At 41.7% G+C, this 132,626-nt stretch overlaps 3 pseudogenes; 2 read left to right on the top strand and 1 right to left on the bottom strand.

Annotated features, from left to right (window-relative positions):
* Nucleotides 1-58,571: 58,571 nt before the first annotated feature.
* On the top strand, nucleotides 58,572-91,924 carry LOC101604948 (annotated as a pseudogene).
* A 6,618-nt stretch (nucleotides 91,925-98,542) lies between these two features.
* On the bottom strand, nucleotides 98,543-102,538 carry LOC101604661 (annotated as a pseudogene).
* Nucleotides 102,539-116,200: 13,662 nt separating this feature from the next.
* On the top strand, nucleotides 116,201-116,856 carry LOC101604367 (annotated as a pseudogene).
* Nucleotides 116,857-132,626: the final 15,770 nt, after the last annotated feature.

Genomic DNA, 132,626 nt, shown 5'->3' with positions numbered 1-132,626 from the left:
AGACACAAGTGAAATGACATCCCATGTTCTTGGATTGGAAGAATTAAAAGTGAAATGTCAATCTTACCAAAAGCAATCTACAAATTTAATGTAATTCCCATTAAAATTCCAATGGCATTCTTCACAGGAGTAGAGAAAACAAGCCTAAAATTTGTTTGGAAGCACAAAAACCTCAAATAACCAGAATTATTTTGAACAACAAAAAATAAGGTTGGTGGTATCACCATACCTGATTTTAAACTGTATTACAAAGCCATAGTAACAAAAGCAACATGGTATTGGTGCATAAACAGACATGTAGATCAGTGGAACAGAATAGAGGGCCCAGATGTTAAACCAGGCAGCTACATCATTCTGATTTTTTTTAATTTACTTTTGTTCATTTTTATTTATTTATTTGAGAGTGACAGACAGAGAGAGAAAGAGGAAGAGAGAGAGAGAGAGGGGTGGGGTGGGAGAATGGGTGCACCAGGGCCTCCAGCCACTGCAAATGAACTACAAATGTATGCACTCCCTTGGGCATCTGGCTAACGTGGGTCCTGGGGAATGAAGCCTCGAACTTTATTTGTTGATTTTAAAAAGTATTTTATTTATTTATTATTAGGGAGAGAGAGAGACCCCCCAAAAAAAGGAAAAGGCAAATAGAGAATGAACTTGCCAGAGCCTCCAGCCATTGCAAACAAACTCCAGATGCATGTACCACCCTGTGCCTCTGGTTTATATGGGTACTGGGGAATCAAACCTGAGTCCTTAGGCTTCACAGGCAAGTGTTTTAATGACTAAGCTATCTTTCCAGCCCTATTTGTTGGTTTAAAATAATTTCTAGGGCCAGAGAGAGGTGCTTTCCTGTGAAGCCTAAGGACCCAAGTTCAGCTCTCCACAAAAACAAAGACAATGTACTCTTTCAAAATGGTTTAGGAAGAAGTCATCAGAGAGTGACAAAATTGCTCTCTATAATCAAAATAATTATGGATCACAACAAAATCAGGGCACCAAAGAAACTCCATCCCCTAGATGTAGCTTTTAGAGATTGTTCTTTGGCTCATACTTCTATTCTCTTCAGTGAACTTCTAAAGAAGTTGACTCAGACTTCAAAGTAGTTTTGTTACTGCATTCAGTCATTCCTCTGTCCCTGCACACCCAACACAAGTAGGCAGTGAGCCCCAGTTTAACTTTATGTCTTCCTTTAGTGATTTTTCCATGGTGAGTGGGATCCCATTCAGCTCTTTGTTTAATCCTGCTCAGCTTTTTCCCAATAAATTCAGGAGACCATCCATGAGTAGACTCCTGAAAAGTAGAAGCCAGCATTCAAAGACCAGGCAGTCTTCTAGATCACATTCACACATTTATACTACACTCACCTACTAATCTCAACATCTGCCCTCTCCATCTTTTCCTGAAATGAAGACAGCAAAAGATGAAACAGCAATAGGCTGCAGAAGGGATGGGAAGGGTGAACCACAGAAGTGGCCATGAGAACATGGTCTCTGGGTGGAACCTAAAAGTTGGTGAATACTTCAGGCCTCCAAAGGTCAAGAAAAAGAGGAGACACCAAATAATATACCACCATGGCCCCACAATTTTCCTTCATAACCTTTTCTATCTAGGAATTCTGGGTATATACTGCTTTCAAAACTAGATTCCTTATGGCTCTTAATACAGAATATCTATACACATAGAATCCAGTGCAATTTACTTGAAACTTCTGGCTTGTGAACACTGCTGACTTAGAGTTTCCATGTACATGCAGTTAATCTTCTTGATGGTAATTTAGGAGATGAGGAACAAATAATGTCTTGCTGGGAGGAACCACAAACCTCAAAGAAAGCTCTACTGTTTATACTTCTTCCACCACCAAAGTATAGAATTGTCCTAATATTTGCATAGATTTATTTAAGCCCCAAGGTTTTCAAGTTTGATGCACTGATTCTTTGCTGCTGTTATGTGTGTGACATATAGCAAATGTTTACTGAGCATATGTAACATAAAGGCTGTATGCTGGGTGCTAGAAAAAGAAATACTTATTGAATAATACAAACAGATCCTTACCCTCATTCCTCATGTAGTTTACTTTTTTTTGTTTGTTTGTTTGTTTTGCTTCCCAGGTTAAACTGGAATTCACTAGAGCTCATGGCAATGATCCTCCTACCTTAGCCTCTAGAGTGTTGGGATTAAAAGCATGCGCCACCATGTCCAACTTAGTTGGCATGTACCACTAGGTTAGGCTTCATCCTGCCCTCTCCAGGGCCCTTCTATTGAGCTCTCCTCCTATATCCCTGTTGAGGGTTAAATCTTTTAGTCTACCTTCAAAGAGAAAGGTTTCTATGGTACCAGTTCATTTTGGGTTTAGTTTTGTATTTATTTCCTACCCCCAACCTCCTTTCCCCTCCACTCAAACCCTTACACCCTATTGTCTATGCCTCAAGTTGGTATCCAGTATGCCAGCAACTTAAGCTGTTCCATGTTAGGAACTGCAGATGAGTGAGAGCATGTGGTGTTTGTCTTTATGTGATTGTGTGTGTTCACTAACTATGATCAGTTCTAATTCCATTCATTTTCCTACAAATTTCATTATGTCATTTTTTTCTTACTGCTGAGTGGAGTTTCATTGTGTATATGTACCACAACTTATTATCCATTTGTCTAACAATGGGCACCTGGGTTGATTCCAGTTCTTAGCTATTATTAATTGGGCAGCTATAAACATGGTTAAACAAATGTCTCTGTAATGAAATGTGGAACATTTAGGGCAAATGTTCACTAAGGGAATAACTGGGTCTGCTGGTAGTTCTATATTCATCTTTTGCAGAAATCTCCATATTTCCATAGTGATTGTACAAGTTTGCATTCTCACCAACAGTGAACGAGGGTTCCTATTTGCTCACATCCTTTCCAACATTTGTTGTCATTTGATTTTTTTTAATGATTGCCATCCTTACTGGAGTAAGGTGGAATCTCTTAGTTGTAATTTGCATTTCCCTGATAGTTAGGGATGTTTAACCCTTTCTTAAGTGTGTGTTATCCACTTATATTTCTTCCTCTGAGGACTCCCTATTCAATTCCCTACTTTATTTTTTGTGTGGTGTTATTTCATTTTTTTATTGTTTATTTTTTTGAGTTTTGTAGATTCTAGATATTAAGTCTCTGTCCATGGTATAGCTAGCAAAAATGTTCTCCCATTGTATGAGTAATTGGCTCTGCTTATGGTATATTTGTGCAAAAGCTTCTTAGCTTTATGAGAAGCCATTGGTTGAGTAATTGTTTAATTTCCTGGGGTATTGTTCAGGAAGTTTTTTCCCAGTCCTATATTATGGAGAATGCCTCCTATTTTTTCTTCCAGTAGTTGAAGAGCTTCATGTATATTGAATCCATTTGGAGTTAATTTTCTTGTAAGGTGAGATGAGTGGGTTTAGTTTCATTTTTCTACATGTAGTGATCCAATTTGTCCAGCACAATTTGTTAAAGATGCTGTCTTATTGGGGGCCTTTGGGCTAGCCTTGAATCCATAGCATTGAGCTGTGTGGCAACAAGACTTTTGCACCTGCAAGTAAACAAGATTGTGTACATTCAGTATTACTGGCAAGAGTTGACCATTCCTTGAACCTTTATGCTTGTATTGCTGGGAACAGAGGATTTGTTTCTCTCCCAACCTTGGAATAATCTTTTTTTTTTAATTTTTTTTTGGTTTATTATTATTTATTTATTTGAGAGTGACAGACAGAGAAAGAGGCAGAGAGAGAGAGAGAGAGAGAGGGAGAGAATAGGTGCGCCAGGGCCTCCAGCCACTGCAGACGAATTCCAGACGCGTGCGCCCCCTTGTGCATCTGGCTAACGTGGGTCCTGGGGAATCAAGCCTCGAAACGGGGTCCTTAGGCTTCACAGGCAAGTGCTTAACTGCTAAGCCATTTCTCCAGCCCTGGAATAATCTTTTGTACTGAGAAGTGGTCGAGGTGCATAACTCTGTAACAGAAAGAATTTGTTCTGATAGAAACTTGTGTGAAGATCATGGAATTTTTGTACATGGGCAAATTGTTTGCAAGAACATATTATAAAGGACTGCTGAGAAATAAACAGTGCTTCAGTACTGGACTGGAGTCCTTGCTTTCACTCTTTTCTCCTGTCTTTCTTTAATCCTCACTCCCCATCAGGCTTGAACTGTTTTAGCCAGCAGGCTCAGGCAGTTGGCACCCCAACATTGGGCCTGAAGACAGGGATCCAAAGTGAAGGACACCACTGGATTGGAAAGGAGTGCTTGGGGAAAAGAAAAAGGGAACAGTGAGTAATATAAGTAAATATGGGTCAGGGAAGTACTCAAATGCTTTTGTACATATATTTAAAAATTGTTGCATGCTCGGGGAGCCAAAGTTAGTCAGCAGCAACTTACTAATTTCTTGGAATTTATAGAAAATGTCTGTCCTTGGTTTCCTGAAGGAGGAACTGTTGATTTAAAAACTTGGAAAAGGGTAGGGACTAAGCTTCAACATTATTATGAGGGCCATGTACTGGGTAAAGTACTAATAGAAACTTGTAGCTTATGGGCTTTAGTTAGAGATAGTTTAGATCCTAGACATTAAAGAGATAAAGTTCAGTCAAACACAGTTAAAATCAAAGGACTGCTTCTCAGCGCAGACTTAGAAAATGAAACTAAGCCTTCCACTCCATCTGAGGAGCCAGAGTCCAGATTTAAGCTTTTATTTCGAGAAGAAGAATGGTGTCTTGGTCATTTAGCTTCAGATGAGGAAGCAGAATTAGAGGAGGTGACAAAACATCATCAAGAGGAGGACTTTCCACCTATACATAGTCTTTACAAAATCTGAGAGTGAACAAAAAGAAAAATATTCAGAGGAGGTGCAACACTTGCAAAGCATGGTTGAATCACTGTCTTTACAGCAATTTCAGGGAAAGCATGCTCCAGGATATCCTGTCACTCCCAATCCTCCTGCTGTAATGAAACCTCCCCTCAGAGTGGTAGTGTCGAAACCTGTGGGTGAGTTTCATCTTTATCTTTGATTTGGCCTTCTGTCTTGCCCCTGCAAGCCACTCATGCAGGAGTGGTGCAAAGAGGAGAAGATATGCAGGGATTTAATGTATATCCCATTTTTGAACAAGATGATGGTCAAGGGAATAAAGTAAGATCACATAACCGTATACCTTTTAAGCAGCTGAAGGAATTAAAAGCAGCTTGTGCGCAATATGGCCCTATGGCTCCTTTCACGCTTGCTATGACAGTCTCTATGGCATTTGAGGCACTCCCTCCTTAGGGACTGGAATCAAGTAGCTAAGGCATGTTTGTCAGGAAGAGACTATTTACTGTGTAAAACAGAATATATGGAAAACTGTTAGGCCACTGCTGAGGTGAATAGGGCTCAGGGGATACCTATTACTTTTGATATGTTGGCAAGAGAGGGGCTATATCTGGAACTTGAGAATCAATTACAGTTTGATGTAGGTGCTTATGCTCAGGTTAATGCACAAGCTAAAAAAGGCTTGCATAAACTTCCATACATTGGAAGGGGGACTGAAGACTTGTCAAAAAATAGACAAGGACCTGATGAATTATATCAAAACTTTGTGGACAGATTATTACAAGCTGCTAGCAGATTGGTTGGAGATTCTGAAGCAGGACTGGCACTTGTAAAATTATTAGCCTATGAGAATACCAACTCTGCTTGTCAAGCCACCTTGAGGCCATTTAGGAAAAAGGGGAACATATCTGATTACATTAGACTATGTTCTGACAGAGGTCCATCCTATACACAGGGGCTAGCTTTAGTTGCTGCCCTTCAAGGGCAATCGGTAAAGGAGGTTCTTTTTCAAGCAACAGAAAGGTAATAAGAGAAAATTTAACAGTTTCCCAGGGAATTGTTTTGGATATGGTAAAATGTGACATCAGATGAGACAATGTCCCTAGAAGCAAAAGGATGAATCACCCAGAAAGTAACTGGAGTTGTGCCCAAAATGTAAAAGGGGTAAACACTGGGCCAATGAATGTAAATTTAAACATGACACTATGGGGAATCTTCTCCCACAAGGAAATGGGAGGAGGGGCCAGCTCCAGGCCCCACAACAATGTTATGGAACACTGCCAGAATTTTGTCCCCCAGCAAAGCAATCCATTCAGGACCTCTGTAGAGCAACCCCAGGCAGTGCAGGACTAGACATCAATTACACCACCTACACAGTATTAACCCCAGAAATGGGAATGCAGTCCTTACCAACAGGTGTTTATGGGCCATTACCTAAAGGATCTGTTGGACTACTATTAGGGAGAAGTAGCTCTACTATGAAAGGGCTCTTAGTGGCGCCCAGAGTGATTGATTCTGATTATGAGGGTTTCACCTCATAATTAAAGTTATGACCCATTCCACTGGATGAATATCAGTAATTAATGGGGGACAATGATTAGCAAAATTAATATTACTCCCCCAATTACAAACTGAAAATGCTAGTAAAGAGGAAAAGAGGTGATGCAGGTTTTGATTCTTCAGATGCTTACTGGATCCAGGCCATTGGATCACACAGCTGTAGTTACTTTGTAAGGGTCTGAGAATCACTGAAGAAAGACCCCAGACTCAAATAGTATGTGAAAACAAAGAACGTTTATTCTTCAGAATAAGACAGCATGTGAGGGTCAACCATTCATATAAAATGGTGACCCAGAAAGGAGCATGCATATCCCTTTTAAGCACAACTAGGGCAATTATAAGAGGGTTAGGTCATCCTCTAATGTGATTGGCTAAGCAAGCAGCAGTACATTTGTACACCTTTGATTGGCTGTGGCCCAGATTTTACCATCCTTGGGCATGTTTAGACATGTTTCAGAGACTTGGCAGGAACTGACTCAGCCCTGGAGACCACTATCTTGGCAAGTCCTTTTTTTTTGGTCATAGTTTAGAGGTATTGCAGGAACTGACTCAGGTCCCTGGGCAGCTATCTTTCCCAGCCACATGTCAGGGTCACTGTTGATTAACAGCCTTTTGTTCATAGTTTTCCCAGAAATCTTGCCTGCCTCTCTGGGAAACTGAAACTTAGCCCTAGCTGTAAACTGGAGCAAATTTGATCCTCTCAACTTGACCTAAAGACTGGATCTTCAATTCTGTTTCATTGATCTATATGTCTGTTTTATGTCAGTACCACACTATTTTTGTTACTATGGCTTTGTAGTATTGGGTTTGGGCATGTTGATACATCCAGAGGTTTTTCTTTTATGTTTTTGTTGTTGTTGTTTGTTTGTTTGTTTTGTTTTTTTGAGGTAGGGTCTCACTCAAGCTCAGGCAGACCTGGAATTCACTATTTACTCTCATGGTGGCCTCAAACTCATGGCAATCCTCCTACCTTTGCTTCCCAAGTGCTGGGATTAAAGGTGTGCTCCACCACAACTGGCTATAGGTGACTTCTGAGTGCTGAGCACTGTTTATTTCTCAATAATTCTATGTTGAAATTTTTTTGAGATCTGTCTGTTTTTGCTATGAAAGCATTTAGTACCATGATGGTAAAGAGCAGTGGTGAGAGTGAGAGTGGACACCTCTTTCTTGTTCACTAACTCAATGGGAACTCCTTGAGTCTTTCCCCATTAAGTATTATTTGGACTCTATGTGCCTATATAAACATAACTTTTTATTATGTTGAGATATAAGCCCTTCATGCTTATTTTCTCCAGCAGTTTGATCATGAAGTGAGGTTGTATTTTATCAACAGCCTTTTCTGCATCTATTGAAATAATCATGTGGATCTTGTGATTAAGTTTATTAATGTGGTGTATTATGCTGACTCCTTATCATATGTTGAACCATCTCTGCATCCCTGGGAAGAATCCTGCTTGATCAAGGTGAATAACACTTTTGAGTTTTATTGAATTTGGTTGGAAAGGATTTTGTTCAGGATCTTTGCATCTAAGTTCATCAGAGATATAGGCCTAGAGGTTTCTTGTCTTGTCATATATCTGTCTTGTTTTGGTATTAGTGTGATGTCATCAAATGAGTTGGGGGGAATTCCCTATTCTTTGATTATGTGAAAGAGTTTAAGAAAAGTTCTTCAATGAAGTTTTGATAAAATTTGGCCAAAAAACCATCAGATCCTAGACTTTTCTTTTGGGGGAGCTTTTTTATTACCTTTTCTTTCACAATGGATATGATAGCTTATTTAAGAGATTAATATACTCTGAGTTTAGTTTTTGTAGATGGTATGTGTCTAGGAATTCATCCATTTCTTCTAGTTTATCCAATTTTGTGGAATAGAGGTTTTGTAAGTTTGTTCTGATAATTCTTCCAATTTCATTTATTTCTGTTGTGACCTCTCCTTTTTCATTTCTGATTTTATGAATTTGAGACTTGTCTTTGTTTGATCAAATTGGCCAAAGAATTATCAATCCTGCTTACATTTTTAAATAACCAGCTCTTGGTTTCATTGATTTTCTTAATTGTTTTCTTAGTTTCCAATTCATTAATTTCTGTTCTGATCTTGATTATTTATTTCCATCTGGAGCTCTTAGGGTTGAATTTTCTTGTTTGTTTTTTTTTTCCAGTGCCTTCAGGTGTATGGTAGGTTATAAATTTGAGATCTGTCTGTTTTTGCTATGAAAGCATTTAGCACCATGAATTTTCCTCTCATACTGCCTTCAGTATGTTCCATAAGTTTTGGTAAATTGTATTTTCATTATAATCCAATTCTAGAAATTTTACAATTTCTTTTCTAATTTCTTCCACAGTCCATTTAAGTGTATTGTTTAGTCTCCAAGAGCAGATGCTATATCTGATGTGTCTCATGTTGTTAATTTATAGCTTTAAAGCATTGTGACCTGATATGGTACAGGAAGTTATGTCAATTTGCCTGAATTTATGAATGCATGCTATATGGCATATGTTGCAGTCAGGTTCAGATTGCTGGTAGAAATCACCCAACCAAGAGCAGCTTGTGGGAAAAAGAGGTTTATTCTTGCTTACAGGAACAGGAGAGTGTGCCAAACATTGGCATGAGAAAACTGGCTATAATACCCATAAACCCGTCTCAACAATACACTGCCTCCAGGAGGCTTTAATTTCCAATTGCCATCATCTGGGGAGCCTAGCATTCAGAACACCTAAGTTTATGGGGGACACCTGAATCAAACTACCACAGCATAGTATATGATCTATTTTGAAGAAGGTTCTGTGCACTGCTGAAAAGAAGGTGAAGTCTGTATAACTGGAGTGGAATGTTTCTATCCCATTATGTCTAGTTGATCTATGTGTTAAGTGCTATTATTTCCCTATTTATTATCTGGGTATATGATCTATCTATTGATGACAGTGGAGTATTGAAGTCCCCAACTATGATAGTGTTGATGTTTGTTTCTGGTTTTCTGTCAAGTATGTTTTGTTTTATAAACTGTGGTGTACCTGTGTTTGGTGCATATAGATTTATGTTTATGATATTCTCATATTGGATTATTCCCTTGATGAGTAAGAAGTGGCCTTCTGTGTCCTTTTTGATTCCTTTGGTTTGATATCAGATATTAATATAGCAACACCTGTGCTTGTTTCTTTTTCTTTCTTTCTTTCTTTTTTTTTTTTTTTTTTTTTTTTGGTTTTTTGAGGTAGGGTCTCACTCTGGTCCAGGCTGACCTGGAATTAACTCTATAGTCTCAGGGTGGCCTTGAACTCATGGTGATCCTCCTACCTCTGCCTCCCAAGTGCTGGGATTAAAGGCATGTGCCACCATGCCCAGCCTGTGCTTGTTTCTTATTTCCATTTGCTTGGAATATCATTTCCATCTTTGCACCCTGACAAGGTAACTGTCTTTAGTGGTGGGGTGGGTTTCTTAAAGACATCAACTAGAAGGATTCATTTTTCTGATCCATCCTGTTAACTTGTATATTTTGATGGGTGAGTTAAGATCATTAATATTTAAGGTTATGACTGTGAGGTTTGATTTAATCCATGCTATGATGAGGTGCTTTATGGGATTTGGTGCTTTCTTGGGCTTTACACTTTTTTTGAGCCTGCTCTACTTTTGTTAATTATGATCTTCTTCTTGAAGACTCTTGAGATTGGTTGTTTGACTCTTCTGTATAGAGTATTTCCTGAAGTATTCTCTGTAGGTTTGGCTTTGTGTTCATATAATCATAGAGCTGAATTTTTTCATGGAATTGTTTCCTTTCACCATGTATTATGAGGGATAATTTTTACTGGGTACAGTAGTTTGGGTTGGAAGCCATAGTTTTTTAGACTTTTAAGTGGTCCATTCCAGGCTCTTCTGGATTTCAGGATTTCCATTGAGAAATCTGAGGTAGTTCTGATGGGATTGCATTTGTATGGAATGAGTTTTCTCTCCTCCTGCTTTTATCACTCTGTCTTTGTTTTCAATATTAAGAGTTTTAACTATGATGTGCCTTGGAGAGTTTCTTCTTTGGTTCTGCCTGTTTGATGTTCTGTGAGCTTCTTGTATCTGGATGGGCTTCTCTTTTGTGAGATTGTGACATTTTTCTTCAATAATTTTGTTGAATATGTTCTGTATGTCTCTCATCTGGATTTCTTCCCCTTCTGGTATACCCATTATCCAGATGTTTGGTCATTTTAGGGTATCCTACAATTTCCTTGTATTCTATTCACATAACTTTTTAACCTAGCAAAGTTTTTGGACTCCCAATCAATTTCTTTTGTCTTGACTTCCAGCTTAGAGGTCTGTCCTCACTTGAGTGACTCTGTTAGTGAGGGGTTCCAGGAAAGCTCTATATGATTTTTGTTTTCTGGGGTTTTTTTTTTTTTTTTCATCATGTCTCTCTCTCTTTCTTTTCTTCTTTTTTTTTAGGTAAAATTTCAGGTTGAGGTCTGATTTTCTTGATGCTTCCTGGAATTCACTCTTGCATTTGATTATGTCTTCATTAAGCTCAATTAGCTGGTCATTCAAATTTCTTATTTGTTGACTCACCTTTAATTTTTATCTCTTTTGATTCCTCTCTAGTTTTTTTTCAATTAAACCTAGTGCTTAATTGAACTGGGTGCTCTAAGAGATAAGTCTGCTCAATTTCCTTTATGCAATAGTGTTTTTGTTTGTTTGTTTGTTTGTTTGTTTGTTTGTTTGAGATAGGGTCTCACTCTAGCTCAGGCTGACCTGGAATTCACTATGTAGTCTCAGGGTGGCCTCAAACACATGGCAATCCTCCTACCTCTGCCTCCCAAGTGCTGGGATTGAAGGCATGTGCCACCACACCCAGCTAGTGGTTGGGTTTTTTATCCTTTACTTCAAGTTCAGAAATTCTTTTGATTAGAGTCACATATATTGTTGTGTTTTCAGTTTTGGATTCAATTTCTATTGTCTTTCCTATTATTTCATTGTGAATCTAGGCATCCTTGCTGGAGATCCCTCAGTTTTCTGACGTTTATTGTTTGTGTGTGTATGTTATGTTCTACAAATCTCATGGAAATCTTATTTGATTGAGAAGGAAGCAAGTATTTGTCATTGTAGGATCTGCAGTGCATGTTGTGTTTTAAATGTGAACCATATTGGTATCGGATGGGGTTATGACAGCAGATGTGCAGATTGTGGAGATTTCAAATACATAAAAAGTACTGGGGAACTAAGAAGTGGGGAATTTGAAGCTCTGGACTCCTTATTCCACTTGCATTCACTCTTTAAGGTGAGGGAACCAGAGCTTGATAAACCGAGAGCAGGGAAGCTGTGGAAGCCAGTTCCCACAGTGGCCCATGTACCCTCTGGCTCAAAGGAACAGGGATTTGGAGACCCAGAAGCTGGTCAATCAGAAAGCCAGAGCAAAAGGCCTGCTTGTGCAGCATACATGCAGGGACCATTCTGCTCAATGCCAGCAGCCAGGGTACTGGGAACCAGGGAACTGGGAGGTAGGGAAGGAATCAGGAGCTTTGGTCTACTCACTTTTCGTACACACCCTCAGTAGCAGGGGATCCAGTAGTTTGGGACCCATGAGCCATTCAATCAAGACAATGGAGCAAGGGGACTGTTTTCACAGCATGTAGCCAGTGTTCAGGCAGCCCCAAACCAGCAGCAGGGTACCAGGACCAGAGAACTGGTAGGTGAAGAAGGAACCAGGAACTATGGCATACTCTCTATGCACCCTCACCCTCCAAAGCAGGGATCTGGAAGTTGGGGCAAAATTTTAATTACATGAGATTTTTACTTCTTGATCAGTAACATTCAAAGTGTTGTACCTAAACCTTAAGCTGTCCTCTGAGTATTAAATTCTGGGTGAGCTTCTGTGTTTGCAATTTTGGGTAACTGAATATGGGCCAGAATACCAGGTAACGGAAGTAATCAGATAGTGGTGTTTCTCATGATCAAAAAGGCCCAGAGCATAACAGTGAGATTAGATGTGAAAACAGTGAAGTAGAAGCTCAGAGAGATGATGGGATCTAAGAACAAACATGTTAGATGCTTGATGCTGATTCATATGTATCAAAATATCACCTAGAATGATAACAGCATCAACCTAAAGGTACAATAATTTTACATAAAGGTTGAGGAGTAAATAGACATCTGGAATCTACAGTGAGATGGGAAGATTATTAAACTGGGTTCAGACCCAAGCCCTCAAACATTGTGGACAATGAACAGGCTGTACTTGAAAGGACTGCAAGGACAGTACTGACTTCCAGAACCAGCCAGACCTTAAGGAAGGCAAGAGATGAAGAGAGATAGTGGAAGAAAGGCTGACAAAGTGTGTAAGACACCCTCTTATAATGAACTTTAGAGGAATTCTAGAGGATGTGAGAGAGTTTAAGAACAAAGGAGTAGTGAGAAGTAGATAAGAAGAGAAATTTTAAGAGTAATAGAGAGCATAGGTACAGCCTTATATTTTGGTGGTGACCTAGACTAATAGGCAAGTCAACTTAAAAATATCTTGATAAGCTGTTCTTGAGTGACCTATGCTCCTGTAAGTAACCCCTCATCAGTACTCTGGAAGTAACCCCAATAAATTCATTGGTTCAACAAAACTGATCTAAAATAATGCCTCTGTCTGTTGTTTGTCTTTGACCTCACTATAATGTAAACTATACTAATAAATCATCATATGCTACTCAAAATCATGATAAGCAGCATTCTGAGAAGGGTTAAGTGCCCACTGATCTCAGATAGCAAGCCAGATTAAATGTCTTCTCATACCTTGTTCTGGGCAAAATATCCACTTGCTTCTGTGACATGGAAAACTAGAATGACATGCAGCATATAGTTTTAGTTTTCTCTCTGTATATTTTCTCTATCATCTATGATCACTAAAACTTTGTTACAATGAAGTTCTCAGACTTTTGTGAGACAGATAAATGGAGTATAAAATGTAAGCAACAAGCAGATTTAACTAAAACTTAAATCAAGGTAGAATTTTATAATTTAACACATGAACAGGTAATCTCAATTGTTACATGATGCCACAAAGGTAATTCAGATTCAACTTCCTTTGATAGGTCAATAGATTTGTTTATGTTAGGGTGAAAATTCAATTCACTAATATTGGGTTGCCTATGATGACAATTATTAAAGCTAGCTTCAAAATGTTAATCAGGGCTGGAGAGATGGCTTAATGGTTACTTGCCTGTGAAGCCTAAGAACCCTGATTCGAGGGTCAATTCCCCAGGACCTATGTTAGCCAGATGCACAAGGGGGCACATGCATCTGGAGTTTGCTTGCAGTGGCTGGAAGCCCTGGCTCATCCATTCTCTCTCTCTCTCCATCTCTCTCTGCCTCTTTCTCTCTCTGTATGTTGCTCTCAAATAAATAAATAAAAGTTTTTAAAAAAAAGTTAATCAACTTGGCAGTGTTTCTATGTCAACTTTTTAACTACTGGTGAAATTATAACAAATCAAGATTTATTTATCAGTTCCTGACTTTTATTTTATCAAGCTAATTCTGCTAAATAACCATTGCTGAAATACATAATTTAGGGTATTTTTTGTTAGATAGAAACTTTGTATGAATACATCATATGTTGGTATCATCATTTCCCTCCTCCCTGCCCTCACTCCAGTGAAGGCCCTCCTTAGTGGGATTGTTGGCATTCACCATGGATTTGGGGGTTATGAGTTGGGAAAGCTTCAGTCAGTCATTGTAGGGGAGTCTTAAAGTCAGGTTCACATTGTTGGCAGAAAATACCCAACCAAGAGCATCTTGTGGGAAAAAAGGGGGGCTTTATTTTGGCTTACAGAGTCGAGGGGAAGGTCCATGATAGCAGGGGAAAATGATGGCATGAGTAGAAGGTGGACATCACCTCTTGGCCAACATCAGGTGGGCAACAGCAACAGGAAACTGTACCAACAACTGGCAAGAGGAAGCTGGCTATAATACCAACAACCTCTCCCCCAACAATATTCTGCCTCTAGAGGCTTTAATTCCCAAACTGCCATCAGCTGGGGACCTAACATTCAGAACACCTGAGCTTATGGGGGATATCTAAATCAAACCATCACCTTCCACCCCTGTCTTCCATAAACTGATAACCATACACAATGTAAAATGTGATGCATTGAGTCCAGTTTTAAAAGTCCTCATAGTTTTTATCAATCCCAGTAATGTTCAAACATCCTCATAATCCAAGGTCTTTTAAATAGCTGCACAATATTATCCCCCAATCCCCCCAACAAAACCTATAATGGAACCGAATAAACATTCACACTCCAAAAGATGGCATTGGGCAGGGTAAAGAAATATTCAACCAATACAAGATTAACCAGAGCACATGTCAAACTCTAGCTCTATGTTCAACAACACTAACCAATGACAAGTCTCCAAGTCAATGCTAACTAGTGATGAGTCTCGGGAGTTCCAATTCTGCCCCTCCAGCTAGGTTACTCACAGTCCTGGAAAACTTCATCTGGTGCTGGCAGTTCTCCTTGGCAGTCATCCCATAGTCTTGGCATATCCACTGGGTCTCTGCTACAACCCATGGTTCATCCTCATGGCTCCATCAGGTCTCCACACAGATAATTCTGCAGCCCTGCTTTATACTATGCATAGCCATTTCCAAAATACAAAACTGTGTGGCAAATTCAATTGACCCTCTCTTTCCTGCATTTATTATACTCCATAGTACCAGGTGGGCTACCACCCTGTTAATCCAAGGGAGGAATAAAGCAGAGTTTGAAGAATAGGACAGTTCCTCAGCATTTAGACCTCTTTGGAAGAGCCTCCATTCTTCCTGTTGTCCCAATACAGGTCAGCTGGCCGAGTCTCAAAGGTAGTAATCTTTCATGCAATTGCAGCTGAATGGGCAGAAGTTTCCAACGAGAGTTCTTTTTTTTTTTTTTTTCTGTGTCATGTCCCTCTGCTCACACCAGTCCATTTCTACACAATGCAGTTCTGCACAAGTTCTCTGGACAAGGGCATAACAGCAAGCCTCTCACACAAACTGCTTCTATCCCAGTTCAGGCAAAGCTCTTTCTCACCTTCATAAGTCAAATCTCACAGTCCATAGTTGTTACTACATTCAGGTCTTTCATCTCTTACAAGAATGGTCCATCAAGCTGTACTTAACAGCACCACAAGCCATCTCTTAGGCCAAGACTTCAAAGTCATCTGTATTTCTCCTGCAAAGCAATTCCAAAAGGTCAAAAGCCACACAGTCAGGTTTATAGCAGCAATGATCCCACTTCTCAGTGCCAACTTTACTGTTGCAGTCAGGTTCCCATTGCTGGCAGAAAATGCCTGACCAATCCTTTTGTGTAACAAGATGATTTATTTTGGCTTACAGACTCATGGGGAAGCTCCATGGTGATGGGAAAATGGTGGCATGAGCAGAGGGTGGACATCACCTCATGGCCAACATCAGATGGGCAACAGCAACAGGACAGTGTGACGAACACTGGCAAGAGGAAGCTGGTTATAACACCCATAGTTCCACCTCCAACAATACATGGCTTCCAGTAGACTTTAATTCCCAGTTTGCCATCAGCTAGGGACCTACCTAACATTCAGAACACCTAAGTTCATGGGGACACCTAAATCAAACCACCACAGGGGGGCAATGTCCCTGGATAGTCCTCACCACCCTGTGGCTCTTACATTCTTTCTGCCCCCTCTTATGCAAAATTCCCTGAGGTGGGTGTGCTTTAAGTCTACTTTAGTGTTGTGGTCTCAGTGGGTTGTGGCTTTCTGATTTAGTGAATTTTGAGTGTCCTCAATGTCTGTCTCTTTCACCATGGCATTGGTTGTCAGGATCACCATGGATGCAGCACCTTGCCCATCTCACCAGTTCCTCTGTGGTTTCACCTGGCCCCTACCAGCTGTGCAAGGGGTGGTGTTTCTCCTGCCAGGGAGTCAGCTATCTTTTCTTGTCTTGTTGGTAGATTTTGGTTGTCTTATATTCTTTCTGCTTTCTGAAAAAGAAAACAGATTCTTCAATTGTGAGTGAGGTCAGGATAGGTTAAAGGGAATAAGCATTGTTAATTTAGAGAGATTTTGACAGGTGTAACCTCACTTTAGGACAAAGACTAGAGGAAGGTTCTCAATGGAGTCCATAATCTTAGTGTCTATAGGATTCTGGCTTGATGCCCAGGTCCATTTATGGGATCCGTTTCACTGAGTGGATCTCATAGACAATCAGAGAGCCATTGGTTACCCACCTAGACTGTATGCTACTATTGCACAGGTGTGTACATCTTGGCAGGATAGTTGCTTTCATATAGCAGTGTCTCCTGTAGCTCACAAAATTTTTGCTGTTTTCCCCCAGCATCTCAGGTAGCACTTTTTAGCACTATGGAAATCATCTAGGAACTGGTTTCCTTCCAGATTCAGCCATATTTCTTGGTGATCTGTGTTAGTAGCATGTGGTGTCTTTGGCAATAGGGTCTTAACCATTTACCTTAGGTGGGTAATCAAGTGCTTTGACAGAGTCTGTCTTGTTTTGGGGATCTTGTAGATCTCTCTGATAAAAATGGATTATAACCAATTTCTTGTACTAGGAGTTACAAACTAGAGCCAAATGTCTTAGGGTTAGGCTTCATCCCACTCTTTCCAGATTTTCTTACCAGTCAGTCCCTCAATGTTTCTACAGAGGGTTAGAAGGTTTCTATGGTGCCAATTAATTTTGGATTTGGTTTTGTGTGTATACCACCCCTCCCAACCACTCACCCCCAAACCCTTCCATCCCTCTTATCTGTCCCCTGAGTTGTCTGTCAACTATGCCTGCAACTCAAGCTATTCCAGTTTAGGAACCATGGATGAGGGAGAACATGTGGTGTCTGTCTTTCTATGCTTGTATAAGTTCACTTAGTATGATATATTCCAAGTCTGTCCATTTCCCTATAAATTTCACCATATCATTTTTCCTTACAGCTCAATTCCATTGTGCACATGTACCACCTCTTCAATATCATTTGTCAAATGATGGCCATCTGGGTTGATTCCAGTTCTTTGCTATTGTGAATTGAGCATCTATAAACATGGTTGAGAAAATATCTCTTAATTTAAGTTTTATAAAAGAAATAATCTAACTTCATTCATTGTGATGTTTGTTCATAGAGAGACACAGAAGACTTCCCCATATTCTGATAACATGTACTTTCTCAGTTTTTGAGGAGCTCAATTCACAATTTATTAGGTCAAAGTGAGTTAACCCTAAATTGTAATGCTAGAATTTGTTATTTACAAACCACAGCATTTAGTTATAGACTGCTGGGCATTTTGTCTATGCTTCATCTATTTCAGTAGTCATGAGAATGATGAGACATAAGATTGCTTTATGATCACAGTAACCCTAAGTGATGTACATCAGATTGACTGTTAGAGATTTATATTTAAAAATTGAGTTTCTGCATAGTCTTGTTCAGGCAAAAAGAAGGTTATAGCTACTAGAAATATACAAAGGTATATAGTTAAATCTTGATGTGATGTTAAGGTATGAAAAACAGGCTTACAGGTTTTCAGTTTTAAAACACAAAGTACGTGTTCATGCTTGCTACAACAGTATGCAAATTGTTCTTAAATATAAACAAGATGCTGAACTTCAATTCTGCCTTTTAGATTACCTTACAGATTCAAACGTCAAAACAACCAACATTTTAGATGGGTTTAAATGCTTATTATAATAACTTAAAATCTAACAGATTGCTTGATTAGAGTTTGTTGATAGACCACAAGAGAATTGAAGTGTTTTACCTATAGTTACAGTAGTTATTTGTTTAAGATACCATATAAGCTCTAAAATAATAGAGTTATAAATAAGTGGTTAAAAATGAAAATTGGGGGCTGGTGTTTGCCTGCAAAGTCTAAAGACCCTGATTCATATCCCCAGTACCCACATAAGCCAGATGCACAAGGAGGCACATGCATCTGGAGTTTGGGTGGAGCAACTGGAAGTCATGGTGTGCCTATTCTCTCTCTCCAAATAAATAAATAATTTTTTAAAAAAAGAATGAAAGTTGGGATGGAGAGATGGCTTAACAGTTAAGATGCTTTCCTGCAAAGCCAAAGGACCCAGGTTCAGTTCCACAGTAACCATATAAATCCTGGTGCACAAGATGGTACATATGCCTGGAAGTTGTTTACAGTGTCTAGAAGCCCTCATACACCCATTGTCTCTTTTTTCCTCTCTCCCTCTCTCTCTTTCTTTCCCCCTCCTCTCCCTTTCACTCTCTCTTTCTCATGAATAAAAATAAAAACATTTGGGGGCTGGAGATGTGGCTTAGTGGTTAAGTGCTTGCCTGTGAAGCCTAAGGACCCTGGTTCAAGGCTTGATTCTTCAGGACCCACATAAGCCAGATGCACAAGGGGTCGCATGCATCTAGGGTTCAACTGCAGTCGCTGGAGGTCCTGGTATGTCCATGCTATCTGTATGCCTCTTTCTCTCTCTGTCTTTCACTCTCAAATAAATAAATAAAAATAAACCAAACAATTAAAAAAATAAAAATATTTTAAAATAAGAGGGACATACTAGCCACAGCAAAGCAGTCTAGGGAGGGAACTAATTGGCAAAACAGCAAAATACACTCTTCTACTGAAAAGTGAAGATAGATAAGTTATTATCAATCACAGCAGAGAAGCAGGAGACACTCTGATCTTCCAGAAAGGAGGAAATCAGCCAGAACTAGATCTGCAGCAGAGGAATTAAGGTGGGCACTCAGAATTGGTGAGGATGGAAGCCATCCCAAAATCTAATAGTGCCTGCTGACACAAAGGCAAGTACATAAGTCTGCACTGGAAGTGCTACACTCCCTTTTCCTGTCAGGGCACCTAATGTGTTACATATTCTTGGTGGGCTTTACCATTCTCAAGTAAGCTATATTTTGGGGTTGCCTTTGATGTTCTCAGATTCATAAGGCCTTTGTCATTTTCTTCTGTCATTTTTGTAGGGCAAGGTCTGACTAGACCCCAGGCTGACCAGGACGAATTTCATACCAGAAATCTCAAACTCCCAGTCAACATAATTAAAGGTGTGGGCAACACATGCCTTTATGGACTTTGGCTTTATTAGATTATCTGTTTGTTTTAATCCCCACTACTGAACAAATACTCTGTACTGGTTTGGATTGAATATGTATACTGCTCAGTTCAATTTTAGAATCTGACAGTAAATTGTTCTACCCAGTATACTAGAATACTTGAATAGCAGGCAAACTCAACACCTAGGGTCACTCCAAAGACATAGCAGCTATTTTCAATAAAATAGAAGAAAACCTCACCCAAGTAGGTAAAGTGACGCCAGCATAGATACAGGAAGCCTTCAGAAAATCAAACAGACAAATCAGGAAAGAAACTCTTACAATCCTATTATAACAAAACTACAAAATACACAAACCAAATAAAATGTATTGAAAACACTTAGAGAGAAAAATGAAGTCACATATAAAGGCAAACCCATCAGGATAACAGCAAATTACTCAACACAAACTTGAAAGGCCAGAAGGGCTTAGAATAATGTATTCCAAATTCTGAAAGATAACAACTATCATGCAAAACTACTTTATCCAGCAAGGCTATGCATCCAAATTGACAGAAAAGGACATTCCACAACAAAAAGAGCCTAAAGGAATATATGAACTACTAAACCAGTTCAACATGATCCTTCATGCAGAACGAAAAGCACACATATAAGGAACCAGGAAAAAATAACCATACTCAAATAATAGTTAATAAAATAAAGGGGAAAAAGAAGAACTACAAAACAATAGGAAGGGCAAGAATAAAGGCATACCTTTCAATAACAACTCCTTTTTTTTTTTTTTTTTTTTTTTTTTGAGGTAGGGTTTCATTCTGGCCCAGGTTGACCTGGAATTCACAAAAGGAAGATGAAATTACAGAATCACTCCCATATTCACAATTGCCTAAAAAAAATTTAAAAGTACCTTGGAATAAACCTAACCAAGGAAGTAAAGGAGATCCACAGTGAGCACTTTAACATACTCAACTCTGAAATTGCAGATGATGTAAGAAAATGGAAAGACATCCCATGTTCTTGGATTGGAAGAATGCATATTGTGAAAATGTCAATCTTACCAAAAACAATCTACAAATTCAGTGCAATCCCCATCAAAACTCCAATGGCTTTCTTTGTGATAATATTTTTTTAAATCCTAAAATTTATCTGGAAGTACAAAAAAACCTTGGACAGCCAAAACACTTTTGAGCAACAAAAATAAGGCTGGTGGTATCACTATGCCTGATTTTAACCCATAGGTACAGAAACAGCATGGTACTGGCACAAAAAATGACAAGTCAGTCTATTAAGCTGAATAAAGGACCCAGATGTAAGGCTGGGCAGCTATAACCATCTGATTTTCCATCAAAATGCCAAAAATATTCATTGGAGAAAAGACAGCCTCTTCAACAAATGGTGCTGAGAAAACTGGATATCTATATGTATATAGAAGGATATAAATATATCCTTATCTCTGTCCATGCACAAGAATTATCTGACCCAAAACTTTGAGACTGCTAGAGGAAAAAGGAGGTGAAAACTTTCAACATACTGGTATAGGCAATGACTTTCTGAATATAATCCCAGTGGCTCAGGAAATATAAAGATAACATAATATAATATAATCAACCAGTTAATTATTCATTTATAATATAATATAAATATATAACCAACCACTGGGACCTCATAAAATTACAAGGCTTTTGTACAGCAAAGGACACTGTGAATAGAGCAAAGAGACAACCTAGAGAATGGGAGAAAATCTTTGCCAGCTATATATCTGACAAAGGATTAATACCCCGGATATACAAAGAACTCAAAAACCTAAATAATGATAAGTCAAACAAACTGATTAAAAAATTGGCGATGGAACTAAATAGAGAGTTCTCAAAAGAAGAAATATAGATGGCATGCAAACATCTAAAAAAGTGTTCTACATCCTCAGCCATCAGGAAAATGCAAATTAAAATTACTTTTAGATTCCATCTCACTCCTGTCAGAATGGCTATTATCAAGAAAACAAATGACAATCAATGCTGGCAAGGATGTGGATAAAGAGAACCCTTTTATACTGTTGGTGGAAATGTAAAATGGTACAGCCATTGGGGAAATCACTGTGAATGCTAAGGAGACAACTAAAAATAGACTTCCCATGTGACACAGCTATCCTACTCCTATGCATATATCCTAAGAACTCATCACACTACCTTAGAAATACTTGTATATCCATGTTTATTGCCATTCTATTCATAATAGCTAGCAAATGGAACCAGCATAGATGTCCATAAACTAATGAGTGGATCAGTTCTATTCAACAATAAAGAAAACTGAAATTATGAAGTTTGCATGGAAATGGATGGCTCTGGAAAGGATTATTAAGTAAGGTAATCCAGGCCCAGAAAACCAAGTACTGCATGTTCTCTCCATATGTGGATCCTAGCTATAAATGTTTAGACTTGCATGTGAGTTGGAGTAAAAGTTAATAGCAAAGGTCAGTAAGCTAGAAAGGAGCTATGAGGGAGGACTCAAGAGGAGGGTATTGTATATATGTAAGTAGATGAACTGATTACTGGGGATGGAAGAGCCTAAGTAAGGTCAGGGGAATAGATAGAATAAAGGAAGGTTGGGAAAAGGGATAATCAAAATTTATGAGGGCATGAATAAGCCATATGGAAGCCTATGTTTTTGGACAATAGTGAACCCAGAAGTCCTAGATTTTTACTAGAATAATTCCAGTGCCTGAGATGGGATACTTTCCAGTGAGTTGTTGGCCAGGGAGATCACTGCTTCCCCTAAAACATTACAGGCCATTGCTAAAGCTTTTTGTTTCTCACCAGGAATAGATGATAAGACCCTACTGCAGAAGACTCCATATGCTTGGGTTATAAGGTCATTGACATACAAATCAAGCTGAAACTGAGCTGAAAACCTCCTCACTGCAAATGAGGTAACAGAAAGCTGGGCAAAGTTACACTGCATGCATCCCTATGAGAGAGAGACAAGTCATCAGTGGAGATAAATATCAGTGGACACTGCAAGGCTGAAGTTTGGACAGCCAGGCCAAATGAGCCAGTAAGTGCAATAGAAGCATGTCTGTTATGGGGAAAACCAACTTCGCACTAGTTGGACTGGAGCCCTGCTCCATGGGAGCCTGGTGCATGCCTGATACTGAAAACCTCACCAAAAGTCTATGATGGGGAGCTCATGAACCCTAGGGGTGTAACACCTGCTGGTGTCTGGCTAAATATATATATCATGTCCACCAAAATCCCCCATAAGCACTTTTCTTAATGTTCATACCCATATATTAATGCAACTCTCAGATTTGGTTAGAGAAACTTTTCTCTTTTAAGATGGCCATGACTTCTGAGATCACTCAAAAGGCACCATAGTGCTGAGAAGAAGTGACAGAGCAGTGTTCAGCACTTAAACATTTCTATCACACCTTCTAAGGTTCATGTTCCATTGTGGAAGAGGTAGCAGAAAAAAAACTCTGTGCAAAGTCTCACCGGTAGAATGGATGAAGGAGAGAATGAATATCTAAACTAGAAGACCAGGTGGCAGATCTAATGCAGTCCACCCAAGAAAGAAAAAGACAAGCTGATAGAAAGGTATAAATGGGAATTTCAGGATACCCAGGACACTATGAAAAGATCAAACATAAGAATTCGAGGTATAGTAGAAAAAAAGAAGAATTTCAATCCAGAGGCTTAGTAAACATTTTTAACAAAGTCATAGAAAAAAAAAAATTTCCCCAAATTGGGAAAGAAATGATGCCAATGCACATATAAGAAGCATTTGGAACACCAAACAGACAAAACCTGGAAAGAACCTCTCCTCACCATGTTGTAATAAAACTACTAAACACACAAACCAAAGAAAATATATTGAAAGCAGTTAGAGAGAAAAAGCAAATTACCTACAAAGGCAAGCCCATCAGAATAACAGCAGATTACTCAATGCAAAATTTAAAAGCAAGAAAGAATTGGAATGATGTATTCCAAGTTCTGAAACATAACAACTGTCAACCAAGATAACCTGCAAAGCTACCTATCCAAATTGATTAATAAATAAGGACATTCCATGACAAAATCAGGCTAAAGAAGTTTATGACAACTAAACCAGCTCTACAAAAAATACTTGAAGGAATCCTTCATACTGAAGAGAAAGCAAAGCATACACATGACTAAACAGGAAAAAATAAACCATACCCAAATAACACTTAAAACAAGAGTGTAAGGGGAAAACAGGAAGTACTATGAAATAAGAAGAATGGTGAGAATAAATACATACCTTTCAATAATGATTCTTAATATCAGTTGCCTTAATGCCCCAATGGAAAGACAGAGGCTTGCAGACTGGATTAAAAGGCAGGATTCTGCCATTAGTTGCCTCCAGGAAATTCATCTCTCATAAAGATACACACTGTCTTAGGGTGAAAGGATTGAAAATGGTATTTCAAGCAAATGGGGCTAGGAAACAAGCAGAGGTTGATATTCTAATATCTGACAGGATAGACTTGAAACCAACATTAGTGATGAAAGATAAAGAAGATCATTTTATACTGATGAATGGGAATCACTCAAGCAGGAGGACATTACAATCCTAAACATATTCATACCTAACATGGAAGCTCCCAATTTCATCAAACAAACATTAGATTTAAGGTCACGGATAACATCAAACACAATTGTAGTGGGTGATTTCAATATGCCAGTCTCATCAATTGACAGGTCATCCCAGCAAAAAATAAACAGAGAAATATCTGGATTAAATGATGTCATGAAACAAATGGAGCTAATAGGTATCTACAGAACATTCCATCCAAATGCTGCAGCATATACATTTTTTCCAGCAACACATGGAACGTTCTCTAACATAGGCCACATTTTAGGACACAAAGCAAACCTCAACAAATACAGGAAATTTGAAATAATCCCTTGTACTCTATCTGGCCACAATGAGATTAAACTGCAATTTATCAACAAGGAAAACTACAGAGCATACAGAAATTCATGGAGACTAAACAGGACACTATTGACTGATGAATGGGTCCTTGAGGAAATCTATAAATTCATAGAATCAAATGATGATGATAATACAACATATCCAAACCTTTAGGACACAATGAAGGCAGTCCTAAGAGGGAAATTTATAGCTCTCAGTGGATATATTAAGAAATTAATGAGTTCACAAGTAAACAATTTAATGCTTCACCTTAAGGCCTTGGGAAAAGAAGAATAAGGCACCCAAAAATCAGTAGATGGGAAGAAATAATAAAGATTAGGGCAGAAATTAATAAAATAAAAACAAACAAAAAAGAATCAATGAAACAAAAACTTCATTCTTTGAAAGAATAAGCAAGATTTAGAAACCCTTAGCAAATTTGACCAGAAGAGAGAAGAGAAAAAAATTAATAAACTTAGAGATGAAAAAGGCACCATTACAACAGATACTAAATAAATTCAGAAAATTATAGGACACACTTTAAGAATATATGTGCCTCTAAGTTTGAAAATCTGAAAGATTCATATTACATGCCAAAATTAAATCAAGATGAGATAAACCATTTAAACAGAGCAATAACAAGTATGGAGATCCAAGCAGTGATAAAAAGCCTCAAAACTTAAAAAACTTGGTTTGTGTGTTTAGTAGTTTTATTACAACATGGTGAGGAGAGGTTCTTTCCAGGTTTTGTCTGTTTGGTGTTCCAAATGCTTCTTATATGTGCATTGGCTTCATTTCTTTCCCAATTTGGGGAAATTTTTTTTTTTTCTATGACTTTGTTAAAAATGTTTACTAAAAGACCCAGATAGATTCACTGGTGAATTTTACCAGATCTTCGTGGAAGAACTAACACCACTACTTCTCAAACATTTCCATAAAATAGAAAAGAAAGGAATTCTACCAAACTCCTTCTATGAATCCAGCATTGCCCTGATAACAATAACAGAAAAAGACAAAACAAAAAAAACAAAATTACAGACCAATCTCCCTCATGAACACAGATGCAAAAATTCTGAACAAAATATTGGTAAGCAAAATACAAGAATATATCAGACGGATTATTCACCCCAACCAAATTGGCTTTATCCCAGAGATGCAAGGATGGTTCAACATATGCAAATTGATAAATGCAATACATCATGTAAATGGTCTGAAGGACAAAAATCACATGATCATCTCAAGAGATGCAGCAAAGGCATTTGACAAAATCTAACATCCTTTCATTGTAAAAGTATTATAGAAACTCAACATATCTCAACATAATAAAAGCTATTTATGGCAAACCTATTATGGCCAACATAATACTAAATAGGAAAAAACTTGAATCTTCCAAAATATTCAGGAAAAAGACAAGAGTGCCCACTGTCCCCACTTTTATTTAATTAATACTGGTAGTGTTAGCTATAGCAATAAGGCAAGAGAGACTCATAAAAGGGAAACAAAGTGGAATGGAAGACATCAAATAATCATAATTTGCAGATGAAATGATTCTATACATAAAGGACCCTAAAGACTCTACCCATAAACTGTTACTGCTGATACACTTTTAGCAACATAACAGGATAAAAAATAAAAACAGAAATCAGAAGCTTTTCTATATACTAACAACAAACATGTGCAGGATGAAATCAGGGAATCTCTCCCATTCACAATTGCCTGAAAAAAAAATATGTACCTTGGAATAAACTTAACCAAGGAAGTGAAGGATCTTTACAATGAGAACTTTAAAAACACTCAAGCAAGAAATTGCAGAAGACACAGGAAATGGAAAGACATCCCATGTTCTTGGATTGGAAGAATCAATATTGTGAAAATGTCAATCTTACCAAAAGCAATCTACACATTTAATGCAATCCCCATTAAAATTCCAATGGCATTCTACACAGAAACAGAAAAAAAAAATCCTAAAATTCATTTGGAAGCACAAAAAACATCAAATGGGAAAAAAAATTTTGAGCAACAAAAGTAAGGCTGGTAGTATCACCATACCTAATTTTAAGCTATATTACAAAGCCATAGTAACAAAAAGAGCATGGTATTGGCACAAAGGCAGACATGTAGATCAGTGGAACAGAATAAAGTTTCCAGATGTTAATCTAGGCTACTACAGCTATCTAATTTTTGACAAAAATGCCAAAAATATTCATTAGAGAAAAGATAGCCTCTTGAACAAGTAGTGCTGGGAAAACTGTATATCTGTATGTAAAAGGATGAAAATAGATCCTTGTCTTTCCCCATAAACACAAATCAAATCCAAGCAAATATTAATATCAGACCTGAAACTATGAAGTTGCTAGAAAAAAAGGTAGGGAAACCCTTCAACATATTGGCATAGGTAATAACTTTCTGAATATAACCCCAATTGCTCAGGAAATAAAACTACTAAACAACCACTGAGATCTCATGAAATTACAAAGCTTATATACAGCAAAGATCACTGTGAATAGAGCAGAGACAACCTACAGAATGAGAGAAAATCTCTGCCAGCTACACATTTGACAGAGGATTAATATCCAGAATATACAAAGAACTCAAAAAACAGAAAATTAAATCAAATGACCCAATCAAAAAATGTGCTATGGGACTGGAGAGATGGCTTAGCGGTTAAGCGCTTGCCTGTGAAGCCTAGGGACCCCGGTTCAAGGCTCGGTTCCCCAGGTCCCACGTTAGCCAGATGCACAGGGGCGCACGCGTCTGGAGTTCGTTTGCAGAGGCTGGAAGCCCTGGCGCACCCATTCTCTCTCCCTCTACCTGTCTTTCTCTCTGTGTCTGTCACTCTCAAATAAATAAATAAATAATTTAAAAATATATATTTAAAAAAATGTGCTATGGAACTAAATAGACAGTTCTCATCAGAAGAAACACAGATGGCATATAAACACCTAAAAAAATGTTCTACATACTTAGCCATTAGAGAAATGCAAATTAAAACTACTTTTGGATTCCATCTCACAACTGTCAGAATGGCTACCATCAAGAAAACAAATGGCAACAAATGTTGGTGAGGATGCCAGAAAAGGGGAACTCTTCTACATTGTTGGTTGGTCTGTAATCTGGTACAGCCATTGTGGGAATCAGTGTAGAAGTTCTTGAGACAGCTAAAAATAAATTTACCAGATGACCCACCTATAGCACTCCTAGGCATATATCCTAATGACTCTTCTCACTACCTTAGAGATACTTGCACAACCATATTTATTGCTGCTCTTATTCACAATAGCTAGAAACTGAAACCAGCCTAGATGTCCATCCACAGATGAATGGATAATAAAGTTGTGGTACATTTACATAATGGAGTTCTATTTAGTGGTAAAGAAAAATGAAATTATGAAATTTGCAGGGAAATGGATACATCTGGAAATGATTATACTAAGTGAGGTATCCTAGGCCCAGAAAGCCAAATGTCACATGTTCTCCCTCATATGTGAATCATAGCTAAAAATGTATAGACTTGTGTGTGAGCTGGAACCAGAAATTGATAGGAGAGGCTAGTAGGCTAGAAAGAAAAAAAAAAGCTATAAGGGAGGGAGGAAAGGGAAGGACTTAAGGGAATGTTATTGTGTATATGTAAGTAGAACTGATTATAGGGAGAGGAAAGGCCTAAGCAAGGCCAGGGAAAGAGATTGTGTAAAAGAAGGGTGGGGGAGTGTCAATCAAAATTCAAGATATTCTGATAAGACATATCAAACCGTATTTTGGGGGGCCTGGAGAGATGTCTTAGTGGTTAAGCGCTTGCCCTTGAAGCCTAAGGACTACATTTCAAGGCTTGATTCTCCAGGACCCACGTTAGCCAGATGCACAAGGAGGCACATGCATCTTGGAGTTTGTTTGCAGTGGCTGGAGGCCCTGGCATGCCCATGCTCCCTCTCTCTCTCTCTCTCTCTCTCTGCCTCTTTCTCTCTCTGTCTGTTGCTTTCAAATAAATACATAAAAATAAACAAAAAAAATGATTTTAAAACCTACTTGTTTGAATAATGGCACATCCAGAAGCCATAGATTGTTACTAGATAATTTCACTGTCAGGGATGAGAGTGAGTTGTTGGCCAGGGAGATCCTTGTTGCCTCCAAAACATTACAGCCTATTGCCAAGGCCATTGGTTTCCCTTGAGAAGCAGATGGTAAGATTCTATTGTTGAAGACTTCACATACCTAAGCAGCAAAGTCACTGAGAAATCAAGCTGGTGCTGAGCAGAAAACCTTCCCCCTGTGCACCAGACAACTGAAAGCTGGTAAAAACTGTACTATATACAGCCCTAAACAATATGGAAGTCGTCAGTGATGAAAACAGTGTACATTGTAAACTAGACAGGCCAAATGACTAAATGAGTTCATTAGTGGCATGTCTGCTCTGGGGAAAACCAGTTGCTCTCTAATTGGACTGAAGACCTGTTCTATGGGAGGAAATACATGCCTGATACTAAAAAGCTAATGAGAAGCCTATGGCAGGGGGCCAGGTATGGTGGCACACACCTCTAATCCCAGCACTTGGGAGGTAGAAGTAGGAGGATAGCTATCATTTCAAGGCCACCTTGAGACTACATAGTGAATTCCATGTCAGCTTGGGCCAGTGCAAGACCCTACCTTGAAAAACAAAAAACAGAACAAACAGACAAATCCTATTGCAGGGGAGGTCATAAGCCATAAGTGTATAAAGGCTGCTCTTGTCTGAATAAATATACATATTATTCTCACCTAACTGCCCTGAAAGCAATGCACATAATGTTCATATTCATATATTATTACTACTCTCGCTTCTGGTTAGAGAAGCATCTCTTTTCAGATGGTGATGACCACTGGGATGACCTAAAAGTAACATAGTGCTGAGAAGAAGGGATGGAGGAGTATCTAGCACTGAAACTTCTCTATCACACCCTCCAAAGCTCAGGGTCTATGGCAAAAGAGGTGGCAGAAAGTATGTAAGAGCCAAAGGAAGGGCACTACTCCTTACAATGCAACTGTCCAGACAGAAATTAGCCTTGATATTCATGACCTTGCAGTGCTTACACAAGACCTTCATAATAAGAGAAAAAGATGATGACATCAAATTAAAAGAGAGACTACTGGAGAAAGGGAAAGGATATCATGGAGAACAGAGTTGTGAAGGGGAAAGTGGGGGAGGGGAGGGAGGGAAATTCATGGTTTATTGTCTGTAAGTATAGAAGTTGTCAATAAAAAAAATAATTATAAAAAGAAAAAAAATATGATGACATTGAAATAAAAGATTGAGAGGGGGAAAGGGATATTGCATTATTCAGGGTTCTCTAGAGGAACAGAACTACTAGAATGAATTATTTTAAAAAGGAAATTAATTGGATTAGCTTACAGAAGTGCAATAGCAGTTGCAGGTCTGAGAATCAAGGAACCTGGTGGCTGAATCAGATGCACTGAAGATGGTGCTGGAAGGTCTGGAGGCTTTCTGAAGAACCACTGGGTTTCATCCATGAGGGTCTTCAGTTAACGCTGGTCTTCAGTCTACGCTGGTCTTCAATCCATGCTGGAAGGTAGTAATCAGCTCTGGAAGCCAAGTAGGAAGAAGAAGGGCTCTCTTCACTCAGAGCTTCTTTATATGAAGTCCCTGTCTGAGCAGGGCTGCCTGCTCTGATGGAAGGGCTCACTCCGGGGGAAGGACTTCCTCCATTAGTTGATCCTTCCTGGAAGCAACCTCGGAGACCCACCTAAAAGGGATTTCTGTGGATTACTAAACAAATCAAGTTGACAACACCTTAACTATTACAGATATGATGGAGAGTGGATTTTTGAAGAGGGAAGTGGGGGAGAGAAGGGAATTATCATGGTGTATTATCTTTAATTATGGAAGTTGTCAATAAAAAAATATTTAAAACAAAAGCATCAGCTGGGTATGGTGGTACATACCTTTAATCCCAGCACTCAGGAGGTAAAAGGATCACTATGAATTCAAAGCCACCCTGAGAGTACATAGTGAATTCCAGGTCAGCCTGGGCTAGGGTGAGACTCTACCCTGAAATAAAAAAAAAAAAAGTCAAAGTTGAATTTGAACAGAAAGTTCTCAAAGAAAGATATACAAATGCCCAATAAACACCTAAAAATGTTCAACATCTTTAGCATCAAGAAAATACAAATTAAAATGACTTTTTGATTCCATCTCATTTCAGTCAGAATGTAAATCATCAAGAAATTAATGAGAATGAATGCTGATTAGAGGTGGGGAAAAAGGAACCCTCATGCACTGCTGGTGGGAATGCATTTTACAGCCACTATGAAAATCAGTATTGAAGCTCCTCACAACAGTGAAAATAGATATACCATATGATTCAGCTATACCACTCCTGGGCATATACCCTAAAGAATCTACCCTTTTCTATGGAGATACTTGCTCAGCCATGCTTGTTGCTGCTCTATTCACAACAGCTAGGATCTAAAATAAATCCAGATGACCAGCTGGGCTACCAACCTGTTAACACAGGAGGGAATAAAGCTGACTTTGAAGAAGAGCCACTCATTCAGTGTTCAGTCTCCTTCGGAAGAGTCCATATTCTTCCTATTGTCCCAATGCAGATCAGCTGGCCCAGTCTCAATGGTTGTAATCTCTCAAACAATTGCAGCTGAATAGGCAGAAGTTTTGGCCCAAAGGTTTCATTTCTTTGTGCACTATATTCTTTTGCTCACAATAATCCATTTCTGTGCAAAGCACCCTGCACAAGTTGTCAGGACACAGGCATAACAGCAAGCCTCTCACACAAACTGCCTTTAGCCCAGCACAGACATAGCTCTTTGTTTCCCTTCATAAGCCATACCTCATAGTCCTTAGTTCTCAGTGCATTCAGGACTTTCAGCTCTGACCAGAATAGTCCATCAAACTGTACTTATCACACGTCAAATTTTTCTACATTCTTCCCTCAAATGAGCCCTAAGAGGCTAAAATTCACAGTTAGGTTTCTAACAGTAATGACCCCACTTTTTGGTACCAATTTTACGGTTGCAATCAGGTTCATGTTACTGGCAGAAAATACCTGACCAAGGTTACCACCAGCACCTTATGGCCTTGTGGGAGGAAAGGGTTTATTTTGGCTTAGAAACTTGAGGAGAAGCTCCATAATGGCAGGGGGAAATGTTGACATGAGCAGAGGGTAGACATTACCTCCTGGCCGACATTAGGTGGACCACAACAGCAGGAGAGTATGCCAAACACTGTCAAGGGGAAGCTGGCTATAACACCCATAAACTTGCTCCCAACAATACATCACCTCCAGGAAGCTCCAACTCCCAAATTGCCACCCACTGGGGACCTAGCATTCAAAACACATATGTTTATAGGAGACAACTGAATCAAACCCCATAAGGTCCCCTAAACAATGCAGGCCACTGCCAAAGCAATTGGTTAGTTACTGACCAGATAAATGGTAAGACTCTATCACTGATGATACCACAGACCATGGACATAGGACAACAAGAGATCACCCTGTAACTTAGAAAGAAGCCAACTTCCTGCTGGCTAGCCCTCATAATGCTATAAAGGTGCTGGGGGGATAATGGCCACCAATAGCATTAACTAGCAGGAGATCCTATGGCCTATGAAATCAACCAGCCATGAAAAATGTACACACCTGTACAATAGTGGCACACAACCTATGTGTTGTACTCAGATCTATGTTGCTAGGACAAACATCTAACAAGACACAGTTTATGGGAGTTTATAGGAACACATTTCATGTGTTCAGATTCAGGCAAAGTTCTATCAATGAGAGAAGAAGCTGGCTCCCTTTCATAGATGCAAAAAGAGATAAACCACCAAACAGCTAGCATCATAAATAAGCACAAAGAATCAGGGTACAAACTGCTCTCCCCACACCTTTGGCCTGGAATTAAGATCCCTGTCCCAAACACACCTTACTTAGGGCTGGACCCCAGGATCCACCTCCAGTGACACCTCCTCCAGCTGGTGGCTGGAGACCTAAGTTCCAAGCTTAATTTTAATGAAATGCCTAAGTCTATAGAGCCATAGATACACACTATCATATTCAAATACCACACCATGCAGGTAATCAACTGCTCTCTGATTGGATATGAAGCCCACTTAGTGAGAGAGAACTCAAACCTACTGCTGAGAATCTTTTTTTTTTTTTTTTTTTTTTTTTGAGGTATAGTCTCACTCTAGCCTAGGCTGACTTGTAACTAACTCACTGTAGTTTCAGGCTAGCCTCAAACTCATAGCCATCCTCTTGCTGCCTGAGTGCTGGGATTAAAGGTATGGGCTACCATGCCTGTCTCAACTTTTTTAATGGTAAATTTTTAAAATTATTTTTATGTCTTGGCAAATGAGAGAGAGAGGGAGAATGGACACTTCAGGGCCTCTTGCCACTGCAAAAAAACTTCAAATACATGTCCTACTTTGTATATCTGGTTTTGTTTACATGTGTACTGGGAATCAAACATAGGCCCTCATGCTTTGCAACAAGCACCTTTAACTGCTAAGCCATCTTTCCTACCCACCAAGCCAGAATCTTATGGATAGCAAGGTCATAGACTCCAAAGGGAAGCTCCCACTCCTCTTTGGCTATACTCATCAAAAAGTCTGTAAAATAACTATATTTGTCCCATTTAACTCATGTTACTCTCACTCTTGGTTGAAGAATTTGCTTTCCTTTTTTGTAAAGATGGTAGCAAATATTGAGGAGAACCAAGACCCATCAATATGACAACAGAAGATAGCTGGTGGGGGCTGGAGAGATGGCTTAGTGGTTAAGTACTTGCCTGTGAAGCCAAAGGACCCCAGTTTGAGGCTTGATTCCCCAGGTCCCACGTAAGCTAGATACACAAGGGGGCTCATGCATCTGGAGTTTGTTTGCAGTGGCTGGAGGCCCTGGTGCACCCATTCTCTACCGATTCTCTACCTCTTTTTCTCTCTGTCTGTCTGTCTGTCACTCTAAATAAATAAATAAAAATAAAGAAAATTTAAAAAGATAGCTGATGGTTTAGCACTAAATGGGTCACTTCTATCACATCTGCTAGGGCCCAGGAGAATTACAGAGGAAGTGGAAATTTAAACATAAATTCTGCTCTTAACTGCTAGACTGAAAAACTGTTCCAGGGAGATGGCCTTGGATACTGAGCATGTCCCAAAATAAAGAAATTCAGAGGTTGCAGAGCAGAGAGCCTAACACTAAGGGAGAATTATAATATGCCTTTCAAGACTCAAGGAATATTGCACAAGAGGGGATGGAACAATTGTAAGAGCCACAGAGTGAGAAGGAGTACTCTGAGATACTGCCCCCCCCCCCCACAGAGATTGACTCATGCATTCATGACCCCACAGTAAATGCCAACAACTCAACTAAGGAGAGCCATCAGTGGAATGGATGTGTGGGCAGGGTGGAGAGATGTAAGTATATTACTTGATGGGGATATGGCCAATTTACAATATATTCATATAGTAAATTTCATAAATAATAAAAAAAAAAGAAATTCAATGATTGCTTGAGTATACTTAAGGAAAGCAGGCCATTGCAACCAGTTTAGCCTAAGTTTGTTACCTGAACACAGTTTTATAGGCCATGTGTTTCCTTATTGAGCTGTGTTTAAATTGAATATTCCAGCAATTAAAATCTCAGTGATAAGGAGTTGCAAGACTTGGATTTGAATCTCAGCTTGGTTTTATAAGCCATGCAACTATAGGGAAGATACTAGACTCTTCTACATCCTGATCATATATTAAGGACTTTGAGATATTAGTGTTGTATAAGAATGAAGCATATATTTGTGGAATGCTTATAAACAATTTATCACATGATAGGCTCTAATAAATAGTAACTAATATCATTATTATCTTTATTTAGCTATTCAACTATTCAGTATTTTTACTGATTGCTATTGCTTGTACTAAAATATTTCAGCTCTTAGTGACTGTCAAACAAGTTAAATTTTATGTTTCTAGTCTTACTGTTTACGTTGGTTCTTCAATTTAAAATTGAGAAACATTTTCCCATTTGTTACTAAATTTTATGTTAACAAGAACAAACAAAAAGGAATGAGAGTTGAAATAAAAACATTATAAAAGTTAAACTAATGGGGGTTTACTGTCTCATGACAAAAATCATTATTATTTGTCACATACTCATTTTGAGTCCTCCAGTATATAAATCCTTCTCTGTGAATGATGGTTATTGTGAGTCGATTGTTTTTATGTTAGGTACTCATCTGTTAAGATTACAATTTGAACTCCACTGTGGACCCACTCCATCCTACCTGAGACTGGAGCATAACCCTGGTTTTCCTTACTCCAGACAATAGACCCTTTAGGAGACAAGGAAGCTTGGCTCCCTAAGTAGGTAATATCATCCATGAGCTAGACCTGATTTACAAGAAAAAAAAAAAAAAAAAAGGAGAGAGAGTCTGATCTTCTATGTCCGGGTCTTATTCTATCTCCAAGACCACCCAGAGCTGACCCAAAGATGTAGATTAGACCCTCAGTCTTCTTGGTTTTCTAGCAGATAAAGACTATAAGACTTGAAGCTCTGGGACTCAACTGTACCAAGAAACAATAAAGTACTTGATATTGCTTTGTTAAGAAGGCTGGGCATTAAGTGGAGAGGAGATGAAGCCTGTTAACTTTTGCTCACTCCTTAGGGCCTGCAAGAAACTTAGGACATTTCTGAGAATCACAAGATTCTGACTGTTATGGTAGAACACATCAGTACATAATTGCTCAAGGAGCAGAGAAAAGAAAAATCAAGATTTCCAGGCAAGGCTTCCTCCAGATACTCACAAATGTGGCCTGTTCTTGAGCCTACCAAATTAACATGGGGATGCAATCTGACTGTGACCAATTATGTTTTAGGTTTGTTATTCTCCAAGGGAAATTTCTAGCTAATTGATAATTGTCCCCTGAGATAACATGTTGCCCTCCTAAAACTTCTTTTAAGATTAGCAGTATACCTCCTCAAACAGTAGCATTCAGCTATGAAATCTGGTAACTCCCACCAGGACATTAGAACTAAACAAAGTTCAGTTTATATTCATATTTTTGTTGATAAAAAAATCTCTCCAGGACTAATAACATGTTTTCTCTGTACTTAAATTCTCTCTCTCTCTCTTTCTCTGTCTCTTTTTTGTTGGTGTTGTTTTTCAAGGTAGGGTCTCACTGTATCCCAGGCTGACCTGAAATTCACTCTGTATTCATAGAATGGCCTCAAAATCATGGAGATACTCCTACCTCTGCCTCCTGAGTGCTGGAATTAAAGTCATGAGCCACAACACCCAGCCACATTTTATCTTTTATAAATGTTTTATCACATAACCAGACAACTTAAGGTCAATGTTACAAAACAATTTAAGTTTGGTTTTTTGTTTTTTTGTTTTTTTTGTAGTGAGGTACAGTCTCACTCTGGCCCAGGCTGACCTGAATTTCACTACATAGTCTCAGGATGGCCTTGAACTCACAAGGATCCTCCTACTTCTGCCTCCCAAGTGCTGGGATTAAAGGCATGGGCCACCACACCTGGAAAATTTAATATTTTTATTCTGTCCTTTAACTACATCTATTTTGCTAATGGCAGAAGGTAGACATGTTCCCCATATTTCCATTATTCTTCCGGTACTCAACAACCAGATATAGCAGCCAAAACTAATAAGGACATTGGGAATCAAAGGGCAGCCAATGTTTTGGCCCTGGCCCTCTAGGTCAAAGAGGTCCAAGAGATGACAGAACACTTCAAGAGGGTCTATAGCTCTGTTAAGTCCCCTATTCTCTTGATCAAAGAGATTTTGGAGGCCCAGATGTTGGACTCCAATCAATGTACAGCTTACCAAAAGAGAGTCAGAACAGAGGTGAAGACCCTCAATGCTTCCAAGAGAAGCTGAAAGGTCAGCACAGCCCTGTCTCTTCTCAGTAGAAGGCACAAATGCTGAGCCAAGGTGCTCCTTCCAGGTCCTTAAAACTCTCCTAACAAGCTGAAACTGGCATTTAAAATACATAGAGCTAAATTCTGGCTGGCTACTAGTTCTTAAGCCCTCAGCAAGAAAAAGTATAACCAGAAAGGAAAGCATGCTTTAAAGGCTTTGAGTTACACAGTCCAGGGAATTTCTCTGAATTCCAAAGGCCCAACAATAAGAGTGGCAACTACCCCAAACTGTGTTGCTTTAGATAGATGAGCTCACAGCCACTCAGAGCAACATCTGTGCCATTGTCGAGGTTAAATGCTATAATATGTATTCTTTTTAAAAACATTTTATAATTTTATTTATTTTGTATATATTCTTGATAATTCTGCTAATGTCTCATTTGCATTACAAAATCTGTAAGAACAGATGTAAACCACTACCTTGCCATTCAGTGAACAGCTTTAGAAATAGATTTCTGGACATTCATGATGAAAGAGAATTTTGCTTATCATTTCTGGTAATAAGAATTCTGCCAGTTTTTAGATGTTGTATACTGAGCTGATATTTTAACTTTATCTCCTCTTGCTTATAGTCAGACCAAACCCAGAAGGTCCTGCAACAATCTAATTCCATCTACCTGGGTCTGGTCACAAAGGCCTGAAAGTGTATAAGAATGGGAACCCTAAAGAGCCCCAATTTACTCAGTGCCTACTACCCCTTGACTACTTAAAAAAAATTCTTTCTTCCAGCCAGGCATGGTGGCACATGCCTTTAATCCCAGCATTTTGGAGACAGAGGCAGGAGGATCATCATAAATTCAAGGCCACCCTGAGACAACATAGTGAATTCCAGGTCAGCCTGAGCTAGAGTGAAACCCTACATTGAAAAACAAACAAAAAAAGAAAGAAAGAAAGAAAGAAAGAAAGAAAGAAAGAAAGAAAGAAAGAAAGAAAGAAAGAAAGAAAGGAAAGAAAATAAATCTTACTTCCATAGGCCCCTTGCTGCACCATCTTCATTGAAGTGCCCCTGGGTCCCCAACTGCTGGAATTATAATGAAAACACAGCGCACTAAAACTTATGGGACATGATGAAGACAGTCCTAAGGGGAAAATCCTAAGTGCTAAATGCCTTCATAACAAAGACAGAGAGATCCCAAGTTAATGATCTAACTATCCACCTAGAGGCACTGGAAAAACAAGAAGAATGCAACCCAAAGAGCTCCAGATGGAAAGAAGTAATCAAGATCAGAGCAGAACTTAATGAATTGGAAACTAAGAAAACAATTTTAAAAATTGATGAAATGAAAAGCTTGTTTTTGAAAAACTAAACAGGACTGGTAAATTCCTGGACAATTTGATCAAGTTAAAAAGAAAGAAGTCTCAAATTAACAAAATCAGAAATGAAAAAGGAGAGGTCACAACAAACATTAGTAAAATTGGAAGAATCATCAAGGCATACTTCCAAAATCTCTACTCCAAAAAATTGGATAATTTGGAAGAAATGGATGAATTCCTAGACACATACCACCTACCAAAACTAAATTCAGACCAGGTTAATCTCCTAAACAAACCTATCCCATCCATGGAAATTGAAAAGGTAAGCAAAACCCTTCACAGAAAGAAAAGTTCAAAACCAGATAGCTTCTCAGCTAAATTCTACCAAACATCATTGAAGACCTGAAACCAATTTTTCTCAAAGTGTTTCACATAATCAGAGACCATGGAGTCCTCCACAACTCCTTTTATGAAGATATCATCACCCTAATACCAAAACCAGACAGAGAGAAAACTATAGGCCTATATCCCTAATAAACTTAGATGCAAAGATCCTGAACAAAATCCTCACAAACCAAATTCAACAACACATCAAAAGCATTATCTACCTTGATCAAGTAATCTCCATCCCAAAGATGCAAGGATAGTTCAACATATGGAAATTGGTCAATGTAATACACTGCACAAATAAACTTAACCATAAGAACCACATGGTCATCTCAATTGATGCACAGAAGGCCTTTCACAAAATACAACAACACTTCATGATCAAAGCACTGGAAAGACTAGTCTAGAGCAAGACCCTACCTAAAAATAATAAACAAAAAAATAACACTGGACAGAATAGGCATGGAGGGTTTATAACTCAAAACAATAAAGGCTATATATAAAGCACCCAAAGCCCAAATGATACTTAATGGGGAAGTACTCAAGGAGTTCTCATTGAGATTGGGAACAAGACAGGGGTGTCCACTCTCACCACTGCTCTTCAACATAGTACTAGAAGTAGTAGCCCAAGCAGTAAGACAGGAAAAATAAATAAATAAAAGGGATTCAAATTGGAAAGGAAGAAGTCAAGTTAGCCCTAATTGCAGATGACATGATCCTATACATAGTGTTATGAAAGTCCCCATCTCAAAACTTCTAAAGGTGATTAATTCCTTCAGTAAAGTGGCAGTATACAAAATCAATTCACAAAAGTCAGTAGCCTTTCTATAGACAAAGGAGAAATATACAGAGAAAGAAATCAGTGAGGTTGTCCCATTTTCAATAGCAACAAAATAAATTAAATACCTTGGAATAACACTAACCACAGGTTGAGACACCATGCCCAGAGGCATTCCCTCCCCCCTCCCACCACCAAAAAAATAAATGAGTACTTGTCGGGAGCCATTTTGGCTGGACTTGTATCCATAGCTCTGGGCTTCTGGCAGCAAGACATTAGCAAAACTATAGCAAACTACCTATAAGCAAGATTATGTATATTCAGCCATTTGGCTGGTCTTTTGTACTGAGAAGTGATTGAAATGCAAAAACTCTGTAACAGGAAGGTTTTTTGATAGGAACTTGTAAAGCTCATAAAATCTTTGTCCATGGAAAAACTGTTTGTAAAAAGATATAAAAAGGAATGCTGTGAAATAAACCAGGTCTTCAGTCCTGGCTTGAGGCCTTGCTTCAGCCCTGGACTGGAGTCCATGCTTTCACTCTTTCTTCTGTCTTTCCTTAATCCTCACTCCCCATCAGGCTCGAACCCTTTCAGCTGGCAGGCAGGCTCCAGCAAGTACTGCTCCAACAATGCATAAACTACAACCCCATGGGAAATACCTGTGTAAAACCCTATGGAAAAATACCAGGAGCCAAAAACAGCCCCCAGATGCAGACAGGCAAACAATCTTGTGACCATAGCATGACCATTGACCCCACCTAATGTACTATAGATAACCCTGACAGGATGTTTCCAAGAAGAAAACAAAAAAAATCCCCGCCTCAGTCCCCGGAACCCTGCTGTATCCCCACCGACCCCAAGTCTATTAATAAGTAACCAGTGCTGGGACTGTAACCATGCTTCTGCTTCTGTAAACCTGCTTCTGCTCTCCCTAACCCTATAAAAAGAGACCCTTCCCCTTGCCCGGCGTACTCAGCCTCTCGAAGGACTGGAGTGCCCGCAGGCGCCTGTGTGAACAATAAAGCTGCCTCTTGCCTTTGCATCCAGTGGCTCGGTCTTGGTTCTTGGGCGTGGGTCTCCCACCACGGAAGATTCCCCCTCCCCCGGGAATCTTACAGCTGGGGGCTCGTCCGGGATTTGGGGACCCCCTGCCCAACCCAACTACTGCCCACCGGAAGGTAAGCGTTTGATTTGGTGCACCATTCTGTCTGTCTACGTCTGGTTTCGTTTTTGACTGCGCTGCGTTAGAAAATCGGCTCGGATCCGATGTCGTTTTGTATCTGGGCGGCCTGAGAAGGAGCTGACGGGCTCGGACTTCTCCCCCGCCACCCTGGAGGACGCTCCAGGGAATCTGGGAGCCCGATTTTTCGGGGCTCCACAAGTATCCGAAGGATATGTCAGTCTGTTGGGTGGGCGAACTGCCCCCTGTCTGAATCTGCATTTTCTGCATGTTCAGTTTGTTACCGAAGCTGCGCTGTGCATCCTTGTGCCGGCTGTCTCTTTGTGGTGTCAGTCCTTTGTCTGTTTATAATATTGTCTCTTGACAAGATGGGTCAGACAGTTGTAACCCCCTTAAGTTTAACCTTGGATCATTGGAAAGAAGTTCGAAGCATCACTTCAAACCACTCAGTGGATGTCAAGAAGGGAAAATGGCAAACTTTCTGTTCCGCGGAATGGCCCACCTTTAATGTGGGCTGGCCAAGGGATGGGACCTTTAACCTCTCTACTATTTTACAGGTGAAAGCAAAGGTGTTTGGTCACGGTCCACATGGACAACCGGACCAAGTCCCCTATATAGTCACCTGAGAGAGTCTAGCAGTTGACCCACTGCTATGGGTCGCCCCTTTTATCCCCCCCCCAACCTGCCCCGCCGCTGCCTCTCCCTGCCCCTACTTCCTCCTCTTGTTGTCCGGTTGATACCAAGAAGCAGCCCCTGAAACCGGTACATCCCCCGGACCCCAATACCCCCCTTATAGATCTCCTCTCGGAAGGACCCCCTCCCTATGGATCCCAAACCCAGGCACCAGCTGCACCGCCGCGCCCTCCACCTGCGCAGGCGCAGAGCGCCCCCCTTAAGTCAACCGCCCCCTCGCCCCCCCCTTGCACTCCCTTCCCCAGTGGCTGGATGCCTACGGAGCCACCGAGAGCAGCCACTACAGGGGGAGACTTCACAAGCCTTTCCCTTGAGGCAAGGGCCAGGGGACCAGATTCAATACTGGCCTTTCTCTGCTTCAGATTTATATAATTGGCGGACCCACAACCCACCTTTCTCTAAGGACCCTACCGCATTAACTAAGCTGATTGAGTCTATTTTAGTCACCCATCAACCCACTTGGGATGACTGCCAACAGCTCCTACAGGCTCTTCTCATGTCAGAAGAAAAGCAGAGGGTCTTCCTGGAAGCCCAAAAGAATGTACTGGGCGACGATGGGAGACCTACCCAGATACTAGATGAGATCAATGACGCTTTCCCTTTGACTCGCCCTAAATGGGATCACACCTCAGCAGACGGTAGGGGGCACCTACGCCTTTATCGCCAGTTGCTCATAGCGGGCCTCCATGGCGCTGGGCGCCACCCTACTAATTTGGCCAAGGTAAAGCAAGTAATACAAAAACCAGATGAGTCCCCTGCTGCCTTTCTAGAGAGAATTAAGGAAGCCTATCGCATGTACACCCCCTATGATCCGGAAGATCCAGATCAGGGGGTAAATGTATCCATGACTTTTATTTGGCAGTCCGCCCCAGATATTAAAAATAAGCTCCAGAGATTAAACAATTTACAGGGACAGACTCTCCAGGATTTATTAAAGGAAGCAGAGAGGATTTTTAATAAACGGGAGACAGCAGAAGAGAGAGAGGACCGCCTATGCAGGGAGGCAGAGAATAGAAAAGACAAGCTTAGAAAAGAAGCAGAAAAAAGGAAAAATGCTAGGGAACACAAGAGAAGCAGAGAATTGAGCCACCTCTTGGCCACTGTAGTACAGAACAATGATAGGACTAATAGGTTGGGAGACCAAAGGAGACCCAGACCCAGAGTGGACCGGGGACTATCGCCCTGACCAAAACCTTAGGGAAGTTAACAAAAGGGTGGAAGATATCCACCCCACTGTGCCTAATCCTTATAACCTGCTGAGTTCTTTACCTCCCTCTCATCAGTGGTATTCAATCTTGGATTTAAAGGATGCCTTTTTCTGCCAGAGACTGGCTCCCCAGAGTCAGCCACTGTTTGCATTTGAATGGAAGGACCCTGACTGTGGAATCTCAGGGCAATTAACATGGACAAGACTTCCCCAGGTATTTAAAAACAGTCCCACCCTCTTTGATGAAGCCTTACACCGGGACCTGGCTGACTTTCGAGTCCAGCACCCGTCTTTAATTCTGCTCCAATATGTGGATGACCTCCTGCTTGCAGCCTCCTCACATTGGGACTGTCATACAGGTACCGGGGCCCTGCTTGAGACTCTGGGACGCTTGGGCTATAGAGCTTCTGCTAAGAAGGCCCAAATCTGTCAACAAGAGGTCACCTACTTGGGGTACAAATTAAGAAATGGCCAACGCTGGTTAACACCGGCCCGCATAGACACTGTAGCTTGCATTCCTGTCCCCCAGAACCATAGACAACTCAGAGAGTTCTTGGGGACCGCCGGGTTCTGTCACCTATGGATACCAGGGTTTGCTGAAATGGCAGCCCCCCTTTACCCCTTGACTAAACAAGGAACCCCCTTCAATTGGACTAAGCCACAGCACGAGGCTTTTGACAAAATTAAACACTCTCTCCTCTCTCCTCCGGCTTCAGGCTTGCCTGACATCACCAAGCCCTTCGAGCTATTCATAGATAAAAGACAGGGGTTTGCGAAGGGAGTGCTAACTCAGAGATTTGGACCATGGAGGCGCCCGGTTGCATATCTCTCAAAAAAGTTAGACCCAGTGGCCTCAGGCTGGCCACCATGCCTAAGGATGATCGCTGAAGTTGCAGTCTTAACCAAGGATGCAAGTAAACTAACCCTGGGGCAACCTCTGACTGTGCTAACGCCACATGCCATTGAGTCTATCATGAGACAGCCCCCAGATCGCTGGCTGTCTAATACACGTATGACTCATTACCAATCCTTGCTTCTTGACAAAGACCGTGTGCAATTTGGTCCAATAGTGGCCCTAAACCCGGCCACCTTGTTGCCCCTCCCTGAGGGGCCAGAGACTCATAATTGCCAGCAGATTCTTGCAGAGGTACACGGAACCAGGAAGGATCTCACTGACCAGCCGCTGCAGGATGCAGATTTCACCTGGTACACGGATGGTAGCAGCTTCCTACTGAATGGTGAGAGGCGGGCCAGGGCCGCAGTGACCACCAGAGACCAAGTAGTCTGGGCTAGTGCCCTGCCTGGAGGGACCTTGGCACAAAAAGCGGAACTCATTGCCTTGACTCAAGCCCTCCAGCAGGCTAAAGGTAAAAGACTCAATGTGTACACTGATAGCCGGTATGCATTCGCCACCGCCCACATACATGGGGAAATTTACAAAAGAAGGGGCCTGCTGACTTCAGAGGGAAAGGAAATCAAAAATAAGACTGAGATATTGGCCCTCCTCAAGGCTCTGTACCTACCCCAGAAGCTCAGCATTATACACTGTCCAGGCCACCAGAAAGGAAACAGCCCCGAGGCCATAGGGAACAGGTTCGCTGATAAAGCCACCCGTGAGGCAGCTCTGGGACCCCAACTCTTGATTTTGATGGTCACTGAGGAGGGGACTCCTAAAACAACATCTCCAACTCCGAGATGGGAATACACGAATGAGGACTTGGATTTAATTCAGAAACTGGGGGCATCATATGATGCTGCCCACGACAAATGGACTTACCTAGAAAAGACTATTGTACCTCAAAAGATTACAGCCCTCCTCATTAAGCAACTTCACAAGCTAACCCACATGAGTGCTCAGAAGATGAATACTCTACTAGAACCAAAGGAAACAGGACATCTTTTTCTAAACAAAGGTTCAATCCTAAAAGAAGTTGCAAACACTTGCAAAGTGTGTGCTCAGGTAAATGCTGGACGAGCCCAGATGGCCCTTGGGTCCCGCCTGAGGGGACACCAACCCGGGGCTTGCTGGGAGCTCGACTTCACTGAGGTAAAACCGAGTATGTATGGTTACAAATATCTCCTAGTTTTTGTAGACACTTTTTCAGGATGGGTAAAAGCATTTCCCACCAAGCATGAAACCGCCAGGATGGTAACCAAGAAATTACTAGATGATATCTTTCCTCAGTATGGAATGCCACAGGCACTCGGGTCAGATAATGGGCCTGCCTTTGTCTCCCAGGTAAGTCAGTCAGTGGCCAAGGCACCGGGGATCAATTGGAAGTTACATTGTGCATACAGACCCCAAAGTTCAGGTCAGGTAAAAAAGGATAAATAGAACAATTAAAGAGGCTTTATGTAAATTAACGCTTGCAACTGGCTCAAAGGATTGGGTACAACTCCTACCCCTGGCCCTCTACAGGCCCAAAACACCCCAGGCCCTCATGGCCTAACCCCCTTTGAAATCCTCTATGGCAGTCCCCCACCAGCTGTCACTTTCATGCTTACAGAAATTTCTAATTTTACTGATACCCCCACCTTACAGGCTCACTTGAAGGCCCTACAGTACACCAGGAAGTTTGGAAACCTCTAGCAGCTGCCTATAAAGAGGCGACTAATAAACCGCTAATCCCCCATTCATTCCAGATAGGGGACTCTGTTTGGGTCCGTCGACATCAGACCAAGAATCTGGAACCTTGCTGGAAAGGACCTTACACCGTGCTCCTGACAACTCCAACGGCCTTAAAAGTAGACGGAATCGCCACTTGGATCCACGCCTCCCACGTCAAAGCTGCCCTGACAGAATACCCAGACAGCACACCACCAAACCCCGCATCATGGAAAGCACATCGCACTCCAAATCCTCTAAAGATAAGACTCTCTCGATCTTAACATGCCTCTTCTTAATTTTCAGTTTTGTGAGTAACGTCTCTGCTAGTCCTCACTTTCCCTTATCCTTGACTTGGCTAGTCATTTCTGAGGGAGGACAAATTATTTGGTCTACTACCTCCCCTGCCCCATTATGGACATGGTGGCCCTCCTTAACCCCCAATCTGTGCGCCTTGACGGCCCATAGAAAACCTTTTAAAGAGACTCTAAAAAGGGCCCATCGGAGGAGACACAACCCTCCTGTTAGCCCAGGATGTTACTCCAAACCTGCCAAGCAGTTGTTAAACTCCACTTTATATGTTTGCCCCCCACATGCCCAGGCATCAGACTGTGGGACTAGATTAGACTATTATTGTAAAAACTGGGGATATAAAACCACTGGAAATGTATACTGGCAACCCAAATCCCCTTGGTTCACCACTCTTTTATCCACCCTCCTAGGTCCCCTACTCATTCTTGCACTCTTATTAACCTTTGGCCCATGCATTTTCAACAGACTAGTGCAGTTTATGCGGGACAGACTCTCAGTCATCCAAACCTTGGTCCTTACTAATCAATATCAGTATCAAACATTACACCAAAATGACACCGAGTTGTAAGTAAAAGATTTTACTCAGTCCCAAGAGAAATGGGGGAATGTAAAACCCTATGGAAAAATACCAGGAGCCAAAAACAGCCTCCAGATGCAGACAGGCAAACAATCTTGTGACCATAGCATGACCATTGACCCCACCTAATGTACTATAGATAACCCTGACAGGATGTTTCCGAGAAGAAAACAAAAAAATCCCCGCCTCAGTCCCCGGAACCCTGCTGTATCCCCACCGACCCCAAGTCTATTAATAAGTAACCAGTGCTGGGACTGTAACCATGCTTCTGCTTCTGTAAACCTGCTTCTGCTCTCCCTAACCCTATAAAAAGAGACCCTTCCCCTTGCCCGTTGCACTCAGCCTCTCGAAGGACTGGAGTGCCCGCAGGTGCCTGTGTGAACAATAAAGCTGCCTCTTGCCTTTGCATCCAGTGGCTCGGTCTTGGTTCTTGGGCATGGGTCTCCCACCATGGAAGATTCCCCCTCCCCCGGGAATCTTACACCTGCAACCCTACTGAGGAGCATCCCCAACAGAATGGGGGCAGGGACAAGGGAAAAGAGGGTACCAACACATGATGTATCCATACAAAACATCGTGTTAATAATAATAATAAACATTTAAAAATTCTTTATCCACACTATGCCACTGAACTTTTGGGGTACCTTAGATAGATCCATTGGAGAAGTATTCCAACTGCCACACTTCATGAACTCACCACTCACCTAGCAGTTAGGATTATTTATCCAGAGGAGGGATTCAGGCAGTTTATGGCCAAAGAACCCAAATTTCTATAACACTAGCATCCACATAAATTGGCTCATGTGTATGTAATCCCATGTGCCTACATGCATGCAAATCCAAGAGGATCCCAAAGCTAAATGGAACAGCTAGACTGACCTATACTGTGACAAAAATCAAAAGCAACAAGAGAGACCCTAACTGAAATAAGGTGGAAGGAGAGAACTAACACCCCAGAGGTGTTCTCTGACCCCCACATATGCCATGGCATGGGTGCACTCATACACACACACATACATATATATACACACATACATACATCAAGTTTGTGTCTTTTGGTTGGGGCATTGAGACCATTGATATTGAGTTATTATTGAAAGTTATGTGTTTATTCCTGCCATTATTCTTGATTTTGTAGTGCTTGCTATTTTTCCTGTTATTCTCCTGCATTAATTATTATTTCAGAATGTTTTTTTTTCTTCTTCTTCTTCTGGTCTCATGGATGTACTTTCCATTTTCTTCAGATCAAAGGGTTCAGGATCCCTTCAAGTATTTTCTTTAAACCTGGATTATTGGTCATGTATTCCCTTAGCCTGATTTTGGCATGGAAAGTTCTCATTTTTCCTTCAATTATGACAGATAGTGTAACTGGATAGAGTAGTCTCTGTTGGCAGTTGTCATTCAGAACTTGGAATACATCATTCCAAGATCATTCTGGCTTTTAAAATTTGTGTTGAATAGTCTGCTGTTATTTTGATGGGCTTACCTTCACAGATTACTAGGTGCTTTTCTCTACTACTTTCAATTTATTTTGTTTAGTCTATGTCTTTAGTAGTTTAATTATAATATGGCAAGGAGAAATTATTTTGTTCTTGACTTTTTGTATTTTATATACCTACTGCATCTGTATTGGTACCTCTTTCCCTATTTGGGGGAAACTGTTTCTATGATTTTGTTAAAGATGCTTGCCATACCTTTAGATAGAAATTCTTCTCTTTCTGTATCTGAATTTATAAGTCTCCCAAATGTCTTGAAATTTCCATTCATACTGACTGGCTTGTTGTAGTAGTTTGATTGAGGTGTCCCCCATAAACTTCAGTGTTCTAGATGCAAGGTTCCCAGCTGATGGATATTTGGGAATTAATGCCTCCTGGAGGTAGTGTATTGTTGAGGGCAGGCTTATGGGTCTTATAGCCAGCTCCCCATTGCCAGTGTTTGGCACACTTTTCTGTTGCTGTTGTCCACCTGATGATGGCCAGGAGATGATGTCCACCCTTTTCTCGTGTCATCATTTCCCCCTGACATAATAGAGCTTCCTCTAGAGTTTGAAAGCCAAAATAAACATTTTTATTTCCCAAAGTGAAAGCCAAAATAAACATTTTGATTTCCCTCAGCTGCTCTTGGTCAGGTGTTTCCTTCCAGCAATGGGAACCTGACTACAACAGTAAAGTTGGTACTGAGAAGTGTGGTCACTGCTACTAGACACCTGAGTGCATGGCTTTTGGCCTTTTGGAGCTGATTTTTGAGTAAGAAATGTGGAAGAGTTTGAAATCTTGGCCTAAAAGATGCCTTGCAGTGCTATAAGTACAGTTTAATGTACAATTTTGGTCAGTATTGAAAGACCTGAATGCAGTAAGACTATAAGGTTTGGCTTATTAGGGTGAGAAAGAGCTTTGTCTAGACTGGGCTAGAAGCAGTTTGTGTGAGAGGCTAGCTGTTATATCTGTGGTCTGAGAATTTGTGCAGGGTTGCATTGCATAGAAATGGACTAGTGTGAGCAGAGGGATATGGCATAGAAAAAAAAAAAAGAAAAAAAAAGAATGCTGCCTGTTCAGCTGCAATTGTATGAGAGATAACAACCATTGAGTTTGGGTCAAGTGAAGGAGTATTCTGTTCTTCAAAGTTTGATTTATCCCTGCTGGATTAACAAACTGGTCCCCACCTGGTATTATGGGGTAGAAGAAATGCAGGGAAAAGCCAAGTGTGGTGGCACACGCCTTTAGTCCCAGCACTCAGGAGGTAGAGGTAGGAGGATCACCATGAGTTCAAGGCTGCCCTGAGACTATAGTGAATTCCAGGTCAGCCTGAGCTAGAGTAAACCCTACCTCGTAAAACAAACAAAAAGAAAAGAAGGAAGGAAAGAAGGAAGGAAGGAAGGAAGGAAGGAAGGAAGGAAGGAAGGAAGGAAGGAAGGAAGGAAGGAAGGAAGGAGAGACAAGGTAACTGATTTTGCAACACAGTCTTGTGTGTTGGAATTGGCCATGCAGGTTTACTGGATTGTCTGCATGGAGACCCAATGAAGCTGTAAGGATGGACCATGGATTGCAGTGGAGACCCAGTGGAGATGCCAGGACCACAAGATGGCTGCTAAGCAGAGCTGCCAGCCCCGATGAAGTTTTCCAGGACTGTGAGTATCCTAGCTGAAGGGGTAGAATTAGAATTCCAGAGACTTGTTGCTGGTTGGAATTATCAGACTTGGAGATTTGTCACTGACTAGAGTTGTTGAACTTGGAGTTATAGAGTTTGATGTTTGCCCTGTTTAAATCTTGTATTGGTGGATATTTCTTTCTATGCCAATGCCATCTTTGGCAGTGTGAGTGTTTATTTTGTGCCATTATAGGTTTTTTGAGGTCTTTATTGGTATTATTGCTCAGTTAAAAGACCTTGGTCTATGAGGATGTCAGAACATCATTGGGATTGATAAAAGAAACTATAGGAGCTTTAAAAGTTTTATTAATACTTATTATAAAATATTTATTAATATTTTAATAAATATATAAAATATATTTATATATGTTATATTGTATATTATATATAAATATAATAAATAATATATTTATTAATATCATGTATGGTTATCAGTTTATGGGGGCCAGAGCCAGAATGTGGTAGTTTATTTCAAGTGTCCCCCATAAACTTAAGCATTTTGTATGGTTCCCACCTGATGAAGATTTGGGAATTAATGCCTCCTGGAGGAAAAGTATTATTGGGGACAGGCTTATGGGTACTATAGCCAGTTTTCCCATGCCAGTGTTTGGCACACTCTCCTGTTGCTTTTGTCTACCTGATGTTGGCAAGGAGGTGATATCCACCCCCTGCTTCTGCCATTGTTTTCTCCTTCCATCATGGAGCTTCCTCCCTAGTCTGTAAGCCAAAATCAACCTTTATTTTCCACAAGCTGCACTTTGTCAGGGGTTTTCTGCCAGCAAGGCAAATCTGACTGCAACATTTGTCTTTCTCTTTGTTAAGGTGTTCTAGATCCGCATCTTGTCTTCATATTTAAATGTTCTCTCCTCTCTTTGATCAGTTCTATTGCTGACTAATTTTTAATGTTTATTATTATTATTAACAAGATGTTTCATATGGACACATCATGTTTAGTGTCCTCTTTTTCCTTGTCCCTGCCCCCATTCATTTGGGGATGCTCCTCAGCAGGGTTGCCGGTATTCCCCATGGGGGTTGGAGTTTATGCCTATGGGAGCAGAAGTCAGTTATTGATTTGGGGGGGGAGCTAGGGAATGCCTCTGGGCATGATGTCTCAACCTATGGCTCTTACAATCTTTCTGCCCCCTCTTCTGCAAAATTGCCAGAGCTGTGGTGGGTACTTCAGTGATGAGGTCTTATGAGCCTCTGGATCTCTACTTTGGTGTGTGTTGAGTATCCTTCAGTGTCTGTCTCCTACACCCTGGTGCTGATTATCAGGAACATCATAGAAGCAGCACTCTTGCTTGTCGCCCCATTCTTCTGTGGAGTCATTTGTGGCTTGGCTGAAGTGCAAGGGGTAGTTTATCTCCTGCATTCTCACTACCTTCTGAAAAACAACAGATTCTCCAATGTAGAATGAAGTTAATATAGTTTAAATGGCATAAGCCTTATTAATTTAGGGAGAATTTGATGTATGTAACCCCTCCTCCATCCAAAGACCAGTGAGCACTTGACACTGGAGAACATAATCATTGTCTCCACAGGATTCTGATCTGGTTCCCAATTCCAGATATGGATTCCCTTACACTGAGTGGGTCTCTTAGCCAATTAGAAAACCACTGGTTACCTGCTGAGGCTGTGTGCCACTATTGCACTGGCATTTACATTGTGTCAGGGTGTTTGCTTCTGACTAGCTTAGACCTTTGGTTGCTCAGACTGTTGTTGGCCATTTTCCCCCAGTAGCTCACGTAGCATTTACCAGCACTAGACAGGCTAGCTGACTGGGGATTGGCTTTCTTCTGAATTTCAGCCAGCTCTCTCCATGTTCCATATTTCAGCAGTATATGGTGTCTTCAGCAATAGGGCTTTAGCTTTTGCCTCAGGCAGGTGATCAAGTGCTTGGACAGAAAACTGTCTTGATTTGGGAACCTTGTAGGTCTCTCTGATCAACAGCTCAATGTGGGTAGCAAACAATCTCTGGTACTGGGAATTACAGGTTGGGGACAGAAAAAAAAAATCTTTTGAGCTTAGGCTTCATCCCACCCTCCTGGAGCCCTAATTTTCAGGTTGCTTCCTTCTTCTTCCTTTTGCGGGTTATATCTTTTAACTTATCTCCAAGGATAAAGGTTTCTATGGTATCAGCTCATTTTGGGTTTACTTTTATGTTTGTTTTCCTCCTCTACCCTTTCCCTCCCATCTCCCCAGACCTTTCCATCCTTATTTCTGGGCCTTGAGTTGCTTATCAAGAATGACAGCAACTTAAGCAGGTCAAGGTTAGGAACCACAGATAAGTGAAACCATGTAGCATTTGTCTTTCTGTGATTGTGTGACTACACTAGGTATGATGTGTTCAAAAGTCTGTCCATTTTTCTAGAAATTTCACTATCATTTATTCTTACTGCTGAGTAGAATTCCATTATATAAATGCACCATAATTTTATTATCCATTCATCTAATGATGGCTATCTGGGTTAATTCCAGTTCTTAGCTATAATGAGCAGCTATAAACTGGTTAAGCAAATGTCTCTGTTTTGATGCATGGAGCATTAAGAATAAATGCCCAATAAGAGAATAACTATGTTGGTTGATAGTTCTATGTTCATCCTTTTCAGGAACCTTCTAGTTGATTTTCATAGTGGTTGTACACATTTACATTCCCACCAACAGTGGATGAGGGTTCCTAGTTCCCCACATCCTCACCAACATTTGCCATTTTTTTTAATGGTTGCCATCCTTACTGGAGTATGGTGGAATCTCATGGTTGTTTTAATTTGCATTTTCCTAATGGCTAGGGTACAGGGTATCCTAGAATGGGTACCCAGGGCACTTCATTCAAGTAGGTAGAGCAAGGGACCTTCTGCAGCAGGCTGTCAGGGTCCAAGCAGCCCCAAGCCAGCCACAGGGGGACCTATGATAACCAGGAAGCTGGGAGAAACCCCAGGGATCAAGAATCTCCACACCCACTGCACACGACCTAAAATGCAGGGTATCCGGGAATCTGGTGAGACTTTTTAAAGAGGTTTTATTTTTATGACTTGCTGTGGTTTTCATTTCTAGTATTTTGTATTTGTTAAGTATTGTTATTTTGTTATTCATATCTGGTGTTGGTCTCCACATTTCATTAAGTTGATTTCCTGGGTTCTTGGGGGTTTTCTTTAGAAGTTTGTTTTCTTTTAATATATTTTTTATTTGCAAGCAGGGAGAAAGAGAGAGAGAGAAAAGAGAGACAAAGACAAACAGACAGAGAATGGATGCACCAGGATCTCTAGCTGCTGCAAACTCCAGATGCATGTGCCACTGACTTTATATGGGTACTAGGGAATGACCCAGATCATTAGGCTTTGCAAAAAAGCACCTTAATGGATCAGCCATCTCTCAACCCCCCTTTTTTATTGTTGTTATTGTTTGGCTTTTTTTTTTTTTCAAGGTAGGGTCTCACTGTAGCCCAGGCTGACCTGGAATTCACTTGGTAGTTTCAGGGTAGCCTCAAACTCACATAGCGATCCTCCTACCTTTGCTTCCTGAGTGCTGAGATTAAAGGCCTAAACCACCACTCTTGGATATCTTTTAGCCTATTTAAAATAATTCTTTTGAGGGCTTCTGGTCAAGATGACATCTGCCTAACTGCACCGCAACTCCCTATAAGGAGAGTCAAGGAATCAAGTGGTCACTGGGACTTTTAGGAGAGAGCAATCTCTAATAGATTGCCAGTGGGAGGATGCAGAGGGGCAAAAAAGGGAATCAACTGATTCCCACACTCTCGGGTAACCCACCAGTCCCCCAATCACCCCAAGCAGCCATCCTTACCAGAGATTCGGCCTCAGGCTACTCTTGCAGCAACTGCAGGCAAGGAGACCCAGGCCAGTAATTCCACCTGTGCCCCCAGGCACAAGCAATTTCTGGGATCCAAACCCTCCTCCTGCCTGGTCACAGACTCCCCGCCCCCTACCCCCTGGCGCCCCCCCCCCCCCGTGTCTTCAGACCCACCCTTCCCCTTCTGTCCCTCCCCACCCCTACCCCCCCCTGCCGCAACTTCGGAATGGCGCACTGTGCCCCATGCTCCCCTGGACATCCATCCTCTCTGGCCCCATCCCTGTCCCCAGAACGTCAGATCGGACCCACTCAGCTCTGCCCCCACGTGAATTCTGACTCGCTCCACTCTGCTCCACCCCCAACCAATGACTTCGGACCTGCCCTCAGCCCCTGCCCCCTTCAAATTCAAATCTGGTTGGATACACCATACTCTGCCCCCAAGCTAGTATTGACCCTCCCCCATTCCGCTCCTACGTGACATGACCCTGTGCCCCACACCCTGCCACCCTGACTTTGGAATATGAAATTGCTCACTCCACTCTGCCCCAACCCCCTTGACTTCCACCCTCCCCAGTGTCCCCACCCCCCTAGTCTTCCTTCCAACCACTCCACTTGGCCCTGCTCCCGCCCCCACGACATCAGATTCAACCACTCAACCTGACCCCTGCTCCCATGTGAATTCTGACCTCCTCCACTCTGCTCCATCCCCTGACAGGCTTAACTTCAAACCTGCTCTGTTCCACTCTGCTTGTCCCCCAACCTGCCCCCAGCGACTTCAGACCTGTGCTCCACCTACCCTGCCCCCAAGCGAGTCTTGACCCTCAAAGCTCTGTCCAGACCCCATACGACCATCCCCAAGCCCCACCTCCACCCCCACACCTGTCTCCAGCCTGCTCGAAGATGCACAACCCACCCTGCCCATCTGGACATCAGTCCAATTCTCCCTGCTCTCACACTGTAGTGGGCAGACAACAATAGAAATGAAAAAGTAGAAACTCAAATGCAAGTAAATCCAATAAGATCTCCCAGTCCTACCATGGAAGTCTCTAGCCAAAATATAGAAAAGGCAAGAGGATCAGAAATCCAAAATGAAGTTATGAAGCTATTGGAGAAGCTTGCACAAAAGCAACAAAGAACTGATAATCCATCACTAGACTAGACCTAATAGATAAAATAGGAGGGGTCCAAACACAGTAAATGGATACAAAGGAAAGTGAGAAAAAGAGAACCTAAAAACCCAGCTGGCTATGCTAAATGAAGACATAAAGAAATGCAAGGAAGGATTCCAATAAGCATTAAGAAAATCAGAAAATGATGTAAAAAGGGAACTTGACAGAGGGATGGAAACTATACACAGAAAAGTAGTAGAAAATGCAAACCTAATTGAACAAACCCAAAAATCCTTAAAGGCTGTCAAGTATAGAGTCAGCCATGTGGAGGATAGAAACTCAGACCTGGAAGACAAAACAGAAGAAAAAGTTCAAGAGTACCAAAGTTTCAATAAGTTCAAAAGTTTCTGTGAACAAAGCATGAGGCAAATGTGGGATACCCTCAAATGTTCTAACATTTGGATCATGGGAATAGCAGAGGGGAAGAAATTCAGACCAAAGACATGGAGAACTTATTCAACAAAATTATCAAAGAAAACATTCTCACTCTCTCAAAAGAAAGACCCATCAAGAAACAAGAAGCTAACAGAACTCCAAACAGACTGGACCAAGGGAGAAATTCTCCAAAATATACTGTCATTAAGACTCCAAACACTGACATCAAAGAGAAAGTCCTAAAAGCAGCTAGGGAAAAACAACACATCACATTGAAAGGTAACCCCATCAGAATCATTGCAGATTTCTCAGTGGAAACCCTGAAAGCCAGAAGGGCCTGGAATGGAACACTGCAAAGTCTAAGAACCTATGGCTTTCAACCCAAACTACTCTACCCAGGAAATGTTTCCCTCATAATAGATGGTGAAAGAAAAACCTTCCATAACAAACTCAACTTTACAACTATATTAATATAAAACAAAAACTTCAGAGAGTATTTCAGGAAATTCTCCACACAGAAGAATCAAAGAATCACCCTCAAGTACCTACAAGAAGCAGATCACAATAGCCTAACTCAGAGAAGGCACAAAAAAACCTCAAAATCCATGAAAACACCAAACCACATAAACCAACATAATATGACAGGGATAAAATAAAACCTCACAGTCATTACCCTAAATACCAATGGACATAATTCATCCGTCAAGAGACACAAACTAACAGGGTGGATCAGAAAATTAGACCACTCAGTCTGTTGTCTACACAAAACCCACTTTATCAATAAAGAAGACACCTCCTCAAGGTGAAAGGGAGGAAAATGATATTCCAAGCAAATGGGAATAAGAAACAAGTAGGCATAGCCATACTGATATCAGACAAAACAGACTTCAAACCAAAAATAATCAGAAGGCCACTTCCTACTGATCAAGGGAACAATCCAGCAAGAGGATACTATAATCATCAACCTTTTTGCACCAAACACAGATGCACCACAATTCATAAAACAAAACATACTTGACAATATAACAGAAATAACCACCAACACCATCATAATTGGGGGTCTTCAATACACCATTATCAGCAATAGATAGATCAACCAAATAGAAACTCAACAGGGAAGTGAGATAGCTCAACAAAACCACAGAACATTTAGACATAATGGTCATGTGTAGAACATCCACCCCAAATCCATGGAGTACACATTCTTTTAAGCAGCACATAGAACCTTCTCTAAAATAGATCATATACTGGGTCACAAAGCCTGCCTCCATATATGTAAGAAGAATGACATAATCCCCTGCATGATATCAGGTCATAATACATTGCTAGAAATTAACAACAAAACACCCACCAAAAATCCCATGAGCTCCTGGAAACTGAACAGCACACTTTTAAACAATAAGTGGGTAGGGGTTGAAATAAAAAAATGAAATAGAGAAATTTCTAGAAATGAATGACAATGAGAACACATCGTACCAAAATGCATAGGATACAATGAAAGTGGTCATCAGTGGAAAATTCATAGCACTAAATGCCTTCATAAGAAAGACAGAGAAATCCCAAATCAATAACCCAACCATCCACCCAGAGGCACTGGAAAAGCAAGAAAAATCCCACCCCAAAACCTCCAGATGTAAAGAGATAATTAAGATCAGAGCAGAAAATAATGAATTGGAAATTAAGAAAAGAATTAAGAAAATTGATGAAACAAAAAGTTGGTTCTTTGAAAAAATAAACATGATTGACAAACCCCTAGCCAATTTGATCAAGTGAGAAAAAAGAAGCTCTTCAAATTAACAAAATTAGAAATGAAAAGGGAGATATCACAACAGATATAAGTGAAATTGAGAGAATCATCAAGTCTTACTTCAAAAATCTCTACTCTACAAAATTGGGAACTATAGAGGAAATGGATAAATTCCTAGACACATACCATCTACCAAAGCTAAACTCAGAGCAAACTAATCTCCTAAACAAACCTATCACACCCATCAAAATTGAAAAGGTGATAAAACACCTCCCCCAAAAGAAGAGTGCAGGACCACATGGCTTCTCAGCTGAATTCCATCAAAACTTCATGGAAGAACTGAAATCAATCTTTCTCAAACTGTGCCACACAATTGGAAATAAAGGACAAGTCCCCAACTCCTTCTATGAAGCTGCTATCACCTTAATACCAAAACCAGACAGGGATGCCACAGCAAAAGAAAACTACAGGCCTATTTCCCTGATGAACTTAGATGCAAAGATCCTGAACAAAATCCTTGCAAGCTGAATTCAGCAGCACATCAAATCCATTATCCACCTTGACCAAGTGGGCTTCATCCCAGGAACAGAGGGGTGGTTCAACAAACAGAAATCTGTCAATGTAATACACCACATAAACAAGGCTAAACACAAAAACCACATGATCATTTCAATAGATGCAGGAAAGGCCTTTGACAAAATACATCACTTGATGATCAAAACATTGGAGAGAATCGGCATGGTCAGTTTATATCTTAATAAAATAAAGACTATATACAAAGCTCCAAAAGCCCAAATAATACTTAATGGAGACTGAAGAAATTCCCATTGAGATCAGGAACAAGACGGATGTCCACTCTCACCTCTCCTCTTTAATATAGTACTGGAAGTCCTAGTTTAAGCAATAAGACAGGAGAAAGAAATGAAGGGGATACATTTTGGAAAGGAAGAAGTCAAGTTAGCATTATTTGCAGACAACATGATTGCCAGGCTCCCCTGGCAGGTAGTGCTAAGGAAGGACCAGGCCCGCTGGTTCCTCCCAAGGGGTTGAGGAGGAGGATGAGTGTCAACAGCTCAGAACCTCTCCTAGTCACCGGAGAAAAACCACACTGAGACAGGAGTCTTGTCGAAGCAGGAACTGACTTTATTGTTACAAGTGGTTGCCTATATAATGTTGAGAATGAAGGTGGGGATCTCAGGAAAGGATGAGGTGTAAGAGCCAATAGCATATCATGCGTGCGGGAACTCTAACCTTTTTGCAGAAGTATTAGGCCAGAGGCAATTTGGCGCCTTGCTGAGCAGGCCAGAGACAAGTCACCAAACTTTAGCTAGGCTCAGGAAGTTCCACTAGGCCTCACATACGGGCATCTCAAGGCCAAACATCTCCCCCTTTTGTTTTTGTAGGCACAGTGGAAAACATGGCCCCTGTCTAAGGTTGTTCCCCTCTGGGGATCTTACCCATCACTGGGTACCATGTATCCAGCTAGTTGAGAATCCACTCCATGACCTGTCTTAAGTTGTCCCAGCCTGTCTGAGATCTTACCTGTCATTGGTCAGATGGAGGACGGAGGAGGGACACTCATATGATGACAGCCAGTCATATGAGGAGCTTAACTCATGAGTAGCGAGCCTATGATAACATATTTTGACCTGATGGAGTTTTATTGCCTCTAGCCATTGGTAAATAAATCGTGGAATCCTATTAATTACCCAAGGCCCAACAGTGAGGAGAAGGAGAAGGAGGGGCCCAAGTAGAGGGAGAATGTAGGGTAAGAAGTCATGTAAGCCCATGCACAGCAGGATGTCCTGGAGGTCCCGCTGCCTCCTCTCCAAGTCCTCTTAATTTTGTCCTGTACAATTCCCAATCTATTGGCATAAAAGCAGCATTTTTCCTATAAAAACAAGCATATGCCTCCCTTTTCAGCCATTAGTAGGTCTAGTCCCCTCCATTTTTTTCTAGCTTCCAAGAATGATATCTACATCTGGGATTAAGGTGGCTGGGGCACAAAGGCCCATCCAATTGGTGGGCAGAAAGTCATAGGCCATCCCGCCTCCACAAACATAAACCATTCCAGAAGTAGGGCAGCGTTGAGCACTGGGCTCAGTAGTTTTAAAAGTACAGAAGGTCGTGAGCCACTGGGGTTTTGTTCAGGAAGTCTTTCTCCATTCCTATATCATGGAAAGTACTTGCTAAATTTTCTTCCAGTAGTATTCGAGTTTCTGGTCTCAACCAATGGGATCATATGAAGCTGAAGAGTTTCTTTACAGACAAGCATATAATAAGCAAAGCCAATAGATTACCCACAGAATGGGAGAAAATATTTGTGGGTTATCCTAATCTCTAGAATCTACAAAGAACTTAAAATCTAAACAATAAGAAGACAAACACCCCACTCATAAAATGGGGCAAAGACATGAACAGGCAGTTCACAGAGGAAGAAATACAAATGGCAAACACACACTTAAGAAAATGTTCATCATCCTAATCATCAGAGAAATGCAAATTAAAACAACTATGAGATTACACCTTGTAGGGAGCTAATGCAGACGCCATTACAAGATGGCGCTGGCTTCCTGCCAGTCTTGAGGTAAAGAATTCCTTATTTAGGCAGTGCCTTGGCGCCAACCTCGCTTGAGGTTGCGCATGCGCTTGATGCACCTTGTCCCGAGCCTATCCCGTGGCTCCTGTGGGTGGGTGAGCCTATGGCAGCCAATCAGCAGGTGCCCCATAGTATTCTGCCCTATAAAAGCAGCTACACTCCTGCGCCCCTCGCCCCTCGCCATCAGCTTTCCTGTTAACCAAGAGGCTCTCCAGTAAAGTGTGATCAAGAAGGATCTTCATCTGGTGGTCGTTCTTCTCCTGCAGGACAGGGGGCTCGCCCCAAAGTGGTGCCGAAATCCCAGGACGCCGGGTGCTTTGTGGTCACCGGGCGAGGGGCCAAAGAGGATCCAGAACTTGACACACGGAGAGGAAGATGTCGGTAAGTCATCCCCAGTCATAATGCTTCTCCACTTAGACCCCTACCTGATCCTTGTTATTCTCATTCCTGTGTGGTTTATTGTCCTTGTTGTTTGCTGTGAGCGCAACATGGGCAACTCTCAGGGTGCGGACGTTGCGCCCGTTGACTTCGTCCAGCCAATAAAAGAACTGCTTAAGCAAAGGGACATTAATGTCTCCTCCGCAACAATAAAAAAGATTGTTAAAGATTTGGACGAGATTGCACCATGGTTTGCGGTGTCGGGGGACTTCTCTCTCCCTACTTGGGAGAAGCTAGGTAGAGACCTGGAAGCGGCAAAACAAGAGGACAGAATTGGTAAGGGTACATTGCTGTTCTGGTGGCTTATTCACTCCTGCTTGAGTAAGGGGAACCACATAGACATTATTAGAAAGGGACGGGAGGCTTTGGCAAGGCATCAGGATAGCCTTTCTGAGTCAGATCCAAATGGGGATTCACAGACTAGGCCTAGAAGAAAGGGAGAAATAAAAAAGGAAAAACAAGGACAAGACAAAGATAAAAGTTTACAAGATGAGCTCAAAGAAATAGGTGAAACTTATGATCGCCTGCCCCTTGAGGGGGGCAAAGGAGCCTTTGACAGGCTCTATCCTCCCATTGAGGAGCTTGCACATTTAAATGTACTTGACACAGATGAGGAGGCTAGCTCCGATTCTGCAGAGGAGGAAGAAGAAAAATTATTTAAAGGGGAAGAGGAAAGACTAAAGGAGGCCACCGCCTGTTATAAAAGGGAGCGATATAGGTCCCCGCCTAGGCGCACTCTGCTGACAAAGGGGCCTAAAGGCCAAGGGTGTGGTCCTTTACAGTCGATAGAGCCTTCCGCACCCCCACCCTATAACTCCCCTGGGGACACATGCCGCTTCATTAAAACAAAAACCTGGTCGCGGCTGGCCTCCGCTTTTCCCGTTTTTGAGGACCCAGTAACTCAACAAAGGAGACATGAACCAGTTCCCTATAAACAACTAAAGGATTTGGTTCAGGCTGTCAAGGATTTTGGACCAGGTCCAGATTATTCCGTTGCGCTGTTGCGCAGGATCATTACAGCTCCTTTGACTCCTACAGATTGGACAGAGTTGGCAAAGGCTTGTCTTTCAAAAGGCCAGTTCCTTGAGTGGAAATCTTTGGTTACAGATAATGCTCAGACACAGGCTAGAGCCCTATTTTGTCCTTTGTTGAAAATAATCTGGTTTACTTTCCTAAAATCACTGTTCAGGAGCCTATTACATCAGCCCCTGCCATCTTTACTGATGGTTCAAAGTCTGGTTGTGGGGCCTACTTGGTACAGGGCTCGGAGCCTATAGTAAGACTGTTTAGACCCAATTCCCCTCAAATTGTTGAATGCCTAATTGTTTTGGAGGTCTTTCAGACATTCTCTACTTCTTTTAACTTGTTCACGGATTCCCTATATGTAGCTAATGCGGTTGCTGGCCTAGAGATTGCCACTTCGGTTCGCTCTACTAGTCTAGTGTCTAATATTCTTTTACAACTTCAGTCTTTAATTTTGCAGCGAACTTGCCCTTTCTATGTAACTCATATTCGGGCACATTCACTACTGCCTGGCCCCTTATCACAGGCTAATGACCTCGTGGACCAGGCCACTAGGCTCGCCATGATTTCTCTGGAAGATACAAAAGCTTCAGCTACTGAATTCCATAGACTATATCATGTTCCTGCAAACACCTTGAGAAAGAAATTTTCTATTTCCAGAAATGAAGCACGAGACATTGTAAAATCTTGTCGGTCTTGTGTCACCTTTTTGCCCTCCCCACATGTGGGCGTTAACCCCCGGGGCTTACGTCCTGGAGACCTTTGGCAAATGGATGTGACACATCTTCCAGAGTTTGGAAGATTAAAATACCTACATGTCTCAGTGGACACTTGTTCAGGCGTTATTTTTGCCTCTCCATTGGCAGGTGAAAAGGTGTCTCATGTCAAGACTCATTGTTTGGAGGCCTGGGCTGCTTGGGGAAAGCCACGCCATTTAAAAACTGATAATGGCCCAGCATGCACATCTACTGGTTTCCGAGCCTTCTGCGCACAAATGCAGGTCGCTCATACCACTGGCCTTCCTTACAACCCACAAGGTCAAGGTATAGTAGAAAGAGCAAATAAAAGTTTGAAAGCTCTCTTATTTAAACAAAAAAGGGGGATAGCAGAAAATGTGACCCCCAAGGAGAGAGTTTCCTTAGCCCTTTTTACCCTTAATTTTTAAATTTTAGACAACAATGATAAATCTGCAGCTGACAGGCACAGTCAACATAGGGTCCAGTCATCTAGTAAGATGGTGATGTGGAAGGATGTCTTAGATAATAAATGGGAAGGACTGGATCTTGTTGTAATAAGATCCAGGGGAGCTGTTTGTGTTTTTCCACAGGAACAGGATTCCCCTCATTGGGTTCCAGCCCGGCTGGTGAGGACAGTCAAGCGATCTCCGGAGGAGGGTCCAGAAGACAGTAAGGTCCATCAGGGCGGAGATGATAAAGGTCTTGTGGATAATCTTCCTCCTGTGCCTGGAATCCATTAAAGGAGAGCCATGTTGGGGTATTCTGTCAACCTTTCCCAAACCTATGCCAGTGCTCCATTCTGCCACGGTCTTCCCTCGCTTCTTTACAACTCCATTTTCAAAGTGGATTTTATGTGGGACAAATGGAAGCTGCACAGACTTTACACACTTTGTACTGTTACAAGGAGGACTTGTAGCTTGCAATAATGTGTCCGGGACCCTCCATACAGAGAATCAAGTGGAAGAGGAAGAGACACAAGATGAAGGGGCGTTTTGGAAGCGCCTCAGTACATCTGGGGGTGTTAATGACATTGGACATGGCTGTGGGAGGAATACTTCCTTTGCCCCTGCGCTGGCGTGTGTTCATCCACCGTTTCTGTTCGTTCTTAGTAACTTCTCTTTCAGTATTTGTACCAATGCTTCCTGTTACTTGTCTCAATGCTGGAATACCAAGGTATTCAAGAATGCTATGGTCCTTAGGGTGCCCCGGTGGGTCCCCGTGCCTGTAGAGGCCCCCAGCACGCTATCGCTATTCAGACAAAAAAGAGATTTTGGTATCACGGCAGCAGTGATAGCGGCTGTGGCCGCAATAGCAGCTGCTGCCACAGCAGCCAGTGTGGCCATGGCCACTTTGGTACAGACTGCTGAAACTTTGAATAGTTTGGCCTCCTCCACTACCGTGGCCCTGGAGACTCAGAGAGCCCTAAATTCCCATCTAAAGAGTGTTCTCTTATTTTAAGGAATGGGTAGGAGTGGGAATGTTCCTGGTGTGCTGCCTGGGAGGATGCGTGCTTTGCCTCTGGTTGATTTGCCGCCTGCGAACCCAGACCAAGAGAGACAAGATGGTCATTTCTCAAGTGTTCGCTGCCTTGGAAAGTGGTTCCTCCCCCCAAATTTGGCTGTCAGCTTTAAAAGGCAAATAACTCCCCTGGCCCTTGCACCCTCAGGGTCTCAGAGTACCCATTGCACGAGGATGGGCAGGGATCTGGTAGCTTTCACTTGACCGCCGCCTTTGCACTCTCAGGGGATCTGTCCCATTGCACTGAGGAAGGGGAGGTTGAACTTCTTCCCTTGATCGGTCAACACATCATGAGGTGCGGACCTGATTGGGAAGGTGGCTATTTTTCCTGAGCTATGCCATAAGTTAATAAAAAAGGGGGAACTGTAGGGAGCTAATGCAGACGCCATTACAAGATGGCGCTGGCTTCCTGCCAGTCTTGAGGTAAACAATTCCTTATTTAGGCAGCACCTTGGAGCCAACCTCGCTTGAGGTTGCGCATGCGCTTGACGCACCTTGTCCCGAGCCTATCCCGTGGCTCCTGTGGGCGGGTGAGCCTATGGCAGCCAATCAGCAGGTGCCCCGTAGTATTCTGCCCTATAAAAGCAGCTACACTCCTGTGCCCCTCGCCCCTCGCCATCAGCTTTCCTGTTAACCAAGAGGCTCTCCAATAAAGTGTGATCAAGAAGGATCTTCGTCTGGTGGTCGTTCTTCTCCTGCAGGACAGGGGGCTCGCCCCACCACCTTACCCCCATAAGGATAGCAAACATCAAAATATCAAATGAAAATAAATGCTGGTGAGGATGTGGAGAAGCAGGAACACTCATTCACTGTTGGTGGGAATGTAGGATGGTACAACCACTTTGGAAAGCAATATGGAGACTACTGAAAAAGCTGACTATAGAGATACCAACAGACCCAGTTATACCCTTACTGGGCATCTACCCTAAAACCTTCAAACCACAGGCCAGAGAGATTTGCTCAACCATGTTTGTAGTGGCTCAATTCGTAATAGCTAAAAGCTAGAATCAACCCAGATGTCCATCACTAGAAGAATGGATAACTAAGATGTGGGATATCTATACAATGGAATTCTATACAGCAGTAAGAAAAAATGACACAAAGAAATTTGAGGAAAAAATGGTTGAACCTGGAACAGATCATTCTCGGTGAACTTACACAATCACAGAAAAAAAATCGACACATAGTCTCACTCATCTACAACACCTAACCTGAATCTACCCAAGATACTTTATATACACAGCAAGCATCTCCTTGACTAGACACTAGGATGGATGGGGAGGGAGGGGAGGGCATAGAATGGGTGGGAAACACTAATCAGGACCTATACAGCAATGGTACCATAAAATTCTACTTCCTAAAAGGCAGACCAAATGGCTGAACCTTCACTAGACCCTTACAGGAAACACCTGAACCACAAGACACTGGAGTGGGTAGGATCAAATCTAACCTAAATCTTCTACATCTTCCCTCCCTCTCTCTCCCATTCTCCCCTCTATCTCTATCCTCTCTAACACTTGTATATTAGTTATTTTTTTCCTCATTTTCTTAGTTGGCACTGACCTGTAACCCCCACTACCAACTTGGGGCTATCATCCACAATGAGCTTTTGATCAGAGAAACCTACAAGGTTTCCTAAAAGAATGACAGACTTCTGTCAGAGTACTTGATGACCCACCAAAGGCCAGTGGTAAGACCCTATTGCTGAAGACTCCATACGCAACTGACATGTAAAATGGAACGGCATGGCTGGAAGCCAGGAGAGAGTCAGTCCCCAGACAGTCAGCGTGTCTAGTGCCAGAAGGTGCTACATGGGCGACTGGGGGAAATAACCAATATCTATCCAAGCAACTCATGGTCTAACCTACTTAGCAACAAATAACCTGGTGTGATGCCCACACAAGTGCAATAGTAGCACACAGCCATGGTGGGGAACCAACTGCTCTTGATTTGGCTAACTGATCCCCTCAGTCATATGAGACTCATAGCTGGAGCTGGTAAACAAGTCAGAACCATATCCAAACATAATCCCACTCTCCAATATCAAGCTACCATCAATCATGGGGTACAAGAGGGCCTACACCTATTAAACTCTCTAATAAAAAAGTAAGTGTTATCTCCATTTTCTGGGTGCTAACTTATTCTCCATTGGAGAATCTGCTTCTCTTTTTCAGATAGATGCAGATCCTAAGGAGAGAGCTGCCCCATCATACCTCAAAAGGGGCCCAACTGAAACTAAGGAAAATTGGCGAAACAAGCAAGGGTGCTGTTTCCCTTTACCAGATACCAGCACAAAGGGGAAGGAGACCAACACAGAGAAAAATCAACTCCTACCAAACCAAAGAGCCAGAGCCTCAGAGGCCCCCAACACCTCAGCACTGAAGCAGACCAAAAATGAACCCAACATGGCTCAGGGAAATTTTGCAGAAGAGGGGGCAGAAGGAATGTCAGAGTCACATGTTGGGTCATGATATGCAGAGACATTTATCATACCAATAACTGTGGGCTAACTCCACAATGCACAACCCATTTACATCAATAAAGAGGGGCCATTGGGAGTGGGTAGGTCATGGATGAGCCTAAACAATGGTACCAAACTGCCTGTATTTGCTGAAAAGAAAACTAATAAATTTTTTTTTAAAAAGATAAAAGTACAGAGGAAGGACGAATGTACCCCACATCTATACTGGAATTAGTAGGGGAAGGCGGGGCCCAAATGCAAGTTCCAGAGGAATATTGGATAAAACAGGATGGGGATGGGGAAGGTCCTATGGGCAAGTGTACTGCAAGCAGCTGGGGAGGCCCAGATTGGAGGCAAAGCCAGCAATCCTCCTCAAGGGAGGGAATTGTTTGGTTTACCAGGGTGAAGATCATTTTAGGAACAGTCCTCAGGGGTGGGACACTCCCTGGAGAAGTGATTGTCAGTGTCCCCTTCTTGGGACAAATATTTTAGGCCTCTCGCTGGTACCCAAATGGGTCTTTTCTCATCTTGAGGGAAGACACACATCCAAACCCTCTCCAGGCCACAGTCAATGAGTCCCTCCATCTTACCCAGATAGAACTATAGGTAACAGATGAGGACCAATGATTTTGGAAAAGGGATAATTGTTTATCTTCTTTAGAAAAATTTAAAATATTTAGGGTAAATAATGCCTTTTTTAGTGGGTCATGTGGGGGTAAGGATTCCCTCTTTTGTTTTTGTCATTGAGACTTGAGAGTCTGCTTATCCTATCTTTCTCAGGAGCTACTTTAAAGCTGTGAGTATGAAGGATAGTTAGACATTGGTGGGTAAGGTCCTGGAGTGTGGAGGAATCTAGGCACCCAAGAATAATATCATCCATGTAAATATAAAACATGGTATTGGGGAGATTGAGAAGAGAAGAGAAAATGGATTACAGGTAATATTGACAAATGGGTGGGCTATTAGCCATGCCCTGAGGTAAGACTAGTCCATTCAAATCTCTTATCTGGGCCATTAACAGCAGGTTCAGAAAATGAAAATTTTTCCATGCCTCCTGGATGGAGAGGGATAGAGAAGAAGCAATCTTTAATGTCAATGATAGTAATATGGTATATATTGGGTATAGCTGGGATCCATGGGAGTCCCCTCTGGGGGGTTCCAAAGGGGATCATGCATTCATTGATCTACCTTAAATCATGTAAAAATCTCCAGGACCCATTAGGCTTTTTTATGACAAAGACAGGAGAGTTCCAGGGACTAGTGGAGGGATGGATATGTCCAGCCTCCAACTGTTGATCAATAAGTATGTGGAGTTGGTGTAACTTAGAAGAAGGAAGAGGCCACTGCTCAACCCATATAGGATCCCCTGGTCTCCACTGGATTTTAAACAGGGGGAGGGGGGGCAGGGGCTGGGCAGTGGCCCTTAGAATTGGGGGTGTTCATTGGAATACTTTTGTCTGAGTTGCTCAAAGTAAGGGTCATCTCTATAATTGGGATGACATTTCCTTCCTTACTCAAACTGTTGTTGATATTATTTTTTATCTTAACAAATCATTATAAAAGGCCTTATGGTCAGTAGTGATGAAAGCCTCGGCATCTCTAAGGATGTCTTGCCCCAGTAAGTTAGCAATGAGCCCAGTCACCATTAGAGGGCGGATTTCTCCCCTGTCCCCACCTGGGTCAGTCCAAGGGAGCCACGTGGCAGTCTCCCAGGAAGTGGACTGCCTGACAACTCCCAGTAGGGGAGAGCTGGGCAGAAGCTGCCAGGAGGGGAGCACTTCCTCCTTTCTCAGGACCATTTGGTCTGCTCCAGTGTCAATAAGAAGTTTGAGTCTTTTATTACCAATCTTTAAAATAACTTTGGGTCTAAGGCCAGGGACCAGAGGGACAGTCCAATGGGCTTTGATGGTCTCTTCCCCCTTATTTAACAGGGCTGGGGGAACCCCAGGAGGAGTTTAAAGGCTTTCCCTGTATGTCAAACTTTGACCGACACTCCCTAGCCCAATGAAACCCCTTCTTGCATTTAGGGCAGCTGGTGCAAGGGGCGTTGGTCATCCCCCCAAAGGGCAGGGGAGGCTTTGTCTTGTTGGGGCACTCTTTTCTAAAGTGGCCCTTGTCCCTGCACCCGAAACATGTTGACTTTTTAGGATTTAACTGTAATGTGCAGATCGTAGTGGCCAAATCTCTCTGTTTATTTTCCTGAAGGGTGGCAGCCATGGCCCTAGCCTGATGGGAGATAGTGCCAACGTCCTTGGTGGCTATAATCCATCTACTCATGGAGTTGTCCTTGAGACCCACACAGGTGAGGTGGCGATTGGCCATCATCCCTTCCCAGACCAACATTTTAGTAAACTGGTCCCGTAATGCCTCTGAGGTAAATTTTCTTTGGAAACTTTTTTCCACCTTATCTATAAATGTAGCCAAGTCGTCAGATGGTTTTTGATTAATACCCATAAGGGGGGGGGTTCAGAGGGTCCCTCATCAAGCCTTTTCCATGCTTCCAAGCCCAGTGTACTGACCTGGTCCCTATATGGGTCAGGTATAGCTACCTGTTGAGTGCCTGTAGCATATTGATCAGAGGTACTGGAGAGCATCCCAAAAATTATTGGCACTGGAGGATGTTGTCTTTGGTTTTGTTCTGCCTGTGTATGGCACTCATCTTTAAAAAAGGCACACCAGTTAATGTATAGGGGACCCGACAAGACAGCCCTTACTAGATTTTTCCAATCTTGGGTTGTACAAGGTTGATGGGCAAGTCCCTGTAACAGGGTCTCAGCCCAAGGAGAGTTAGGTCCATCCTCTGAGACTGCCTTTCTAAGCTCCTTAAGGTCCTGAGCTTCCCACAGATATCAGGCAGCAGGGAGATTGTCCCTAGGATTTAGATTGATGGGGAATAAAAAAGTAGCTTTATTTTCTGGTGGCTTGGCAGCCAAATATGAAGGAGGGGCCAAAGAGGTCCAGAAAGGGTTAGTTGATGGAGGAAGTGGAAGAGGTCCCCCGGAAGGCCAGGGAGCACTCTCAAAGAGATCGAGTGAGGAGTATAAAGATGTACCCTTTTCTAGGGTTTTTAAAGCTGTATCTCCAGGAGGAGTAGCCGGATCAGGATGTATATTATCTTTTTCCTCTGTCTTTTGTTTATGTTTGGTTGGCTTTGGAGGGAAGCAGTCCTTGAGGGCTGAGATCATAGGGAGGACACCTAAGGGGGGTATTTGACCCTTCTCCACATGTGCCCAACAAACAAGGGCCTCTACCCTATCCCAAGTGTCCCAATCAAAGAGATTTCCTTCTGGCAGCCATGGCACCAGCTTAAGAAGGCAATCCCAGGTCTGTCAATCCTGATTATCAGCCAAATCAAGCCCTCTACTCTTTAGGAGTGCCCTGAGAGATTCTAAGGCAGGATTGAATGAGGTAGACTGTCCCATATTATAAAGTTGAGAGAGAAATGTCCATAAAATTAGGGCAATAGCAACCCACATACACACGAGTACAACACAAACACAAGGATCCAAAAGATAGGTAAACATGCTGTACAAAAGCCGCAAATGCAGCTTGCCAGAGAACCAAAAGTGAAAGAAAAGAGAAAGAGAATGAAGAGATGTTGTTATAGAAGCAAATTTTAGCACATTAAATATGAAGACTGCCTCATAACTTATGAGGGTACACTCGCCCACACACCGATTGACCTTCTCAATGAATGCCTCTCAGGGGCACTAGTCTGCTGGGTTCCTGTAGCCCCATGTTGGGTGCCAAATGCAGGGCTCTCCCAGCAGGTAGTGCTGAAGAAGGACCAGGCCCCCACTGGTTCCTCCCAAGGGGTTGAGGAGGAAGATGAGTGTCGATGACTCAGAACCTCTCCTAATCACCGGAGAAAAACCACACTGAGTTGGGAGTCTTGTCAAAGCAGGAACTTGCTTATTGTCACAGGCAGTTGCCCATATAATGTGGAGAATGAACGTGGGGACCTCAGGAAAAGATGAGGTGTAAGGGCCAATAGCATATTTTGACTTTTGAAATGATTGGTTCTAAGCGTGCGGGAACTCTAACCTTTTTGCAGAAGTAGCAGGCCAGAGGCAATTTGGCACCCTGCTGAGTCCTAGCTGGCCAGAGACAGGTTGCCAAACTTTAGCTAGGCTCAGGAAGTTCCACTAGGCCTCATGTCTGGGCCTCTCAAGGCCCAACGCATGATTCTATCTATAAGAGATCCAAGAGACCCCATTCCAAACTCTTAAAGGTGATAAACGCCTTCAGCAAAGTAACAGGATACAAAAGCAATGCACAAAAATCAGTAACATTTCTATATACAAATGACAAAGATGCAGAGAAAGAAATAAGTGACATTAATCCAGTGTTCAAGAACAACAACAACAAAAACCTTGGAATAATATTAACCAAGGAAGTGAAATATCTATACAATGAAAACATAAAAACACTCAAAAAAAAAAAAAAAGAGAGAGAAGAAAAGAAGTTGAGGAGGACTTAAGAAAATGGAAAGACCTCTCATGCTCCTGGACAGATAGAATTAACATTGTGAAAATGGCAATCCTTCCAAAGGCAATCTACAGATTTAATGCAATTCCCATCAAAATCCCAACATTGTTCTTCACAGAGATAGGAAAATTGATCTCAAAATTCATAGAGAAAAGCATAAGGCCTCAGATATCCAAGCATATCCTCAGCAAAAGAAACACCTCTTGCGGCATCACCATACCCAATCTAAAGCTATATTATAAAACCACAGTAATGAAAATAGCACAGTACTGGCATCAAAACAGGAGTACAGACCAATGGAATAGAATTGAGGACCCAGATTTTGGGTCAAGTAACTACAGCTACTTGATATTCAACAAATGCCCTAACAATATAGGTTGGAAAAAAGAAAGTATCTTCAACAAATGGTGCTGGACAAACTGGATAACCATATGCAGGAAATTGAAACTTGATCCACACATCTCGCCATGTACAACAATCAAGTCAAACTGGGTCAAAGGCCACAATATAACACCAGAAACTCGGCTAGTACTGGAGAAAAAGTTAGGAGGAACATTCCATGACTTAGGAATGGGAAAAGACTTCCTGAACAAAACCCCAGTAGCACAGAATGTTAAACAATCACTCAACCAATGGGACCTTATGAAACTGAAAAGTTTCTTCAAATACAAACATAAAGCAGAGCCAATAGATTACCCAAAGAATGGGAAAAAATATTTGCTGAATATCCAACTAACAGAGGCCAAATTTCTAGAATCTACAAAGAACTCAAAACCCTAAACAATAAAAAGTCAAACAACCACTCACAAAATGGGGCAAGGAACTGGACAGGCAGTTCAGAGGAAGAAATACAAATGGCAAACACACACCTAAGGAAATGTTCATCAGGGAAATGAAAATTAAAACTAGTATGAGATTCTACCTTACCGCAGTAATGTAGCAAAGATCAAAAAATCAAATGCAAACAAATGCTGGCAAGGATGTGGAGAAATAGGAACACTCATCCATTGTTGGTGGGAATGTAAGATGGTACAACCACTTTGGAAAGCAATGTGGAGACTCCTAAAGAAACTGACTATAGAGTTACCAACAGACCCAGTTATTTCCTTACTGGGCATGTCACTTAAAATCTCTACAGTTCATCTCAGAGAGATTTACTCAACCATGTTTATAGCTGCTCAATTTGTAACAGCTAAGAGCTGGAATTAACACAGATGTCCATCATTAGACAAATGGGTAACTAAAATGTGGTATATCTACACAATGGAATTCTACACAGCAGTAAGGAAAAATGACACAATGAAATTTGAAGAAAAATGGTTGAACCTGGAACAGTTTATTCTCAGTGAACTCACCCAGTCACAGAAAGATAATCACTGCATAGTCTCATTCATCTACAGCTCCTAACCTGAATCTACCCAAGTTGCCAACATACCTACCAAGCATCTCGAGGACTGGACAATAAGGAGGTTGGGGAGGGAGGAGAGGGTAAAGAAGGGAGGGGAAGGGACACAAAACTAGACCCAAAAAGCATTGTTACCATAAAATTCTACATCCTAAAGACAGGCCAAATGGTTGGACCTCCACCTGGACCTTAGAGAGAACACTGGACTCACAAGGCCCTGTCCATTATCTCTTCCTATTTATTTTTTATTTTATTTATTTTAATTTTTGTTCATTTTTATTTATTTATTTGAGAGTGACAGAGAAAGAGGCAGATAGATAGAGAGAGAGAGAAAGAGAGAGAGAGAGAGAGAGAGAGAGAGAGAGAGAGAGAGAATGAATGGGCATTCCAGGGCCTCTAGCCACTGAAAATGAACTCCAGATGCATGCACCCTTGTGCATCTGGCTAATGTGGACTCTGGGGAATTGAGCCTTGAACTGGGGTCCTTAGGCTTCACAGGCAAGCGCTTAACCACTAATCCATCTCTCTAGCCCTATCTCCTCCTATTTCTGCCTCTCTCTCTCTCTCTTCTGTCTCATCTCTCCATCTCCTTTATATCATTTATCCTGTTCTTCCTTCTCTTCTTGGGTGCTGACCTATAACTCCCAGTACCAGCAGGTAGCTATCATCCACAATGAGCTTTTGATTACAGAGACCTACAAAGTTTCCCAAGAGAAGACATATTTATGTCAGAGCACTTGAGGACCCACCATGTGCTAGTGGTAAGACCCTACTGTTGAAGACACTACTGTTGGTGTGTATCATGGAGTGACATGGCTGGAAGTTGGAAGAGAGTCAGTCCCCAGTTAGTGCATCTAGTATCAGATGGAACTACATGAGTGACTGAGGGGTAAAGACTAATATCTGCCCAAGCTACATATGGTCTCATCTATTTAGCAGCAAACAACCTGATATGATGCTCATACAAGTGCAATAGTGGTGCATAGCCATGGTAGGAAACCAACTGTTCTTGATTTGGCTAACTGGTCTGTCAGTGGAATGAAACCCATAGCTAGAGCTGGGAAACAAGCCAGAACCATATCCAAAACTGAACCCATTCTCCACTAAACTCTCTCTAAAAAACAATGCTTATCACATTTACTTGGTGATAACTTTACTCTCCATTGGAGAATCTGCTTCTCTTTTTCAGATAGACACAGATCTTAAGGAGAAAATCACCCCATCATACCTCAAAAGGGCCCCAGCTAAAACTAAGAATAATTGGGGAAACATGCAAGAATTCTGTTTTCTTGGTGAACTGGGAACCAGCACAACAGTGAAGGAGATAGAGAGTACAATCAACCCTTACCAAACCAGATATCCAGAGACACAGAGGCACCCAAGATTTCAGCACAAAAGCAGACCCAATATGAATCCATCATGGTTCAGGGAAATTTGTGGAAGAGGGGATGGAAAGAATGTCAGAGCCACACATTGGGTCATGACACGCAGAGACATTTCCTTCTACCCCCAAATAAGGGCTAACCACACAATGCACAATCCATATACCCCAAGAAGGAAGATCCCTGTGGAGGGGGGGGAGGACAGGGAGGAGGCTAACAATGGTAACAACTTGGCTGTATTCACTGACTACAAAATTTTTTTAAAATCAACCTTAGGATTGTACAGTGTTTGATAAATGATTGAAAACCATATGAGAATGAAAATTATGTTAAATAAAAATTAAATGAAAAAAAATTAATTCTTTTAGGTTAAAGAGATGATTCAGTGGTGAAAGGTGCTTTCTTGCAAAGCCAAAGGCCTGGGTGTGTTTTCCCAGTACTAATGTAAAGTCAGATGCACAAAGTGATGCATGCATCTAGATATTGTTTGCAGTGGGAGGAAGCCCCAACACATTCATTCTCTCTTTATCACTCTCATTTTCTTTCTCAAATAAATAAATATTTAAAAGTCATTCTTTTGAATTCTTTGTCTGGAATTTCATCTAATTCAGTCTCACTGCAGGTCATATTATTTTTGATATATTGACCAGTTAAGATGGATAACTAGATGCCATGCTAAATAAATCTGGGGGCTTGGAAGAGGCAATAAATTGCACAATGCATATGTCTACTGAAAAGTGAAGTTGAGCTGGGCATAGTGGCTCATACCTTTAGTCCCAACACTTGGGAGGCAGAGGTAGGTGGAGCTCTGTGAGTTGGAGGCCACCCTGAGATAGTGATTTCCAGTTCAGCCTGGACCAGAGTGAAACCCTACCTTGAGAGAAAGAAAGAAAGAAAGAAAGAAAGAAAGAAAGAAAGAAAGAAAGAAAGAAAGAAAGAAAGAAAGAAAGAGAGAGAGAGAGAGAGAGAGAGAGAGAGAGAGAGGGAGGGAGGGAGGGAGGAAGGAAGGAAAGAAGGAAAGAAGGAGGTAGGGAGGGAGGGAAGAAGAAAGGAAGGAAAGAAAGAGAAAGAAAGAAGAATAAAGAGAGAAAGAAAGAAAAGTGAGATTTCATAAGGAATTTTCCACCCAGGTGAGGCCCTGACAGAGAAGTAGAGGGAGCTAGGAGATTCCAGCAATCACACAATCAGTGAGGATCAGGTTCAACTTAAAGGCCACTGGGAAGAGCTTCTCACTAGGCCCTACCTGAGCCAGTGAGAGGACAACTCCAGAAAGGAATTCTCCCACTCACACCAGCCTTGGAAAATCAAAAATCCTGAAGAAGATAACAGGGACCATCTGAACAGCTCTAGAATAACTTCAAACAACTTTATAACCTCTCCTCCTCCAACCTTCAGCTCAGGAAACCACTGGAGATCTTAGGACTCCTTGGGATTGGAGCCACATAGTATAAAGCACAGCTGATCTGAAGAACAAACCCATTTAATCAGCTGATCTAAGCCCACAATGCACTAAAGAAGAAACTGGCCTCACACTTAATTAGACAGAAAGCCACCCTAAAATGTAACAGAGCTTTTTTACACTGGGACTTATATACTCACTATATAAACCTACACTAGAAGTGCTAAGAATCCCCCAGAGAAAAAAATTTCAAAACCTAGCCCACTAACACAAAAGTACTGCTGTGTTAGATCTGATTGATATCCTTTAGTTTACTTTGACATTTTATTTTTTTAAATATTTTATTTACCTATTTATTTATTTATTTATTTATTTATTTATTTTATTGGAGAAAGAGAGAGAGAATGGACGTGCCAGGGCCTCCAGCCACCGCAAATGAATACCAGATGCATGCGCCACCATGTGCATCTGGCTAACGTGGGTCCTGGAGAATCAAACCAGGATCCTTTGGCTTTGCAGGCAAATGCCTTAACCACTAAGCCATCTCTCCAGCCCTACTTTGTCATTTTTAAAATAAGTTGTGTTTTGGGGTTAACTTTTGTCACTTTTAGTATTTCCTAGTTTATAGTGCCTGTTTTTGTTGTTTTTTCTTTCTTGGGGACAGTACTCTGGCCTTGGCTGACCTAGATCCCATCGCAGCCCAGCAATCTCAGTCTTCCCACTGATGGGATTAAGGGCATGAGTAACCATTCCCACCCAGTTTAGAGTCTTTAAATTTATTAGTTTATCTGCTTTTAATGAACCTTCCTGCATAAATACTCCCTGTTAGTTTTGTTTGCCTTTCTATATTGCTCAGTTGGATTTTAGGTTCATTCTATTCCTTTCTCCACCTAGCCTATTATTGGAATTTTTCTACTACTCTTCCAAAGCACTTGTTAACTATGCTTCTATTTCCAAACTCTTTCCCACATTCTCTCCACCTTATTTCTTCTACTTTACTTTTCATAATTGCAACCTTTCATAGCCTCAACATCCTCTGAAATCTGTAGAAATTAACAGTGCTCCAACTTCCCTCTCCTAGACACTTGCGCCACCACCATCTTCTTCAAACCCACCCTATACTGCTCCCACTTCTAAGTAGCTAAAACTTTAGTAGCCTTGTTCATTTACCATCTGTAATTATTGGCATCAAAAGAAACATTGTTGCTAATTTGCTACTATGGCATTTACATAGCAGGTGTATTCAACAGCTTGAGTCAGTGCTGTCCCAAGTGACTCAACTTGGGTCACTCCTAGAAGTAATATAGAAGACATATCTGGCAGCCTGAAGACATAACTTATGTCTAAGAATATAGCTGATAACGAGAAAACAGAGTATTGAACTAACTTGAGATGCAAAATGTCCCCATAGTTTTTATCAATCATAACACTGTTTAAATATCCCCATAGTCCAAGGTCTATTAATTATTAGCCTGTTAAAAAAATAGCATAATGAGGGCTGGAGAGATGGCTTAATGGTTAAGCGCTCGCCTGTGAAGCCTAAGGACCCCGGTTCGAGGCTCGGTTCCCCAGGTCCCACGTTAGCCAGATGCACAAGGGGGCGCACGCGTCTGGAGTTCGTTTGCAGAGGCTGGAAGCCCTGGCATGCCCATTCCCTCTCTCTCTCTATCTGTCTTTCTCTCTGTGTCTGTTGCTCTCAAATAAATAAAAATTAAAAAAAAAATAGCATAATGACACAGAGTAAATATTCACACTGCAAAAGATGACATTGAGCATAGCAAGGAAAGATTGAACCAGATTTTAAACAAGACCAGGTGTGTTGGCGCACACCTTTAATCCCAGCACTTGGAAGCAGAGATAGGAGGATCACCATGAGTTCAAGGCCACCTGGAGACTACATAGTGAATTCCAAGTCAGCCTGGACTACAGTGAAACCCTACCTCAAATAACAAAACAAACAAATAAAAATCAACTTTCATAGCTTCAAGTCTCTAACCAGTAACATAGTCTTTAGTTCCAATCTGCCCCTCCAGCTGGGCTGCTCACAACCTGGGGAAAACTCCATCCAGGGCAGGGAGCTCTCCCTTGGCAGCCATATCATAGGCCTGGCTGGGGTTTTCACTTCAACCTGTGGTTCATCCTCATGGATACATTGTGCCACCATGCAGGTATTCCCACAAGCTTGCCTAAAATCATCCAGCAGCCATTTAAAAAAAAAAAAAGTTATAAATCCAATGATCCTCTTTCCTGCATTTGTTATATTGTCACACTACCAAATAGGCTACAAATTTGTTAATCAAAGGGAATAAAGCCAACTTTGAAGAGCAAGACACTCCTTCAGCATGCATATCCCCTATGTTTTTAAAAAATATATTTTATTTACTTATTCATTTGAGAGAGAGTGAGAGAAAGAAAGAATGAGTGCCACTGAAGCTTCAGATTCAAGCACTGCCTTGTGCATCTACCTTTTGTGGGTACTGAGGAATTAAACTCAGATGCTTAGGCTTTGAAGACAAGCTCCTTAACCTCTGAGCCATCTCTCCAGCCCCAAGCCCTCTACTTTTAAAAGACTCCACATTCTTTCTCAATGTAGAACAACTGATCCAACCTCAATGGTGGCAATCTCTCAAACAATTGCAGCTGAATGGGCGCTATCTCCAACCTGAAACTTTCATTTCTTTCTGTACTATATATAGCCTTCTGCTCACACCAGTCCATTTCTATACAATGCAACTCTGTACACTTGTACATGACATAGGCAAAGCACAGTTAGCCTCTCACACAAGCTTCCTCTAGCCTTATCTACCCTTCATAAGAAAATCCTCGCAGTACACAGTTCTTTCTGAATTCAGGTTTTTCAACTCTGCCTTTATCACAGCATTACAAAGCATCTCTTAGGCCAAGATTTCAAATTCTTTCACATTCCTCCCTCAAATCAGATCCCAAAGTAAAAAGGCACACAGTCAGGTTTCTAACAGCAATATCCCCACTTCTCAAAATTGATTTTGTGTTTCAGTCACATTGTTGCTGGCACAAAACACCCAACTAAAAGCAGTTTGTGGGAAAAAGGATTTTATTTTGGTTTACAGACACAAGGGGCAACTCCATGATGGCAGGGAAAATAATGGTATGACCAGAAGCTGGACATCACCTCTGCCACAGCACACAACAGCCTAGTGCCGGTGAGGAGAACGTGGCTATAACATTCATAAACCCATCTCCAACAACACACTTTTTTCCAGCAATGCTCCAGTTCCCAAATTTCTATTAACTATTAACTATCATGCATTCAGAACACAAATTTATGGGGAACACTTAATTCAAACCAGAAGTACCTTAAGTCTGAATACAAAAGAAGTGGACTGGTTATTTTCTCAGGATTACTGTGCCTCTTATGATTGGTTGCTATGAATCTCCTGGGGATTTTGTTTGTTTGTTTTTGAAAACTAAGCCAGGCATGGTGGTACATGCCTTTAATCACAGCACTCAGAAGGATTGCTGTGAGTTCGAGGCCACTCTGAGACTACCTAGTGAATTCCAGGTCAGCCTGGACTAGAGTGAAACCCTGCCTCAAAAAACAGAAAACAAAACAAATTAAAAAAAAAAAAAAACTGTTTCATTTCTAAGTTCTATTTGAGGAACTGAATTTTGAAGGAAAAAAAAATTTATTTACATATACATATATATGTATATAGGTGTGCCTGTGTTGCTTTTATGGGTGACAGCAGATTAAACCCAGGCCTGTGGGCTTTGCAAGCAAGTGCCTTTAACTACTGAACAATCATTTCTCCAGCAACAAGTTCTAATTGATGACATGGAACCTAGTGCAGGTGGCTTCATTCTGGTATGGCTTGGTCTATTGGGACCTTATGCAGGAGTTCAGTTCCAAACAATAGCTTTCTATACATTTTACTTAATACTGAGTGGCTTATAAGCAGCAACAAATATGTTTTTCATAGTTCTTTAGGTAGGGAATCCATGATCAATGGATTATTATTTTTTTTATTTGATTTGATTTGTATTATTTTTATTATTAATTCACAGATGGTACCTTTTCTTACGTGTCCTTACATTATGGAATTGGTCAGGTAGGTCTCTGAGAGCTCTTTCAAAAGGTATTAACCCAAATTATAGCTCTAACCTCACAATCTGTATCATCTACTAAAGTTGCTACCTCATAATACCATCACATCAGGGGCTGGGATTTCAACATAAAAACTGGGAGGATGTGGTAGTTTGAATAGATGGCCCCCAATTTACTCAGTGTTTTATTAGTTTGTAGTTTACATCTGCAGCCACCTTGCTGGAGGCAGTGTCACTAGGTGGATCTTAGAGTCCAGCCCTAAGGTGTGGTGGTGGGTTTGAGATTTCAATCTAAAGATAAAGTGTACCTCGCTGGAGTTCCTAAAGTATGTTGTGCTGTGCTGTGCTGTGTGGCTTTTGGCTTTCAGCTTTTGGGTTTGTGGCTTCTCTCTCTCTGCCTGGTCCTGTTAAGAAGGGGCCTGAAGGGACCAAACTGATGCTGTAACAGGCTACAGTAATGTGCCACCCTATCTAGGTCTAAGTTCCAGTTTCCTAGAGAGGCAGGCAAGACTTCCGGGAAAAAACCACAAACAAAGGGCTGTTAATCAACAGTGACCCTGACATGTGGCTGGGAAAGATAGCCACCCAGGAGCCTGAGTCAGTTCCTGGAGACATGACCAAACATGTCCCTTTTGTGCCATTTGCACCAACCATCAGCATCATTTTGGTTTCTTTTTCACTTCCTGGGAAATTTGTTTCTGTGTCTGTGTGTATCTTGTTCATCTTTTTTACTTTCTTGAGAGACATCACAGGACAGACAGCAAGTTCCACCCCACTGGACCTAGTCCAGTCACACTTCAAGGATTTCTGACATCTAACAAACAATCTGGGTTCAACAGTACAGTTGGGAAAACTAACCATCGTTTGCAGGAATGAATGGTTGACTTTGAATGTGGGTTGGCCAGAGAGAGGCACCTTCCACCTCCCCACCATTTGCAAAGTTAAAGGTATTGTGTATGGGAATACTAGGCATCCTGACGAGGTCCCATACATCACGGTCTGGCAATATCTAGTGGAAACCTTCCCTCCTTGGTTGAGCACCTTTTTACCACCAGCTCCAGAAATCTTGTCAGTCAAGAAGTCAGGACCACTGAAGGACCACAATCTGGTGGTCCTGCCCCCTTCTGTCCCTGAGGAGGACCTCTGCCTGCCTCCCTATGTACCTGTCCCTGCACCAGAATCCATACCGCAAATAGTAGCTGCCAATTTGGGCCCAGGGGAAGAAGGAGGAAATATGACAAGTCCTCCTCATACATGGGCCCAGATCATGGGACAGGTAGACTCCACAACAATTGCACTACCTATATGGGCAACTCCCTCCCCCGCCCCCCAATCAGCATGACCAACAGTTTGTGGCTCATATCCCTTTTTCTACCAGTGACTTATATAATTGTAAGATCCAGAATCCAAAGTTTTCTGACAAGCCCTCAGCTCTCCTAGACTTGTTAGATTCCATAATTATAACCTATCAGCCCACCTGGGATGATTGTCAGCAGCTCTTACAGGTTCTTTTTACTACAGAAGAAAGGGAGTGAATTCTAGGCACTGCCCACAAGCTGCTTCCTGGACCTAACAGTCAGCCCACAACTGTGCAGGCTGACAAGGATGCAGCCTTTCCCTTAACCCACCCTGGTTGGGATCTCCACGACCCTGTAGGTAAGGAGAGACTGAGAGTCTACAGCCAGATTCTGATGGGGGGTCTCCAAGAGGCTGCAATGAAGCCCACAAATTTATCTAAGGTAGAACAGGTTATACAGGTAAGGAGGAAAGCCTAGGGGCCTCTTTAGAGAGACTACTAGAAGCATACCAGACCTATATACCCCTGGGCCTGGACACAAGAGAAAACCAGTCTGCTGTGAACATGGCTTTTGTCAATCAGGCGGCACCAGACATCCACAGAAAACTCCAATGACTGGACTGTTTTGCGGATAAGTAGATGTCAGAACTTGTGTCAATAGCAGAAAAAGTTTATAATAATAGAGAGAATCCAGAAGATAAACAGACTAGAGGATTAGCCAAAATATTACTGGCCACCATGGGAAAATCTGACCCAAGGGAATTAAAAACCATGGCTTATGGGAGAGATAGGAACAAACCAGTCCCACAATTGAAAAGGGAAGGACAATCCTGACCCTGTCTCCAAAAGGATCAGTGTGTTTATTGCCAAGAGATGGGACACTGGAAAAATGAATGTCCAAAAAGACAAAAATCCTAAAATCTTGGAAATAGGAGAACTCAGTGATTGAGGGCATCATAGCTCACATCCCCTCCATGAGGTCTCAGGAATGCACTCTAATTCAACCCCTACCCCATATTCATCTTCACCCTCTGCTTTTAACCTGGATGCCATAAATGACCAGGCCCCAACAGCTTCTATGGCTCCTCCAACTCCCTCAGCCTCTCCTGACCCCCCCTGCCTGGTAACAAGGTTTGGTTTGGATCTCTGGAGTTGTAAATAGAATAGAAATTTTAAATGGGAATGCATAGCTCCTGAATGAATGAATAAATGGATGTGTGAAGAGGAAATGATTGTCTACAGTCTATGAAAAGTACACTTAATATGAATGTGTGTATGAATATGTATGTGGCTCACATCCCTAAGGCTTCAGAATGAATTTTGTCATGAGCAGTGCCATTTCATTGTGGGGGATGTTCTCCACCAAGTCCACTATACTAGATGGCATGGCCAACTTTTGGCGTTGAGTGTTCCCTAGAAGAAACACTAAAAGTAATTAACATCATAGACAAGAAAAAAATGTAAGATTCCCCTACTCTTAAAGAGTTGTAAAATGGCAGGGTCAGAAAGTTGCCTTGTATCCCTGAGGGAAGTCCAAAACTCCCTGGAATTTAGGAAGAAAAACAATGGCTCTTTCTAGCTTCCCTGCCTTGCAGAGCCAGGGGGCTGTAAGCAAGGGAACCTCAGGATCCTGGCCCCAGCATGATGATGGGTGAATGCCAAGTCACTATAAACAGATGGGAACTTTTCATAAGAAATTTGTAACTATTTTTATGTTTATCTTTCAACACTTCTGTGGAACTGATAACAGGCAATAGCCTCAATATTTATGTTTAAATTCAGAAGTACTTAATGCTGAGTTTGTAAGAAAATTTCTCTTGGGCTGGGGAGATGGCTTAGCGGTTAAGCGCTTGCCTGTGAAGCCTAAGGACCCCGGTTCGAGGCTCAGTTCCCCAGGTCCCACGTTAGCCAGATGCACAAGGGGGCGCACACGTCTGGAGTTCGTTTGCAGAGGCTGGAAGCCCTGGCGCGCCCATTCTCTCTCTCCCTCTATCTGTCTTTCTCTCTGTGTCTGTCGCTCTCAAATAAATAAATAAAAAAAAATTTAAAAAAAAAAAAAAGAAAATTTCTCTTAATGTTTGAATAGTTTTAAGTGTTTAGGAAAGTTGTAAGTAACAAAGTTCCAAAATCAATAAATAATAAAATCTATATGCTTATTCTGGACAAATAAAATAAGTCAGACTTGTTCTACTCTTTTATAAAAAGGTTATTTAAAAAGACCTTTTGAAGACAAAACAAAAAACAAAAACTTAATATTAAAAGTCTTATGGTAAAGACAATGAGCATTTTTGTTCACAGTTATTGGATGAATTGACTAAAGATGATAAACTGGAGGAAAAAAAAAAACTCTAAATGTTAGATGTTAAATGTTTGATGAAAAAGATTGCTACACAAATTATAAGGTAAAAATATGTTCATGAAGGTATGAGTAAAGTATGTGGATGAAGGTATGAGTAAACTTAAACAAAAGGATAGAAACAAAGTTGATTAAGTCTTAAAGTACTTGATCAGATTACAGACTTGTTGAGATACAAAATGGAAATTAACCTAGGGCTTACACCAGACTAACAAAGTATGGCCCTGGCTAGGAGCAGGTTGCTATGGTATCCAGGTTGTAAACTTAAAACTTTAACTCATTAAATTTTTCAATTCCTCCAACAATCACAATCTTAATTATTTTGTATTTAGCTTCCATAATTATTGAGCAAGTTTGCCAGATTGCCACAGGCAGAATTAGAGTTGATTAAGGTTTGAGTAGTTATAGATTGTGTCATGAAATTTTGTGTGTGATTGATACATGATTTGGAGGAAATTAAAAATATTTCTTTTTGGCTCAGCAGTTAAAAGTGCTGGTTTGCAAAGCCAGATGCACATATTTGAGCATGCATTTGGAAATCATTTGCAGTTGCAAGTGGCCCTGGCATGCCCATTCCCCCTCTTTTTCCATGAGATTTGTCTACTTTTTTTCATTAGATCATTGCAGTTTAGTACAGTTCCTGTATTCTTTGGGTATGTTAGATATAGGTGAATTAATTTCAGAAACTGACTTATAGATTGAGTGGACTTCTTATTTGGCTTTTAAAAGTGATAAATCTCATTAAAATATATAAATATTATATAAAATATCCCAATTCTGATAAGCTTGAAAAACTGCAAAACTTTTCATGTCTTCATATTTAAGCCAAAAAATGTTATTATATAATATAGATTTTGTTGTTTATTTTGAATTCTGCGAGCAGATCATTTGTTCATAGTTTTCTGTCTGTAGCCTCATGTGCCTTAAATATATAAACTTTACTTTTGGTTAATATCAGACTTTTCCAGATATCAGAATATTGTTATTTGGTGTATATAAAGTCTATGATGTTTGGCAATCAATAAGCATGCATTACCATGCCTGGCCAAAACTCTCTAATTTTAAGATAGTTCTCATCTTATTCCTGCTGGTTTTGCTGAATGGTTAGTACCACAGAAACTTTTATTAACATAAAACAATTTTATGTTTTACCCATGACTTAAATTTGATAAAGCTTAAGCAAGCTATCCTAACATATCCCAGGAAGATGAAAGTTATCATTATTGAAATTAAATCACTTAAGCCTAAGTGATTAAACCTAGTTATGACCATTTAATAGAATTAGCATAAATAAGACAGAAACTATTTTTACAGTTACAGTGTCTTTAGGTATGAGTACTTCACCTTTGGAAATTAACCACTTCTATGTGAACCTTTATTTTAAGAATAGTTAAAGCCTTTATGAAAAGAGGAACATAATTTACCTTACTGAGAGAGTCTTAAAGCCAGTTTTATAACCCTTAAGTCATAACAAATTAGCATCAGTGACCTGTTAATGAGTAAGACCTTATCATAAGACTCAGTTTCTCCATTGATTAAAACCTTGGCATCAGGTAAACATTAGATTTAATCCAATTAAATGTTTTAATGAAGGGGTCCTTTCCCTGATATATATATTAGGTAAGTCTGATGCTTATTTTATGTAAGGAGTTTGTAACCTGGTCAAATACCTTGACTCAGTTAACCTATTTAACATTTTGTCTAGTGAGAAATTTTATCTAACAGATGTGACTTTAGGTGTTTAAAAGAGAAGAACTAAAGAGAACTACAGTTTTATGTTGTACTTTATTTTTTTTTTGTTAGAGACAATTGGCCATTTTGTCTCTAGTCAGAGTCTGGGGGACACATGGCTTAAACTTATATGGGGTCTGAGATAAAGGGGGTTTTATCCATTTTTTTAGAGTCCAGCTTTCCATGAATTTAAGTAGCATACGTTGGAAAGCAAGAGCAAAATGAAATTACAGAGCAGAGAGATAAGCATCTTGACATTTCTTATCCTATTCTGAAATTGTTTGTTTTTACATAGCAAAATTATCCATCTGCAAAACACAAGATGATAGGCTTTTGTCTATGTTTAATCTGGTTAAACCTCCAATTACATCTGTACTTACGACTTTGTGACCCACCTAGCATAGGCATCACCTGTGTCCAATGTAAAATGAATCTAGATTAAGACTATGTCCCTATATAAAACTTTTAGAGTATCCTTAAGAGTCTGTAAACAGTTGAAAATCTCTGACTTTAGTCATGGCATTTAGGTTTAGCCTGGAAATTCTTTCCTACATACGCACATCAGTCCATTACAAATTTAACCTTGATTAAACTCTCTGGGCCTGGGCAGCAGGATGCAGCCAGCCCTTATGCCAATAGCTCAGTTCCAACAAGGTCCTCTGCAGTCTTTCCTTTTCCTTAGAATGCTCATAAGCCAAGCCTTGAAGTTCAATGTTGTCTGCACTTAGCAATCTCAGATTCTCATCAGAATAGTCCATAAAATTTGGTTTACCACTCCAGAAGACACCTTCAGTTGCAAGCACCAAGTCCATGCCTATTTCTCCAAAACAAAGGTTCCAAAAGATTAACATCCACATGGTAAGGTTCATCTCAGTCCACTCCTTGGTACCAAGTTCTGTATCAGATAGCTTCAGATTTACTGAGATGAACTTCCAGACTAGGTAGAGTTATAGTGGAAGGGATATTTACTGAAGCTTACAGATCCAGGGAAAGTTCCATAATGGCAGAAGAAGCTGAACTGCCTTTACAGGACCAAGCACAGAGAGAGTGAGAGAGAGAGAGAAAGAGAGAGAGAGAGAGAGACAGGCACAAGCCTAAAGGTCAAAAGCCACACAGTGTGTCCACTAGGGACATATGACCCATTCAGAAATACAAAAGCTGCAGATGTAGCTTGCTGGGACCAAAAGTGAAAGGAAAGAGAATGAAGAGATGTTGACAAGCAAGTACAGGTTATAGAAGGAAAGTTTAGGACATTAAATATGAAGACTGCCTCATAACTTATGAGGGTACACTCACCTGCACATGTACACCGATTGACCTCAATGAATGCCTCTTATGGGGCAGTAGTCTGCTGAGTTCCCAGAGCCCCACATTGGGTGCTAAATGCTAAATGCTGGGCTCCTCCCCGCCAGGTAGTGCTGAGGAGGGACCAGGCCTGCTGGTTCCTCCCAAGGGGTTGAGGAAGAAGGGTTGAACGTCGGACAACTCAGAACCTCTCCTAGTCACCAGAGAAAAACCACACTGAGTCGGGAGTCTTGTTGAAGCAGGAACTCACTTTATTGTTACAACAGTTGCCTATATAATGTTGGGAACAAAGTTGGGGATTCCAGGATGGGGGGAAAGGTAAGGGCCAATAGCAAACTGTGATTATTGAAATGATAATTCCAACTCCTGTTGGGAAGTAGCAGGTAAGAAGCCATTGGGCATCTTGCTGAGTCCTAGCTGGCCAGAGACAGGTCACCAAACTTTAGCTAGGCTCAGGAAGTTCCACTAGGCCTCATGCCCAGGCCTCTCAAGGCCCAACACTTAAGTTTTTAATCTAAGTCTTATAAATGTGACTTATTGTGATTTTGTTCTTAGAAAAACTGAGGAAGCTCCCCATGTCTTAAAGAAATCCACTGTATACAAACAATGTTAATATAGTTTGCCTAACCTTCATGTAACAGTCATAAATATTTCTTTAGTTAAACCTTTAAATTGTTCAATAGTAAAAGGTAACTACTTAAGAAATTACTTTGTGGGCTGGAGAGATGGCTTAGTGGTTAAGCGCTTGCCTGTGGAGCCTAAGGACCCTGGTTCGAGGCTCGGTTCCCCAAGTCCCATGTTAGCCAGATGCACAAGGGGACGCATGTGTCTGGAGTTCGTTTGCAGAGGCTGGAAGCCCTGGTGCGCCCATTCTCTCTCTCTCCCTCTATCTGTCTTTCTCTCTGTGTCTGTTGCTCTCAAATAAATAAATAAATAAAAATTTAAAAAAAAAGAAATTACTTTGTGTCTGTAATATTGCCTCTAATGTATGTTAAATTGGGCTTGCTTAACTCAACAATGACCTATTTTATTTTTGAGCTATGTATAATCAGTCTCAGTCAAGGTTTCATGCCTTAGAATAATAATCTTAAATTGTGTTCTGCTTCCAGTTTGGGGTAATTGATGCTTACATTGGTATACAGATAGCCAAAGTTGTTTTCAAACACAGATGCCAAGTTTTTATACTGCCTTGTCTTTTTCCTGGCATACAATTTCTAGATTAAATCAATTGACTTAAAATTGTTAATAAAATAATTGGAAAAACATTGTTTTATGGCTACTAAAATGTTCTGCCTATACTTATGACTGACAGCTACTTAAAAGATAGAATGTATATGCTTTCTATGTTCCAGATATAGCTTACACTGTCACCTGACAACCAATTTTAAATATTAATCAGAATGACTTCAAACTATTGTATCATTCTCTAACAAGATCTGGTTTTCTAACCAGATATGTTCTGCACTCTTTTCACTAATCTATTTTGGTAATCAGATACATAGAGTCTCTCTGAGTGATTAATAACCATATGTAAACACCAAGATCAATTGGAAACACTGGAGTTAAAAGGATAACCAATATTTTGGTTCCTGTTGGTTCCTGCTCCAAGGTCAAAAGGCCACAGGAGATGATGGGACACTTGCTAACTTCTAGCCTCTGGTAAGTTAACTGTCTTTTTTATCACAGGATATGTAGACCCAGAAATGAATTACAAGCCAGTGTATCTGCAACAGGAGAGTCACATTAGAGGAAAAACAGTTCTCCAGGCTTCCCAAAAGAAGGAGGGCCACTTGGTCAAGAGGGCCTTGACTTATCCTAGACTTATCCTAGCAGATGACAATGCTGAGAGTCAAAGAACTCCTCACAGGTCCCTAAAAGTCTCTCCTACTGACCTCCAAAATGTAGAGTTAATTCTGGAAGCCTATATGGTCTTAATTATCCAGTAAGAAAAATATAACTACAAAATATAACTGCAATATAAACAAAGATTCAGACTAATTGGCTCCCTGTCTTATGCTAGCTTACAATACTAAACTCTAATATTAATTTATGTTTTCTGCCTCTGCCTGTCTTTGATTACTTCTGAACTTCACCTACCCTGATTCCAGCTCCTCCCACTTGCCTTAGCTAGAATCAGAACTATTCCTTGGTCCTCCTCCTTCCTTAGCCCTTACCCTACTTCAGGGATAAATATACCACCACCCCAATGGGCACTCTCAAACTTAGAATCTCTCATGTTCCTACTCTTCCCCTCATCCCAAAATGCTTCTCTTGAATATACTGATGTCCTCTGCCTCCTCTGTCTTGCCCCAAGCCCTCTATCCCTTGCCTCTGAGTGCTCATCCTCCCCTTGCACCTGGCATTTTGATGACACAACTGTTGAGAAGGGTAAGCTCCTTAATTCTTCCTTCTGTCCTCTCAGAGGGTGTGAAGAGCCCATCTCCCTCACCTTCTCTATAACAGATGTCACCAGCGACTGACCCAAAGCCAGCTCAATACAGGGATGACATGAGAGAAGTCTGTGCCTCACTCAAGACTAAGTCATAACATCATGCTACACTGGCACTGACAGAGAGTACTCACCATCATTCTCACCACTCTGCCACTTCTAGCCACCATTAAACAGCCTCCTCATCACCTGCCCTGAAGGGAGACATATTGACTGCATTATCCAGCCTCTCCCATAAGAACTCACTGCCCCTACTATCAGCATGAGGAAATTAACCTTCGTGTCTTATTATTAACAAAAGGTAGGGACTTCCGGTTAAGATGGCAGCATAGGAACCATGCCAAAGCAGCCTGGGGGAGAAAAAGTCCCCCTCCCCCACAAAAAAACCAGCAAAATACACTCTTCTACTAAAAAGTGAGGTGTATAAGAAATTATCAATGGCAGCAGAGAAGTAGGAGAGATCCAGAGCATCCAGAGCCCACATAGGCAGGCAGAAGTGGCTCCAGCAGTGGCAGCACTAAGTCTGTGGGACCACAGTTGCAAGACTCAGCTTGAGCCACAGAAGAGGCCACTCACACCAGAGCTCTTCACAAACTCAAGGAATGTGAAGGGAGAAGGGCAGTGAACAACAGAGGAGCAGATCAAGAGGTAGAGGATCATGTGGACCAGTGGGAGAACTAGTACCACCATCCACAGCCTCCCCTCCCCCACTGCCAGCGCCAGCACCAGCAAGTACCAGAGACCAGGGGAAGGGAGATCACAGCATCTAGCACCAGTGACCAGAGGAGTGATCTAACCACCCAGCCAGCCTACTGAACCCACAGTGCACCAAAGAGGGACCCAAGCAGGAGCACAGCATAACTGAGACCAAAATCATCCCAAAAGGTAATTGGGATTACACCAGGTCAGTACCTGCCAAATAAACCTGGCATAGGCCTGAACCAGAAGTGCTAATTGCACCTTCCATATTATGATAAATTATATGTTAAATCTGATGAATGGTCAGATTTGCCATTCTTAAATAAGCTATATTTTGGGCTTATTTGTTGCTTCTTGATTTATAGTGGCTTTGCTTCCTCTTCTGTTGTACATTAGGAAAGGGTCTCACTTGGTCACAAGCTGGCTTGGAATTCTCAACAGACCAAGAAGGCTGGAATGTTAGGTCAGGATGGGCTCCCAAAATGGGGTCACCAAGGACAGCAGAATGGTGACAGAGATATAAGGAGGTAGATTATCCACATTCCTCAAGAAACTGCGCACCTTCCTTGCCTAACAATGCTCTCAGGTCATCGTTTCCTGTCCCCTTATCTTGTAAATTGCTGGTGTTTCACATCCTGACTATCTTAGATCTCCCCAACAGAACCTTTTTTATTCAACTTTTCCCTTCCTCACCTTCCCCCTACTGAACAATCTCTATAAAGCCCATTATCTGAAGACTCAGGTTGGCTGTGCTCTGCTCTTGACAGTCAGTACTGGCAGCTCATGCTTTTCCTGAATAAAGCTTCCATCCTTGTCTCAGAGTGGTTTGCATGGTCTTGGTCACTCCCAAGCCTTACAATCTCTACAATATGGTCTATGTATCATGACACTTTCTTTAGTGTACCATCTTCACCTGTCAGCAGAGTATTCAATGTACAAAACAAAAAAGTTTTTAAATTAGAATGTTGGCACTTTCTAATTTGTAGGGATTCTGTTTTCTTCTTTAAAACTTCTTTGTATCCCATAATGCTTAGCACATTTCCAATACTGCATTTATCTACTAAATGATAAAGAGGAAGATAGGAAGAGGGAAGGAAAGAAGATAGCGAGGAAAAGAAAGACTGGACAGAAGAGTGAGCAAGATTTTTTCTCACTGGTTTATTCCAGAGTAAGAAAACAATAAATTACCAAACTTACTTTAAAACATATAAACAATTTCTGGGCTGGAGAGATTGTTTAGTGGTTAAGGTATTTGCCTGAAAAGCCAAAGGACCCAGTTTCGATTCCACAGGGCCAAATTAAGTCAGATGCAAAAGGTGATGTATGCATCTGGAGTTCATTTTCAGGGACTGGAGGTCCCTCTTTCTCTTTCTCTTTCAAATAAAAATATAAATAAAATATTTTTAAAGACATATAAACTATTTCATAGCAAGAAAAGGTTATAACTTTTGCTTTTCTACTTTCTGAAGCTTCAGTTTTTAATGAATTTAAGTTCATGCACTAAATGGTGTAAAAAAATCAAAAATATAAGCAAAGAGCTGAAAAATATATGCAGAAGACTTGTTTGAACACTGATCCCCTTTCAAGCCCTTCTGCAAAAGTAGTAGTAATGTGGGAGAAAATATTTAACCCATTGCTCTGTTTTTAATTAGCTAACAAGTGGGTTTCTGTAGCATTTATTCATACCCTCTTTAGTTTTGTGTAACCTTCCCCTGCTGCCCCCTCTTTTCTCCTGTCTCTCCCTAATCCTGATGCTATCTACAATTTATCAACAAATCAAACTACTCCAAGTTTAGATCTACATATGAAAGAGAACATATGGCAGTTCTTTCTGAGCTGTGTTATCTCACTTAATATTCTTCCCACATCCATCCATTTTTCTGCAAATTTCATAATTTTGTTTCTCTTTACAGCTTTGTAAAGATCCATTGTATATATGAACCATATCTTCATTGTCCATTACTCATCAGTTGATGTGCATCTGAACTGTTTCTATTTTCTAGCTATTGTGAATACAGCAGCAACAAACATTGCCAAGCAAGTATGTCTACAGTAAATTCTAGTCTTTGTGTATGTGACTAAGAGAGTAATATAGCTGGTCATATGGTAGATCTATTTTTAGTGTTTTTGTTTGTTTGTTTATTTTTAGAGGCAGACTCTTGCTCTAGCCCAGGCTGATCTGGAATTCACTACGTAGTTTCAGGCTGGCCTCAAATTCATAGCAATCCTCCTACCTTTGCCTCCTGAGTGCTGGGACTAAATGCCACTCTGGTGGTTTGATTCAGGTATCCCATAAGCTTAGATGTTCTGAATGCTGTGTTCCAAGGTAATAGAAATTTGGGAAATACCACCTCCTGCAGGCAATGTAGTATTGGGAGTGGACTTATGGGTATTATAGCTAGTTTCCCCTTACCAGTGTTTGGCACACTCTCCTGTTGCTGTTGTTCATTTGATGCTCGTGAGGAGGTGATGTGCATCCTCTGCTCATGCCATTGTTTTCTCCTGCCATCATGGAGCTTCCCCTCCAATCTAAAGCCAAAATAAATGTTTTCCAACAAGCTGCTCTTGGTCAGGTGATTTCTACAAGCAACGAGGACCTGACAGCAACAGTAAAGTTGGTACCAAGGAGTGGTGTCATTTGCTGCTAGACACCAGACTGTGTGGCTTTGATCTTTTGGAGCTGATTTTCAAGAGGAATGTGAAGGATTTGAAACCTTGGCCTAAGAGATGCCTTGTAGTGCTGTAAGTACACCTGGGTGGACTGTTATGGTCAAAATTGAAAGACCTGAATGCAATGAACTAAGGACTGTGAGGTTTAGCTTATGAGGGTGAGAAAGAGCTTTACCTACACTGGGCTAGAAGCAGTTTGTGTGAGCAACTTGCTGTTATGACCATATCCTTGGAATTTGTACAGGGTTGCATTATATATAAATGGACTGGTATGAGCAGAGGGATATAGAACAGAAAAAAAATGAAACTTTTGGGTGGAAACTTCTGCCTGTTCAGCACAATTATGTGAGATTATAACCATTGAGATTGGGCCAGCTGACCTGCATTAGGACAACAGAAAGAATGCAGACTTTTTGAGGGGTCTGAATGCTAAAGGAGGGTCCTGTTCTTCAAAGTCTGCTTTATTCCTCCCTGCATTGACAAACTGGCACCCCACCTTGTATTATGGAGTATAAGACATGCAGGAAAGAGGAGTCATTGAATTTGCAACATGGTCTTGTGTTTTGGAAATGGCCATGGGCAGTGTGTAGTAGGTTTGCTAGATTACCTGCATGGAGATCCATTGGAGTCATAGGGGTGGATCGTGTATTGCAGTGAAGACCCAGTGGAGATGCCAGGACCATGAGACAGCTACTAAGAAGAGCTGCTGGCCCCAGATGAGTTTTCCAGGACTTTGAGTAGCCTAGCTACAGGGGTAAAATTGGAACTCCAAAAACTTGTTGCTGGTTAGAATTATTGGACTTGGAGATTTGTCACTGGCTAGAGTTACTGGACTTGAAGCTACAAAGATTGATGTTTGTCCTAGTTATTTTAAATCTTGCATTGATTGAATATTTCTTTGCTATACTCAGTGCCATCTTTTGTAGTGTGACTGATTATTCTATGCCATTATGGGTCTTGGGGTTTTTTTTTGTTTTTTTTGTTTTTTTGGTTTTTTTGTATTATGGCTCAGTTAAAAGATGTCAGGACCCTTGGGTTCCGTTAGACTTTGCAGAAGAACAGCTTTGAGAAGATCTAATCATTTCCTGAAGTACTGAAAGCCATGGATGAGGACTTCATATTGCTAAGCCTCAAGTGATCTCCCTGCTGGAACAAGCCCTGGATGATCGGCAGAGAGTTGACCAGAGGCCTGTGCTCAGATCTGGAATCAATGTGTGAAAGCAAGTTACTGTCTTTAAAGAAAGAAGTTTATGAAATAGAATCATTCCAGAGGGAGATACTGGGACTTACAAGGCAAGGCCTTGATTACTCTAGTATTGGAGATGTTCTGGAGTATAAAAGCCACTATTCAAAGCAATCAGGATATCAAGATGAGCATTTAAGCCATGGACAGCCCACTCATGAGTACATGCCTACATTCATTCAACAGACTTTCCTAACCTTACATCAGGTAATTAATAGTGAAGAAAAGCCCTATGAATGTAAGAAATGTAAAAAGACCTTTACTGAGAACTCACAATTTATTTGACATCAGAGAATTCACATTGGTGAAAAGTCTTATGAATGTAAAGAGTGTGGGAAATTCTTCAGCTGTGGTTCAAATGTTACTCAACATCTGAAAATTCATACCTGTGAAAAACCATTTGAATGTAAAGACTATGAGAAGGCCTTCAGGTGTAGCTCCTACCTTTCTCAACATCAAAGAATTCATACAGGTAAGAAACCCTATGAATGTAAGGTATGTGGAAAGGCCTTCAGTTACCATTCAAATCTTATTGACCACCAGCGAATTCACACTGGCGAAAAACCCTATGAATGTAAATTAAAGTATGTGGGAAAGCGTTTACAAAGAGCTCACAGCTTTTTCAACATGTGCGGATTCATACAGGCGAGAAACCCTATGACTGTAAGGAATGTGGCACAGCCTTTACTCAAAGCTCAAAGCTTGTTCAGCATCGAAGAATCCATACTGGTGAGAAACCCTATGAGTGCAAGGAATGTGGGAAAGCTTTTAGTAGTAGCTCAGCACTAACAAATCATCAGAGAATCCACACTGGTGAGAAACCCTATGACTGTAAGGACTGTGGCAAGGCCTTCACTCAGAGCTCACAACTTCATAAACATGAAAGAATTCATGCTGGTGAGAAACCTTTTGAATTTCTTGAGTGTGGGAAGACCTTCACCCAGAACTCGAAACTTTTTCAACATCAGAGAATACACACAGATGAAAAAACATATGAATGTAATAAATGTGGAAAGGCCTTTAATAAATGCTCAAACCTTAACTGACATCTGAGAATTCACAGTGGTGAAAAGCCCTATAACTAAAAGGAATGTGAAAAGCCTTTTAGTAATGCCTCAGACCTTGTTTGTCATCAGGGAATACATACTAATGACTAACATTCATGTTCCTTAGTTACTTTTGTTCACTTTATTTTACATTTTTTAGCTCAAAGGTATCTTGCTGTAGGTTAGGATTGCAGAGTCTAAGTTGGCATCCATGCCACAGTTTTATACTGATGCTATTTCTTTCCCCATCGTTTGAGGAAATATTACATTGTCTTTTATATTGGCTTGTGTCTTAGCAGTCTTAGCACTCTTGTTTTCTGGACTATATGTTTGGTGCTTGCACTAGTATCACAGTGTTTAAATTGTGTGTCCTTGACAGTTTCAAATTCCTTACAGAATTGTAATTGTGTATTTGAGGTCAGTGTTGGTCTTTTTGTTTCATTTCAGAAGGCTATTGTTATTCAAAAAAATATCAAAAGCTAAAAAGCCAAAATGTGCTGTGAACATACTAATTATGAATAATGACTGAAATTTGTATAACCAAATTTGCTCAACTTTATTTTTTAAGGAAGTATAATTATGGGATGCATGCTACATCAGTTACCTGATTTTGTCATTCTAAAAACAGCCAAATTGCCTTATTAGCAAGTACAGATTTTTATTATTTTAGTGGCTTATTTAATATATATTTTAAATGGTTGTTATTTCTATTGTCGTTACCTTTAACTTTTTGTAATTATAACAACTGTCTTCATTTATATGACCCTAAATTTATCTTTGGATTTTTTAATGTGAAATCTTTCTGGCTCTTAGGGAATGGCAGTGGTAAATGAAATACCCCAGCAGCTAGGGATAGATGAGAATCTTAAAGCAACCCAAGAAAGAAAGGCATTACATATGCACCCAAAAAAAAATAAATAAATAAAAATAAATAAAAGGAAAGATTTGGCCTAGGAGCTTAGGATGCAGCCTTTGCACACAGAGAAGAGGGACAGAGAGACAAGTGATACCACTGGAAGTGTGACTCGTTCATTGGTGCAAAAAGGCAAGAGAAGTTAAGTTTGCCATTTACTCACCTTCAGTACCTCAGTGGGATCTTCAGAAGGTTACATTTCATCTATCAAATCTGTCTCATGGCTATGAAAAAGTAAGGTAAGCACACAGAGAAGGTGTGGATAAGGCAAAGAAGCAAAAAAAGGTAGCAATGATAGTGTCAAAGTGCCAGAGCATGCATGCTTAAGATTTTAGCCCACATCCAAAGAAGAGAAAGAAAGAGCAGTGGGAGAGAAAAGTTACTCTTTTTGAGTTAGAACTCAGAAATGTGGATAGATACTTTGAGGATCTATGACCTTTGAGGATCTATGAGCATCTGCCTTAAAACAAAACAAAAAACATTTATTGCTGAATTGACCTACCTTTTGTCTTTGTGTGTTATTCTAAAAATTATACTAGAAGGGTCATCACTATTGGTTTATTCTTCTACATATTTTATGTTGGTGGTGTTTTATTCTTATGTATGGACATATACAATCATGTATGCATTGGTTTACTGAGCACTCAGTACATTCATAAATATAAAGAACTTAGATCTATTCCTAATACATTATGGGTTTAATAAAGGCTTTTCTTATTATCATTGGTTAAAAAAAAAGATGTCAGAATATGGGAATGTTTGAACATTGTTAGGATTGATAAAACTATGGGATTTTTAAAGATGGAGTGACTGCTTCACATTTTACATCATGGATGGTTATCAGTCTATGAGGGCCAGGGGCAGAATGTGGTTTTATTCATAAACATGAACATAACATAAACATAGATATTCTGAATGCTAGGTTCCCAGCTGATGGAGATTTGGAAACTAATGTCTCCTGGAAGCAGTGTAGTGCTGGGGGGGGGACTCATGGGCACTATAGCCAGTTTTCCCTTGCCAGTGTTTGGCACACTCTCCTGTTGTCCATCTGATGCTGGCAAGGAGGTGATGTCTACCCTCTGCTCATGCTGTCATTATCCCCTGCCATCATGGACCTTTATCTTGAGCCTGTAAGCCAAAATAAGCCTTTTGTCCCCACAGGCTGCTCTTGGTTGGGTGATGTCTGCCAGCAATGCGACCTGACTGCAACAGCCACCAAGCCTGGCCTAGTTTTTTTTCTTTTTAATATTTATTTATTTAGAAGGGTAGAGAGATGAAATGGGTGCACCAGGGCCTCTAGCCATTGCAAATAAACACCAGATACTACATTGTGCATCTGGCTTTATGTGGGTACTGAGGAATCAAAACTCCTGGATCATTAAGTATTGCAGGCAAGTGCCATAACTGTTGAGCCAGCCATCTCTCCTACCTTTATTTTCAGTTTTTGAGAAAACTCAATACTGGTTTCCATAGTGGCTATACCAGTTTACAGTGAATAGGGGTTCCTCTCTCCCCACAACTTTGCTAGCAATTGTTGTCACGTGATTTTGTTGTTGTTGTTGCTGGGAGTGCTTAAGGTTAGGTCTCACTATAGACCAGGCTGACCTAGAATTTAGCTCTTTAGTCCCAGGCTGCTCTCAAACTCACAGTGATCCTCCAACCTCTGCCTCCAGAGTGCTGGGATTAAAGATCTGTGCCACCACACCCAGCTGTTACTTTTTGATGATAGCCATTCTGACCTGAGTAATAAGGAATCTCAAAGCCATTTTAATTTGCATTTCCCTGATAGCTAAAAATTTTAAAAATTGTTTTTGATGTTTGTTGGCCATTAGTACTTTTCCTTGTTCAATTCCCAGCCCCATTTTTTTTACTGAGTCTATTGATTTTTTGAGTCTTTTTTTTTTTTTTTTTGTATAGTCTGGATATTAAACCTTTGTCAGTTGTATTGCTGGCAAAATTTTTCTCCCATTCTGTATGTTGCCTACTCTTTGATGGTTTGCTTAACTATACAACAGCATACACATCATAAGATCCCATTGGTTGAGTGTCTTATCCCCTGAGCTACTGGGGTCTTGTTCAAAAAGCCTTTCCCTATGTCTATATTGTTGATATTATACAATATATGTCTATATTGTATGTTTATATGTCTATATTCCTTCTTTTTCCTCTGATCTTTTCAGAGTTTCAGGTCTTATATTGAGATCCTTTGTCCATTTAGAGTTGATATTTTTAAATTTTTAAAAATTTATTTGCAAGCTGAGAGAGACAGAGAGAATGGGCATGCCAGGGCCTCCAGCCACTGCAAATGGACTCCAGATGCATGTGCCACTTTGTGCATCTGGCTTTACGTGGGTACTGGGAAATCAAACTTAGGTCATCAGTCTTTACAGGCAAGTGCCTTAACTGCTAAGCCATCTCTCCAGTCCTGGAGTTGACTTTTGTACAGTCTAGATTAATTTTTCCACATGTGGTTATAGTTTCTCCAGCACCATTTGTTGAAAATGCTGTCTCTTCTCCAGTGCATGTTTTTGGCCTGTTTGTCAAAGATCAGGTACCTATAGTTATTTGCACTTAGACTTAGATATCTTCTATTCTGTTCCAATTATCTATCTGACTGCTTTTGTGCCAGTTTCCATGCTATTTTTATTACTGTGGCTTTGTAGTATCTTGAAGTCAGATATGTTGACAAATTGGATATTATTCTGATGGGTCTACTTTTATAAAGTGATGAACTACTTTTCTTTTATAGCTTTTAGTACTTTTTCTTTGTTTTCTGTGTTTAGTGTTTTGACTATAATGTGACATGTGGAATTTCCTTTCTGGTCCAATTTGTTTGGTATCCTGTATGTCTCTGGTACCTAAATGAGTTTCTCTTTTGTAGGTTTGGGATTTTTTCTTCTATAGTTTTTTTTTTTTTTGAAGATATTTCTATGCCCTTGATCTGAAATTCTTCCTCTTCCTACATGCCCATGATATGAACATTTGATCTTTTTAAGGTACCCTACATTTCACTTATGGTCTGGTCATACTTTTAAAAATATTGCTTATTTATAACAGAAAATAAGAATAAGAAAGAATAGGTGCTCCAGGGCCCCCTACCACTGCAAACAAACTATAGATGCATTTGCCACTTTGTGCATCTAGCTTTATGTACTTGGGAATTGAACACAGGAAGTCATGATTTGCAAGCAAGCAGCTTTAACTGCTGAACATCTCTCCAGCCTAGCATATAGTTTTTTAACTTGATATTGATTTTGGCTTTCCAATCTATTTCCTCTGCCTTGTCCTCAGGTTCTGATATCCTATCTTCCATGTGATCTATTCTATTTGTATGGCTCTCCTGGGAACCTTTTTGTTTATTTGTTTTCTGAGGTAGGGTCTCCCTCTAGCCCAGGCTGGCCTGGAGGACATCACTATATAGTCTCAGGCTTCTAACTCATGGTGATTCTCCTACCTCTGCTTCCCCTGAGTGCTGAGATTAAAGGTGTGTGCCACCACACCTGGGAGCCTCTTAATTGGTTTACTTCATTTTTGTACAGTAAGTTTTCTTCTCTTTCTTTGACTTTCTCATTGATTGTGTTGCTGCCTTGGAGTTCATCCAGGCATTTCTTCATGCACTGTTTGAATTCATTGAGTTCTTTCAGTTGATTCTCTTGCATGTCTTTTGTTCATGTCCTGTTTAAGTTTATTGTGTATGGTTATCATAATTTTGTTTGGAATTTTTTATCTGGAGTTTTCTTTAAATAGTTCTCACTGGGGACTTCAATTATGGGACTATGCATTTTTGCTGGAAATACCTTGCCTTTTTTTTCCTGTCATGTGTTTTGTGTTGGGATTGGCCCATCTACAATCACTTTATCTTGCTGAGAGTGTGGCAATGACATGCCCCCTGGGGGGACACAGGGTTGGCTGGGGCCAGGACTGCTCCAGTAATAGACATAATTGTAAAATCACTGGGTCTGGGCCTAGACTATTCCAGGTAGTCTATTTGATTCCAGAGTAGAGGTCTGTGATGACTGGGTTGGTCCTGTTTACTCCAGAAAGACTGCCCATCTAGGTTAGAGTGGGGGTAGGAGCTATTACATGCTCTTTGGGGGCCTTGTCTAGTGGCCTGGTCCTTCTTGCTCTAAAGGGGGGCAATGGCTACAATTTTTTTTTTGTTTTGTTTTATGTTTTTTTTGTTTTTCGAGGTAGGGTCTCACTCTGGTCCAGGCTGACCTGGAATTTACTCTGTCATCTCAGGGTGGCCTTGAACTCATGGCAATCCTCCTACCTCTGCCTCCCGAGTGCTGGGATTAAAGGCGTGCGCCACCACGCCCGGCTATAATGGCTACAATTTGATTTTGGTTGAGTTCAGGGAGGAGGCTATGGCCTGCTCAACTGGGATCTGTGCAAAGCTGCTTAGCATTCCTTAATGCTCCAGGCCTATATTTTTTTAAAAAAAAAGTTTTAGTGGTGCAAGTAAAATCAAATAAGTATTCAAATAAACCTTTTAAATATATTGATTTCTTTAAATTTAGAGTCAGGCAAAGTGCTATTTTAAAAAAACACTATTAGCTTTATCCACAAATGGTGAATTATCAAGTTATCCAAGGTAATTTTGACATTAAATGAAGCTTTTTATGTATTTTATTTTTATTTGTTTATTTGACAGACAGAAAGAGGGAGAGGGAGAGAGAGGGAGAGTGAGTGACAGAGAAAGGAAGTGGGTGCTCTAGGGCCTTCAACCACTGTAAACGAACTCCAGATGCATGTACTACCTTGTGCATCTGGCTTACATGGGTCCTGGGGAATTGAACCTAGGTCCTTTGGCTTTGTAGGCAACAGCTTTAACTGCTAAGCCATCCCTTCAGCCCTAAATGAAGCTTTAAACATAAAAAAAAATTGTATTTAGTTTATCTCTCAGAGCATGTTATACCATGAGCCCTCAAATTTGTAAATTAAATGTTCTGACACAAATGTACAAAATTAAATTGGCAACATTAAAGAAATGTCACACATCTATACTAAGATGCAGTTGTTGTTAAGCAAACTTTGTCTTGACTAGAAATTAAAGAACAATTTTTATTTTGGCTATCAGAAAAGGAAACTAACTGCCCATAAAACTCCCAGATCAATTATATTAACAATATTCTCTGTATCCTACATGAAACTTCCTGGAGCACACAGAAATGCCAGATGGAAAGACCGTGACTCTGGTTTTCTGGCCCCACCTCATCTGCTAGGGAGGAACAGTGTTTGATATTGTCACATATGCTCATGTATCAGGAAAACAATAAGGATTTGTTAGAAGCAAGGTGATTGTACCTCATTGGTAAAATGCTTGGGATGGATCTTTTGATCTTATTCATGGTTTTGTATAATGTTCACATAAATCTCACTGGCCCCCACTGCAGCTGAAACTATTTGTGTGTACTCGATGGCTACGCACTTCCAAAATACACAATTTAATATAAAAAAATGCTATGCCTATTTTACTACCAGTGAAATGGCTCACAAAATTCTGCTCATAGGTTACTACATTGACATTCTTGAAGTATAGAGGACTATAATCATGTGTACAAAATACAGAGTGAAAAAAAAAAAAAGTTCCATTTTGTACCAAGTGCCTTAGAAAAAACTGAAGGAACAGAGGCAGCAAGGGCAAGCCTTCCAGTTGTATAGCTTTGCTCAGAATGTGCTCATTTGCTGCCACAAAATGTATACTTGAAAAGCCACATATGATCCCCTTGTAACTTCTGGGTCAACTTTGGTAATTATTTAGTCTCCCTTGCCTATCAAAGCTTTGCAACAGGTAATCCAAACACTTGGATTTGTCAACATTTTTGTATTTCTACAGTTAGCAGCAGGGGTGTATTAGAGACTTCTTGGATTTTCTTTTTAATGAACTCTGTTTATTAATATAATGTCATAATATAATATAATATAATATAATATAATATAATATAATATAATATAATATAATATAATATAATATAATGTCTCTGTTGCTTTTTGGAACTATTTTGACTTAGTTATTTTATCAACAAACCTCTTGTTTGATTACCTCCAATATACCCTTCAGCTCATGGGAGCAGCTGTTTATCTCCAGCACTGGACTCTGGTACATCATCTTCATCAATGGACTGGACCCTGAAGGATAACTCATTGCTGTCAGTCAGACAGTATGTCCTGGGCCTACAACCTTCTTTGCCAGTTTCTCCAACTTTCAGGGCTTCTACAAAAGGCTCTTTTTCCTAGTTTTATCAAATTCATTTTGGTCTCAAGAATTATCAGAAAGGGCCCATTTTAAGACTTTTCCAAGTTAATCCAGTCCTTGGTGATCAACATAAGACTTGAAGGCCTGAAATATTTTTGGCACAGCCAAGTTCTGTCAAAGTCAGTTCATTCATAAAGTAGGGAAGCTACATTTTACTAAGTTAGTTTCATTTGGATTTTCTTAGACACCAGATCATATCAGTATTTTTCACATAAGAATTACCAAAATATTCTTTCAAGCAAGACTCAGATTTCCTGTTATTTCTTGCCAAAGGATGGAGCCTCTGGCAATTTCTTTACAGGGGTAGGACTGCACTCTGTGGGGGCTTCAGTTGTCCTGGTGCACCACTGGTCCAGGTATATACTGTAGTCCAGAAGCAACTTCTGCTGCACACTGCCCATCAGCTTGCTGGACATGTTCTCCTCCACACTGCCTTTACTGCTGCTTCAGCCATGGTCCAAGTACTCAGAGGAACTGCTGTGTCTGCTTTGGTTGGGCAAAAGTCCTGATTTACTTCTGGAGATCCATTTCCAGTTTAGATAGTAGAATAAGCCTCCTAAACCACTCCTCTTTTCTCAGCCAGTTTTCCAAAACAGATACAGTATCTGTTCTTGCGGGCTTGACCCTGTTACCGCTTGAGGCTAGGATGTCTTTTTACGGTCCCTGCTTCCAGGCTCCTCCTCAGCTGGAAGGTCCTATTCAGAAGACTGCTCAGTTTGGGCCTTAGATGTAATGTCCACCAATCTCAGTACAAATGGGGTAGTTTTTATTCCAGATTCCTTTGGCAGCCAAATTTTTAGGCACAAGATAAATCTTGCTACCTGGTATACGTGATCATCTGCATTGTTATCATTGTTGCTCTCTTTGAGGTGGTTTGATTCAGAGGTTCCCCATAAACTTAGGTGTTCAACTTTTCTGTTGCTATTTGTCCATCTTATGTTGGCCAGGGATGATGTCCACCCACTGCTCATGCCATTGTTTTCCCTTGCCATCATGAAGCTTCCCCTCAAGTCTGTAAGCCAAAATAAATCCTTTTTTCCCCAAAGCTGCTCTTGGTCAGGTGATTTCTGCTAGCAACAAACGTGACTGTAACACTCTTGAATAAGCTTTTATTGGCATTAGAAAGTCTTAAGGTTCCACCATCAAGCCAAAGAATGGGTCAAAGTCACATGATAAGTTTTTGGATAGTTGTTATCTCATTTACCCATCCCTTCAGTGTTCTGGGGTCTTTGATGTCCAAAGACCTCGTGTTCCAGTTACAGTTTTATGTGACATGATATTTGTGAGCACTTGGTGGTGTAAAAAACCAAATCAGGGCTGAAGAGATGGCTTAGCAGTTAAGTCACTTGTCTCTGAAGCCTATAGACCTAGGTTCAGTTCCCCAGTACTCATGTAAAGCCAGATGCATAAGGTGATACATGTGACTGGAGTTTGTTTACAGTGGCTAAAGACCCTGGTGCATTCATTCTCTTAATGATATTTAAAAAAGACAAATCATACAAACCATAGTCATGAACCCCAGGCCAAAGCCCAGGAAGAGCTGTCTCATACAGTTGAGGATGAGATATGCAATGGCAGTATTGAGAAGCCCAGCATCTTCTACAGTCAATCCCAATGCTGTGTGGCCTCGCCCCTCATCCTCACTGTGAAGATCCCCACCAGCACTTCTGGCTGGAGGAGGACATCTAGGGGCTTATCAAGTGTCCTCTTGCCTTCAGACTCAGTTCAAAGTCCTCAGTGTACAATTCACAGAACTCTTCACCCTCTAAAAAAGAATATTTCTTACGATCAAGAGAATTTGTTTTCAGGCCTAAATCTTTCACACTGCTCTCCTAGGAACCTTTCTTTCCTACCTTTCTGACAGGTTCTTGGGCAGGCTGGGGGTAGTTGCCTCTTTCTGGATGCTGTAGCTGTGACTGCTGTCCAAGTGACTGCTCAAGCTGGACAGGTTGGAGAAGCCAAGCCCTTGAAGAGAAGTCTGTGAGCCCATGGCTACTACTTTCTTTCCCCAGATTATTTTACCAAGGAGCTGGAAAGGCTCATAGAGACTTCTGAAAGGCATGTTTAGCATCTTCCATTTTCAGAGGGAAATGTTAGTGGGAAAGAAGGTGAGGTTTAAGAATCTCTACCTGTGAAAGGAAGGGAGGAGGGTACTTAATAGGTTGATATTGTATATATGTAAGTACAATGATTGTGATGGGGAGGTAATATGATGGAGAATGGAATTTCAAAGGGAATTAACATGGGATTTTTTTTATAATCATGGAAAATGCTAATAAAAATTTAAAAATAAAATAATAACATGCACCACCAAAAAAAAAAAAAAAAGGATCTCTACCTGTGTCCCTAGCTGCAGGGACTCAGCCTGGAGTGATGCAGTTTTAGGTCTGATTCCTTTTGGGAAGGGTGGTGAACAGGGACTTGACCAGCATTTCCGCCCTGTTGACAGGGACTTCACCAGGCTGGTGAAAGGATTTGTCCTGAAGAGGGTGGAGATCAGCCACTAGATAACAGGTCAGTCAACTTGTCGGAAGGAGAGGACAACAGGAAGGAAGAACTGGTTTTCTGGTCAGAAAGAGATGAAACACAGGTAGAGCTAGCCAAGGGCCCCAGCGAAGATGGCCCTGGGGACTAAGCCAGCGGCACTGTCCTTGATACTTGCAGTGTCAGAGCAGAGGACTCAGCATTACAGTGTTCTCAGAGACTGACAAGAGAGCAGGGCCCTTGGACACAGACAGTCCATCTGCCAGGACGGGTAAGACAGCAAGGCTCACAGCCTCATGACCACAAAGGGTTCAAGGTACAGGTCCTCCTGTACTTTGTACTCTTGTATTGGAGCCCCATTACAAGCCTCCTTGTCTAGCTCCTCCTCAGGGTACTTCCTGAACTCCTCTTCCTCCTGCCAGGATGCAAAGAAGTGAATGGTGCTGGTGTTTGTGGATACAGACCTCTGCACCCACACTTTGGGGGCTGATGGTTTTGGTACATCAATGGTTTTTTTGATAAGGAGACCATTCAGACTTACGGTCTCTGGCTTCACAAGGGTTTAGGCTCCCAGATTCGCTGGCTGCTTCATTATACTACACACAGTTCCACTTTCAGCGCCAGCTCCAGCCCTGTTCTTTCATGGGATATATATATATCACAAGTGGCTTTGAGGAGAGGGTCCTGGCTCCAATCTTATGCATGGTTTTCCAAGTCTGTGTTCTTGGACGTTATATTCAACCTGGAGTAACAGCTAATTGTGGTCTCTGTTATTAGCAATTGCCCTGCCTCAACTCTGACAACTACCCTTTTTGTTCATGGTTTTGTTTCAGTACCTAGCACAGTTCTTGACACTTTAAGGGCACTTAATTTTCTCTAAATACATTCACAGTTCTCATTCTCCTCACATTACCTCTTTTCTTTCATCTTTCACTTTATTGAATCTGCACACTTTCACAGAAACTCTACTAATCCCTAAAAAGCATTCAATGAGTACTAGACTGGACACAGCTACCTTCCTGAATGGTGCCACCAACAGGTCATGAGGAGAAACACTGCCTTCTGACATGCCACAGAAAACAGGAAAGAAGTGAGGAAGGAAAGGACACTGACCTAGTCAGTCAATAGCTGATGTTCAGAGCCCTGAGCTGAGTGCCACTGTCCTGGTGGTTGAGAAGAGCTGGCAGCAGAAGATGCCTGGAAAGCTAGAGCAAGGTAATGCCAGAGTGGATTTGGATTCAGATCCTGACACTTTAAAAAATATGCATACCCAGGCCCTAGTGGCACATACTTTTGATCCCAGAACTTGGGAGGCAGAGGTAAGAGGATTGCCATGAGTTCTAGGCCACCCTGAGGCTACATAGTGAATTCCAGGTCAGCCTGGGTCAGAATGAGACCCTGCTTCAAGGGAAAACAAACAAACAAACAAAAAAGCTTAAATCCTCATGTTTGTTTTGAAATTTAAATGTGATGTTTCAGAATTTGAACTCAATGAGGGACACACATTAAGTTCTCAGCTATGAGACAAAGGGACCATAATTATTTGATATCCAGGGCTGTAAACATTCAAAATGGGATTTTTTTTTTTTTTTCGAGGTAGGGTCTCACCCTGATCCAGGCTGACCTGGAATTAACTCTGTAGTCTCAGGGTGGCCTCCTGCTACCTCTGCTTCCCCCCCCCCCCGTTCCCCCCCTCCCGAGGGCTGGGATTAAAGGCATGCGCAATCACGCCCAGCTCAAAATAAATGGGATTTGTATAAGTAGACATTGAACCAGATGAATTAGCTTTCTTGGTCTTTTCCAACCTTGTGAAATAAATTCACTTTTCCCAATAAGCTATTAGATCTTCAGTAATTTTTTTTGCTACTTTACCACAGATGTTACTCAGAGATGTTTTGCTCCGGCTGTATTCTCATGCACTAGAGTATTGAGAAAGTTTCTCAGGAGATGAGGATGAGAGACCAGAAAGAAATAACACGTAACTAATTAAACAATGACACTGCCATTGTAGGACAAACCATTGTGAACAAAGGAGGATCCCGGGCTCGGCTCAGATAAGGAACTAACTGATTAAAGTGCCGACCTTTGCTTCTGAAACTCATGCTCGCTTGCTCAACAGGACATTCCAGAAATACTTAGCTCTGGGGGCCTCCGGCCCCTTGCAAAAGATAGGATCTGCAAGCAGTCTGCTGACCAGAGATGAGCAACTAGAAATGTTCCCACGAGCGCCTTCTTGGAACCAATCATTTTAAAAGATGCTATGTGATATAACCCTTTTGCCCCCTTCCCACTCTTTTCCTTAATAAACCCCTACTTTTAGAAGGTTGAGGCTCTCTCCCACTCCTGCTGTGTCGGTCTGTGTGGATTGAGTCCCTGCTTAAGCTTGACATTAAAAGAAACCTGTTGCTTTTACATTCGAGTGTCTCGGCTTCTGTGGCGGTCCTCTAGGTGACTCCTGGGTGACCAGGGGTCTTGGCTCCTGGTCAGGGGTCGTGGCACAACATCTTGGGGGCTCGTCCGGGATCCCTAGAGACCCCCAAGGAACCCAAGACCCCGAAGGTTTCTTCTCTGACCGGCCGGGTGAGTAACTGAGCGCTCTTTTTCCTTTTCTTTTTCTTCCCTTTTACTTTCAGTTTGCTGGCAAGCCGCATTCATGGCATTTGTAGTCCTGTAATTTTGGACAGGTCTTATGTCCCTGGTGGACGCACCATAAGGGCAGACCTGGAGGAGGCTTGAGATGTCTTGCCCCCTCATTTGAGTAGGGACCCTGTCCTGGAGGACAGAGCCAACCTACTGAGGAGACCAGCTCCCATTCGTACCGTGTTTGGTATTGTTGAGCCGTCCCTTAAGGACACAGACTCATTTGGCCATCACGGATTTGGGGAGACCAGCTCCCATTTGTATCGTGTTTGGTATTGTTGAGCTGTCTCTTAAGGACACAGACTCATTTGGCCATCACGGATTTGAATTTAGCTCTGAAGTGCACATAGCTCTCTATTGGGCCCTCTGTGTTTGTGTTGTACTTGTATGTCTGTGTGTTATGTTCACCCTGATCCTACGGACGCTTTTCCCTGGACGTTTATAACGTGGGACAGACACCTTCTCCTCTAGGACTCTGTCTGGCACACTGGAAGGATGTCAAAAGTGTCGCCCGAGAGAACAGAATAGCTGTTAAGAAAGGCAAATGGATCACGCTCTGTACCTCTGAGTGGCCCACCTTTAATGTAGGATGGCCACCAGAGGGAACTTTTCACCTGAATACAATATTAGAAGTTGAAAAAATTGTTTTTCGTCCTAGGAGTGGACACCCTGACCAAATTCCTTATATTGCGACCTGGAGAAATTTGATAGAAGAACTTCTTCCTTGGATAAAGCCCTTCCTTCCTCCCCTACCGCTTTCTTCACAGGTGTTGGCCGCCTCCCCTAAAAGAGATACCAAACCCACTGCAGAGGTGACGGCCCCCATCCTCACAGGAGGAAACGAGGAAATCGACATCTTCCCTCCCCCCTATGTACCTCCTCCCAACCCTACTCCTCCCTAACCTCCATTAGAGGCCCCAGCCCCAGCCAGCCTGCCTCCAAATCCACAGGGACCAGCTCAGGCTACACGGAGCTGGAGGGCAGCTACCCTGACCAGACAGTGGCTCTACCGCTCCACCCTGCTGGACCCATTGATGCGGATGGGAATCAGCCCTTTCACTATTGGCCTTTTGCCACCAGTGACCTGTACAACTGGCATTCTCAGAATGCTCCCTTCTCTGAGAATCCTAGGGGACTGACTAATCTGTTAGAAACTGTGCTCTTTACCCACCAGCCCACCTGAGATGATTGTCAGCAGCTCCTACAGGTTTTGTTCACCACTGAGGAGCAAGGCAGGATCATTGAAAGTGCCCGCAAACTCGTTCCAGGGCCTACAGGAGATCCCACCACTGACCCTGCCATAATAAACGGCAGTTTCCCGACTACCCGCCCCACCTGGGACTACAATACGGCACAAGGTAGGGAGAGACTCCTGATCTATCGCCGGACTCTGTTAGCGGGTCTCAGGGCAGCAGCAAGAAAGCCTGCCAATATGTCCAAGGTATATGATGTCAGACAGGGACCAGATGAGAGTCCAGCCGCATGCCTAGAAAGACTCCAAGAAGCCTTCCGTAGATACACTCCATATGAGCCTGAGTCAGGGGAAGCGGCTACCACTGTCATGTTTGCTTTTACTAATCAGGCCGCCCCTGATATTAAGAAAAAGTTACAGTCATTAGAAAGGTTAGGAGAGAAAAATATTAGGGACTTAGTAGCAGTGGCGGAAAAGGTCTTTGATAAAAGAGAAAGCATAGAGGAAAAAAAATTAAACGAGAAAGGAGACAGGAAAGAAATTTAACTAAGATCTTAGAACTACAACAGACCAAGCATCGTCAAAATCTTAAGGAAATTCTGGCTGCCACTGGAAATCTCACCACCCAGGACACCACTTGCATGAGGAGACCCCATTGGAAGGGAGACAATAAAGGAACAAAATCTAAGGTAAGAAAGAATCAATGTGCATACTGTAAGGAGGAAGGACATTGGGTCCGAGATTGTCCCAAAAATAAACAACGGACTAATATCCTGGCAGCCAGTAAAGAAGACAGTAACTGAGGGGGACAGGGCTCAGTTCCCCTCCCTGAGCCCAGGCTAACCTTTGATGTGGAGGGGAAGAAAATAACTTTTATGGTGGACACTGGGGCAGAGAATTCGGTACTATAACAAGCAGAGGGGCCCATGACAAAGAAAACTACCTGGGTCCAGGGAGCCACAGGCACCAAACCTTACCAATGGACAACTAGGAGGACTGTTAATTTAGGCACCAACCAGGTGACCCATTCCTTCCTGGTCATACCTGAATGTCCATATCCATTGTTGGGACGTGACTTGTTATCTAAAATGAAAGCCCAGATATCCTTTTCAGAACAGGGGGCACAAGTTTCTGCCATGGGTGGATCTTCACCCAAATTAAAGGCTACAATAGCCCAAATTCTTATAACTACCAATCTAACAGAAGAATACAGGCTTTTCCAAAAACATGCAAAGGAGGGGGAACTTTTAGATTCTTCCTGGTTGATGGGATATCCGCAAGCTTGGGCAGAAACTGGTGGGATGGGATATGCACAACACAGGCCCCCCATACTGGTGGAACTAAAACCCGGAGCCACACCAGTTAGGGTACGACAATACCCAATGCCAATGGAGGCCAAACAGGGGATCACCCCCCACATCAGACAGCTTCTCCAGTTGGGGGTCCTAAAGCCAGTCCAGTCAGCTTGGAACACTCCCCTCCTACCAGTGACAAAGCCTAACTCAAACGACTACCGCCCAGTCCAGGATCTGAGGGAAATAAATAAAAGAACAATGGATATCCACCCAACAGTTCCTAATCCTTATACTTTGTTGGGAAGCCTAACACCTCAGCTCATTTGGTATACTGTCCTGGACTTAAAAGATGCGTTCTTTAGCCTACCCTTAGCCCCACAGAGCCAACCATACTTTGCTTTTGAATGGCATGATCCAGACATTGGAATCAACGGCCAACTCACCTGGACTCGGCTGCCTCAAGGATTCAAAAACTCTCCTACAATATTCGATGAGGCTTTACATGAAGATCTCTCAAACTTCTGGGTACGTAACCCAGGACTTACTCTGTTACAATATGTGGATGATCTTTTAATAGGAGCAGTCAGCCAAGAGATATGCCTGGCGGGAACCAGAGACCTCCTACAGACGTTGGGCAATCTGGGATACCGGGCCTCTGCTAAAAAGGCCCAGATCTGCAAGCAGCGGGTGACATACCTAGGATACATCCTCCGGGATGGGCAACGCTGGCTGTCAGATGCCCGGAAAGAGACTGTTCTCCGGATCCCAACACCAACCTCACCCAGGCAAGTTAGAGAATTCCTTGGCACAGCAGGCTTCTGCCGTCTGTGGATCCCTGGATTCGCGGAACTGGCAAAACCTCTATATGAAGCCACCAAGGAAAACCAGCCTTTCCAATGGACAGATCATCAACAACAAGCTTTTGATGACTTAAAGGTACACCTTCTAGAAGCCCCGGCCCTAAGCCTCCCTGATGTGACTAAGCCATTTATGCTCTTCATAGATGAACATAATGGGATAGCAAAGGGAGTCCTCGCCCAAAGCTTAGGACCCTGGCGGCGCCCTGTTGCCTACTTGTCAAAGAAACTGGACACTGTAGCAGCAGGGTGGCCCCCATGTCTGAGGATTATAGCTGCCACAGCCCTTCTAGTCAAGGATGCAGACAAGCAACTTTGGGGCAAAACCTTACGGTTGCCACCCCTCATGCCATTGAGGGAGTGCTAAAGCAAGTGCCAGACCGCTGGCTCAGCAACGCCCGCATGGTCCACTATCAGACTCTGCTCCTGAATCCAGCCAGAATAACTTTCCAGACTTTCCATTACTCTGAACCCCGCCACTCTGTTGCCTGATCCGGACTTGGAGATGCCTCTCCATGACTGTGTGGAGATACTGGCTCACGTGTACAGCGTAAGGCCAGATCTCAAGGACACCCCCCTCAAAGACGCTGAAGTAACCTGGTTTACAGATGGCAGCAGCTTCATCCAGGATGGACACAGGTACGCGGGGGCCTCAGTCACATCGGGGACAGATGTCATTTGGGCAGAGTCTCTTCCAGCAGGCACATCAGCCCAAAAGGCAGAACTTGTAGCCCTCACCAAAGCCTTACAACTAGGGGCTAATAAAAAACTAAACATATATACGGACAGCCGTTACGCATTTGCTATGGCACATGTCCATGGAGCAATATACAGAGAGAGGGGGCTCTTGACAGCTGAAGGAAAAACCATTAAAAACAAGCAAGAGATCCTAGATCTGCTCCAAGCCCTCTGGGGCCCTACACAGGTGGCTATCATTCACTGTTCAGGACACCAAAAAGGGGACGGACTAATTCCCCAAGGAAACAACTTAGCTGACCAGACAGCCAAACGTGTGGCCCTGGCAACTAGGATAGCCCCTGTCCTGGTAGACCCCGGAGGCAGAAAACTTCCACATGTTCCAAAATACACCTCAGAAGACTTAACATGGATTAAACAATTAAAAGGAGCCCAACAGTCTGATGACTGGTGGAAAACAGAGGATGGCCGCCTGATTCTACCTCAAAGATTGGGACAGAGAATTCTAAAAAAGATCCACCATTCTTCCCATCTAGGAATCAAGCGGATGCAGGAGTTACTGCATAACTCCCACCTCAAAATAAAAAATGCCAGTCAGATCATTGAGCAAATTGTATCTAATTGCCAGCCTTGTTGTATGACTAATGCTACAGCTCTTCCCTCCAATCCATGAACCAGACTGAGAGGAACCAGACCAGGAGCCTATTGGGAACTAGACTTTACTGAAATTAGGACTGGAAAAACAGCATATAAGTATTTCCTAGTATTTATAGATACATTTTCAGGCTGGATTGAAGCCTTCCCTACAAAAACAGAGACTGCGCAGGTGGTTGCTAAGAAGATACTAGAAGAGATATTGCCCAGGTATGGCTTCCCAATCTCTCTAGGTTCAGACAACGGACCAGCTTTCATATCTCAGGTAAGTCAGGGAATAGCCACTGCACTGGGGGCCAATTGGAAGTTGCACTGTGCTTATCGCCCTCAGAGTTCAGGACAGGTAGAAAGAATGAATAGAACTCTAAAAGAGACCTTGACTAAATTAGCTTTAGAGACCGGCGGTGACTGGGTGTCTCTCCTTCCTTTTGCTTTGTTCCAAGTTCGGAACTCTCCATATCATATGTGTCTGACCCCTTTTGAGATAATGTTTGGAGTGCCGCCTCCTATTATCCCAAGCCTCCAAATTGACCTTCTAGAACAAATGGATGACCAGGACCTAATTTGCTCATTAAAGTGTTTACAGCTCACTCACAAAGAGATCTGGCCACATTTAAGGGCTGTATATGAGACTGTTGCTCCCCCAAAACCCCACAGGTTCCAACCAGGAGACAAAGTACTTGTCAGAAGATACCAACGGAGGTCCTTAGAACCCAGATGGAAAGGCCCCTACATCGTGCTGATGACCACTCCCACAGCCATAAAGGTAGATGGCAACACTTCATGGATCCATTGGACCCACGTAAAGCCGCTTCCCTGGCAAGCTGGAGACACATGGACGAGCCATCCCGACCCAGAGGACCCACTGAAGCTCTGCCTCCACCGGAAAGACCCAAATTGAAACAAGTACTGATACTGTTACTTACTGTTTGCTTAATTAATAGCCAGGTTTGCTGGGCTGCTAGAAACCCTCATCTCCCACATAACATTTTCTGGCAGATCATCACCCCTAGTTCCAAACAGGTGGTAATGCAAACTTGGGAAACACATCCCCCTGGAACTTGGTGGCCCAATCTGACTCTAGACTTATGTGCCCTTTTTAAACAGGACCCCCATCACCAAGGCAGGATAGGAATCCCAGGATGTGGAACTCATACTGCCATGCAAACCTTACAGTGCACCTGCTTTTATGTATGTCCAGTCCCCACAGATAGGAGGAAAATCTCAAAATGTGGGGGAGAAGCAGATTTTTATTGTAAAGCATGGGGATGTGAACAAACTGGGACTTGTTCTTGGGTAAAGCCATCCCCCTCGAGCCTCATTAAGATCCGAAGGAGCAAGGCCACTCAATGTACCCCGAGGCAACCTACATGTAATCCCATTGTCGTTTCCTTTACTGAAGCAGGAAAAAAGGAGACAAAATGGGATGCAGGGATTACTTGGGGATTGCGACTCTACCAGTCAGGATATAACAATGGAGTCCTGTTCACCATTCTCTTAAAAATTACACCCCTACAGCCACCCCAGGCTATAGGGCCCAATAATGCTTTAACTCAAACCACACCAGTCAAACCCCTTGCCCCACATAATAGCACCAGGACCCTACCTCCTTCAAAGTCCCATCCCCCCCCATCACAAGCCTATAAAATGACAACACAAAAACCTCCAGGGAGGCCTGCAGAAGACATAGAAAGAAACCCTAGCAGGGATTTAATGCAAGAAGAAGAACACAACCCTCTTCTCTCACTCTTAGACTCTACCTATCATTTCCTTAACTCCTCTAGACCTGATCTCACCGAATCCTGTTGGTTATGCTATAATGCGAGGCCCCCATCTTATGAAGGGGTCGCAGTCTCTGATTCATATAATGTATCATCAGATATGAACAAATGCAGATGGCAACAGCCAAGAAATATAAAACTTATCCTCCAACAGGTATCCGGACAAGGACTATGTGTCACTGGTGACCAATCTAACTCAATTCCCTCTCCTTTATGTGATCAGACCATTTTTCTCAATGCCTCTTCCTCCTATCTTATTCCCTCTGAAGACTCTTGGTGGGTTTGCAATACAGGGCTCACACCCTGCATTAATGCAGCCGTGCTAACCACTGCTGAGGATTCCTGTGTTCAGGTACGATTAATCCCTAAAATAACCTACTACTCAGCTGAAGAGATGAACCGCTATCTGGGTGTAGACTTAATCAGAACAAAGAGAGAGCCGATTACCGCCCTAACCGTTAGTTTACTACTAGGTTTGGGACTTGCAGGAGCAGGAACGGGAATAGCTTCCATAGTGACTCAGAACCAACAGTACACCGACCTCAGAATAGCAATAGACTCAGACATCCAAGAATTAGAAAAGTCAATCTCCCATTTACAAGAGTCACTTACTTCCCTAGCGGAGGTAGTTCTTCAAAATAGAAGGGGTTTAGATTTACTCCTTCTACAACAAGGGGGACTATGTCAAGCTTTAGGAGAAGAATGTTACTTCTATGTTGATCATTCTGGAGTAATTAAAAAATCAATGACTAAAATAAGGGAGGGATTAGAGAAGCGGCAATGTGAATGCATACTTCAAGAAGGATGGTTTGAATCATGGTTCAATCGCTCCCCCTGGTTCACTACCTTGATATCCACCCTCCTAGGACCCCTACTCATCCTACTTCTATTGCTTACTTTTGGCCCCTGTATTTTAAATAAGCTGGTACAGTTTATGAAACAATGGCTAGGCACCATCCAATTGATGGTACAAAGAAATTACTCCTACCAACCAGTGACAACCAACATAGATACAGGAAATATTTAAACACTCAAATAGGGACCCTAGATAGGCTCCCCAAGACACATAGAGAGGGGGAAATGAGAGACCAGAAAGAAATAACACGTAACTAAACAATGACACTGCCATTGTAGGACAAACCATTGTGAACAAAGGAGGATCCCAGGCTCGGCTCAGATAAGGAACTAACTGATTAAAGTGCCGACCTTTGCTTCTGAAACTCATGCTCGCTTGCTCAACAGGACATTCCAGAAATACTTAGCTCTGGGGGCCTCCGGCCCCTTGCAAAAGATAGGATCTGCAAGCAGTCTGCTGACCAGAGATGAGCAACTAGAAATGTTCCCGCGAGCGCCTTCTTGGAACCAATCATTTTAAAAGATGCTATGTGATATAACCCTTTTGCCCCCTTCCCACTCTTTTCCTTAATAAACCCCTACTTTTAGAAGGTCGAGGCTCTCTCCCACTCCTGCTGTGTCGGTCTGTGTGGATTGAGTCCCTGCTTAAGCTTGACATTAAAAGAAACCTGTTGCTTTTACATTCGAGTGTCTCGGCTTCTGTGGCGGTCCTCTAGGTGACTCCTGGGTGACCGGGGGTCTTGGCTCCTGGTCAGGGGTCGTGGCACAACAGAGGAAGCTGTTCTCGCTACGTGTTACAGGGCCTAAGCCTGTTGTGGAGATTACTTGAAATAGTCAAAATAAAAATATGGTTCCAGAAATAACCTAGGAAATGAGCCTTGCCTTTTATTAATAGTATCTATAGACAGCTTTCTGTTGTAGAGAATTTTCCAAAGTATATTCATACATGTTGTGCTATTTAAACCTCATAGTAATGTGAAGCAGGGCTGCAATTGTTCTTCCCAGTTTTGTTTCTTTGGATTTTTTTTTCTTGTTTTTTTAAATACTTATTTTTATTTATTTATTTGAGAGAGAAAATGGACACCATAGGGCCTTCAGCCACTACAAACGAACTCCAGACACATGCATCATCTTGTGCATCTGGCTTAATGGGTCCTGGGGAATTGAATTTGGAGCCTTTGGCTTTGCAGGCAAGTGCCTTAACTTCTAAGTCACCTTTACAACCTGTTTTATCTTTTTTCTTTTTTAAAAAATTTTTTTCATTTATTTTTATTTACTTATTTGAGAGCAACAGACAGAGAGAGAAAGAAGCAGAGAGAGAGAGAGAATGGGCATGCCAGGGCCTTCAGCCACTGCAAACAAACTCCAGATGTGTGCGCCCCCTTGTGCATCTGGCTAAAGTGGGTCCTGGGGAATCCAGCCTCGAACTGGGGTCCTTAGGATTCACAGGCAAGCGCTTAACCGCTAAGCCATCCCTCCAGCCCTGTTTTATCTTTTTTCAAAACCAGGTCTCATAATATATTGCTAAGGCCTCAGATTTGTGATCTTTTTGTCTCAGCCTTCTGAGTGTTTAGATTATAGATGTGCACCACCATCCAGAACCTGGGCTGAGCAATAAATTTGTTTTCCCAGAAATTTACTACAAGCACATTAATAGTTTGAAAGAGAATGAGCTAGCAAGAAAGGAATGCAGGAAGTAAGGCTACTGACCCCACACTGTTTTTCCTCCTTTTATGTTTCCCTCTCCCTCACCCCTACCTCCCTCTGTCTCCTTTTATGTTTCTGGTTTTCAATGTCATTCTCTAGAATACTGGAATGCAATACTTATGCAATTACTAAACCTAGACCTATAAGCCTCAGAGAAAACAAGACATAATAGTCATTGTTTTTGTAGCATTTCAACAGAATTATTTTCAAGTACAGTGAAAAGAAACCTGGTTGGTTTAATCATGCAACAACATGCTACCTGAATTGAGAACAGACATTAAATGTTACAGTAAATACTTGCAGAGCTATATAGGCTTTTCTTTTGCCTTTTAAGTAAATTGCCACATAATCATCTGAATATAAAACAGTCCTACTGGATACAATGTGAAAACTGAAGCTTGGAAACCTCAAAACTTATTACTGTAATTAAAATACCATGGTGTTGAATCTCCTTTCTCCATGTAGAAAATATAAGAATACATAAGAACCCAGTTTTGTTGAAGATTCCATTTTCAACAGAATTTGTTACTTTTTTAAAAGAAAAAAAAAAGTCAGGATTTATAAGCAACCTTGAATGACAAATTAATATGGTTGTTAATTTATCTCTTAGGAATTTAACATTATGAAATGCATCAAACTAGGACTATTTATACATCTTCCCTATTGTTTTATATTCTATGTGTCTTCTAGCATCCTGTGTCAGAAACCATGTATTAGCCTGGTCTTCCTGTAGAATGTTAAAGTATTATGAAAGCTTCGCCTTTACTATTTTCCATTCAAGTAAATTTTGGAGAAAAAGAAAGAAAGAAAGAAAAAGTAATATGTATCAAGCTAAATATGCTTTGACATTGTGATGCTAGTTTATTTTATAGATTTCTCTCATTAAACTCTCCATACTCTAGAAATAGTTAAATGCAACATTTAAAACCATTTTTATTTATTTATTTGCAAGCACAGAGAGAGAAATAGAAAGGAATAGACAAAGAGAATAGGCATGCCAGGGTCTCCAGCAAATTCCAGATGCATGCTCCACTTTGTGCATCTGGCTTTACATGGGAACTGGAAAATCAAACTTGGGTTGTTAGGCTCTGCAGGCAAGCACCTTAACTACTAAGCCATCTCTCCAGCCCTAAATACAATATTTTTATTTATTTATTTATTTTTGTTTTTGTTTTTTCAAGGTAGGGTCTCACTCTAGCCCAGGCTGACCTGGAATTCACTATGGAGTATCAGGGTGGCCTCTAAATGCAATATTTTAGAGGATCTTTAGATTTTTAATGAAAACTAGGGACTATCAAAAGGAACTAAGGGATCTATCTTTCAGTAAAATCTCACACTGATTATCTCACTTTGCACTGAAGATATATCCTGAAGGAAAATGAAGAGAAAAATTCTACTTCAGTTGACATATTTTATCACCAGCTAAAACAAAAGAAAATGCTCTTAAGAGTTGGCAAGCAAGATCTTAGTCCCTATGGCTAAATCATTAGCAACACTAACCAGAAGATGATCTGGTACAGTAACTGTAACATTATGTACTTGTGTTTTCAAAATAGAATATGAAATAATCAAATTCAGTTGACTTTGTCTTTTTATTCTACAAGGAATGATCCATGAGAACAAGATTACTTTAGTTATGAAATCATGCTGCTCTACATATTGCCTACAATACTCACAATACTCAAAGTAAGTTCTTTGTGGCTGACATGGACATTGCTACTAATGTCATAGGTAACTTGTGAAGATATTTAGTATAAATAATTAAATATTAAAGGACCTTTTTAAAAGAATTTTTCCACTTCTGGAATGAACCCAGGACCTTGAGCATTTACGCAAGCATATGACTTCTAAGTTATATCTAAAATGAGTTTTTCTTAATTATTTGTTTTACACAATGAAAACAAAGTGTTGAATGTACCCTCAAAGACAGTCTTATAGTTAAGGTTTTAGCTATTGCTCTCACCATTGTAACCAAATTATGACTCAGGAATGTTGGCATTCCTTGTCACAATAACAGAAGTGAGCCCCTAACCTTACAGAGGACAGCATGTAAATAGGTCATGGTGCCTCATAAAAGTTAATATGTTTTCTTCTGGACAGGAAGAAGTTGCCTTATTGTTTCCTTGAGAAATATTTCTACACAGATCTTCATTTCTGATGCCACCAATCTTCATATTACCATATGATACTAAAAAAGGAGCAGCCTGTTTTACTTCCATGGATATTAATCATCGTGCTTAGAAGATTTTCCTTTAAAAATAGATTTGCTATAGCTCTTCTGCCTATACTAACTCCCATCTCTCACACTTTGTTTTGTAACTGGTGGTTCAACTTCTGATGTTCCTTTTGGTCATTTGCCATATCTCCCTTCATTAGCACACAACATAGATATAATTCTACTAAAACAACTTATTTTTGTCTCCCCCTGCCCCCAGGTGCTGGGGATCAAAACCATACCTCTTGCATGCTAATGCATGTGAGGTTAGGCAAGCACTCTACCAACTTAGTTACATCTCCAGTCCATTGTAGACACTATTCTAAAATCCCAAAATTGTGGTAAAAGAAGTTATTGGAAGTTATACAGAGATAAAAAAAAAATATTAAAACTAAAATTATCATGATTAACAAGGCTTTTTGTATCAACTTTTACCCAGTAAACACAATTGTTATTCTGAAAATATGTACTGAATGAATTATGCCATCATTCAGTCAAAATACTTGTTCAGTTTCTATCATTTAATATAATTTAATACCTTTCCAAATGTGCTCTTTAAATTCCCTAGGAATTGAGTCAGCTCTTAAAAGTAATGGGGCACAACAGAGAAAATTATTTTAAAAACTGAATTCATAAAATACCCAGCACTTTTTACTGTAGGTTCATGAATAGGAAAGAGTTAAGAAGATTAAATAAGATTCTGAGTCTAGGCCATGTGCAGGGCGCTGCTCTGGAGCTGGGAGAGCCCCCACCTCCCACACCTCGCTGCATGCTTCTGCCCAAGGTGCTCAGTACTCGCAGAGCAGTATTTGCCAGCTTTTCTGCTGGAACGAGTTCTGATGGCTAGGAATAAAGGAAGAGGACAGGCTGCCTACACCTTTAATATTGAGGCCATTGGTTTTAGCAGAAGGGAAAAGTTACCTGATGTGGTATTAAAGCCACCACCACTATTTCGTCATGCAGATTATAAACCAGTGCCACTGAAAGCTGAAGGCGAAGAGTACATGCTGGCTTTGAAGCAGGAGTTGAGGGAAACCGTGAAAAGGATGCCTTATTTCATTGAAACACCGAAGAAAAGTAAGATATTCAAAGGTATAGCAAAAGATATATGAAGGTGTACAAAGAAGAATGGATACTAGATTGGCGAATACTTCCAAGAGAGTTGATACCAAGGAAAAAATGCAAAAAAGCAATTCCAAAAGCCAAAAAGACGAAAGGCATAGGCAAAGGCAATTCACTCACTAACACTGCAGATGTGCTGAAAAAAAATCAAGGAATTGTAAAAGAGATGTGCTGGTGACAAATCCGATGAAGAAAATACAGAGAAAGAAGGAAGCAAACAGAAAAATAAAGACGGCAACGATAATGATGACGAGGACGCCAGAGACCAGGAGGAATATGATGAAGAAGAGCCAAAGAGGAAAATGACTACATCAGTTCATACTTTGAGGACGGAGATGATTTTGTCACCAACAGTGATGAAGCAACCTATTAGCCTAGGGTTGTTCAGAGGACATTGATACCGTTCTGGAGCGCTGGGAAGGAATGGTTGATTCATGATAAGGGATGAGCACATACTTTGTGTTCCTATGTCTCAGTTATATAGTTCTTTGGGAGCAGGGTTTCACACTAGCCCAGGCTGACCTGGAACTTACTCTGTAGCCCAAGCTGGCCTCAAATTCATGGCAGTCTTCCTACCTCAGTCTCCCGAGTGCTGGGATTAAAGGCACGAAACTCCACACCAGGCTTGTTCTTGTTTTGCTTGGCAAAACTACTTGTCAAAATGTTCAGAACCACTTAAAGTTTACGTACCTGAGACCTTATAGTCTCTGACATTCCTCCTGAACTTAACCTCTGCCATCTCTCTTCTGTGTGCTAGTGAGGTTGAAAGGGGCTCTGCTTTTGTTTTTTGTATTATTTGAATTTGAATGTGCCTAAAGAATTGTAGCATATCCTAACCTATGTATTCATACTTGAAAAGAAATAATTCTTGCTGATCTTTTGTAAAACACCTACTAGTCCCAGTGGATTTCTATGGCATCGTACATGGAGCACTTTATTTATTTTTTTTTAAATTTTATTTATTTATTTGAGAGCGATAGACACAGAGAGAAAGACAGATAGAGGGAGAGAGAGAGAATGGGCACGCCAGGGCTTCCAGCCTCTGCAAACGAACTCCAGACGCGTGCGCCCCCTTGTGCATCTGGCTAACGTGGGACCTGGGGAACGGAGCCTCGAACCGGGGTCCTTAGGCTTCACAGGCAAGCGCTTAACCCCTACGCCATCTCTCCAGCCCCATGCAGCAGTTTAAAAACAAATAAACTTAAAAATTGTTTTTAGTATGTTCTAAATTACTATTACATTAGGACCATGTACACCTGCCTACAAGCTCAGCCTTATGAGACTATAGTGGTTTGGTGATGGAAACCTTACACAGAGGGAGAAATAGTGACCCTGATTAAATAAATGCCATGTGTCTATTTCACCCAGAGCAAAAGCTCTCATGTGGGATGATTATCGTAAATCCTTGACTCTGTGGATAGCTTCGTACAATATATGAATGAATGATCCCATTGTAATAAGCTTGACAACTTCAAATACTTGGGTTTCTGAAAAGTTAGAATGGAACACTCTTTAATTATGTAACTTGCCTAAGTGTGGAAGAAGTTGTGGTTGTATGAACTTCATGAGAGAATGATGTGTGTGTCAATGTGGTGAACTGTCATGACCTCTGGTAAGTTTCAAGAGACTCATAAGCTGTACAGTCCATTATATAATTATGCAAAATGAACTCAGGTCACCTTGAAATTAAGATTAAGCTTTCTTGTTTTACCTTACAGGCTACCTCCCCTGCCATGGTACATTTTGGGGAGAAAATACTTAGAAAACTCAGGCTTCAAAAACTTTAAAATGCCAGCCAGGTGTGGTGGTGCAAGCCTTTAATCCCAGCACTTGGGAGGCAGAATCACTGTGAGTTCAAGGCCACCCTGAGACTACATAGTGAATTCCAGGTCAATCTGGGCTAGAGTGAGACCCTACCTCAAAAAACAAACAAACAAACACAAAAAATCCTTTAAAATGCCAAAGAATTTCAAAGAAATTGATATGTATTTCAAAGCTGGTGTATGAAATTACCTGCAAAAAGGATGAAAGTTTATTGTTCTCCTCTATGGTGATATATCAGCCATTATCCTCAAAACTGAGAATCGAGAGCCCTTTATGCTATCATTATGGAAATAACCTTGAAACTGAGCTTAAGATTCTGTGTCTTAGTTTCTCCCCTTGCAAACAATTTCCTACAAAAATGGTTTAAACACTAACCATAAACAGATAGATAGGTAGGTAGATAGATAGATAGATAGATAGATAGATAGATAGATAGACTCTTACCTTATGAAAACGATCACTTGTTGAATTTGGTTCTTGCCTTCTAAACAAAGTTACTGAAAACAGCTGTGAGGAACAAATCCTGCCCTGATTGGATTTACCCATCTTGTATCTAAGGGGGAAAGAGGAGAACATTGATGTTGCCTGGTGAGGTTTTGTAACATGAACATTAATCAGGAAAGAGGACTTGGGATGGCAACACTTGAGGGTGGGTGCCAGAGCCCACCGAGGTAGTGAACACATGTGACTGTTCTGAAGAGCTTATCAAAAAATTCTAAAAGTTGCAACCCATTACAAACCTTACTTGAAGTTTTCAGTATAGCAGCAAATCATGTAGCTGCTTGGGAGTGATGAACAGGTATTTTATTCTCTCTCCTTTGGTACCAGAGTGGATATTTAGTCCATAGATGTTTTCTCATCCTCTTACTTGCTGTGTGACTAATCTGCAGATGGGCAGCTGCTGTACTCAGTGTCTTCACTGGACATCTCTTTTAAGCACATTTCCTCCCCCCCCCTTTGAAATATCATTTTACAATTTGAAGTATACTGTTTTGAGGACTAGATTTTGTAAATTGCTTCCCATCAGAAATGTTTTTCTAACTTAAGGTCTGAGTCTGAGATTATTCCACTAGAAGGCAAGCATTATTTTGCAGATAGCTTTTTTTTTTTTTTTTTTTTTTTTGGTTTTTCGACGTAGGGTTTCACTCTGGTCCAGGCTGACCTGGAATTAACTCTGTCATCTCAGGGTGGCCTTGACCTCATGGCGATCCTCCTACCTTTGCCTCCCAAGTGCTGGGATTAAAGGCGTGCGCCACCATGCCCGGCTCAGATAGCTTTTTTTTTTTTAAGCTTATTGGTAAAGTATCTTTAAAATTATGACAAATTGTAACTGGTTGCTGTGATGCTTATTTTTCTGAATTTGCTTACACATTAAAATCTTACAAAAAAAGATTCTGAGTCTACAAAGTAATATACTATATACTATACTACAATATGTAGGTATAGAACTGTTCATTCCTTTACCTTTCATTTCCCTGTTTCTTCTGTCTAAGCACCCTATAAACTGTAATACCTATTCAAATTTCAGCTGCTACATTTGTACAGTTTTTTATTTTTATTTTTTCAAGGTAGGGTTTCACTCTCACCCAGGCTGACCTAGAATTCACTATGTAGGCTCAGGGTGGCCTCAAACTCACAGTGATCCTCCTATCTTTGCTTCCTGAGTGATGGGACTGAAGGCTTGTGCCACCACACCTGGCTTGATTTGGTTTTAACCATGTGTGAAAGGAACGTGGACTTTGACGGCAAACAGATTGCATTATATTTACAAGTGTTACCTGTTAGTATGCTTCCCAAACTGTGAGCTTCAGCCTCTTCTATAAAATGGGGAAATGCCTTCTCCACTTTTTCCATAAGAGCATATAATTGAAAACAGAGTATTCTTCTTCCATCTCACCTTTCTTATTTTGTTTGTTCTTGTTGGAGGCTGTAATCCTCCTGATTTAGCCTCCCTAGAGTTGTGGTTATTGTTAGGTCGAAATGGGCTTCCCAAAAGGGAGTTAGCAAAAGAAAAACAGATGGCTACAGGGAGATATAAGAAATGGATCATCCACATTGCTCAAGAATGATGCCCCAAGAACAGGATTTACCACCTCTCCTTCTCTCACCAGGTCACTCCTGGTCTCTCCATATGGCTAATATAAAAGAACAGAAATTTACTGCCCTAACAAGAAAATTCCTTCCCCTTTCTCACCTTCCCCCAATTGTAAAAACCTATAAAGCCCACTATCTGTAACCCCAGACTGACTGCTCTGCTCTGCTCTGCTCTTGAGAGTCAGTCCTGGCAGCTCGTGCCCCGCACCCCCCAAATTAAAAACTTCCATCTTTGGCTCAGAGTGGTCTCTGTGGTCCTTGGTCACTCCCGAACCTTACATGTGGTGCTGTGACTCAGATAGGAAGACTTCTGATTGCCCTCTTACGTGGCCAGACCTCCTTTTCCCCTGACCAGACCACCGAGCTGCCATTCGACCCTCTGAAGGCCTTGGACCTTCTTGCCTGATAAAGGCTTTCACACCCACCATGATTTGGCCTCACTGTTCTTTTCTCCAGCTCCTCCATTCTTGATAAGTCTGTCTCTCTCTCTCTCTCTCTCTCTCTCTCTCTCTCTCTCTCTCTCTCTCTCTCTCATTCTCTCTCTCTCACATTGTCCTGTCTCAGGTTTCACCCCTCCTTGTGGAAGCTGTGCTGGCACAGCAGGCTAAATCCCTTGGCCGCTAGGCCCCAACCCCAGGTCTCGAGAAAGATGCACTCTGGACACTTCAGATTTCTCTCTCTGGTCTACAGTACCCTAAGGGGTGCCTTTTGGTTCAGTTGCACCATCTTGGGACAGCCCCCTCTCCCACCCTCCTCTTCCTCTCCCTTCTGAACTCTCATCTGCCACTGCCAGCTGCTTTCATCTTCCACAGCCAGCAGCTTTCGCTATGGGGAGCACAGTCTCACTCCTTGCCCACTAATAGGCTAAAAAGCCGACAGTTGTGACTTGTATGGCCTCTGCTCACATGGGAGGTGGAGGCCCCGTTCACCCTAATGGGCCGGGGGTCATTCATATTGGTATCCTGTGTAAACCCAGCTTAAGCTCTGGTCTCTCTCATCACCTTCTTATTGTTCTTTCTCTGTCTCTTTTCACTAGCCCTTTCATTATAGTCTCACACCTCCATGGGGAACAAAACCTACAAACCACTTCCTACCACCCCATAGCCTGTATTCTTCAAAACTTAAAACCTCTACGACTCCTGGATGACATCAAACCTTTTATTTTAGTCTAATCTTTCTCTGCAACTCTGCCTGGCAACAGTATATGGTGGACTATGGGTCCAAATGGCCTGAAAATGATACTTTTGATTTCCAATTCTCACTGATTTAAAAAAACTTCTGCCAATGTACAGGCAAATGGTTCAAAAGACCCTGGAGGACCTGGCATGCCCATCCTCTCTATCTGTCTCTTTCTCTCCCTGTGTCTGTTGCTCTCAAATAAATAAAAATAAAAAGTAAAAAAATCACAATTCTGATAAGCTTAAAAGTTATCTAATTTTTTATGTCTTCATATTTAAGCCAAAATGTTACTACATAATATAGATTTATTGTTTATTTTAAATTCTGTCTGCAGATCTTTTGTTCATAGTTTACTCTCTGTAGCCTCATATGCCTTAAATACGTAAACTCTACTTTTTGTTAGTATCATCCTTTTCCAGACATCAGAATATTGTAATTTGATTTATACAAAGTCCATAATGTTTAACTATCAATAAGCATGCATCATCATGCCTGGATAAAACTCTGTAATTTTAAGATGGTTATTGTCTTGTTCATGCTGGTTTGGGTAAATGATTATCACTAAGGTTATAATCTAAATCTTATAAAAAGTGACTTATTGTGATTTTGTCCTTAGAAAAACTGAAAAAGCTCTGCATGTCTTAAAAAAGCCACTATATACAAACAGTGTTACTATAGTTGGTCTAAGCCTCATGTAACAGTCATAAATATTTCTTTAGTTAAGCCTTAAAATTGTCCAGTGGTTAAAAAGTACTTATTTAAGAAATTACTTTGTATCTGTCATGCTGCCTCTAATGTAAATCAACAATGACCAAGTTTTATTTTATTCTTCAGCTATGTATAATCAGACTCAGTCAAGGTTTTACTTAATTGTATCATTTCTGATATCTTAAGTTCATTGCTTATAGAGATACTGATAATTAAAACATGTTTCTTGCCCTAGAAAAATAATCTTAAATTGCTGTTCTACTTCCAGTTTGGGGGGGGCGGTAATTGGTATTTATATTGGTATACACTGTCACTTGACAACTAAACTTAAATATTAATCAGAATTATTTTAAACTGTTATGTCATTTTCTAACCAAATCTGCTTTCCTAACCAGGTCTGCTCTGCACCCTTTTTAACTAATCTGTTTTGCTAATCAGACATGTACAGCCACTCTGAGTAAGTAATAAACCATATGTAGAAGCCAAAATCAATTGGAAATGTTGGAGTTAAAAGCATAACCAATATTTTGGTTCCTGCTCCCAGGTTAAAATGCCACAGGAAATTATGGGACACTTCTAGCCTCTGGTAAGTTACCTGTCTTCCTGATCAGAAAGGATGTGGAGACCCAGAAATGAATTCCAAGTCAGTGTATCTACAACAAGAGAATCACATTGAAGGAAAATCAGTCATTCCTCCAGGCTTTCCGAAAGAGAGAGGGCCATGTGGTCAGCACAGCCTTGACTTATCCTAGCAGATAACAATGCCGAGGGTCATAGAACTACTCACAGGTCCCTAAAACTCTGTGCTACAGAGCCATTATCGACCTCCAAAGTTTACAGTTAATTCTGACAGCCTACATGGTCTTAATCACCCAACAAGAAAAATATAACTTACAATATAAACAATGAGTCAGACTAATAGGCTCCCCTGTCTGACGTTGACTTACAATACTAAACTCTAACATTAACTCATACCTTCTGCCTCTACCTGTCCCTCATTAACTTCACCTACCCTGACCCCAGCTCTTCCCACTTGCCTTAGCCAAAATCAGAGCTATTCCTTGGACCCCCTCCTTCCTTAGCCCTTACCCTATCTCATCCAGGGATAAGTACACTTGCCACCCCAACAGGCATTCTCAAACGTAAACATTCTTGTGTTCCTACTCTTCCCCTGATCCCAAAATGCCCCTCTGCCTTCTCTCTCTTGCCCCAAGCCCTCTATCTCTAGCCTCTGAATACTCATTCTCACTTTACACCTGGCATTTTAACAAGAGTAACAAGCTCCTTTATTTTCCTTCTGTCTTCTGACGGGGTGCACAGAGCCCATTTCCCTCACCTTCTCTATAACAGGCATCTGCTAGTAACTGCCCTGAAGCCAGCTCAATACAGGGACAGTATGAGAGAAGTCTCTGCTTCTCTCAGGACCAAGTCATAACAACATGCTACACTGACACTGTTGATCTCACCACTCTGCCACCTCTAGCCACCATCACCTGCCCTGAAGAGAGACCCATGACTGCCTTTCCTATAACAAATCATCACGCTTATGGTCAGCATGAACCTTCATCTCTTATCATTAACAAAAGGCTGGAATGTTAGGTCGAAATGGGCTTCCCAAAAGGGAGTCACCAAAAGAAAAACAGGATGGCTACAGGGACATATAAGAAATGGATCATCCACATTCCTCAAAAATGATGCCCCAAGAACATGATTTACAGCCCCTCCTTATCTCTCACCATGTCACTTCTGGTTTCACCCTGAGGTCAGAGACTTACTGCTTCCTTATCTCTTACCAGGTCACTTCTTGCCTCACCCTGAGATCAGAGATTTACTAGTTCCCCATCGCTCACGAGGTCACTCCTGGTCTCTCCATATGACTAATGTAAAAGAACAGAAATTTATTACCCTAACAAGAAAATTCCTTCCCCAATTGTAAAAACCTATAAAGCCCACTACCTGTAACCCCATACTGACTGTTCCGCTCTTGAAAGTCAGTCCTAGCAGCTCATATTCCCCCCCCCCCCCCAACAAATAAAAACTTCCATCTTTGGCTCAGAGTGGTCTCTGTGGTCCTTGGTCACTCCTGAACCTTACAGTTATAAGTGTGGGTTACCATGTCTGTTTGAAAGTTTATTCTGCTGGTGTGGTAGTACATGCCTTTAGTCCCAGCATTTGGGAGGCCAAGGTAGCAAGATTACCATGAGTTCAAGACCACCCTGAGAATACAGAGTGAATTCCAGGTCAATTTGGGCTTGAGTGAGACCATGAAAAACAAACCAAAAAAAAAAAGGAAGAAAGAAAGTTTATTCACCCTAAAGATGGCTGCTATCCACAATAAGCTATGATCAGATCATGGAGAAACCATAAACCATTTCTTGCTTTGCCAACTATTCAGGTGACACTCTTTGGGATGTTTTTCCTTATTTGGTTTGTAGGAACAAATATAAAACTTCCTGATCATACTAAACATTGAAAAATTTCTTTTTTATGTTTATTTATTTATTTGAAACTGACACACAGAGAAAGAGGCAGAGAGAGAGTGAGAGGGAATGGGCATGCCAGGGCCTCCAGCCACTGCAAACGAACTCCAGATGCATGTGCCTACTTGTGCATCTGGCTAATGTGGGTCCTGGGGAATTGAGCCTTGAACCGGGGTCCTTAGGCTTCACAGGCAAGCGCTTAACCACTAAGCCATCTCTCCAGCCCATAAACATTGAATCATTTCTTTTTTTTTTTTTTAATTTTTTTTTTGGTTCATTATTTATTTATTTGAGAGCGACAGACATAGAGAGAAAGACACATAGAGGGAAAGAGAGAGAATGGGCGCGCCAGGGCTTCCAGCCACTGCAAACGAACTCCAGACGTGTGTGCCCCCTTGTGCATCTGGCTAATGTGGGACCTGGGGAACGGAGCCTCGAACCGGGGTCCTTAGGCTTCACAGGCAAGCGCTTAACCGCTAAGCCATCTCTCCAGCCCTTGAATCATTTCTTAATTCCCACTCCTTGTCAAGATCAAAGACAAATAGTTCAATCTGCTTACCTGATGCACATCCTTATGGCTAAACACTTCTTAGGTGGATGGTGTTGATAGACAGCACTGAGTTTGTAGACAGGTAGTCAAGGTTACGGTCCCAAAAAGATGTCTGTACATCCTGACAGAGTTGGTGAGCACAGAGATTTTATAAATTGTATATTGCTAGTGATAAATCCAGAGAACAGAGTCCAGGAACTGAAATCCAAAAAGCCTTTACTCATGCTAGCTCACCAAGAGATCCAAAAGCCCTAACTCATGCTGACTCACCAAGAAGTCAATTGGTGGGTCACACATAAAGTAACCAATTCTTTGTCTAACTCAACAGTTTATCAGGAGCCCCTACACACAATCAAAGTAACTAATCCAATTCATTCTGACTTGGTGCCTAATTTACATCCCTAAGGGTATAAACACTCCACTCCCAAGTTGCAGTGCAGTATCTGGTTCATGACGTCTGCCAACTTGGGAGCTTTCAGGTTTTTCTTTTCTGCTGTATCTGTACAGGTTGCAAAATAAGAACTCAAGAAAAACCTGCTTAATAGTAGGAAAAAAAGAACTGGATGACATCACAATAGTAGAGAGACTAGTTGGAAAGAAGGTATTCAGTAGAGGGAAGGTTAGGGAGGGAGAAAGGGAGGATGGTGGGAGGGGATAGTGATTATATTATATTGTTTATATTTATGGAAGTTATCAATAAAAAAGTTCAAAAAGAAAGAAAACCCATACCTGTGAGAGGAGGGCGTGGGAGGAGAGGATTGCAAACAAAATAATGCTAATTATTACATATGTTTAGTTATTCTCACCTATTTTTGATGATCATAGAAAACTTTGGACCCTTGACAATGTATCTTCATCTTCATACATATAAACTTAAGTTTTTCTTTTTTTGGTTTTATGTGGTAGGGTCTCACCTCTGCTTCCTCAGTGTTGGGATTAAAGGCATGCACCACCACACCTTGGCTCACTTAGGCTTTTCAATTTGATATTTTATTTTTATTTTTATTAATTTAGTTCAGAGAGACAGAAAGTGGCAGAAAGAGAATGGGCACTCCAGGGCCTCCAGCCACTGCAAATGAACTCCAGACACATATGCCACCTTGTCCATATGACTTACATGGGTCCTGTGGCTTTGCAAGTAAGAACCTTAACTGCTAAGCCAACCCTCTGGCCCAGGTTTTTCAATTTGATGCTTTGTATTATTGACCTTGTGAGCTGGATAATTTTTGTGGAACGGGGACCAATGTACAGTTAGGGCAACTGGACCCCTGAAGGTAAAAAGGACAGGAAAGTTTGCACTTGCTAGAAATCAAAAATGAACTGACTTCTTATCTTTTGCCTAGTTCCCTAGACCTGCTTTTACACAGGTAACCAGGACCCAAGGCAGGGAAGTCTTTCATAGGATTTAAACATTGTGGTAGGTTAAGTTTAGACCCCAGAACTGGGTGCCAGGGCTAACCTCTTCCTGAGACAGTCCCTATCTCTAACCAACCAGCTGTCCCTCTGGTTCACCTGAGCCAGAAGACAGCCCACCACCACTAAAAGGTTATAAATATCTTTGCAAGGAGAGGGCAGGCTCTCTGACTGCTTGGGAACTTCCAGCTGTGGGTGACTTTTTCCCTTGGCTGGGCCTGGACTGGCTCCCCCTGGGCTTAGGCTCAGGCTTAGCCAGGGGGGACCCCTAGCCATTATTCTCAACATGGGCTCCTTTATCCCTTCCAGCTCCCCACATGGCAGGAGGTCCTTTAATGTCTTTTCTCTTTTTCCTTCCGATGCTTTTTCCAGGTCTGCTATGTGCCAGGTGCCTTTCCTTGGCTCTGAACTTCACTCAATAAATATAATAACTTAATAATTATCCTTCTTAGTCTTCTCTTTTGAATATTTTATTTTTATTTATTTGACAGAGAAAGAGGGAGATAGAAAGAGTTAGAGAGAGAGAGAATGGGAGTGCCGGGGACTCCAGCCACTGTGCAGCCGGCTAACGTGGGTCCTGGGAAATCAAACCTGCATCCTTTGGCTTTGCAGGCAAACGCCTTAGCCGTTAAGCCATCCCTCTAGCCCCTCAGTCTTCTTTTTTATTCAGTTATTTAAAATTAGAAATGAACCTAGGGTTTGGGGTTCAAGGACTTTCCTGGACACACAGCACTCAGTTACAGAACTATCCTGAATAATGTAGGATAAATTGCTTTTAGGCGAGTTTTCTTTTCTTTTTTCTTTCTTTTTTTTTTGAAGGTAGAATCTCACTCTAGCCCAGACTGACCTGGAATTCACAATGTAGTCTCAGGGTATCCTCTTGAATTGTAAGAACCCCAAAACGAGGACCCCACATTCTGCCTGGATATGGCGACACCCCAAATCACTCACGAGAAGCGGTCTTGATGCAAACTGCAAGAGGATTTTATTCCAAGCATGCTCGGGCCCACAGTCGTACACCACACAGGGGTAGAGGACTGCAAAGCCCCGAATGCAGGAACGGGACAGTTTTTATAGGGTTTCTAACAAAGCCTGTGCATTAGACCAATCATTTTTTTTAATATCAGGAGCTCGTGGGGTGCGAGCCAGTCAGTTTGTGCCACTCCATAGTTTCTAAGCCAATTAGTTTAATTTGTTCAAGCCCCTCATGGACCAATCAGTCTCTTATGACCTTGGTGGTCAGCATTTGTGCAGGTCCTTGGGTGGGAGTAGCAGAGTGTGGTATCAGTCTCCTATGACCTTGGAGGTCTGAGGCAGGCTGCTACAGCTTATGGTGCAGGCTACTAAGGCTTACAGTGTGGGCTATTAAGGCTTATGGTGCAGGCTATTTACAGAAACCAAATAAGTGGTTTACTTTATTACTCATTTCCCATCCTTGAGGGCTATCTCATGCCCTTTTTACCTAGTTTTATATTAGGAGCGGGCTCTGATTTAATGAGAAGAGGGATTCTTTACTTGCTTCCAACAGAGAGTAAAGCCTGGAGTTTGAGGTATGCAGGGGCCCGCTTAAGCTCCCTTTGGAGCGTGATAGTATTTCTGGGCTTCTGAATTCTTGGGCCTTTCATTTCCCACTTTTTCTTCTTTTTTCTTTTTTTAAAATTTTTATTTATTTATTTGAGAGCGACAGACACAGAGAGAAAGACAGGTAGAGGGAGAGAGAGAGAATGGGCACGCCAGGGCTTCCAGCCTCTGCAAACAAACTCCAGATGCGTGCGCCCCCTTGTGCATCTGGCTAACGTGGGACCTGGGGAACCGAGCCTCAAACCGGGGTCCTTAGGCTTCACAGGCAAGCGCTTAACCCCTACGCCATCTCTCCAGCCCCCACTTTTTCTCTTGTTAATAGTTCTAATCCTAGAACTTGGAAGGACTAAATATAAGCTTTTTCTTTGTCCTGAAGGCCCTTGTATTGTTGTCTAAGTATTATGATCTGGACTGCGCTCACTTGTTTTCTAACAAAAGTAAAAATCTTATTAAGTATGCAAGGCCCAACTGAAAGCATCAGGAGCAAAACCATTAAGGGTCCCATCAGGGTGGAAAGCAGAGTAGTCATCCAGGGGGACTTGTTGAACCATCCCTCAAACCATCCTTGGTCAGTAGGATGAGGTAGGGGCCCTTCCATCGAGTCTCAAGGTTTCCTGCGCAGTGGCGTCTGACATAGACCGAATCTCCCACCTGGAAGCGATGTGGGACCTGTAAGTCTCCTTCTCCTGAGTAAGCCTCCCGGAGTCGCTTCCACGCTCATTGTCTCACCTACTTGAGCGCCTTGAGCCTAAAGAACAGAGGCTGGGAAAGCGGCACATCAGTACTATGTATAGAGGTTATTTCTACCAGTGGAGGAGGCCCCTCGTATAGCAATTTATAGGGGGTTAGTCCAAATTGTCCTGGTGTGTTTCTGACCCTAAAGAGCACAAGGGGTAGGAGAGCTATCCAATCACTAGCGCCAGTCTCTGCGGTCAATTTGGTGAGGGTCTCTTTAATGGTTCTATTTATCTTTTCTATCTGTCCTGAACTTTGGGGTCTGTATGCACAATGTAATTTCCAATCAATCCCCAATATTTTGGTCAGTCCTTGACTTACCTGGGCAACAAAGGCTGGACCATTGTCTGATCCTATTACCTTGGGTATCCCAAATCTTGGGAAAATTTTTTCCAGTATTTTTTTAGCCACCATGGTTGAGGTTTTTTTCTTGGTAGGATAAGCCTCTATCCATCCTGAAAAAGTGTCTACAAAAACTAGTAAATACTTATTATTATACTTAGTTGGTTTTACCTCAGTGAAGTCCACTTCCCAGTGAGCACCTGGGCTGTCTCCCCTTAGCCTCTTCATAGGAGGCATTCTTGAGGGATTAGTATTGACCATCTGGCAAGGTATACAATGCTTGACTACTGAGCCAGCTATCACTGGCAACCTCAGAATATGGTAAGGAGACGTCTGTAGCAGTTTTTGTAGATGTTTGGCCCCCAGATGGGTTAGGCGGTGTATTTGTTGAACATACTTTAGTCCCTTTGCTTGAGGTAGAATCTCTTTTCCCTCTGAGGTAAAACAGGCCCCCTCCGGAGTTTCGGAGAACTGGCCTTTCTAACTTTTTGCCAGTCACCTGGGGTATATCGTTGCTCACTTTTTGTTTTTTTGGCTTTTCTATTATGGGCAGAAGGTTGACCCCCTGGGCAGCCTGCTTGGCCATTTGGTCAGCCATCTGGTTCCCTTTGGAGATAAAATCTTTGGCTTTTTGGTGGCCAGGGCAATGCATAATGGCCAGTCTTTTGGGTAGATGTAGAGCTTCTAGCAAACTTAGAATTTTTTCTTTGTTTTTAATTTTTTTTCCTGCTGAAGTAAGTAGCCCTCTCTGTTTGTAGATGGCCCCATGTACGTGTGCAGTAGCAAAAGCGTACCTGCTGTCCGTGTAGATATTCATAGACTTTCCTTCAGCTAGTCGTAAGGCCTGTGTGAGGGCCATGAGCTCAGCCTTTTGTGCTGAAGTTCCTTCTGGCAGACTGCTGGCCCAGACTGTTCGTGTTCCGTCTACTATCGCCACCCCAGCCATCCTCTTACCTTCTACAATGTAATTGCTTCCATCTGTGAACCAGGTTAATGTTCCTCCGGTCAGTGGGACATCTGTGAGATCCTTTCGGATCCCAGTTTCCTCAACCAGCAGTTGATGACAGTCATGAGTCACTGTCTCATCAGTTTCTTCAGGCAGAAGAGTAGCGGGGTTGAGGATGGCAGGTGGGGCAAACGTTATCCTGTCGGTGAGGAGCAGGCTCTGGTAGTGAGTCATACGGGCGTTAGTCATCCATCGGTCTGGGGGCTGCCAGACAATGCTCTCCAAGGCATGGGGGCAATGACAGTTATCCTCTGCCCTAGAGTTAGTTTATCAGCATCTTTGATCAACGTGGACAATGCCGCTATGGCTTTTAGACATATAAGCCATCCATTAGCCACAGGGTCAAGTTTCTTTGATAGGTAGGCAACGGGTCTTCTCCATGGCCCTAAGGATTGGGTTAGGACTCCCCGGGCTATCCCCTTACGCTCATCTACGTAAAGGGTGAATGGTTTAGTCACATCAGGGAGGGCTAGGGCAGGTGCACTTAATAGTGCCTTCTTGACGGCATCAAATGCCCCCTAGTGTTCAGAGGTCCAAGTGAATTTTCCTTTCTCTTTAGTTAGTGGATAGAGGGGGGCTGCTAGGGTTGCAAACCCTGGGATCCATAGTCTGCAGAACCCAGCTGTCCCCAGGAACTTTCTAATTTGTCTGGCCATAGTTGGAACCGGTATTTGTATTACAGTCCTCTTTTGTGCCTCTGTCAGCCATCTTTGTCTATCCCGCAAGGAGTACCCCAAATATGTTATCTCTCTTTTGCATATTTGGGCCTTCTTAGCCGAGGCTCGGTAACCAAGGTCAGTCAGCTCCAATAGTAACGCTTTTGTACTTTTTAGACAGTCCTGTTGGGTAGCTCCTACCAGGAGTAAGTCATCAACATATTGAAGGAGGGTTACCTGGGGGTGTTGAACTCTAAAATTGGTTAGGTCCCTGTGTAGGGCTTCATCAACGATGGTTGGCCTTGAGCTCGGGGAGGGGCTCTGAGCCCCGTCCTCCCTAGTCTTTATTTTTTTAAGGGTTAGGACCCTAGGTCTTTTGCTGTTCTTCTTAGGGCAGTCTCTTGCCCAGTGTCCTTTTTCCTTGTAACAGGCACATTGATCTCAATCAAGTTGGGTCCTGTTGCCCAGGTTCCCTATCTGCCTAGGGCCTGTCCTAAACTTTTGAATATTTCTCTCTCTTTTTCCTTTTTTTTTTTTCTACCATTGTGGCCAGGATCCTGGTCAGATTTTTCTCTTGTCTATTGCACCTATCCTCCTTTTTCTCTCTCTCTTTCTTTCCTTTGCTCCTTTTCCTCTTTTGTCTCCCTTTTGTAATATACCTTTTCTGCCTTTTTTATTAAATCATGCAGCTCAGCTTCCTGTAATCCCTCCAATCTCTGAAGTTTCTTTCTGATATCAGGAGCTGACTGTCCTATGAAAGCTAATGTTACTGAGCCTTTTTGAATCTCAGAGGTGGGGTCAAATGGTGTGAACCTCCTAAATGTTTCCATGAGCCTCTCAAGAATCATTGAGGGAGACTCCGTTGGCCCCTGCATCATCTCTCTTACCTTGGCCAAATTGGTGGGCCTTCTGGAGGCACCTCGGAGACCCGCCACCAGAGCCTGGCGATAGATTTTTAAGCTCTCCTTACCTTCAGCCATATTGTGGTTCCAAACAGGGCGAGTCAGAGGGAACCCCATGTCTATCTCATGCTGCAGCTGCGTGGGCCGCCCATCGGCCCCAGGGACATTTTTTTTTTTTTGGCCTCTATTGAAATTTTCTCTCATTCCTCGGTCGTGAAGAGTGTCTGCAACAGCTGTTGGCAATCGTCCCAAGTAGGCTGATGAGAAAACATAAGAGATTCCATCAGCCTCGTGAGGCATTGGGGTTCCTCTGAAAAAGGGGGGGGGTGGTTAGCTTTTCAGTTATAAAGATCTGCAGAGGAAAAAGGCCAATATTGGAGGGGTTGTAGTTGGCCCCCCCAGCCTGGGAGGACCTGCCTCACATAGTGGCAGTGTTACAATTTTATTTGCTTCCTCTGGGGTAGCATCTCTCCGGCTCTGTGTCTTTGTGGCCAGCTCTCCGGCTCCGTGTCTTTGTGGCCAGCCCTCCCATTTCCAGGGACTCGGGAGGGGCGGAGGGAGGAAACTTGGGCAAGCTGGGCAAGCTGGGAGGCGGAGGCTCGGGGAGGGCGGGGGGCGGAGGCTTGGGAAGGGTGGAGGGCGGAGGCTTGGGAAGGGTGAGGGGCGGGCTGAG

The sequence above is a fragment of the Jaculus jaculus genome, chromosome 10, assembly GCF_020740685.1.
Source record: "Jaculus jaculus isolate mJacJac1 chromosome 10, mJacJac1.mat.Y.cur, whole genome shotgun sequence".
In the NCBI taxonomy this organism is placed as follows: Eukaryota; Metazoa; Chordata; class Mammalia; order Rodentia; family Dipodidae; genus Jaculus; species Jaculus jaculus.
Note: the sequence above shows the minus strand (reverse complement) of the source record. Positions and strands in the feature narration are given on the sequence as shown.